Here is a 144,179-nt window from a genome sequence, read left to right as displayed (position 1 = left end):
TCCAGAGCTCAGAACTTTTTTCGGTGAGTCAGTTTACGGTTGCAGTTTACCATTATGCTATTAGTACCTCTCATGATGGGAACAGTGGCTTAACAGCATGTTATTATGTTCTCTGTCTAACTCTCTCCATCTCTGGCAGAAGATGTGAAGGGCATACAGATTGCACAGCCCCGAACCAGAGCCGAGTTCTTACAATGTAAGACAATTTTCACTTCGGAGGTGGGGGTGGGGGGGGTGTGTGTGTATTGATTACATGATGGCTATAACACGTGCATTATAAGTACCTAAGATAAGCTATTTATGACATTTTTAAATGTACTGAACACTGTTTGAAACCGTATACACTCGTGAAGGCATTTGGCAGACACTTTTTTCCAGAACACAATTTCCATTTTAAAAAATATGTAATCAATTCGTGCAACTGGATATGTCTACTGAAGCGATTCAGTTGATGTACCTTGTTCATGGACACAATATCAATGCCTCATCTGGGAATCAAACAAACCAGATTTACAAGCCTAGTTTCCAGACTATTATGTCACATTCACTAAATTTGCTATAATTACAACTTTTTTCATCTTTTTCTCCTCCATCAGATTCCTGTCAGCTCTCACTTGAACCGAACACTGCATACAACAAACTCCATCTGACTAAAGGGAACAGAGTGACACTGGGTACTGTGGTTCAGTCGTACCCTGATCACCCAGAGAGATTTGAGGTCAGACCTCAGATTCTTTGTAGGGAGGGTTTGTCTGGACGCTGTTACTGGGAGTTTGAGTGGAATGGGGAAAAAGGAGTTGAGATATCAGTCTCATATAAAGAGATATGTCGGAAAGGATGGGGTGACGACTGTCTCTTTGGATTCAGTAAAACATCCTGGAGTTTTGTCTGCTTTCCCTCTGGTTACATTATCTGGCACGATAAACAAAAATTGAAAATCTCCGCTCCTCGCTTCTCCAGAATAGGAGTATACCTGGATCACAGGGCAGGAATTCTGTCCTTCTACGGTGTCTCTGACACAATGACCCTTGTCCACAGGGTTAAGACCACATTCACTAAACCTCTCTATCCTGGGTTTGGGTTTGGTTTAGGTTCTACCATAAAACTGTGTTCTTTATAATGAGAGACAGAGAAGTACAAACAGCAATTTAAAAGATTTTTACATAATAATCACTTGTAACTTGTGACTTACTTGTAATTTTTAGATATCCAGTTTTTATATTACTGCCTTTGAGGATCAGATAAATATAATTTGATGTGGCAAACTTGGTCTGTTGTATCTCTGTTATTGTCTCTTTTTGTTGGTCTTCTTTCCCCCCACAGGCATGGAAAGGAATGTCTTTGGGCAATCAGGGTTATAGCAGAGGTCATCTAAATGCAAATATCAAGGGCAGTTCTCTCCCTTGAAAGAGTATTATTTTATTACCTTCTGGATGAAGTACAGGACACTCAGACTCAGCATAGCTAAAACAATGCACAAAGGATCATCTTCCTTTTAGGTTTGAATGCAATCTGTGACATTTAACTGAAATTATTGATTGCTTAATGTCTATATAGATAATGGTTGTTGAGGCCTGATATAATGTATTTTATATGTTGGATAAGTGAGAAGTTTTAACGGTTGAAACACTTGTGTTTGGTATTCACAGTGCTAGATGTTAAACAAGGGTGTTAGCCATTAAAACTGTTGGATTCAGAACATAAACAAATTTTACTTTTAATCCTCACTGTCCCAAAATAATGAAAGCTACTTTTGCATTTTATTTGTATTTCTGCTTTCTGTAGTTGTAATTAACATCATTCTGACCATGTAACATTCATTAATTATCAATTAAATGGTAACTAGATGATCATTCATTACTCATTCCAGAAGTAGTGTGGTTCATGTCAACCACAAGCAGATTCTCAGTACATACAGTACCTCTATTCCCCGATGTTTATTCTCTTCATTCACTTCACTGTCATGCATACGTTCTTACCAGACCTTCCTCCAAAAGTAGCACTTAATGTTTGGTAGTAACAGTTTTCTGATTATGTCATCCAAACATTATGTTTTGCAGCCTTACATGATATTTTGTCACTGTATTTAATGTAGTTAATTCCAGCAACAATAAGGGGAAATATGAATGAAAAACTAATTACTTATAACCAAAGCTACTTTTGCATGTAAAATATTTTAAATTACTCAGTTACTAGCATATATTTTAACATTATTGCTTGCATTAAACTTGCTTACAATGTTCTTGAGGCAGCCATAACCACATGTAAATTCAAGTGATTAACAGGTAACAACTTGTTCTCGGCACCTTATTTATTTTCATAGTACTTCTGAAATCAAAATAGTTACCTAATAATTACACAAGTTGTCAGTATTTATCAAGTAAATACTAGGTAATTAACAGGCTGTAAAGCAGGGTTGCCTACTTAAAAAATAAAAAGGCCCATGGTGACCATCAGTCAGCATATTAAAATGTGCAGCTGCTTCTGGTTCTCTGGAAAAAAGAAGTAAATATATATATATATATATATATATATATATATATATATATATATATATATATATCCTTACCATGAACACATTTTCTAGCACTCAAACTGGAAGTGTGGGAATCAAAAATACCTGACATACGTTTGCGAGAAAAAAAAAACAAACAAAAACAATTAAATAAAATCCTGATAATTTAGTAGGTAACTTAGATGTCCAGTTAATTTAAACAGAGGGATGCACAACCACATCATGGTATAGTGTTGAGGACAGGAAGGAATAGGACAGGAAAGAGTCATAAATCATGTCTAGGAATAAAGGCGATGAACATTCATCTTCTTACCGTCTTAAAGCAATAGCAAAAATTGGGGATTACAGCACAGCATGCTTGTAATCATTGTTCAGAGATAAACCAGAATCACATTTAAAGGCCTTCAATTAAAGGAGACAAGACACATCCCTTTTAGAGCATGCTCATTCATATTAATCAGTTCATTTAGCCGGAGAGCAGCGATGAATGATATCTGTATAAAAAGGCATTCAAACGAGAGCCAGCCTACCTCGAGGTAACGACACAATGAACCAGAAAATGGAGCACGCCGGATGTTCAAAGACCTTTTTCAAGTTTGAATAAATGTTTGCGATCACTGGCATTGAGATCTTCACTTGAAAAAAGCCTTCTGGAAAAGCCTTTTGGCCATAAATAACACAGTTTCAAAAAATTGAATTTGAGGATAAAAAAAGACCACCAGTGTAAAATATCAGTTTGTTTATCAGTGTAGTATATTGTTATTTTTGATATAGCTTCTTAGCTATAATACAATACCTTGGTATGTATATGTATAAAGGAAAGAGAAATCAGCCATCTTTGTTTTGAGAGATAAAATGCCAGTGCTCATAGGCTCTGACATTTTTTAGAGACAGCTGATACTTTTCTTTCTTCTCCTGCTGTCTAGTTTCATGTCTAAAATGCAGTCTGTCAGTTCCTTATTGGTTATACATCCATAGAAAATACAATTTTACATGGTTGTTTCCCTCAAAGAAAAGTTCATTTAAAGGTATTGATTTTTCTCTCTGTCTTGTTCTCAATCATGAGTTACACATACTGCACTGTACTATGCATTAATAATAATAATAATAATAATAATAAATATTATCCATGCATTCATCCATCACCTAACCCGCTTATTCCTGGACAGGGTTGCAAGCATCAAGATATAAAAGAACTGGGGAGCTGCTCATTGGCGCATGAAGCTAATTCATGGAGGCAGCCATGTTTGACTATGGGGCTTTTTATGCACTGTGTACCTAAATGTGAAGGATCATGGTAAACTGGTACATGCAGAGCAATGACATGAACGCACATGGGAGCACTCTGAGAAAAGCTTGTCTAATAAACTGTGACGTTGTATCTAGTAGCTGGCTAGCTACAGGATTTTATGGAAGAAAACAAGTAACTCATTGTGACAGTAACTCAAGGAAATTTTTAATGTGGTTTCCAAATTTCCGCAAGTTAAAGTAATTGATGATTTAGAGAAAGGGATAATGCTTCGATGGACAAGGCCAGCATGCTAGCATGGGTTTCTTTCAAAGACTGGGTAATATCATTCAACATTACACGCTATAAATGAAAGTAGGATCTCAGAAACACACAAGTACCTGCAGGATATTGCTTTCTTCATTGCCCATCTAGGCAAGCAGGTAATGCACTTCCATAGGCATAATGAAATGGACTCAAGGAAATGTTCTTCAGCGTATGAATTTACTCACCAAATTCAATCAATTTCTTAACGGATGCAAAGTGCCTTTTCGTAGCACCTACCTTTCCCATCATCACAGAATGAGGAGATGCGGCATTGCATAGAACACAAGTGAAATGTTATAAATGAAACGAAAGCATCTGGAATCTATGTAATTATAGTGGATGAGGTTAGGCTAGGCAAGGCAATGGATGGGCCTGAGAGTATATGAATATCATCAGTCAGAGAATCTTTGAATCTGCAGAAAGCAACCAGGGCTGCGTCCGAATAGTCAAAAAAAAATGACGACCCATGTCTTTTCCTAACCACTTTTCCTTGACCTCGATGGAAAACGTCATGAGGTCAAGAAATGATGTGAAGGAGAATTCAAAAGGACTTAGGAAAAGACAACCGCGGTACTAAGAGAATCCGACTGCACTTACACTAGGCTACGTAATTATGCGACGGCGGATGTTATTGACGTGGGTCTGCCGTGGTAAAACTACAATGTTCCAAAAATGGAATACTAAAAGTGCATCTTAGATACTTCGCCACGTGCGTTCTTACCGTGTGGTTTCATGCAGGCTACATAAACGTGGACAACCCGGTGAAAAATATTACTTCATTACCAAGGGTGGGATTGAAATAAAAAAGGAATATAGGCTACCAGTTACAAAAGTGAAACAAAATGGTTGTCACATTGAGAATGGTTGCTCACGCTCACCCTCCTGTCCACTCATATTTATCGACATGAATCCCAATCAGTATGATTGTATGAAAATAATTCATTAAATTTATGCAAGATAAGCATAACATGTTAGGCCTACAAATTTACTTCTGTACATATTAAGTTTCAGACATGTTGAATTAAAAACAATCTGGCTGAAAATGTCTCATATCCATTTTTCTTGAAAGACAGACTTGTGTTATGGTTAATATGCTGATTATGATCTGATTATAAGCCTATGCATATAATGGCTTAGGAACCACCACACAACTCAGTCATGTCGTTTGTTTTCTTAAACGGCCGAATGGTGCTTTGCTTTAAATGTTGCTGCCGTAAGGAATTGTGGGACAGCATTCTCCTTTCCTTTCGTAAAGGACGATCCAGTGTGCCCTATGCTAAAGGAGATAAGATAGGATGCATTGAAACCTTTCACTTAGAGAATTCAAACAGCTCTTATCATGGCTGCCACTTAGATACTTCTGGGTTAGTACACTCAGTTAGGAACCTTCCTAAGCAAAAAAGACTATTCGGACGCAGCCCTGGTCTGGTATCCCTCTCTATTGTGAGAGTGTATACAGAATTTTATTATAACCTTAAAATGTTTTTTTTTTCTTGCTCCATTAATATGTATGGCAGTCTTTTACTTGAATGGTTTTAGCCTGGCAATAAAGCATAATGACACCATAGATCACCTTTTTCCTTTTTAGCTGTAAACATGTGAGGGAGTGGGGGGTTTGGGAGACCAACCGCAATCGAACAGGGGTTCTTTAAGCTATTCACCAGGGGTAGAATAACCACTAATTCTCAAGAGACAAAAAGGACAGGGGAAAAAAAGAACAAAGAAAAATACACCGAAGGGAGAGTATCCCAAAGAGAAGCTCTAAACAACCTGTGTACTGGGTAACAAACAAAAACTTAAGGAGTATGAACCTACTGAAAATAAAACAAAACTCGAACCGAGGCTGAGAAAGTAACACCAATGAAGAATTCCGAGTTTTAGGTTGTGGCACTAACTTGATGCCAAGAACCCATAAAGCTCAAGATTGTTGTGCTAACTTTGTAGCCACAACAATCCACTACCGCAAGCTCTCAATCATTTACCTTACCACACTTGACAGACTACCGGCTCTAGTGAAACATAAGTGACACTGAAGCAAAGCTTATCGGCTTGCTAAGGGTTTAAATAGAGAGCCAACAGGTGCAAATGGTTAAAGGGGATTTGCACGCGTATAATTCAATCAAGGAAAAGAAGAAAACTAAACGGCCGTAATAACTGAAGAAAAGGTGCAGAAAAATACCAATGGCCGTAATAACTGAAGAAAAGGCGCAGAAAAAAACCAATGGCCTTAATAACTGAAGAAAAGGCGCAGTAAGGAAAAGAAATGCTGGTATCAGCCAAAACCATGACAACATGTTTGTATTCCTACTTTATAATTAAACATTTTAATCAATGCTGTTATTTCAGCATTTCTGAAATAATATAATTTAGTCAGGAACGTTTGAAAAGGCTCTCCGCATTCCACTCTGGCCCTAGCTGGTGTGAGGTCATTATAATACTAAAGTTTTTGTGTGTGTGTGTGTGTGTGTAAATGTCTCTGTCTACACCAAAGTACATTCACACACATGTGAGAAAACGATTGGAGAGTGGTACTAACTTGAGGTACTAAAATTTTGTACTGGAAATCAGAAAGGTAAAGCTTTCTGCTATTCACAACAGAAGTCATTTATAAAATGTTAACTGAGACAGAACTCATGCATTAAAACAATCATTATTATTATTAGTAGTAGTAGTAGTAGTATTAGTATTAAAAATATTATTCATAATAATAATAGTGCTTGGTACTGGAAATGTATTCCACAAAGGTTTTCTATCACACATGTTTAGGGAGACTGTCATAAAGCTCAATGTTTTTTTTTTATTTTTATGATGATGCTTATTTGGAGGTTCATTTGACATGTTCACACTTTAAAAAAGGGTTTGGATTCACTAATAGCATTTAGCTCATATATGAGCCCTCCCTCTGCAGCCCCCTGCATTTAAATTCACCCAGAGCAGGAGAGCAGGCCTTGCCATGTGACCACCATGTACTGGAACCCCCGTAGAAAAAGGATTTGTCACCGTTAGATACTAAATTGATCATTAAACAGTATAAGCGCCCTCCTATGCAGACGGTTTAAATAACCGTATTGTTTTGGGACCCAGGTAATGTCCACAGCTGTCTCCAGAGGTATTGATTGTGTAAAATAATCTAGGTAAGAGCTGGGACAATTCCAAAATCAATTTAGCCACCATAGCTGCTTATTTACTTTGCAGGCGGCCATCTAATTACATTAGAAATATATATATGAAGTGGTAGTGTCTCTGCGGGCTCAGGTAAAGAACCATGAACACGCCAAAGCATATGGGCAGTATCATCCACACTGTGTGGGCCCCATTCTTACCTCATTAGACCATTTTATTGAACCATATTAGAAAATATACCAAACAATAAAACAGTTAGTGCATACCAAATGGATTTCAGTTTCGTTCCCCTGTTTACATCACCCGAGCCATCATAGTGTCGATTCAACTGTAAGAGCACATATAGTGGCCAATGGAGGTCAAATGTACTTGTTCAGAGTAAACTTTACTCAATTAGAGTTGACTTAATACTTAACATTGTAATGCGCAAGGTTAGATTACTGCCCGGGTGAGCGGAATCATTATAAAAGTAAATGATGAAAGAAAAAGAAACAGAAATGAACACAATATCAAAGAGAAGATAGCAAACACAGAACAGCACAGGTTAAACAGAAAACTGAATTAAAACATATTGGAACACACGAGTCCAAGCAGACACACACACATACTTTGGCGGTCGTTTGCCATGCTTTGGCAGTGTTGCGGGTGATGGTGTTTGATAATGTGGGTGATTCTTTTGAAGTGCCATGTTACCGGTTTAGAGTTGAATTAACCCTGTTAGATTTTACTGTGTATCCATTGCCCCCATCACTGGTCTGAGCACTTAGCACTGCATTCGCCATAAATTCTTAAAGTGTATTCGCCTGCAAATGCTGCTCTGGCCTGGTTGTAGGGTTGCAGGTCAACACTAGACCCCAGATTTGTCTATGACTCAACCGAATATAAATCAAGTGGGGTCAGTGGCAATCTAAAAGCTAGCGTGAGATCTGTCTAAGTGCATTCTGAAGGCAAACAGGACATCTGTCTGAGTGCATTAAAAGTTCCAGTGCGAGATTGGACCTACCAGAGCTCATGTGCTTTGTGAGCTGGCTCAATGAATTTGTCAGCTCGGCTGAGGCATTATAGCCTTCCCTGCCTGTGCAGAGAATGTTAGTGAATAATATCGGTGGTTTACAGGCAGCTAAGAACCACCAGCACCAGCAGGTCTTCTGTTTTAGAGCTGGGTGAAATGGCCTCACCAGTGGATATGCTGAAACAGCTTCTGAGTCAAACATTTTGTATGCGCAACTTCATACATGCAAATGATTTCATTTAACACAAAGACGTTAGACATTATAATAACAAACACAGACTGTTACGGTGTGACATTAATTAGGGTTTGTCACAGCAGCTGTACACAACAGGGAAAGCATAAGCCACAAAAGCTAAAAAATTAAAATTAGAGTATCACAGCACTCTTACTTGACCTGCACCAAGGAAATGCTAATAATTGCTGCTTTTCAAAATTATACACGTGGCTTTGTTTCAGACGGAATGAGCTCAACCCTCAGCAGGTCAGTGGAGTGCATTTTTTGTTTGAATCGAATGAATGCATAAGGAAGTAGGAATACATTTCTGGGCCATTATTCTTTCTCCATTTAGAGGAGGACTATGTCTCACTGATGACGTCAGGTTGTCTGTGGTTACCATTGTGTTCATGGCCAGGAAGAACTAATGCAACAGTGACCTGAAGGGACTTAAACCATTAAAACCGAAGCCATTATGCCATTCATCCAGTCAGACATTATACTGTCCTTCTATCTCTAAAAATAAACAAATAAACAACGTATGTAAAATCGATGCATCTTGTTAAAAATGAATAAATACATAATCAGAAGTTACTCCTTAAGAAAGCTCTGTGACAGTGAGCCTCAGCATTAGCATTTGGACATTTTTTAATTAATGGGGGCAGATATCCACTCCCAAGAAACAAGATTAAGCCCTTTCACCGATCTGACAAGTTGTCAGTTCTTACACCACATCATTTATAGAAGCGCAATGAAAAGCTTCGGAGAAAGATGACATTTATAATCCGACATTTGAGAAGCGCTGCGGCTAAAATCAAACGTGTTATTATTAACCGGACTGGTAATGTGTTTGACACTCGTAACACTTCCACCTGCACACATTTGCTTTGCATAATTTGCATAATGTTTTTCTCGAAAAGCAATGAGCAATTAGTGATGGTTATACAATAACCGATATGGGCCAGTCAATATCGTTGCAGGCATTAGCTGGGATTCCGATGGGATAATAGTCTGTACTACGGCATCATGCTCACAGATTCAGTGCTTTGATTTCTCTCAATGTGCTCAGATGTTCCGGAAAGGCCTTTTCAGGTAACCCCACAAGTACTTAATTTTCTCTGCTCCTATAAAAAATGGCCATTGCCCTCTCAGGCATCCCTACCTTTCACCATTTCCATATTTTCATTCAATTTCTTTAATCTCATGCCCCTTCTCATAGATTTTACAAACGGAGGGTGAAGGCAGTTAACAAACTCATCTTTACGACTTGGTGCAGTCCGTACTCCAGACTCCATGTCCGATTTAAACTCATAAAATCTTCATCAAAAATAATGTGCACTCTTAAAGCATATTTTTTCTTATTCTTCTTCTGAATTAACACTTAAAGTTAATACTGTATTTCCTGAGGTTTAGCTTTTTAGATGTTTACTCCACACTATAAACTCACCAGAGAATACACTCACAATGTATCCCATCATAGCTCATTATATGCATATAATCCTGGCTGATTCTATCAGCGCTTCGAGTTTTGTCTTTTAGGACAGTGGTCCTCAAATTGGGTCCTGGGGGATCCCTGTGCATGCCTGTTTTCAATCCAACCACAATTACAATCCCACAATTCTAAAGCTGTTAAATTTTGAGGGATTTTTTTACCCTACCAAGCCACATTGTGCCACAAATAGCCATGCATGCCATGAAGAAAAAAAGTCAGATATATTACATTTAGTAAAGACAGGTATTTTTTTTAAACTGATCAAATTAAATGCTGAAATTAGGCTCCTAATTGCTTTGCCCATGATAATGAGCCAAACTTGCATGGTGTTAACCAGTGCTTGAAGTGGAGAAAAATAAGTACAGGTACTTGCGTGACACCATGAGTAGGAAATAAAATCAGGAAAAGATTATCTCTCTCAATGTAACTGTTTGCAATACGGCACAGTGTGAACACGGGACTTAGTCTTCATAGCATGCATAGCTGTTTCTGCCATAATGTGGCTTAAGAGGGTAAATAATCCCTCAAAACATGCAAAGCGAAATTAAGAAAAATTAACGGCTTGTTAAAATTCTGGGATTGCAATTATGGTTGGAACGAAAACCAGCATGCACAGCAGTCTCTCAGGACTGAGTCTGAGAACCACTGTTCTGAGAAGCACTCATTGCTTCCGAAAAGCTATTACATGCATTTAAAACTCGCTGTTGGAAAAGATGCTTTCTAGATTCGGTGTGAAATTTACTCACTGAAACCAATTTTGCTGGCGACATCTGGTTTGGTGCACAGAACAGAAAATAACATGCAAACTGCCATATTAATCCCCATTTAAAAGTGTTAAATACTTTGAGCAAACTCCAGCTGAGCCCCTTTTACAGAAAATAAACTGGAAAGGTGCATACACTCCAAATCTAGTTTGGTCAGAATGAGATGGCTATATTTCAAACATTACAGTAATTCATTTTGCCATTTGACAGACACTATTATCCAGGGTAATGTACTCAGCTCACTTTTTTCATACAGTCCATTTCTACAGCCAGATATACAGCAAGCAATTCAGCTGAAGCTCAATGCTACAACGGCAGTGCTTCACCAGCCAATTGAACCGGCAACCTTTAAGTTGCACGTCCAGTTCCCTAACCATTATACTACACAGTTTCCCCAAAGTTTCAGCATTTGATATTGAAAGTATATAACTTATTTTGATGATAATAAAATGTGCACATACTCTTTTTCTTTCCTCTTTACAGGTGAAGTGAATGAAAATGCACACATTATATAAATTCGACTCATAAATAACATCATAATGGCACACAGTAAATGAGGGGTGGAAAAATAGCATAATGGTTGGGGGGATGGCACTTGAATGTTTCAGGTTCAAAGGCAGGACACTGTCATACCCTTGAGCAAGATTCATACCCTGTAGATATTGAGCTGTACAAATGCATTGCATGTACAAAATGTAAGTCAAGCAATATCACAACTTTTTCCTTGCAACAACCTCGTTATTTAAGCCCTTTTTTATGTCCCGACTTAGCCTGAGAACATTTTGATTTGTTTTTTTTTTTTAATTATTATTTTTTAATCTTATTTATTTATTTATTTGTTTATTTTTAAATAATAGTATAGCCAATGCTTTAAAAAATGTCAAAAAGAAAAAAAAATTGAATCCTTCAAGTCAGCATCCCGCATAATGCTGGCAAAACCAAACATGCACACACACACACACACACGCACACACAAGCACTTACACACATAATAATTTCTTATTCATGTGTATACTTTCCGTGTGCATGTTTGGATTAATTTAGCCACCTCTGTTGACAAAAGGACTAATGAAGCTGGCAGTAGAATGGCCAGAAGTAGCAATTCTGAAGTCAGGGCTTTAATTAATTAACATGGCCTTGTTGCCTGATTTCTGTGCCCTTGTTTGATTTCATTTATTTGCAACTAAACATATGCTCTAGCTCATTAACATTTACACACTGAAAAGCAGCTATTTACTTTAATAAGTACATCGTTATGACAAGGTTGTCCTTGCTCGTCCTATACAATATTGCCAAAACAGTCTCGGAATTCACTGATACATGGCTTTTACATACACACCATTGCTTCTTAACAACAAATGGCACACAGATAGAAACAATGTTTCATCAGGTACCGCAGCTTATGGGAACAAACTGTGATTCTCTTCTTGCATGTGCGGAGCAAGATCGTGGCTGTCAAATGTAGCGAGAAACTGGAAGATGGCACTAAGTAAATACGGAGATGGCCCTGATACTCTTAAATCCCATGGACTGGCGTAGGCATCGTAAGCTCAGGCGAGATTACAGACCATCTTTGCATGATCCCGAAGTGCAAATGTTGCATGCTGTTGCGTAGCACACTGCAAATGCAACCAGGTGGAAACAAGCTAAAACTATTTTTTTTTTCAGAGGATTATATATACATATGTGTGTGTGTGTGTGTGCGTGTGTGTGTGTGTGTAAATCACATTTTATTTAGCTGTGTTTCTGTGTATTTAGGTTAGGTTTCTGAAATGGGGTTTTCTGGATGTACCAATGCTAGCTTCTAAAATTAAATCCTCTAACTAATTTGTCTCTGAGTAGTACAACATTATCTGTGCCCATCTTGCATCTACTGTGGCACCTATGTTGTAAGATTATGCATGGACGTATGACTATTGATTGTGACCTGATTACTTTGCATCCAGACCTGGATGTATGTGATTGTATATGTCGCTATCAATAAAAGCATGCCTGAATATGAATATGTAAATGTGTGTAAAGTGGATAAAATAAAGTATTTCTTCAAAAAACCTCTCTCCAAATGTATCTTTTTCTTTGTTTTATTTATCTTCTGGATATTTATGTAGATATCACTATTCAATGTTTCTTTCTTTGTCTGTCACCTATCATTTCACTTCTTCATCACAATCACACCATCAAATCTAATTGCATCTTCACCACTGTGCCCTGATTAGCATTTGGCTATTTGGTTATTTACCATCGATCATGGCGTTAACTGGTCCACGTTGATGCAACCTGTCAAACGTCCAAACCGCTTTAGGGGGGGGTGGTCTTTGCCGTATGCGCTGGAGACAGGATAGGGGAGCATTAACTCTAAATGGCCTGAGATATATTAACGCAATCTAAAGTGACACTTATTCTAAGTGGACCTGTGACGAATTGGGGGTGAGGTGCTCAGAGGAGCTGTTTAGACATTGGCCGACCTTAACAGAAAACACTCTGTGCTGTTCCAGGGAAGATAAATCGTACGTAATCTACGAGAGAGAGAGAGAGAGAGAGATTGAGAGAGACAGAGAGAGAGAGAGAGAGATTGTAAGTACCCCTGTAAAAAAATATCAAAAATGAAATGCATTTTTCCGATGAGAAGAGCATCCACTTAAAAAAATAAATAAATAACAGTGTAAACTAAAATAAGAGGGGTCACCAGCAGTGATGGCTCTCAAGAGGAGCATGAGGAAGTGTTCCTCTTCAGAAAGGTGACATCACCATTATCTGTACGTGTCACACGGTACAACTGGCTGTAACCTCTCTCGGCCCTTTTCCTCTGTCTCAGGGGCCCCATCCACTCTGATGTTAATGGGAATTACATCAATTCATTTTACCCAGCGAATAGTTCACTTAGTGTAAATTACCGTTTGTGCATGTGCAGCTCAGGGAAGAGAATGGAGCGAAAAGTATTCCCTCTGATACGTAACCCACACATAACCCAGTTGTTATCTTTTAAAATTATATATATACATATATATATATATATATATATATATATATATATACACGTGTGTGTGTGTGTGTGTGTAGTGCTCACAGAGTGTTTTGTTTGTACTGAAGCAGTATTTGTAGAATAATTATTCTCACCAATAATAGTATTTCACAAGAACATGGACACAAAACACAGCTTTCAACATTATGCATTAGAATATTGAATTCAACTCGCAAAGAAGCTTCAGTCAGAGGTGAACAATAGAACATACTTACTTGTGCCCTGTTTAGCTGGCAGAATATCATCAATACTACATGAAGAGAGGGAATTTGTCTATAATCACACCATGGTCTGCATTCAGTAGTCATTTGTATTTAACTGTATCTAATGAAGTGTTACATGATTTCATGCCAAATGCAATTGCAAAGAATAAAGGTGGACATGTTCATTGCAATGTTAATTGATTCCAAATCAATGCCATTTATGACTTATGTTTTTTTCTAAAACAGTGAGTTAGTGATACAGGTCAGTTAATGATACTTAGTAACTTAATCGTCATGTCCTTACAATACACGTGATTTGGCACGTATCAGACCTGGGTCAAATACGTATTTGTTTTGGATTCAATTACTTTTCTGTGCTCTGTTGATCTTGCCTGGTGTAATTGAGCCAGTATGACCAGAAGGTGGAGTTTGCACTTTTAGAGATTATTTAATTGGTTCCAATACACCAGACAAGAACAACAAAGTGTAGAAAAGTATTTGAATCCAAAACAAATACGTATTTGACCCAGGTCTGGTACGTATCATATTTGGCATGCACAATTTAATATGTTACTATGCAGGAAATATAATCCAGTTTCTGTATTTTAAATATTTTATCTTGTATTACCTACATTAACTTAAAAATAGGCATATACTTGTTAATTATTACAGCCTTGAAGGTGTGGGATTAAATTAGACAAACATACTTTTCCTCAAGTTGTTTCTCTTACCCTTTTCACCTACTGCTCCTACAACAAGCCCTTGGGAGTATGTGCTTTAGTTCCACTGCCAGCTACACGGAAGAAGCCACAGGAGTCTTTAATAATGGATGTAGTCAATTTAAAACAGCATCTGTTAGGAACGGCCCACCTACCCCGCCCGGGACATCGGTGACCAAATGAATTCAAGGGGACCGCTAACAGACGTGTTACGGAAATGTAAATAAGTTCATTCCAAAGCTGGCGACGTGCGGCGACCGCTGCGCTGTCCGTACAGCGCTCGCTCGGGGGAAACGCTTTCACCCGCAGGGAAACACGCGCACGCTCGCAGCGCTACTGAACTTAAGGAGGTCGGGCCAATTAAAAGCGACGTCTGCCTGGTACAGCCACCACGGGACAGTGTCGGGAGCGGGCGAGTCGGAGAGTCAGAGGAGACAAGTTACAACACATGAGAAACGCTCATGTGATAATGGAAATCCTATGAATATTTAAAAAAACATGTCTTGAGCTCCGGTCTTTCCACCCTTCTAATGTTCCAATCAATATAAAAAAGTGTGCCAAAAAGAGAGTGATGAAAACAGTTAAACGAAATAAATAAAGTAAAAGTGTGTAGAACACGTTTGTAGCTTTGAACATCCCATTGTGCAGTATGGGTTTCATAGACCCGATGCCCCGAGGTGAATTGAATGACCTGTACTTCAGACATCAGTGAACACACCACAAGTGCAAAGTGGCAGAAAGAAATGGGATATAAACTTTCGGGTTTGTGTGAAAGAAAAAGGAAGGAGTCAATGGACCAGATATTGAACTTGAAAAATGTCCTTGAGTGATTACAGTAAGGAATCTCCCAGACAGTTTTCCTTATCAAAGAAATCACAAACAGACAACAACAACAACATCACAATAATAATAATAATAATAATAATAATAATAATAATAATAATAATCCTATAATAAATTGGGTTTATTATAGGAGAGGATATATGCTTCACCTCATGAGCAGAGCTCTGGGAAATGATGTCCTAATTCCGCTTCACCAGGATCCCCAAATGCATTCATTTTATGACTATTTTAAAAAGTAACAAAAAAAATGTATTTGCATAAAAGGCAAATAATCTCCGGTGTCTCTGTATGACAAAGCAAGGAAGTCACTTCTCTTCTTTTTTGATCCAAATAGAATGGAAATGACCACACTTCACTTTAACTGTACATGCTGGCTAGAATGGTTCTCGGAGTGACAAAGGCCTGGATTATATCCTTTGTCCTCAGAATCAAGTTAAAGACAAGGACACACATTGATTAGATCCACTCTGGAAGAAGTGTTTGGTTGACAGTATCAGATGATATTTATCAAACGTCCTTACAAGGCCGTTTCACAACAAATTTCCAACTATTTCCCATTGATTTATTTTTGAAATATAATACATATTGTGTTTTCTTTTTTTTTTTTTAGAGGTCAATATAGATGTTGAGCTCTACTCAGACAGAATGCATATTTGATAAGCTAATAGAGAAATTTTATATGGATTTAGCTGAACGGTGAATGCCATCTTTGTTTTGGGATGGCCGCCCACAGTAAGTAATCAATCTGCTGTAGCCGTGTCCGTGTAGTGCGTGCTGCCTGCAGGAATATCAGCTTCATAAAGTTTTATTGCAGAAGTAGAAGTCATTGAAGGTGACTGGCATGATTACCGCAAGCGCCTCTGACGCATTAGCGCAACTGACACTTCTTAGCGCCCCCGCAAATTGACTTAGTGCCGAAAACACAAGGGATGTCATTTGCAATGAAGAAAAGCGGGGGAGGGGGGGGGGGAGTCCAGCCCGTTGACTGGGGTGTTAGCCCTCGGTATCGTCTCATTCCTGCACAGTCTTCGCTCTGTTTGCTCACGGCTACCAAAAACGCTGACCGGGCTGCCTTTTACAGCACGAACCGAATAAATGAATTTGTCAATCTGGTAGTGAACAGTGTGCTTTGTGCTGCAAATAAATTCAATAAGCTATAAAAACTGCAGAGTGCGACTTCATTCCCCTGCTGTGCGAAGGTTGCCGTTATTTTATTATGGGGTGGCGGCTTCACTTTACTATGCCATATGATGTGTTCATTTTTATAGATACAGATTCAGCTGGAGCGGCGGCTAACGGCTATGTCGGCAATGCCTGGACCGGGATTGTGAACCCTGGTGGGGTTACAAGCACGGTACCTCTGCTCTATGCTGTGGAGCACAGCCCCAGGATTCATTTGAGTGGAAAGCAAAGCTTAGCCAGTTCAATATAGGGACAGAGAAATAGTGCTGACAGCGTGCAGCCGGTCCAAAGTTCCAATACGTGGGTGTCCCCAGCTATGGATCCCCCCAAAGCCGTCAGGCATAGACACTTCATGCAGTCGTTTAGGGTCGCAACAGTCTCTGTCCCACACAATTCCATTTTATGTGATTCAGTGATTTATGTGGGAGCACTTTTGGGCCACAACAACTTTTTTGTTCAGGCCTACCAAAACCCTGGGGCTGGAGAGGATGTGACTAACTTGGTCCTCTTCCGGACCAACAAAAGGACACTAATAGAGGATATGACTGGATATTTCAGGTTGGATTCTGACAGCAAAACCTGCAGGTATATGTGGTAATTAGTTACATGTTCAATTTTCACTGGCATCAGAAAGTATTGTTTCACACCGGACGGTGTCAATGCGAGGGAATGGTGTCCCTCGCACTATAATAGCGCAGACCTTTTATCACGTTGAAGAACAGGTCTGTCACAGTGTTGATATTGCAAGGGAACAGGCAAAATGATGACCTTAGATAGGCCGATCGGCCTGTTCTCATCATCGGCGTTCTTATGTTCTAACATTTGAGCTGTGGCCCATCAGCACACGCTGCGATGAGGTTTACTGTGTACACAGAGGCGGCTGAGAGAGATGCCGATTCCTCAGTTTATCAATTTCACGAGTGCCTGCTTTTCAATCTGAGAGGGGACAGCGGAACAGCGCGATACCATCTCACTGTCCAAACCACTTCAGACACAGCATAAAAAAAAATCTGACAAACAGAAACATCGAGACCTGTAAGAATGCAGTCGTATCGCAGTATCTCCCTGTGGCTAATTTCATTTTTTCAGCAAACAGTAGCCGTAATCAAAAAACAATAAACCAGATTTTATGTTTAGTTAGGGAAATGTATTCTTTCAAATTTGGCTCTCAGGTTGCAAGCACATACAATAAAGGTTTTCCTGTTGAAAAAAAAATGTACAGCTAGTCCATGCAAAAAGGAAATATCAAGCTACCATACAGATCTTATTTGAATTATTGAAAATTTAAAGTAAGGATCTTCAGTTTATTTTTAAAGTGTAAACAGGAGTTATGTGTATCGTTGAACTTAATGAATATGCAGTTTGGCCAGAAAAACAAAACTAAAATCCTCCAACAGTCCTCTGACTCGATTCTAGGGTTACCAGATGATTGGTTTTTGACTGGAATGTCCGGTTTTGAAATTATTTGTACAGGTTTGGTATTTGGTCTTGACCCCACAATGTAAATGTCTTGTCTGAATCACTGATGGAAATTTGACCACTTATTTGTAATTCATTTGTTCTGTTCCCACTGTTTCATCAGTTCTGACACCACAAAAAAAAAACGCACCCCCCATTTTGTGATTGGTTCCAACACCCCCCACCCCCACCCTGGTCTGCGATCAGCTATGACAATGTGTGTACATGTGGATGGAGTGCAGTTTTGACAAGTTCTAAATCTGGCAAACCTACTCGATTCATGACTAATCCTACCTGTGTCTGTGTGTGTGTGCGTGTGCATGCGCGTGCATACATGTGTGTGTGTGTGATGTGAGAGAAGCAGTTGAGAGTGATAAAATCATGGCTAGCACCACCACTGTTGCCAGGTCAGAAATATTTCCAGCCCAGCGGTTTCTTAAAACAAAATTGTCAACTAGGGGTGTGATAGCCTGTGAAGCAGAGGTTGTGAATAACATGTTTTTTTTTCATGTTTTTAGGGTAGATACAGCATTCCTTGCCCTATACACTGTGTCCCAACACTGCCGTGGTACATTTTAAAACCACAACCCACATCATTGATTTTTCACCCATGATTTCATAACCTAATTGAGTGGGCATCCAAAGATGTTGCTAAACTGGCTTACACTGGTCCGGCCGAGAGACTGCAGATGTGATACCCCTCACACCACGTGATTACTTTTTGAATTTAAGCAAAACGGTTAACAAGGCCATGTGCATGGAGCAATGACACAGCATCAATCAGATGTTGTTCCGACAAAAGTTTCCTGGCAATTTCAAACATGCTCCGGAAGTGGCCACTGGATTTAGGTTTTTTATTTATTTATTTATTTATTTATTTTTTTACAAAGACTTGTGATTGTACGGGGATGAGCTCCAGCCTAGCACTGTAATTAGAAAACGGCATTTTTCCATTTCACGCCTTCCCCATTTCATTAGCTGGCCGGCAGTTTCAGTCGAGGCGAAATGCTGCTGTTCTCTATACCGAATTAATAATTTGCCCGTTAAAAAAAAAAAAAAAAAAACAGATGCAAACTAGTGATTATAAAAATTCCAATCCACAGTTCCATTTGCAACAGCAGAGTGGGCAAAAATAAAATGGAAATAAACTCAGTTTAAAATGTGTTCCCTTTGTCTTATTTTCAGAGTGAGCACCCCTTTTAACAGCACATTTGTGAAAGAGATGGTAAAGAAAAATCAACTGTTGGCTTGATTAATTACGAACCGATATAGCTCTCCTTCTGTACATGATTAAAACCATTATAACAGTGATTATCATTTCAAGTGTCACTCTCTCTACGGATACTTGTCGTTTTCCATGTCTGGTCTTTGAAGAGATGTCCACCACAGTTGGAAGCCATAAAATTACTCAAGAACAGTGAGTCCAACAAGTTTCTCAGTGCTTGAGTCCTCATTTTCCTTATTTGAACTGATCTCAGAAAAGAAACATTCTAGCCCTCCGTGTCAAACAACTGCTGTGAGTTTTACACTTAAATGCCAGTCTGTGAAAATAGCATCCGCTCTAAAAAGTCAAAAGAACATAAAGAAAGGCTTGTTGAGAACCAACCACCCAGCCTATCCACACTTGTCATGCTGCCTACAACCAAGCGTAATATCCAAAGGTCGTACACTCTTTTTCCTCTGATGCAGTTTTTAATAGCCAACATTTCGGCAGCAAGCCGCCCTCGTCAGGGCCCTTTCTGCTTTAGTTTTGATTTCAAGCCCCTTGACTTGGTCCTCTCGCCAAACAAGGTGTGTGTTTTCTATTTTACTTTTTCACCTAAAGCCAAGAGACCAGAATAAAAAAAAAAATTAAAAAAAAAGTTTCTACCTCCTTGTTCATTCAATCGACTAAATATTCAAATGTAAGCATTCCCAAAATATAGACAAAAAAGAGAATAGTGCTGCAGCATTTTTATATTAACTGACTTAATTATTTTGAAAGCTGTCTTGCATTCTGATTACTATGCCTGTGAGTACAAATGATTTGATGATTTGGGCTGAGATTTGCAGACTGCTCATAATCTGGCACTTACCAACAGCCATCAGCTGAACAGGTGCCAGTGGCTCCTGCGAAAAGTGTGACTGTTCACGTCTCCTTAGATGGTTTAATATGACAATAATATAAAAGCTGGAACGAGAAGGGTTGCACTCTTGCACTTCCACATACCAACACAGTCACATTAACAGCAATTACAACAAATGTTATGAAATATCAAAATGCTGGTCTTATGTGGTCTGCCAACAAAGATGATAATACAAATGCAATTTTAACAACCCATTTCTGCAGATTTCTTCAAGAATGACATTTTGGGCATGTTCACATAAATCATAAATATTTCTGTGAGTGCTAGAAGGGAGTGCCACCCAAAATAGTTATTTCCACTAGAAGCAGGTAGTCAACCTTCTTATTCAGTCAAGCTGATATCATAATGAGTTCGGTCTTGCCGGCATGAATGATGCTGTAGTTGACCAGAGAAAGTCACATCACAGTGAACAATTGCAATCAGCTGTGGGCAGGCTGAATCATTTACCCACCATTACTCCCAATCAGCTCTGTCCACCACACAGCACAGCCTCCATGTTTGTTTGCAGTGTAACATTATTATAACTCTCCTTCGAGGTTGATTGCTGCTTTTCAGAAAACACGTGTGGTACTCTAAATGAGGTGGGGAGTCCTTGTACTCATTCATACTTGTAGCATCTTTGGTCCTCTCAAGTGTGTGTTTGTGTCTGTGTGCGTGTGTGTTTGTGTGTGTGTGCATGTGTGAACATACACACAATGGCAGCGTGTATGATTAGTTACTATGGTTGTCCTCGAAAAAGAAATTAACTTCAAACTTACTCACCGTCTTCACTATTCTTATCCTCTTGTGCTAATATAAAATAACTAGCCTTTATTTGTATTACCCATGATTACTCATCAGGTAAAAAGACACTGTGACAAAACTAAAGTGACCCAGAGTCACTGATTCCACACAGTACATCTCTGTGATATGCCTTGTATCATCCTTTGCTTGTTGACTTGAATAAAGCATGTTTGATTTTACATGGCCCACCTAATTATTGCTGTTGCTTAGGAACAGCTAAAGATTCCAAGTGAACATGGAGAATCAATAATAGCCACATCTGTTCTTTCAGGTGTATAATGAACAGAAATGAAGTTAACTGTTAGATTATAAAGAATAGGAATAGCAAGAAGAGGACGTACACACATGTGAATTTCAGTGAAACTTCCTTCCTTGGTTGTTCTTTATTTGGACTTTTTAAACATGTAATCAAAGAAAAATAAATATATCTATCAGCACAGCAGAAATAATGTTTTCTTTTACACAAACAAGCATGGGAATCATTGTGCGCATGTAATATGGAAAATCACTGTAGATTGATGCCCAGCAAATGATAATCCTCTCACGTTATTGAATAGCTCATTTTTCCTTCCGTAAAGCAGATAGCTATTGAGCGACCTCCTATTTAAACACATGCAAGCCTTATATAAATCATGATCCAACCCTGTTAATGGCACTCTGAGTGCATAAATACATATTTATTGTCACAGGTATGACATAAAATACAATGCATTAAGGAAGTGTCTTTTTTTAATCAAGTGAGTGCACTCTTATAATAAACTAGCCCTTTGGGGACTGGCTTGCAAATGGCCTGTCCTTGGTAGTGATATATCTTTCATGATTGAATTATTTATCCGATCTTTTTATGCTCACGGACATATATAAATCACATCTGGAACCTCAATGGTGTCACATCAGGAAGGGGGGTGGGGCAGGGAAATAAAGTGTTGGAGAATTTTAATAATCCACTCCGTGATCCAATTTATTAATATTGAGGGAGGTAGTTATTGATCGACTAAAAAAGGGGATCATAAACGTCAGGCAGCATTGCTGTCTTATTTCTTGAAGAAGTCCTCTTAACAACAGTGGACCACTTCTTTGAGTAATTTTATAACTAAAAGTAATTTTTTGAATTGTACAAGCGGTGAGAGATTAAAGAAAGAATGTATTGGTCATACTACAGTGTGAGTTATGTGAAAAATATATGCAAGTCTCAGAAGACATATGGTACATAAAAAGGAATAACTTATTATGTTAACCTTCAAATGTCACGTTTCAACTATCTCTTATTAAATTCATATAATGAGGTGTTTGTACATGCAAGCTAATGTTACACCATCACAATGATTCTTTATGATTAAACGTTTTAAGGGAAATCATTGCTTAAATTGTGTGAGCATCAACTGCGCCTACACTGGTTTGTTGCTAAACAATGTAAGTTATTCCCCCACCCATTGGGGAAACAAATGATTTGGTTAAGTGGACGATTGAGCATAGAAAAGGGCCATGGTGAACTCCAGACACCCCACAGGTCCCTGAGAGGAAGTGAATAGCAGTCCCAAAGGCTGGAGATGTCTCTTGGGCTGAATCCCATTCTTGTAGACACATGGACTCAGTGGCACTTATCATCTCTGATGATCTGTTTGAAGATCAAATGCAACTTAGCAAGTCATCCAATTAGTGACTGTGCAGATGATCAACAAATCTATGTGCCTGAATCCCATATCATTGATAGACACATGGACATCAAGTGGACAATTAGTCAGCGTCTCATTCACTATACGGAATGTGTTTGAAATCAAAGCAATCTTCCCTTCAAGTCATCATCTATGTGACATGTGCAGCATCAAGCAAACATATAGTGCCACCATAACCATTAAACACAGACAGCGCTGACCATTACAGTCCAGAGGTAAAGCTGGAGAAAAAGTTCTCAGTCACTGGAGTGGAAGGAAGATGAAACAGAGATCAGAACTTGATTGTAAGAAAGAAAAGAAAAGAAAAAGAAATGAAATAAAATCTAAAAGAGAAGACAGTAAAGAAGAAGCTGCTGGAGTATTTTTGGCACGCTGAGCACAGTGTGTGATGAACAGGTGCTCTTGTGGAGGACCGGCACTGAAGGCCTCGCTCTCCACAGACGCCCAGCGGCTGCTCTGGTCTATGAGCTCAGTATCCAAGGCCCTGTGAGATCTTACGCCCAGCCTCGCGTGCCTGCCTGTCTCAATAAAAGCACCGCCAAAGGGCTGTGCGCCTTACGTATTTATTTATGCTTTTGCATCCACGGGAATAACCCAGTTTTTAACCCGCCCGTGTGTTCATTAATCTAGACGTCTGTCGAGCCGCCGACCGCGCGTTCTTTATTCAGGGCTTGGGTCGCGGTCCACGTGGTCGTTAATAGGGGTGCGTGTCACGGTTCCTGCCTCTGCTACTCTGGGCTTGGGATTGCGGTCCTCGACTCGCTGGCCTTAGTTCATGTGTTCTTTAATGGAAGGGTGAAGCTATGGTCCAGGGCTCTTGCTCAGGGCTTCAGCTGTCCGGAGGACCAAAACACATGGATGGACAGATCTTTAACAGATCTTTTACACATGGATGGATAGATCTTTAACAGATCTTTAACACGTGGATGGATAGATCTTTAACAGTGACTGAGATGAAAGCAAGAGAAGTGCACCAATATTAGCATATATGGATATTTAAATAAAAAATAAAATAATTATCTGCATTTGTTCCGGGCATCCTGGTCGTCGCACTTCATTACATTTTAAAGATCCTCCATAATTAATTTCACCCTACAGCATTTGAGAGCTGACATCACTTGCAGGGAGAGCTCTGGTTTTCTGACAGCAACGTAATGAAGGGGGTATGCTTATTGAGTCAATGCCACCTATTGTCATCTTTGAAACTCAAATTGCCTTTGACATTTTTTTTTTTAAAACGTCAGGGTAAAAAAAAAACAAAAAAAAAACTTTGCATAAGTGTAAACTTGGTGTATGTAAAGGTGTATTCATTGCAAAAAAAATAGATTAGAGAATACTCTTAGAAAGCAAAGCAGTACATACAGGTTGACATAATCACAACTTCTGACTATGTTAAAAACGCAGTGTCTGTCTACTGAACTTTCTGTCTACTGAAGATGAAATGCCTCTAGGAAATATATAGAATCTTCAAAATACATTATATCAGGTTCTTACATTTTAATAAAATGAAGGAAAAAAAATGTAGCTGTGTGTTTTACTATTTTATATTTATTGATTTTACAATGATAGATTTTATATGATACTATCGTTCAGCATTTATGGCTTAGAATGATCTTTCATTCAATTAATGGAAGGTGTGACATTTCCATTATTCCATATTTTATTGCAGTCAAATTCATGTAATTTGCAAGCCAGGTTTGATTTAATACATTAAAGGGGGTAATTAAATTACCCAGTCCTTTTTTGTCTCCTTATCTCATTTATGGATTGTAAAACTATAAACTAAATAATAAATAAATAAATAAATAAATAAATAAATAAATAAATAAATAAATAATGAAATATATTATTATTATTATTATTATTATTATTATTATTATTATTATTATTATTTTCTCTACTGTCTAACATACATGTAACAAGCAATAAGTTGGTTTGAACTGAATGAAAACAATCTGAATCCATGCAGTCATTTCTGTGGGATTACTTGTCATATGTACTGTATGCTGGCCATACTTTGCACAAATTATAGAAAGCTCAGGCCTTCTTTAGCAGAATACAAATAATAATAATTCAGGGTTGACAAAAGATGAGCGAAAAATAAGTTAAGGAAAGACAAAAACTATGACAGAGGTAAGGGCCATGTCACAGAAAACAGCTGACACGCACGCACATAACAGATGCAGCACATCCATGTTTCAACTTTCAAGGTCATCTGCAGATTATTGAATCCGTGTCACACACAGCACAAGACATGAGCACACACAGAAAACAAGTGCAGGAAGATACTTTGAACGTAGGTCAAGACATGTCATGGGTAAAATGTGCTATTTACTGAAAAAATATAGGCAATTAAACACATTCTGCTTGTAATAGCTTTTGACATGAAGGTAACCTTGGTATGAAGTATAATGGAGTCTCTTGCTGAAACAAATTTGTCCAGTCTTCCCCGCACTTGCTGAATGGTGGACTTGACGGGCAAGGTCCTGGTAAGTCCGGAGAGGCTAGGGCTGCCCAATTCTACAATTCTGCAAGGGGGTTCATGCAGACTTACATGCAGACCACTTGCGTGCCGACTTCATCTAGACTTTACCAGTGGGATGAAAAGGAGGGAAAATAATAATTATGATGAAAAACAACCAAAGAGGGCCTTCCAACTTAAGTAATACACAATTCATAATGAATAATGTACTGATTTGCAAACATTGATAGATTTTTAAAATTTTATATTTATAAGAGGTCATATCCACAGCAGCGAGTAAGGTCTGAGGTCTCATCTCATTAGTGTATTTTATACCCGTACAGCCCTGCACCCTTGCAAACTAATCGTAGTGACAATGTGCATTTCAGTCAACGTCACAGTTTGTGAGACCAAAGTCCACTGCTCAGGAGCACTGACATTTGGATTCAGCCTTTCAATACCCTTGGCCATGCAATAATGCATATGGAGATGCACTGTATGAGTGTTTTTTTTTTTTCTTCACTCAGAAATCCATGGTCTCCTGCTGTGGAAATGGGAGTGACCGCGCACTTAAATAACACCCCCCCCCCACCCCCACCCCCAATGTGCGTGCTCCCATGAGGCTTTATGACATATATCACAGTGGGTCTCAACAAATTATCAGGAACACACTGGTTACACTGAAAAAAGCGGCAAGAGAATCTGTCCTCAGCTACCCTCAGTTACCTTGATCAGTAAACGAAGCCTTAATTTGTAGCCGCCATTTTGTTAATTTATTTGTTTTCTCTCGTTATGCTTTAACACATTAGCGCCATGTGTTCCTCCACACTTTCACGGGAAATTAGTCGTGGATTCAGAAAGTCACGGCTCACTGCCGGGTGGTCATACGAGTCCTTGACTCGTTACGGGAGACCTTGCCAGGAGCCTTCTGGAAAGGTCTCGTTATTTGACGTGAGCGAGGCTTAACGGCGGACCTCCCTCATTACGCCGCTGCCCTTCGGAAGGCCGCGCGCCGCTTCCAAACGATGCTAGCCGTTAAACACGGGGGGTAAGTGAAATTAATTATGGATGAACTTTAACACGTAATGAGGAGCGGTGCTTATAACAAGGAATGGGGACGCCTGCCTTTGGACATGATATAACTAATCTTAGCCTGTGCTTGTGGCGAAGGGCTAGTGCCGCGTAGGCCTGCCTTCGCATCTGTGAAGCTCAGATGGGAGGAGGAGGGAATACCAGGTACTTAACCCTCTGTGCATCGAAGCCAAATGACCTACCACTGCTGAGGCCGGGCTCCCGAGGCGAGGAGCAACGTTCCTGATAACTGTGTGAAGCACGATCCGTGAAAACCCACTGTGAAAAGAGCTGTGTAACACACGGCCTCGTGAAAGTTCTGTGTATTGGGGTAATCAACAATGAGCCGCCCGCTCCAGACAGGGAAGCACAAAAGCTTGAATTCTGGGAGCGGTGGGGGGCAGGACCTCAATGTACGGTTTGATGGAATTTGCTGAAGGAGGGAGATCCTTGCCCAGATGGAACACATTGTGCTCTGTGATATCCACCAAAGGAGAACAGCCAACCGAGCTGCAAAGCTGATTGGTCCTTTCTGTATATATGTATGCCAAATCTGATGGTATATAGTATCAAGCATTAGTGCCCTTCGGGCTCTCCTTGAAAGAGTGGTTATACTGCACTGCTGCATATGGACATAGGGGGCAGCAGTGTAACAAGTCTATTTCCCCTCTGGGTTCTGTTTTATAAGCAATGTATTTATAAGCACACTGTTATGTCAGATGTTTGTGTACATATCCGCTCCGCTCCAATATTTGTGTCTTGCCTGTTTATCCGCTTTGGTCGAACTGACAGCATGCGGCCTCAGAACTTCAAAGGCTCCGGTGTGAATTGATGAGTCCGCACATTAACTACACCATGCTGTTCATTCTGAAACACTCCTTCAAGAGCAGAATGAAACTTTGTGAAGAGCCGTTGCAGTTAGGAATTGTTTGCCCAATGCAAGCTAATGTAAATTAAGTGGACTGCAGGAAGCATTTCTATTTGAAGAATTCTGTCTAAATAATTCAGCGTGATATGATCATGATTCAATAGTAAAGTAATTATATATTAGCTACTGGTTGAGAAAAGAACAACATATAGATCAATTTAGCTCAAAATAAAACATATCAGAAACAAAAGAAACTTGATCTTGGTTGCACATTTCCACACTGAATCTATTCTGTTCAGGATGATCTTCCCCATTGCAATGGGACAACTGAATAATTCAATGACTCTCTCCTGTTCTCTTTCAAAGATACCAGCGCTTTAGTTTGAATCTTCAAAGATAAATATATATATATAAGTAAAGTTGTTATAATCATGTTCCACACAATCCGCACTCCATTATGATGTCATAGATGCTGTGATTCCCCAGTAAATGCTGAATGGAGCTTTCAGACAGGGGATCAGTAAATGTGTGTCCTTGATCCATGTAAGCTTTACAACAAAGCACTATGTAAAGCACTACGTGTTTGATGCTCATTTCTTGCATTCACACGGTCCATGATAATATACTTATAGCACACTGGTAACCTGACAGGTCTGAACACAGAACTGTGAGTCTGTTTTTTTATTTTAAATGTAGAACACAGATTCCACCTCAATGGCACCCCCCCTGCTAATTTGCATACAGGCCCTTTAAGGGTGAGGTGTATGTCTTCAGCTAGTTGTCACATCTAGGTCAAGCTGCACAGTCATAACACAAAAATAGAAATAGCTATAAAAAATATTTTAAAAATAAAATAAATAAGGAAAACACTGTTTAGACATCGCCATTTCTGGTAGGTACAAATATGCTTTAAAAACACATAATTGTCATGATGTGTTTTTAACTGAAAAACACATCATGAAAATGGCAAGACTATAATTTTATGTCTGATAAGGACATTGTATGTGTGTGCATGTGTGTGTGTGTGAGAGAGAGAGAGAGAGAGAGAGAGAGAGAGCAAGAGAGAAATCACTATGACTTTAATCCATCTGGCACAGCCAAAGCTCTTCTGAGTCTGTTATCCATATGACAGGTTCCATTAGACCCTGCCGTCAGTAGCAGTCAATGTGTCAGGATGTGGTGACTGGACTCTGCAGGGTTCAATCACCTAAGGCCTCATTCCAGACCACCTAGTTCAAATTCAGTGCATAATTAATTCAGAAGACATATACTAAAGAACTATGTCTACTTTTAAATATACCCCCACGCAGAGAGCAATGCAGTTGCATGCATTTCCCCATGAGCCAGTGACAGCACAAGAGTGCTGGTGTGTTAGCCACAGTCAAAGAACTGCGTGTGAGTTCTTTCTGAACCATACATAGACTATTTTGGTCATTTCAGTGGCTGTGAAACCTATAATGCCATGGCAGTTACAGTGGTAACTTCAGAAGAAGGAACTAGACAGCATTTAATTGTCATAAAGGATGATTAGGTCCGTTATGATGTCATGGAAAGCTGAGAACAAAGGTTCTAGTCAGGACATGTAATATATGTCCTATTCCTCGCAGATCCGATCACACCAAATGTGTCAGTTATGCTGCTCCCATGATGCAGTCTGCTGTAACAGGGAATGGGATGGAGTGATTCATCTTAATCACACATAGTGTGGTTTTCACCAAGATGGAGAGCGAGGGGGAAAGGGTTGATTTTGATGAATGAAACATCAAAAGGCGGCATTCAGCTCATTTTGCTGACACAAGCAAATCATGTGCCATAAGCACAGGAATATTATTGAATTAAGTCATCTGAAGCTGTAGAAAAGTTTCTGTTTTTTCTTGCTGATGTAATAAAACTTGAAATTGCTAACCCTGTACAGCCGGCATTGTCCTGTGAAAACAGACTGTTGGAAGCTGTCCGCTTTCCAGATGCTACAATCACATAAATTGTAGCAACATGACACATGTCAAGATGAAAACACCTAACAGAACAGTTTTTCCACCTAAGCCTGTCATAATGAATGCTGTTGCCCAGGTCTGACAGTGTTGCCAACATTACTTGGGAGGATGTACTTGTGTTCTGTTTTATTGTAAGACAATACACCTCAGATTGTACACTGGCTGACAGACGGATGGGCCTGTCGATTCAGACAGCAATTCTGTCTAGAAACAGAGAGAGAGGGGGGGAGAGAGACATAGAGAGGGGGGGGGAGGGGGGAGACCTGTCATGATATCATTTTTTTTGGAGAGCTCATTTTTACTGAGCATATTGGGGAGAGATGATCTGACTTCTCTTTTTTTATGATAAAAGAATCACTGGCAGCTTAGAAGTGAAAACAGTTGATAATGTCACCTCGTGGTCTTACGCTTTACTGTTTTTGGTAGAAGTGTCGAGGTATGGATCTGTGTGATACATCAACAGCCATATAACCCCTGTCAAAAGACAGGTTGCTGTCAACTCCAGTAGGAAAGTGGAAAGTACTTTTTTTCCACATACTGACCTTTTTTTTGGACGTGGAGGCCAGTAGTACCCATGTGCAATATCAGAATTCTGTGGCTGACGGCGATAACTGATATTGACTGGCCATGTTATCCAATTAAGTAGATATCATGAGACTCGAGAGCTTTACAGTAATAATTGTAGCTACTGGGATGAAATTATTCAAAAATATTTTGTACCTGACATCTGTATTTCATTGTTTTTCAATTTACTGGGAAAAATCTATGTATAGAAGAACATCATTTAAAAAAAATAGTGAAATCAGGCTTGACTTGCAACAAAACTAGAAATTTAGTGATTATATGAAAGCAGCACATCCCTTGGATTTACAAATCCAGTTCACTGAAATGGGAAATCTCAATGGGAAAGTCAGGGTCAAAACCTCTGGTACAGACCTAATCCAGATTATATCTTTTTTAAATGTCCATTTCACTCACAGCCCCATTTTTTATTTCTGCAAGCACCCCCTTTCTTTGCACATCTGCTTATATCAAACATATATACAATATGTCTATATTATATATATGCTTGAGTATTCCAAATTTCTCTCCATGCAAAACAAATGATTAACTAAATCACAAATGACACACTGGGTTCATGAAGCCTTAGTTCCTTAGTTCATAAGGCATTTAAATCTGAATTACAGTGGCGACGTTTTCCTGTTTTGGGAATTGCATGTGCCCTTTTTAGTCATTCTTTCTTACAGCAATTGGCTCCAGGATTTCTTTTTTAAATGTAATTTTTTTTTTTCTTTAACAGACCCGTAGGGACCCAAAGAGAGAGCCGGGCACCTTCCCAATGGACACATTTTCAATAAATTCGGGCTGGAGGGGCACTATTGTGCTTTTTCAAGTGTGTCGGGGGAGGGGGGTGGGGGGGGGGAAGCTATTTTCAAAGCTCCTTCAGGGACATCAACGCAAACTGTCCCAGTGTTTGGTTTAGCCTGCTCGGCGGCAAGTGAAATATTGATCGGCCAGCCACGGGCCCAGCCTAAGGGCTGTAAGCGGTGAGCCTGGATGGTGCAATTTTGGAGGTGTTGGCTCCCATTATTTAATTATCAGCCTCTCTCTGACCGGTCAGCGGTGCCGCGCCTCTCCACCGCCACCTCGCAGGGGTGCCCAGGACAAGGCTCCGCCTGAGAGCGGGAGCGCACCCGCGATCTGGACCCGTTTAGTCCTCATCCTCTTCCCTGCTCCACACGTAATTTACTGACTGAAATCTGACTCGCTTCAATTCCACGTCTCTCAGAGGCTCTTTTCACCATGAGTAATGGCTCAGGTAATGGATTTTACCTGCAGAGGGATTGTTAAAATACAGGTTCAAATGTTGTGTCACACACAAAAGGAATATTGATTCAATAAATGGGGTGGCGATTATACAGATCTGTGCTATTTACCAGCATATGCTAGACATTAAGGTGTATTTACCTTTTTCTTTACATCACAGATGGTAGGCCAGGAGTTATTTTCAAGAATAGAGTTGGAGACATATTTCATAACATATTTATATAATAACATAAAAGGATGTAATGATCGAAAAGCTGCTTGTATTATATCCACTTTACAATTGCAATTTGTCTGCAATACAGAGAAAATCTGAATCTGTTCTGGTCCCGGGCTCAAAACATACCCTTTTTTTGACAGGATAGGTCCTGGGACACAGAAGTCATTTTAACATTTGTTTCATATTTTATGTAAATTAGGAATGAGTCAGGGCTAAATGAATTACATAAATAAGGCAAGAAGAAGAACAAAAAAAGACTTGCCAATTTGCTCTTCTCAGAATTATGCTTAAATGTCACTGCCTCATCACAGGTGTAGCTGTTAAAGACATGCCACTGCTCTGCACCCTCATATCTCCTCCATCACTTCCACCATCACACCTACCCCCATTACTCAGCTTGCAGCAGCTCCTGTAACATTATTCGCTCAACTTTTTCCCATAATGGTGTGACTGTCAGCGAATCAGTTCTGACTCACATTGTGAGGTTTCCACTCACGTTAGAGATTTATGTTTTAAAAATAGTTTTAACAGTTCATTATTTCAAAAACGGGAATCAGCATTGTGGAGTAAATTAGATATACCTGTTCGGTTTGTCAAATTCACCTGCAGTGGTGCAGCACTAGAACACATACTATTAATGCCCTTTCTGAGGAAGAAAAGGCTTCCGCCTCCCTGACGAGTGCCAAATTCAGCTCTATTGGTGGGTTCCAGCCCGTAATCAAGTCCTAGGGGATGAGCGTGTGGTCAAAAACGAGGTCAGGAAAAATGCACTTCCCCCCTGGAAGAGGGTTTGGATTCACGCAGTGAATCTCTGGCAAGTGAGAAGAACAGGGTGTCAGCCACTCTGTGGTTGGAAATGATGGATGGATGATGTCTACGTATGTTCGGCGCGCGCTACCTGACAGGCTATTTGCCGGAAAGCTGGGTTTGAGCGTCAGTGGAGATATGGTTTACAATTGGAGCTGTCATCAATTGTGTTTCCCTTGGAAGGCAAAAAAATAGACTTTATGGTGTATTCCATGAACTGTATTTATGTATATGTTCTTTCTGTGTGTATTTATTTATTTATTTGTCATTGTCATTGTAAATGAACTATCAAAAGTGTTGTTTATGTCTGAGGCATACTGCAGCTCTGAATTATCACCTCTGCAACAATGGCTATAAAGTTTATTTATATCAAAAGAACCGCTATGCAATTAGATACAGTCTGTGCCCGGGTGGATGAATCTCAGTTCTGATTCGTGACAGCAGCATAATAACATTCAAATCAGCTACAAAGCTGGCAATCACAGATTTGAGATATTAGCCATCCATTCTCAGTGTCCCGCTCACTTTCTTTCTTGCAACATTTTCTCAAGAATAAAAAGCATAAACATAAATCATATCGATCCTCCTGCTGCAAGATGACAAACCTAACGATTCTCAACGCTGTGAACAATGCTCTGTGTCCTTTTTTATACAAGAATGCAGTGTTACAGTATATCTGTAATTCTGAAGTATTTTGCTTGATTTTAACATCCCCTGTAAAGCACAAATAAAAGTAAAAGCAAGCTTGACACTTGAGGCTAAGCTACCTAGCGTGTAAAAAAAAGCATTATATATATACTGTATATATATACAGTATATATACAGTGTGCACTGTATTCAGCGATAGTGCTGAAAACAAAACCGTATTTGGCAAAGCTCAAATTATATGTTTTCTCTGAATGTTTTCTCCTCCAATATTAAGAGGCCAATATTATTTGGAATCAAATCTTTTTTTTCTCCACGTCTTTAATGCAATTCGCTCAGACGTCAACACCAAGTTTGTCAATTAGACACACACACATCTGCAGAGAGACAGTGAGTGAGAATTTCCATTAACACTAGATAGGCCAGTGACACCATCAGGCTTTGGGGAATTTAAAATTAAAATTACTCTAACTGATTAAATGCTAAATCCTCTTCTTTCCATGACTTTCCAAAATATTTGGGTTTAAAATAAATTTGTTGTAAAATAATTTTTTTTTTTTAAATGACTCAGTAAAGAAATACAATCAGTTTGTGCCATTTTCTGTACAAAACCTCCCACCAGACAATAAACAACAGGTGTTTTGCCCAGGTGCGAACATGTTTCTTTCGACTCCACCACGTCATCCAACTGAGTGACTGGTGCTTTGATACAAAATTCCCAATCAAGCTCTATAAAAACTAATTTTGTGCAAAATTCACTGCAATCTTGTGATGAAGTTGATAAAGCATTTAGGGCAGGGTTGAATAACTGTGGATGTTGTAGATAGAGAAATGATAGGCTTAGAACTCTGTGGAGATAACACCACCGACAGATTTTCAGGATTCCTTTGAAATTGAGACTTTAACTAAACAGCGGCTCTGTTCACAACAGATCTGTGTGTGTGCGGTCCCAGCAAACCACCAAAGCTGTGTGTTCTCTTTGGAATTGATAAGAGGAGAACAATGCTGCATAGGCTATGTAAAAGTGCACTCCAAGGAGAAGGGAGGGAGTTATACAGTATGCTGAATATGAATATTGCACATTGTATTTCTTTAATGACTTATTCCATTTTGTGTTTTGTCATACACATTTTAGTGCTTTTCTTGGTGTTTCTGTAATATTCCTTGATATATTTTCCCTTAGGTTACATAAGAAAACTGTGTTGAAATAATATTGATTCAGTTGTGTCCTTTATTTCAAGAAAATAGTTTTGTAATATATGATTTTCGTAACCCAATGAGTGTTTCCTCCAAGCAACTTTAGCAGAGGATGCTGTGTCTCCCCATCACTCTAGACTGCGGCCAGTTCATGTGCAGGAGCTTGTCTTCACAAAATAGAACTTGGAGAAATGAAGATACGGAACTATTTTTTTAATTGTAAAAGCATTGTTTTCAGTTTATAATTGACTTCATTGTAAGGGTGGTGGTGGAGTTTATGCAGTTCATACTATGCAGTTCAGAGTAAGAATGAGAAACTAGTTTGCCTATGTTTGAAACTTGATTTGACTGTCTGGAAGCATGCATTGCAACTTCATGTTTGCTATTTTAAAATTGTGTCACAGCCGAAACATTTTGTAAATCAAAATTTTTTTCAGTTCTCTCACCTCCAGTGAACTCAACCCCCGCATACTATAGTACGTGCATGACACTCTGATGGATGTGTGGAAAGATGTCATGGCTCCTCTCCTGTTAAAGCTTTCATACAAATACTCAAAACATATGCCCAAGTCTCTGCCTCATGCCCTAGGCTTTTCAAAATCTGTGTCACCCTAAACACACACATACACACACACACACACACAGTCCCATATTGCTATCCTTGTGGGGACTTCCCACTGACTACATTCATTCCGTAGCCTCTAACCCTAACCCCAACCCCAACCACTACATGCCTAACCTTAACCTAATTGTAACCCTAAGCCAAATCCTAAATCCTAACCCTAAAACAGCCTCTTGACCTTGTGGGGGCCAGCGAAAGGTCCCCACAACGCATAATGTTTCTCATCTTTCTATCGATGTGGTGACATTTGGTCCCCACAAAGGTATTACAAGTACACACACACACACACACACACACACATCTCAATGTCCCTGCCTCTTACAGAAGAGCTGCAGTTTTAGAGACTTGTTGGCCATATATGCTGCTCTTTGATCCAACCAATTTCCTTGGCTGGATCAAAGTGGTTTAACACTGATTAAAGATTAGAGACTGATAGTTTTTTTTTTTTCGTTTTTTTTTTCCTCCCAAGGGAACTTCTTATGTGGTGAAAGGTGTTTGGACTACAACAAACATAAAGATAAATAAATAAAAACCTGCACAATATCTCAGAAAACATATTCTTAGCACTAGCATCACTAGTGTTTTATTTGAGAAAAACATCTACTGTACACGGAACAGTCCAAAACCTGATTCAGAGTTTGGTCTATGATAGGTAAAATAGCTACAGTTATTGATATAATTATTGTACTCAGGCTGCACCTGTGTGCACCAACAGCCACAGTGAACTGGTTGATGTCTCATAGGTGTCTGATGAACTATGCATTTCCCAAAAATGCAGTGAGAATTGCACAAATGTGGTCCTCACTTGTGCTGTATTGCAAAAAAATATGTATATAAAGTGTCAGTTTGGCATCATATCCAAATTTTCCGTTATGATTCAAAGTAGAGTTATACTCCTATAAACTCTAATGCATTGCAAATGGAAAAAAGACTTGGGACAAGGTAAAAAATATATATATTTTAATTAGTTATTGTTTTTCCCATATCCTGTCTTAATGTTCATTCAAAAGTGATTTAGTCCAGACCGCAAGCTTATATGAAGGTTATCCCTAAAAAGGAATTGTTATTTAAGCCATAGGGGAAATTGAGAAAAGGAAGGATACAGTGACAGTGGACAGAGAGAAAAGATAACATGAAACAGGAGCGAGTGAGAAAAAAGGAAGATATGAGGGGGAAAGCTTAAAAGAAAATAAATAAATAAATCTCAAAATGCCATTTGCAATCCTGAACTATTGCTTTCAGTTTTAGCCAGAGACAGGATTTATTCTGGCTAAAGTACTACAACGTGACATTTATTTTGATTTTATTTTTATAAAATGTTAAAAAAGCTGGAAGGATTTATTAATACACAGGTTTTCATGGAACTAAGAAGATTAACTCCCTGAAAATAGAAAAATACATATACGAGAGAAAAAAAATGGATTAACATTGGGGACAGTGCATTACAAAACATCACGCGGACGGGTCAAAGTTAGTTAGGGTGTGTGAACTAATGCATAACTTTAATCTGCGGGCCGCTTTCAAAGCTCCTGCGCTTTCCCGTAGCCTCTGGCCAAATGAGAGAAGCGATGTGTCGGGGGAAGCGGTGCGCATGAGTGTGCTGCACTTTCCGATAACGCGCTGAGGACGCGCGGGGATGAAAAGCCCGTCTGACCTCCAACACGAGAGCGCAGTCTGGGGACAGATCAGCCCGCTGCGCAACCCTCGGAGAGATGACACTTCAGACGAAAGGGCTCGGCCCTCTCAATTATTTATTTATATGTCTAGTTATTTATTGATTGGTTTATTTGTTTATTTACGCATGTCCATTCGTGAGGCATTAATTGGGAGTACGTGGAGGACGAGGCTGCAGGAAGGCTCCCACTGTGGCCACCCTGCGAACTGAAAACGTTCTCACAACGTTGCTGCCACGCAGTGGTACTGTGGTAATGTTATTTACACTGACAAAACATTCCAGTAACATTGTGAGAACCTTCTGTGCTAGCTGGGCCATCTATGCGACTGCAGCCAAAAGCAAAAAAAGCAACTCTAAACAGTGAATCATACTCATCATACTCATATTATTATTCACAATAAACACATGACACATTTATCTGTTTTTAAACATTCTTTTAGCGCCTTCTTTTTCAGCTCAGATGAGCCAGGTGCTGCAGTCGGACCGCTCTGATCCTTCTGCTCGTTTCCGGGGCTGCGCGCACTGCAGGGGGAATACTCTCTCTGACGACGGGATCCCGGGGCCGTTCTCGCGGACACCCCCACCCCCCCCCCCCACCCACGCGGACCCCCCCCCCAGCCCTGTATTCCCACCGCGCGGGAGTGGGCTCCCCGAAACGCAGCTCGCTGTGATCGTGCTGCAGCTGGGGGAGAGTGACGCCAGGCTCTGACGTGAACAACACAGCAACAGCTTCCCGAATCTGAAGCTCTCACCCTCCGCTGTGATTTTAATTATAGCCTCTCTCCCGCAACCTGCGCGTTTGGTCTTCTCTTCCATATGTGTCTCTGGCAGCACAGTCCTTGCTGCTTAGCCACCTCCTTCACTCCTCTCTCTCTTTCTCTCTGCCCACTCTTGCTTTTCACTCTTCCCTCTCTCTCTCTCTCTCTTTCTCTCCTGTCTGTGTATTTGTATCTATTAATATCTCTTGCTCTCTCTCTCCTGTCTCTTTTTGTTAATAGTTTCTTTCTCTTACTTGTCACACTGCTCTCTTCTTTCTCTCGTTTGTCATTTGTCACTGTCTGCGAATCGCCAAAGCTCTCTCTCCTCCTCTCTCTCTCATCTCTCTCTTCCCTTCCCCCCGTCTGTTTCTGACTCTTTCCCTCCTCATTTGTTCACTTTTTTCTCCATCTTCTTCTCTTGTTCTGTCCCTCTCTCAGTTAAATTCAAATGGGTTATTGGTGTGACTTATGGAAGCAACAGCAGGTAACATTCTGCCAAAATATAAATACTCAGTCAGAGGAAAATCGTAAAATCACGATTTCAACAATAATAAAAAAAACCCAGTTATTATTGTACTTTAAACAGAGGAAATAATATTACCTAAACCCTTTCCACTATGACAAAATCATTTTGATTGTACACAAAGTACTCAAGGAATAAGACTAAACAATATTTTGTGCTGTCAGGTTAAGCACAGCCTTCTTGCTCTGTTTGAATACAGGACACTACCTCTTTATCCACTCTGTTTGTTGCTCTGTGCTCTCTCTCTATCTCTTCCTCTCCATCTTTCTCTACATGTCTCTCTCTCTCTCTCTCTCTCTCTCTCTCTCACTGTATCAGCGTGTCTTGTTCCGTCCTGCTTTTCAATTGCCAGCGGCAATGCGGCTAGACAGGGGGAATAGCCTGCCAGGCCGTGCCGGCTGTGTGGCTTGGCCCTCGGCCCAGAGGCGGGTTCGGACCTGCAACCTTCACCGCCGCTAGGCTACGCAAGCGGCCTCCATCGATGTCAGTACCCGCCCACGTCACTGGAACAGGATACGAGCTCATTTGAGCTGACCGCGGGGGATGGCAGCAACATCGCTAACAAGCTCATTAAACCAATTAGCCAAGGGGGTCTTACCTGCTGGCCAAGCGGATACCAGCTCCACAGTTTGATCTCCGGGTTTCCCAGCTCCTTGGCCTTAGTGGTGGGGGAGGGGGGTGTGGGATGGAGGATTGGAGCAGCTTCGCGTGTGTGTAGAATCTGAGGTCAGTTTCAGTACATGGTGTTTCTATGCATAGAAATGGGCACCAACAATGTATAATCAGGAAGGAGAAGCACAGAGCCCTGTCTCTTTGACACAGATAAGGCGGAGTGGAACTGTCTAAAGGTGATCCAGTGGAAGCCTGGATCGATCTCAGTCCATTAGCCCCTGGTGTGGTGTGGAGAAAAAATATAAATGCAAACCCATCCCCCTTGTCAGGGACAATAAAACTGTCTGTGTGTGTGTGTGTGAATGTATATGTGAATGTATGGGTCTAGTGTCTGTATGTGTTCCTATGTGTGTGTATGTGTGTGTGTGTGAGAGCTTTCGTGTGTGAATGTATAGGTGTATAGTGTGTATGTGTAGGTGTGTGTCTGGTGTCTCTATGTGTTTCTGTATATATGTGTGTGTGTGTGTGTGTGTGTGTGTGTATGTGTGTGTCTGATGTCTGTATGTGTACCTGTGTGTGTGCGGTGGAGGGTGCATATGTGTGTGTGTCTGGTGTCTGTATGTGTTCATGTGTGTGTGTGTGTGTGTGTGTGCGTGCATGCGTGAGTGCGTGTGTGTCGTGCGTGCGTGCGTGTGTGTGTGAATGTATATGTGTATGGGGTGTCTGGTGTCTACATGTGTTCCTGTGTGTGTGTGGTGGAGGGTGCGCACAGAAGAGTCTTGAGGCTGAGAGAAATAACAAAGAGAAGAAAAGAAAAAGAAAAAAGAAAGAGTGCTAGATGATAGTAATGGGGGAGCAGAGAGAGAGAGAGAAAAAAGCAGAGAGAGAGAAAAAGTACAGAATGACTGAAGAAAATAGATAAAGTGGAAAAGATGAAAAGGCAGAACGAGTAAAAAAAGAAGGAGGGATTAAAGGAAAGGTTTGTGTAAGTGAAAAGACAGTGATGGGGAAAAGGTATCCGATCCCATATTTCACTTATATAAAATGGGAGACCTTTCCTTGATTTAATCTTAAATCAACACTGAACTCTTCAACATTTTCTTCTTATCATACGATATTCTTTGTTCATCGCTCACAGGATAATTGCTCTTTTTGACAAATAACTGAATCCAGGGTTCATGAAGCTACCTAGAGACTGAACCCTATCACTTACAGACACTTATCTCCTTCAGTCAAGTGTATATGTATACAGTCACCAGCTTTATTTTATCAGGAGTGTGTCTGTGTGGGGCTTTTGCAGAGTTGGAATCACTGTTGCGTTAATGAAGGTAGGAAATCTTGCAGAGACTTCAATCAAATTACACTCTAAACTAATTTTATTTCTGTTTACATTTGGGTCTGTCTCCAGGTCCCCCTACTTTCTCCAGAAGATCACTGATATTCTATAGTGTTCATCACGCCATCACCTGATCCTGACACTCACATTTAAAATATATGTAAAACTATCTATCCTAACTTTATAAGAAGCACCTTGGCCACTGTAATTATATGTCATTAGAAGTAGCTAGTTTATATTGTCATTCATGTGGTCTGATTTATATCAATAGGGGGATTGAGGGGGGGAAGGTCACATTGTACAACGGTATGGGTGTGTGTGTGTGTACGTGCGTGTGTGGGTGCTTGTGTGCATATGTACTTACACACTCAGAAGAAAATGATACTGTGGAGGGACATTTTTGTTCTTTAAAGAATTAATTTCCCAAATGCACTCTGGAAGTACAATAATGTTTTATTTGGTGCTAAGTACCTTTTACAAGAAACAAGGTACACATGAATTGTGTATTGCTGGCTGGGGGAACAACTTTATGTACCAATAGGGTACCACCCCAGTGACAAGTGTTTGTACCTTCTTAGTCTCTTTTTCGTACCTTCATTTTATTAGAGTGTATGCAAGCATTCATTGGTGTATGGTGTGTGTGTGTGGTTTGGATGTGTGTGCTTTCGGTGTGATGTGTATAAGTGCTGGCATTAAATAACCCTTAATAGTGACCTTGTGCTCCTTTCATGTGGTGAAAATCCACCAGGGTGCTAACTGGCCGGTTTGTGCTTTGACCAGGTAACTACTAAATCAGAGTCCCTCCCCAGGGTACTACCCCCCTGGCACACCTCATATATGAGCCGGTTAAATATATCTGCAAGGAAAGCTAAGAGGACAACTATCTGAATGAATATGTATTAATTTATTGATTTCTTTATTTATTCATTTTACCCCTTTGAGAATGAACCTGCACCTGAGATAGAGTTAAAATAGTGAAATATGTAAAAGTCAGCTCATGCAGTTACTGTGTCTGGTCTGTGGGTTGTGAGTTTGATTTGTACCTTTCCCAAAAACAGAAACAGACTGGATTTTACCTTCATCCCTGGAAAAGGCAGATTGCTTTTCACTTCAGGCAGTGCTTAGTTTTATTTAATGAATCAACGTGTTCAACCGCTCTGTGCCAATGCCGACAGGCATCCTTGGCACCTCCCGAATGTCCCGGTAGCTATTTATATGAAATGAACGCTGGCTCTCTCACACACCACACACTCTTGTTCAAAAACGGGATTCAGTAGATGTAATTGCATGCACTCCATACATGCAAAATTAGCATGTTTTGAAGGGGGTGGCAAATATGATCAAAATCTGAGTGAAATTAGGTCTGACAGCATGAAATTCTCATGAGAGCATGAACTCCTCTGGCATGAGAGACACCTGTTAACGAGCAGAACCTGAAATGGAACAGGCCTTTCACCAGAGCGGTGTTTGTCAAGCTCAAACGACAAGAAAACAAACAACAAAAACAACTGATTGAGTGTTGTTCAGTGGCTTCAGGGCAGACAGCAAAGGTCATAAGCTTGAGACATTAGTTGATTATAAATGAGCAGGGACAGCCTTGATGACTCTTAACAAAAGGGGACATGAAGCTGAGGGGATATGCTCAATGCACAATCAGGTCACATCAATTTACGGGGCGTCATGCGAGGTAAACACCGACTGCCACTTACAAATGACAATGAACTTGGCAGCGAGGGAGCCCATCCATGTAATGTAAGCGGCTGACCTAGCACGAGCTGTGTAATTGGGGTAGAGGTGGGGTTAATTACTGAGGACTTATCCAATTACGCCTATTACATTGTTATTACAGTGTTGTGTAAATGTAGTTCACGCAATGTGATATCTAATTAAGTAAAACAATGTATCTGCATCCCTGAAACAAATCACTTCCTGTGCCGATTTATCAAAAGGAAAACATTGTCTGGAGTGATCAGAAATGAAATGAACCAAAAAAAAAGTTTTATCTTGCTTTATCTTTTTGTCTTTATTTTACTATTGGCACTCTCTCTCTCTCTCTCTCTCTCTCTCTCTCTCTGCACCTTCTGTTGAGAGGATTAAAACTGTGCTTCGCGAGGGCTTGTCGTACCATCTGGTGTCAGGACAGCAGCGTTTCGGTGAGGGATTCTGCGTATCTGCAGTACCGTACAATCCAATCAAGGTCCTCGCATTTACAATAATTTCACGTCCACAGCATCAGCAACCTTAGAATGTGGAAGAGAGAGGAAAGAGAGAGTAATGTCACCCTGACAGTCTGCTGATCAATTAGCGCGCGGTCTGCGCACGCTGGCTGGATGCTTAATTAAACCCTGATGACACCGGCTATCTCATTTGCTAATGGTTCGGGTGTTAATGCAGACAACATTGCTTGCATTGTCAAACGCCATGTGGAGGTATAGCAGTAATTATAAATCCTTCTGCATGGATCCATAGAAAAGCAGCAGGCTTGATGTTTTGCTGGATTTTCTCACCAATAGGAGATGGTTCATGGTTCACTTTAGCGAAGTTCCCACTTTTTAAATGATTTTCTTTGGCTTTAACACATTTTAATCATATAAAATGGGAACTATAGCAAAGAAGAAGAATGTGAGACACTAAGCAATGTAAAGATATTCACTCTAGAATGGAAATATCATCAATCATGAAAACCTTAATTCAAGACTTAATTCAATTGTTAGTCTTCAGAAGAGCTTAAATGGTAACATAATGAACACACTGATACAACAAATTTATTAAAACAACAATGAAAAGGTATGCATGATAGCATTTTATTGAGAAATGCAACAAGTTGTATTTGATTTATTTTGTTAATTCTGTGTGCATGTTTGGAAGGAACACCATGCAAAGAATAATGGATAATTTAATAATGGAATTATTTAATTGGACATGCTAATTAGAGAGGGGATTCTTCAAGCAATTATGGTTGAAGATGGTTATTTCACCCATCCAGAAATGGCCCGCCTTAATGACTTTAAAGCAGAGAGAGCGAGCGAGAGAGAGAGAGAGAGAGAGAGAGAGAGGGCAATAAGGGTAGATAAAAGACAGACAACCCAACAGAAAAAAAGAATGAGAAAGAGATTAGAGGGACAGAAATATTAACAGAGTGATTGAGAGAGAAGGATAAAAGGATATAATGAGATGTACACAGAAAGGGAAACAAAGTGGGAGAGGGAGAGTGACAAAGCAAAAGGGAATGATATTAATCAGACACAGAGAGAAATAGAGACAGACGGACAAATGTGCTTTTTTCTTCAATTCGCTTTCCCACTGTTGTGCTCATGATTGTTAAACAAAGACAACCAAGGACACACCTTAGGGAATGGAATGCAACTTTCTGAGATTATGATTCACATACTGAAAAAATAATAATAATAATACATATATATATATATATATATATATATATATATATATATATATATATACATATATATAGTACATGGCCAAAAGTATGTGGACCACCCAACATCTCATTCAATATTATGGCCATTAATACCACCCTTTGCTGCTATAACTACCTCCACTCTTCTGGGAAGGCTTTAAACTAGATGTTGGAGCATTGTTGTAGGGATTTTCAGAAGAGCGTTAGTGAGGTTGGGCACTGATTGGGCGATTAAGTCTCACTCATGGTTGGTTTTCCAGTTTATCCAATTTAAGGTCCTGGATGAGGTTGAGGTCAGGGCTCTGTGCAGGCCAGTCAAGTTCTTCCACACCAATCTTGACAAAACCATTTCTGTATCGACCTCGCTTTGTGCTCTGGGAAATTTTCATGCTGGAACAGGAAAGGGCAAACTGTTGTCACAAAGCTGGATGCACAGAATCATCTGAAATGTCATTGCATTAGGATTTACCTTCATTGGAACTAAGGGGCCAAGCCCAAATCATGAAAAACAACCCCAGACCAAGGGGTGTCCATAATGTTTGAAACAAATGGCTCAGGAATTTCTGATCAGTCCGGTGTGTTCAATTGCTTTTTTAGTGCAAGTTTAACAGAGCTTTCAGTACATAATCTTCATTCTAGGCTTTTGGATTGCCTTTGCAGTCTGTTATTGGTGTTTGTCAGCAAAAGTTGTACCAATGAAAGTCAAGGACGCCATTATGCAGCTGAGATATATGAAAATAATGGTCAGACAAATAGGTCAGCTCTTAGGCTTACCAAAATCAGCTGTTTGTAACATTATTAGAAGAAAGGGAGCACCGGTGATTTCAATAATCTCAAAGGGTGATGAGCAAAGAAACACCTGTGAAGCCATTTGTCCTAAATGTAATGATGCCATGAAATTGGGGGCTATGTATAAACAGTGCTGTAATTTCTACATTGTGAAACCAAATTGCATTAAAATCCCCTTTAATAAAAGCTGAGAATCGGCACTTTAATTGCATGGCATGTGCATTGTTCGATTGCAACTATAAAATTGTGAGATAATTCAAGAAAAAATGTCTTCATATTATATTAAATATGTCTATATATATTACCAAAACAGTTTTTGTAATACTTGTGTCATGATTGAATTACCAAAAGTGTCATGCATTCATTGCTTCTACCTTTCCCCAGAAAAAAAAAAAAAACATAAACAAAAAGTCATTATTTGTTTCAAATTGAACATGTCTGCAACCGTGATTCAGTTTTATTGATTACTCTCTTGGAGCAACTGACAGCCAATTCAGTGACTCGCGTGCACTCTGGCCCACCCAGGCCTCCCTCTCTTTCTATCTCTCAGCGGCAGGTGAGTGAATTTACGGGACCTTGCAGGTAGTAGGGCTCGCCGACATCGTGTGGCCCGCTCGTGAATTTTTACTTTTTCACAGCATCCTCCGAATGGCTCGGCCCTCGATAATTAATGATGCACTTGTGATAAGCGGTCAGCCTCAATGTGCAGGTCAACCTTTCCATTACGGTTCACCCTGAGGATGTGAGTGGTTGGACTGCACCGGCCAGAATCGTGTTTCTGTGGCGATAGATAGCACGCAGTAAAATACAACAGGATCAAATGTGTAAAAGTGCACCCTATCAGAGAGGATTTAACACAGTGATTCACCGAGTACGTATGGGAGTTCCTCTGGTTGAGGATACGTTTTTTTGTAAAAACTGGGATCAGTTAGTTAGGGCGGGGTTGGGGGCGTGGCTCCGGAAGGGTCAAAATCCAAATTTGCATGTCCATCTGTCTCTCTGTTCCCCTGCTCCTCCTCCATCCCTCTCATTCAATCAATCACTACTAATTACCTTATTTTTTCACTGCCCTCTTAATTCTTTGGTGCATAATCTGCTCTGATACTGAAGGTCTTTTAAATTATTATTATTATTATTATTATTATTATTATTATATCATCATTTGGCCTTTCATGGATGCAAATGGATACTATTTCCAACATCACAAGGTTTTAGAACCTTACTCAAACACGGTTATACAAACTTATGTTAATACACCCTTCTTATTCCAAGCACATCGTTACTAAAGGGCCTGACTGCAGGATATTGTTTACTGCCATTTCTTCTGTTTCCACCTTCTTAATAGCCTGGATGTATTGGAAAACAAGACACCCCTTGGTATACATGTATTTATATAAGATGCTGAATTCAGTTCCATTCCATTGAAACAGATTGGTTTGGATTCAACAAAGCAAAGTACAAGGTCCTTGGAAACTGAAGTGTTTCTGTGAATGTGCATATGACACGATATTGATTGTCCCTGAAAATAATACACATTGTGTGTGTGTGTGTGTGTGTGTAGGTGTGCGTGTGTGTGTGTGTGTATAACATGGGGACTGAGGTGTGGACACAAGTGCATAGAAGCAAACACAAGAAGCAGGGATAATGATGAAGTGGTGATTGAATTAACAACATAAAGCACGGATAATAAAACAAACACAGTCAGAAAAAAATTCTCAAACTCAGTCGAAAAGAAAATACAAAAGGACTGGAACACGGAAAACGAATAAACAAAGACTCGAGAGGATACACGCAAGCAAACACAAGGCAGAGGACTCCAAGACGGAGCAACTAAGGAGTGAACAGGGGAATGAACAGAGGCAACTTAAATTAAAGACAAACAAAGATCAGTTGAAAACAATAATTACATAGCTGTAATGATGAGTGCAAGATCACTGCCTTGCCCCCAAAGGAGCAGGGATTATGACTGGGTGTGTTTGTGTGTGTGTGTGTGTGTGTGTCTGTGCTTGTGCATTTATGTGTGTGTGTGTGTGTGTGTGTGTGAGTGCGCGTGTGTGTGTATGTGCTTGTGTATTTATGCGTGTGTGTGTGTGTATGTGCCTGTGCATTTATATGTGTTTTTTTCTGACTGTGCATTTTTGTATGTGTAAATCTAGGTGGTTCTAGTCCTGTATTTAGAATCCACCAAACTGTCTGAAGGGTTATTAACAGCTCAGTCACTGTGAAATTAATGATTCCTCCCACAATTCAATAAATAATAAATAGGCCGATATTTGTTGTCCCCTGTAGAGAAAATTGCATTACAATAAGTGTTCTGTATTATAAAACCTTAATGGCTTTACAACACAGCCAAAGGGGTGAGTATGTATATTTTATTGTTCTTTTTTGATTACACTTACTTTATTAAATGTGCTGCCAAAACATAATTATGGCAGCACTGCTTTGCAGTGATTGGTCATTACCATCTGTGCTGCAGATGCAAACGATTGCAAAATGCAATTAAAAATTGTAGTTGGGGTTTGGTCCTGTGTGGGGAGCTGGCCAGATCAGCACTGACTTTGGCCCCTGAAGTGTATAACTGGGCCATAGCATTGCTCCGGGAGGGAGGTTCAATCAACAGGGCCATCCCAAGTAATGACATAAGAGCATATGGGTGATTCACCCTGTTACACTCTTGCATCCTGGGATGGGAGGGTTTCAGTTGGTCGGGAGGACGGTGCCTCGTCTCTCACCGGTGACTCCTTCCGGTGCATTGGGTGCCCGCAAGTCTGCCTGTTGAGCCGCAGAAGAAGCGTCCACCAGACACTTCCCCCGCTGCTCAGAAAGCACTATTTTGGTTCAAATAGCACAGCTCGGAAAGCACCATTTTGGCTCAAATGGTACACATGGTGCAGCTCAAAAAGCACCATTTTGGCTCAAGTGGTACAAATGGTACTGCTCATTCAGTTCAAAGAATCACATTCTTCTGCTAAGCACATATCTTGATGCAATGCTTGTGTTTTCTTTTTTTTCATATTGAGGACCCAGCCTCCTCTGTTGCCTCCACAGGCAGCTGGCAGAATGAACTTCGGGGGAGGGTGCGTACCTCTGTGCATTTTCCCAAATGGATGCAGCACGGTGCAGTGATGAGACAGCTTTACAAACATGAAAGGGGAGCTAAAAAAAGTATTTAAAAATAAATAAATAAAAATATGGAAATGGAACACAAAATTGTTTGAAAGGATTTTGGATTTGGAAATGCCCTTGGAGCTGTGCGAAAGGTGCGTGCTTCACGTCTATTGTGATAGAAATAATCTAAAACGAGACCTAGATATGGCCCTAGATAATGAATGAATAAATAAATAAATAAATAAATAAATAAATAAATAAATACATAAATAAATAAATAAAACATGCAAGGATATGTGCTAAGCAGATGGATGTGATGCTTTGAACCAAATGGGTGCTTTCCGAGGAAGAGAATAGATGACAACACAATTAAAATGCGGGAAAGTGCCAGCGGAGCTATAAGCAGCTATTGTCATCTTAAAGTGAGAAAAAAGAAAAAAAAGAAAAACACAACCTCAGCTCAATACACCTGTCTCTGTGCGGGACACACATTTAAAATGTGATAACTCCTCCTGGCATCTCCCCTTATTTTAAGAAACTGCACACGCCATCATCCTGTATGGATGAAGGTGTGGAATAGTTCTTTGTATTCTCTCTATTCTCCCTGTATTCCAAGCCAGTACTTTCTTCTGTGTGTGTGCCACGCATGCATGCATACTTGCATGTGTTAGTGTGTGTGTGTGTGTGTGTGTGTTATGAAGAGCACACAGGAATATGATATGACACAGGAATGATCTCTGCAAATATTCTTTTTTATTTTATTTTTTTCTTCTTGCACATTAGTTTCAATTACTAGTCTTGACCTTCTGGTGATGCATAATCATTGAAGGGAACAAAAGAAATGATTGCTCAAATTTGCCATTGAAACTTCAGAACAAAGCATTTTGAGTCACCCAAGAATGTGTAGATTGTATCTCTCGTGAAACATTCTGGAAAATAGCAGAAGAATAATCAACTGGGGCATTTAAAACCACTGTGTAACTGCAAGCTGAAAACGCATTATCAATGCACACCCGTAACGGATACTGGGGAATTGTTCCAGGATTCCAGGACACACCTCTATTTGCTGGGATAATTGTTCTGGGAACTTTAATTGGTGCTTGGGAGCCAGGACCAGAGTTACCATGCAGTCCTACAACAGATTTTTTTGTCCATTTATCCTCACTGTTGCAATATCCAAATGAGTATCAATTCTCTATGGATGTAATTAATTTTTATTTTCCATCTTCCATTGCATCAAAGTATTAGAATCAGCTGAACACTCAAGTCAAAAAACATTCGGACCCATAAATCAAAAGTTATGAGATTTTTTTGGGAAGAACACCAGCCATGAGCGCAATATATCCGCACTCTTCTGGGGTTTCGGATGAATTATATGTTTGTAATTGTAACATGTCAGTAACCTTTCAGATGATAAATGTGTGTCCTACTTAGTAATTCCTTTCACATAAAAATCCCATTTAAAAGGTTACCTTTCCAGCTCCTTCTTTTGTGATGGAGATTGTACGCACTGCTTTCGCACACAGAGCAAAAATGAACAGGGACTTGGAGGCGACAGTGCCAGGAATGTGAAAAGGATTCAAAATGTGTAGATTCCAAAAATAGGTCACCCCATAACAAGGACTTCACACTTCAAAAGATATTAAATATTAAATATTAAACCACTCAAGCATTTCTGTTAAAACTGAAGAGGAGCATATACCTATTACTGTATGAGAGGGTTTATGCTTATCTGAAAGCCAGTACAGGCTTCATGCTCTAACTTGGATAAAATACTGAAATCCTTGCATATTTCCAACACATGTGCTCTCTCACGCATACAAACACACACACACACACACACACACACGCATACACACACACATTGCCTTTCTCTCACACACTTTCAAATTAGGTATAACTAGGAATAAAAAGGTTCACTCTCACAGACGTACATGTAAAGTCACTCGCACACACTTTCCCTCCCATTCCATCCCATACAATCACAGGTATACACATACACAAGCATACACAAGCATACACACACACACACACACACGCACACACACAATCTCTCTCTCTCACACACACACACACACGGATCCATCTCAGCTCGGCTGCAGGCGAGCGGCTCCATGTCAGTGAAGACCCCTCTGCTGAGCGCGGATCAGAGCGCTGGCTGTGTGCGGGAGCGGGGGGTTCTGTGCTAATCTGGCTGATGAGCATGCCGGCGCTGAGGGGGGGGGCTCTCTGTGGACCCTCAGCCCTGCACCGCGTGCGCCACGCGCAGCGCGCTAGCCAGACACTTTACCCTGACACCGCAGGGACACGTGCTGCTGCTCCTCCTGTGTCTCTCTGTGTCATTATTCCCCACAAGCATCCAGCCACCGCACGCGAGGCAGGCTGAGAGACAGTGAGAGGGGGAGAGAGAGAGCGAGAGAGAAAGAGAGAGAGAGACAGAGAGAGAGAGGGAGAGAGATAGAGAGAGAGGGAGAGAGAGAGACTAAAAGATCTGAGACATCGCAAGACAGGTACAGAGAAATAGAGGAAGCGATATAAAGAAGAATAAGAGAGAGAATAAGAGAGACAGTCAGGGACTAAAAGAGAAAGCAAGCGAAAAAGAGAAAAACAGAGAGCGTGAAGAGGGAGGGGGGAAATTAAGACAGGGAGGCATAGAATGAGTGAGAGGGAGGGGGAGTGAGAGGTAGAGCAAGGAGGGGAAGAGAGAGCGAGAGAGGAGAAGAGAGGAGCTGGAGACGAGTCGCTTGCTATACGGGCTCCGTGCACTGCGCCCGGGATAGTTTGCATGTTACTGTCATTAACCATTTGGATTAAACTGCCGTGAACTCTACGTGACAGACAAGAATTCAATCAAGGTAAGTGACTCTTAATTATGGAAGGAATTAGCTGGTGGGAGGGACGCTGGGGGTCGGGTGGGGAGGAGGGAGTTGCGAGTGAGAAGACTTAGAGAGAGAACTGCAAACTCCTAATACAGCTGTCACAGACAGACACTGCTGGTACAGGTGACAGAAGCCTTTCTCCTTCCAACAGTTTAGAGCATTATGGGAATCGTTCACTGAAAAAAAAAAAAAAAAAACCTTCTGTGTGCGGGGTGAGAGCAAGATCTGTGACATAAGGTAAGAAGGGTGTTCTTGTTGTCAGAGAGGGGAGTTTGTCATGTGGGAACACAGAACTTAAAACGTTCCGTCGCACCGCGCAAACACACACTCAAACCTTTCCCAGTGCGCGCTTCCATGGAAAGTCGTTCTGACTGACAGCTTGTGCAAAAATAAGTAAATACACGCATAAGAAACGTGTTCCATCTTTGAGATCGCACGCGGAGTAAAACAAATCATCTGTTAGCGGCGAAAAGGAGCGAGCGACGGTGTCGCAGAGCAGACGCTAGGGGTCACTGGATTTCTGGTGAAGTTGCGACACCCCGTCAACGCTTAACATGCGCTGTTACAGAGCAACCACGGGAAAGTTAATAAAGACGTCGTATTGCTGTCAGTCTGTCTTTCAGTGTGACAGCACGAGAAACACGGAAAAATAAATTCAAAAAGCAGACATCATTTATTTATTTATGATGATGTCAATTTATGATTAATTTGTATTTAACTTATTTCATTTATCTTTAAAATTATTTTCACGTGAGAGTTTAAAATTGACATTTAGATCTACAACAAGCATGAACTGTCAGTATTATGCTGTAGTCGTCTGTACAGTACTTAATCCTCTGTCATTTGTTTTTTTAAACAGTGAGTTATATAAAACTCATCTGCACTGACTCCCATTCTGAAAAATTGTGTGTGTGTGTGTGCGTGTGCGTGTACATGCATGCATTCATTGACTACAGTGTTTTGGGTTCTCATACCACATTGATGTCATGTATTATTCATATGGATATTGTGTTTTCCTGTTCCACTCCCTTGTCAGTGGTGCTTTGTTCAATAACATGTGTGATTAATGGGAACCTTGTTTTATGAGGAAGTTAATGAATGCTGCATTCCAGCAAAGGGAAAATTATAGCTTTAGGACATGGTGTTAGTAAGCCCCTTGTTACAAAGCCCGTGAGCAATATATTCTGTTCGAGGAACCATGCGCATGAACAGTCTGACCTACAATAAGCTCTTTGAAGCAGTGCAGAAACTCCTGAATGTTTTCTGTTCCCCTGGTTTCCTGCATCTGAATTATGAATCATACAAAAAAAAAATGAGAACAGATATTGCAGTGTCTCCATCAAACTTGTAAACAGTGAAATTTTCTGGAACATTCCTGAATTGATACAAGGCATACACAAGAAAATGACAATCACATTGTAACAGCTCCGAGCACATTTTAGCCACTTGCAGATCACTCTCAAGGCTAATTGCCTCAAAGCAGAAATAAACGACTGACACTTCAATCCATGGCCTCCCACTGAGTATTTCAACACCTGTACAAGACTCAGAGGACTATCTGACATCTCACATTGGAACTGTACAGGAGAGACCTCCCTTCACTCCAAAAGGACTTTCACTGGCTGACTGTAGAGCTATGCGTAGGTTTTATTGTAGAAAAAATAAAAAAAACCCTAGAAGGTTGATATCTAGCACATCCAATGACATATCTCCATAAGGAGGTGTGTGTTTTTGCATTTGTACACAAAAGTGAATTTTAACATTTGAATATGATACTGGATACATCGATTGTGCTACCGGTGCTTTTACAAAAAAAGATTGAAGAGTGTCATTGTTTTTGATTGAACAAGACTGATTTTTTTTTCTCTGTGGGTTGCATTAATTAGCTTGTGACATGAAATAATTGTGCAGTATTCTATGGCTGTTAAAATTCTATGAAATTGTGACATAATCCACTAAAGATGAATTGCTTGGACATTCCGTGTTTCCTCTGAAAACACGGAGATGTGTTATACATGAGCGACTAAAGGCATTCTGGGAAGCTTAACATCCACGGTGACCCCTTAATGGAACCACGTGACATGGTCTTCTTCCATTTTTTGGCTCATGTATATTTGAATAGTGAAAACCAGAATGGACCCTTCTAGAAAGCCCTTTTAAGCTGACACAGGACTTGTGAGCAATTTCCTGCTTTCGTCGCGGGAACATCTTGCGGTTGTCTGGGTTACTACCAACTGCTGTGCATCTTGCGGAAGCGTTTTGACTGTCACCGCTCTGTTTGTGCATGCAGTCACCTGTCTACTGCCATTTGTCTTTAGATCCTTCAGGGAAACCCCTGATTCATAGAAGTCTGGTGCACGCGTTTGTCAGTTCAGCTTGAAGACCAGCATTATCCCAACTGGTGCGCCATCAGGCGAGGTCCGGTGTGCCATTAAAAAAAATCCTTGAAAGAAATGTAAAAGTCCAAATTAATAAAATAAAAAAATGAAATGATCAAATCTCATTCACAAAAGCCATCATCAATAAAATGCACAAACCCCAAAAGGACATTAAGGCCGACTGTTGACACGCAACATTAACATCAGTACGTCGCTCACTTCTCAGAGTGGTGTGCCATGAGATTCTGTAAGTTTGGAAAGAGTGCCATGGAAGAAAAAAGGTTAGGAAATGCTGTTGTAGAGAATGAAGTGAAATGAACAGTTACAACTGGTCAAGAGGTTGAGGGAAGAGATCTTCCTCAAGAGGTCTTCCATCTGTAGGTTCTGGTTTTAATCCTGATTCAAGCCCTGGTGGGTTAGGGAATTTGGTTTACACCCTGAAGATTACAGGTTTAAAACCAGTCATCAGCTATGTCTTTCTGGGTTGAGGAACTTAGCACTTAGCACGGAGTGTAGCACAGTGGGTAAGGAACTGGGCCTGTAACCGAAAGGTCGCAAGTTCGATTCCCGGGTAAGGACACTGCCGTTGTACCCTTGAGCAAGGTACTTAACCTGCATTGCTTCAGTATATATCCAGCTGTATAAATGGATACAATGTAAAATGCTATGTAAAAAGTTGTGTAAGTCGCTCTGGATAAGAGCGTCTGCTAAATGCCTGTAATGTAATGTGAAAAGTAAGCAACATTGTCCTGGGTAATGATGTCTTTTAAATGAATATAATCCAGAAAAAAGAATGCTTTCTTGAGAGCTCCCTGTACATTTTGGAGCCATCTGAAACATACATCCATGCTGCATTGTTCTGAATTCAGCCTTTGATTTCTTGTCTTGAAATAAGCTCACCCTCTGGTCAGCAATTAGCTGTGCTGTGAATGCTCTGATGATGGTGGAAATACCCAAACGTGCCATCCACGTGTGACAGAAAAAAAAAAAAAAATGTAAAATAAAAAAAAAAGGTTGGTGCTCTTAAAAGAAAACCCATTTATCTATTTGGTATCAATTCTCAGAGTGCTGTCTGACTGAGTAATTACTGTGAACTGTAGAGATTATTGGAAAACGGGCTTTGATGGTCTTGCTTTGAATAGAGTAAGCCATTAAGGACGATTGGTTGCACTGCACTGAGTGGTTACGTTGTCCTGAACTCAGCCAGGAATTAGTCATACTGCCATAAACCGAAGCTGTGATTGCTTGCGCTGTCCTGAATTCAGCCTGGGGATGGTTGCGCTGCCATAAAACTGGAGCTGCGATTGGCTGTGTTCTCCTGAACTCAGCCTGGGGTTGGCTGCATTGCCACAAACTGGAGATGCGATTGGTTGTGTTGTCTTGAACTCAGCCTGGGGTTGGTTGCACTGCCATGAACAGGAGCTGCGATTGGCTGTGTTGTCCTGAACTCAGCCTGTGGCTGGCTGCGCTGCCATAAACTGGTGATGCGATTGGCTGTGTTGTCCTGAACTCAGCCTGCGGTTGGCTGTTGCTGAAACAGCCTCCCAGCAGTCATGTTATCTGAGACCAAAGGGGCTCACATCTCAGCACGCTCTCAACGAGCCATGGGAATCTTGTCTTTAGACTACATTCTGCTTTTGATTTGCCGCTCATTGCTCCTCGGTCCCTGGGGGGATTAGTGTTGGCAGACATTTGCTCCAGCCAGGCACCGCAACACCTGACTCAGTTCATCATTTTTCTCTTGGTCGACCCAATTCGACGCCACTGCAGAGAGTTCTGGACTGCGGTCATCCAGGGACCTGAGATGCGTAGCCTGGCACATTGAAAAAAAAAGTTGTTATTAGCTGTTTTGAGTGACCAAATATTTCCAGAATGAATCAGTAGAATAGCTGAAAGAGGTGCCGTTCTAGGTCCCATCGGGCCCTTTGCTCAGGCATACCATACTGCACGACTCAACCCTTTGCTCTCAATTTTGCACTCGGCACAGCTTCCAATACAGAATTGCACTGAGGTCTCCCTTTTTAAATTAGTCATTATTCAGTCAAAACTTGCTGTTCTTTATGTTGCGAAGCACAGACTGTAGGACTAGTTCTGCTGTGTCAATTCAACAGCAGCATTCAGGCGCCTACAGTGAAAAATGTACACATTAGCACAGCATATTCTAGTCATGTTCGATATTCAAATGTTCCAAGTTGGTTTAACAAAGTTGAATTCAGCAATGTTATGTCATGAATATTTATAAATCGTCGCAACGGCTGCAATTTCATTTCAACACCTGATTAAAAATTGACCCTCCTCCCTTCTCGCCTTTCTTGAGCCTACACAATGTGTCTCATTTTACAGAGGTGTTGGGGAGTCAAGCGTGACAAAGGTATTAAAGTTGGGCTTTTCTTCGGCTGCTGAAATGTTTCTCTGAATCCGAAACAGCCGGGGAAAGTACGACGCCTCACGACTCACGTCTGCACTCCCGCGCAAGAACAGCTGCCATCAGAGAAGACAAAGAGAGGGAAAATACAAATGCTAATCCCTTGCAAAACCTTCAGGAGTATATACTGTCGACAGCCATTTGCCACTGTGGAGGAACAGGGCCCCACAAACCCTGGAGTACTGTGAGAGATTGTCGGAAACCCTCTGGTTGTGGGAGCACTGTACTGCTATTTCCAAAACTTGGACACTGAGCAGGGCTGTTACAGAATATGAGTCTTTGGGGTTCGGGGCTGTTTGGACGGTAGAGGATAAATGGATGCGGGGTGGGAATGTGGGCGTTCATGGGCGCTTCTGTGATTTTTCAAAGCATAAAGGGCCTTTGTTTTAAAATGGCAGTGTACCTTATAGGATGCGTGATAAGTGTGAACAATAAAATGGAAACAATCCAGATCCCTACAGGGGCCTTAATTGTATCCCAGCCTGAAGCGCCTCATGTACCATTTTTTTGTTCGGGTCTCTCTTTGAAGGCTGGCCTGCTGTGCACGGCTCACACTGCACATCTGGCGGCCTCGCGGCGTGGTGCGGCTGGCCTGGCCCCGCTCACAACACGCCTCCCGCTTCCGCCCTGGTCTCGGGGGCCGCCCGTCACCCGCCGACGGCGGCCTGGCCGCGTCCTCCGCGTCCTCCACGTCCAAACTGGACAGATCGGCAGTGCCCTGCGAACGCGAGATTAACCAGCGGGTCTTATCAGAGCGGCCGCGCTGCAGACATAGACTCCCTGCAGTGCACCTCCTTTCTGTCCTGGGGGGTCGCGGGGGGAGGGGGCAGTGTGAAATCACTGCCTTCATCCATCAGTTCAACTGTCACACAGGTATAAAAAAAGGGGGAAATATTCCAATACACACTGACACACACACACACACACACTTACATCACACACACACAAATCTCACAAATGCACACATACACACACCACACACTCTCTCTCTCTCTCACACACACACAAACACACACTCTCACACGCACGCAACAGTCACACACACACACACATACTCTCTCTCTCTCTCTCTCTCACTCTCTCTCTCACACACACACACACACATACTCTCTCTCTCTCTCTCTCTCACACACACACACACACACACACATATAGATCACTCCAGAGGAGCCTGGACTGTCACAGACTACCAAAGCCCAACATGTCCAATGATTGTATGCAGGAGGTTTCTGTTAAGCCTGCAGTTTGATTCATAATCCTCATGGGTTTTCATTAAGTGTGCTCTGTCTGGTTTCTGCTCTTGTATAAAAAAATAAATAATAATAGAATGAAGCCAGTTAGTGAAATGTGGTAGATCCAGCAATGAGATGGATGTGTGAGTAGAATATATCAAAACCCACTGGGATGGCAACACTGCAGATGTAGCATCTGAACTATGACCTCAAACAGAAGTGAGAATCTGGAGGAAGTGCGCTACCATCACAGCTAATTCAGTATTAATCAGGCATGGGCCGTGTTTGGAGTTCTGGCCTTATCATACTGTAAAGACGATAGTAGCTACTAATAGAACTCCGGGATGGATGCCAAAGCCAGCCTTTACCATTACATAGGCTTACATGAGCATGTGTGTGCATGCAATGTGAGAGAAATGTGTTCACGTGTGCATGCGTATGACTGTGTATGTGCGTTGTGTGTGTGTGTGTGTATATATATATATATATATACATACATATGCAATATGTACAATGCATTAATAGACACGTGCATTCAACAAGAATCTTTCTTTTTGAGTCATTCTTGTTGAGACGATTTCTGGCCTCTTAAATTTTTTTTCATGGTAGAAAAAAGTCATTTCTTTTATAAAACCGTCAGATCCGGTCAGCCTCTCCAAAAGTCCAGCAATGATTGTCTGCACTGGAGCAGATTTTTGTGAAGTTTCTGCTGATTATGAGGGCAGTACTCATTATTTCTGACTCACAACCTTTAGCTGAAGAGATAATGGTGACACTTCAAAGTATTTGAACAGGGAACCTGCATCTTAGGTCAGGGCCACAAGGGAGCTGAAAGAGAAAAGACATTTCATGGAAACTGGCTTATTTTAGCTTTATGTGCACTGTCATGCACATGTGACCTCACAATGGAGTTAGCTATATTGGTTCCAAAAAACCTTTGAACGAAACTGAGTCATTCTCAATGGTATAATACAATCTACTTGGCCAGCCACATGACGTGATCTACCGACAAGTATATTGGTATATTGGATAAGTATAAATCGTTAGACCAGTATTGTATTTTGACAAAGAAAAATCCCAGCTTTAGATTTTAAAAACCATCCATCAGATACTGAAAGTGAAATTCCCTCATCATCATCAACATTATCATCATCATCATCTTCATCGCTATCATCAACAACATAGCATTTGAAGTTCAGCAGTAGAGAAACAGTTTGTCAAACAATAAGAATAAGAATGAGAATCCACAATAGATCCACACGATTCCTGGAACAGCTATTGTTTCAAATCCAAATGCAAAGGGTATAAGCATCCAGTCCCCTGTATTTGCACCCCGAAACTTCCCACATTCTGCACATCTTTGTATTATTAAGTTTCAGGTTGAAAGGAGATGTGCAAGACTCTCATGCCTAGCCCAGTATCGATTGACTCCTGACATCAGTCAAGCTGAGATAATTACTTTTGAGCATAATAGGTCCCCGGATCTGGGGTCAGGCGCCTTTGAATCCAAGCACACTGTGATAATGACTGAGATCAAGGTGCAAGCTTTTGTTTTTTCCCTGGCAATTATTCTTAAAGATGCTGCAAATGACCACTGGGATGTCATTGTTCCAATCACTGCACTTGGAAGCCTGAAGTTTCAGTCAGGGCAGTAAGCGAACTGGTGTTTCATGAGGCATGTGAGTACAGGCAGAGAGAGAGAACGGAGACCTTCTGTGTCTGAGAAAAAAACCAGGGACGTAAATCAGTCATTTCAAACATGATTGCCTCTGGCATTCTGTGGGGGATCCATCAAATGTAACATTACTGCCTTTCTTTAACAGACAGCTATCTGTAACTGTACTTGAACATTATCATTATTACTACTCATGCCATACATGTTGAAGGCAAACTTCACAGGGTATTTTTGATTTATTATTGTTATTATTATTATTTAAAAATTGAGTTCAAATGAATGAAATTTGTTCAAATTTTATTCCGTCAGAATTATAACATTTTATGTTATGTTTATTATGGGTCAGTTTTAATTTCCAATTAAACTGTAGCTAATTAGCCTAAATTATCTATGCTATGACAGTATCTTGAAGTTTTATTTAACAAAATAAGACAAGGTTATATAATGTCATAGTGATCCCATTCCCAAATTTCAATGACTCATTTTGCTCGCATGAAATAAATAAAAATTGTAATGCACGAGTCCATCATTAATTTACAACAATGGCATGGCTTATCGGAACTGAGTAGGATTGGAAGAGTGGTGGTTTCGTCATGTTTTAAATACATTATTTTGATTATTATTAATTGCCATGTGCCATGGCTGTCACATCTACACAAAGAATGTAAATAGACCATACATATAGAAGGGTTTAGAAGAGGTAAAACCTTGTTTGCACCACATGCATGATTAGTAACTGGCCAACAAAGGACGTAAAGCCTACAGAAAATCACTATTGGCTGAAAAAGGTTTCTTTACTCGTCCCTAGTGACCTGACCTGGTTGCTGGTTTAAACATCTATACACAGTATGCTCGTTAAAACCAACAGTGTTATGTCCCATAAATGTTGCCAATATTGAAAATGTATGCAGTAATCTTTTTGTTACCTTTGTTACCACTGCCCCACACATACTTCATAGTTGTGGCATTGGACTGTATTAATGTTTGTTTAAATTGAACGCAAACCATTAGTGAACACCTTACACTTAATGTGATTTATTGTAGCAGACAAGTGTATGCTCTTTGTAGTGTAATAATTGCACAGCTTGTGATCACATTACTTCTAAGTATTTCAGTAAACGGTGAAAATTGTTACAATTCTGCCAGCTCTCCCCTATGTATCATTCTGTGACCATCAGCAACTTGAAATAAAATATCCATGCCATTTTTTTTTTTTCACAAATATTTGCACAGTAGACTGCTTAAATATGTTGTAATAGAGCCCCATATGTGAGCATCTTTTATATACACCGAATTCTAATTGAATTAAAAACTGGTCCTTGAACAAACTGGCAACACCCTGTCAATCAAGTAGCTAAATGGTTCTCTATATATTTATTTCTAGATTAAACGCAATGCTGTCTGTGACATTACAAATTGTGCACTGCCTTCTTTTCAGATGTGTGAATATGGACAATTAAAAAAAATAAAAATGTAAAAAGCCACAAATCCAGCTAAATCATGTATGAGAAATATGCTTGCATGAATAATTCTTTAAAAATATACAAAGAATTCACGCTCATCGTCCTACAAAGCCATCGTTCTGAAGCTACTAGATTTCTGAAATCACATTCAAATATTCAGTAAAGCAAAGGCAAATACAATACACATCAACCCTGGTCTCAAGGGCACAGTCCTCATTCTGAAATCCGTCTCTGTCTTATCTCTGTGCATTAAAACAAAACAAATAAATAACACAGCGAGAGGCCAGCAGATTGTATTTTTATTGTCTCTCTTATTTTTTATGAGTTTTGTGCTCCTATACAATGAGCCGTGGAGTAAAATGTTTATCCAGCGTATATCTCTATGAGACATCTTAGGCACAGGCAGATTTTTTTTCTTTGAATGTCCATCCTGATTTTCATGAGGTGTTCATTTTTGCGCCTGCTAAACACATGGATGTATCCTGTTATTGACAAAGATGGCTTCAAGAACATTTCGTAAAAGATCATTCTGCTGGGTTAGAGATGAGAAGTTTTTTTGCTGAAGAGGGAAGTCCACTTCTAACTCTGTTTAAAATGAGGTAGCTTCCACCGCACACAATGCTTTATAAATAACCATGCGGTGCTACGAGGGGTAGGGAAGAAGCAGCCTTTGCTCAAGCTTGTCCTTAGTCCTGAGAGGTAGCCACTCTGCAATTCCCTCAAGGACTCTTTAACAATTTAGCATTAATTAATTCTTAAACTCAAACTGACTTTGAGTTTTGACCACTCCATCACACAGAAGATGGAGTAGTTTCTGAGCCCATAAGGAATTGTCATATTTCTGATGACTGATGTTATACACAGGCCTGTACATAATACATTACCGTTCACCTCACCATCCACTTAAATCATATGGGTTGGCGTTTGAATATGAAACTTTAAAATTACTCGTTTTGGTGGGGCTCGCCCTGGTCCTGGATGCAATTGATGAACTTTGTGTGTGATGAAGCGACAAGTCTAATCAAACAAAATGGAACTGGCAGTCGGCATTCGGTGGTGGTGACTATGTAGGGGCTCTATGATCATCACAGTCTCCTCTCGCAGTCTCTCATCTTCGACAGTCCATTACTTAAAGGGATTGTTCATTTTCTGGAGTTTTTGATATTATTTCAGTTTTAACATATGCTTTGGATTGGGCCAGACAGTTTCTGTGTACGATGAAGGATATTTTAAATACAGAAGATTCTGATGAAATGGCAGCTTTACAGTGGTTCAGAGATCTGCATCCCGCCCCGCAAACGTTATGGGGCCTTGGTCTATTTTTAGCTCTGTGACGTCGGGTCAGATCAGGTATGGGCCCGCTGCCAACTCAGAAGTTTACAAATAGCATCGTAGCAACTGCTGACTGTTAACAATGGAAGTCTTGCTCTACCCCCTTCCGCAATTGCAAGCACCTTCACTAGCAGATTTCCTATGGGAAGCACTGCATTTATTTTGTAATTGTGCTGTATGGTGCTGTTGGCTTTTAATTTGAGCGATCGGGCTATACCGGGTTTTGGCCTTAAAGTCTGGCTAGAGCTTGTAGGGCTGGTTCGAGACAGGCTGTAAAGCCGTTGGGCTTAGGCGAGCTCAGGCCTCATTTCTAGCACGATGCAGACCTCTACAATGGCTTGTACAGGCATTGGCGGATTTGTGGTTTAAAACAAGAATAGGCACTTCAAGCACTCCAAGGTAGCTTGTATGTCATGCCTCCAGAGACTGTACGTGAGCGTACTACCGTGTTACTTTTACAAAAAAAATTACATTTAACCTGAGCTGCATGTTCTGAAATCATGCTAGCTAACTGTTCCAGTTTCCCTGACATAACTTTGTGAAGAAGCAAGAAATGGGTGCAATGTATTCCAACTGGTCTCAAGGGAAACTGGTAAGGAAAAAGGATATATACTAGTTTGTCAGGAGCTGTGGCGGTGGAAAATAAAAACAGAAATTAATAAATAAATCGTTCCATGCTCTTGCGCAGTTTCCACATGGTCAGGGACAAAGAGCCTGTGATTTCACGCAAACCTTCATGTGAATCAGCACCCCGGTGAGAGCAAGCTCACCCAGACATTCGCTCAGTTTATTTGCGGTTATTGTTTGGGTTATTTTTTTGCCCCAGTTGGTGTGGCATAGCTGGGTGCCGTCTACTGCCCAGGAGGGAGAACCACGGGCAAATGTGGAAGAGGGAGAAGGGCATAAACTGAGAAAAAAACAAAGGCTTTTTTCTGCAAAAGCAAAACTGTGATCAGCAGCCTCTGACACACGGCCACATCCCTGACTGTGTAGAGAGCAGCAGGTTGCCTGTTTATCTGCGGTCTGCTGCACTACGCGTCCTCTCAGATTTGACCACAGGGCGAGCTTGCTCTGGTGAAAGAGGACAGAAAAGAAAGAGTCCAAGCGAGGGTGGAAGAGGACAGAAAAGCAAGAGTTCAAGCGATGGTGGAAGGCTTGTCTGGCCTGGTGAGACAGTGTAGAGGCAGGGCAGGAGGAGATTTGGGTGGGGCAGGGAGAGTCAGAGCCACTGTGTTAGGTGAGTGGTGGAAACACCTACACACACATGCACGCACACACACAAACACACACCCATAGTGCTGCCCACTGCCCCCCCGCATCCCCCAAACCCATTTTCTGGACATGTCTGAGTCCATGGCTTTGACAAAAGGAAGCAGCTAACTTTGGTTATCACCTATGAGAGCTAACTCATTTAAATTCACTATAGAAGGCTTATGATAAAGCATGGCTTTTTTGTGTGTGTATGTGTGAAATTATGATGATTTATAGTGATTTTCATTCATCTCTTCATTAAAAAAACATGAATAAAGTGCTCATTTTTGCATGCCAAGCATTTCTTCATTAGTGTTGTATTGGCTAAATTTCAATAACACAGAACAAGGCTGGTATCTACTTTAATTCCACTATAATTGAAACAGTTGGTAATAACAGTATCTATTTTGAATGATGAAATTTATTTAGATGAAAATTATTTAAATTAAACATTGTTTTTTCTTTTTCTAGAGACTTCCTCAGTGCAGTTAGAGAACTATCAGCATACCAGCTCGTGTTTGAGATCTCTGCATAGGAGCTTAGAAAATGATAGCATGCCTTATTGCTTCTTGCAGCTTGTATAAAAAAAAACATTATTTAGCTTATTTTATTTGAATGTAATTGCATTTGCCATTGAGCACATTTGGGTGCAGATTTTCAACCGGTCAATAATAACTGAAGAAGAAATATTCATATGCTATCTCAGAGATTAAAATATGTAAATGATGGCAAATTAAGCGACATATGTCATGTCTGCCTTCCACAAACATATATGGCGCTGCAAGCAGCTGTTCTACATTACCTATATAATAAAACACAAATGCAAATATGTATTTAAATACAGAACCACATCTTCCAAACTGGAATCTAGTTGCTGTTTGAAATTATTCTTGCCTCTGCTGTACAGCATCAGTGGTGTGTGTAATTTAATCTTAAATCTAATTATGGCCAAGCTTTCGACTCTATCATGGATGTATTTTATTGAATATGAAGAAAGAAAGTATGATTAAGAACCAACATTATGCTCAAGCAGTTAACTACATGAAGTGCCAAATTGTAACATTTCATAGATATAGCTATGCGTTCACTTTTTTGGTAAACTGGATAGTTGTATGGGATGGCAGAGATAAAAAAAGTGAAGAAATGAACAATTAACTGAAAGACAAAGAGGAGACAGAAATTAACAGTAAAAAGAAGATGCAACTGCTGTACTCGGTGCTGTACATGGTACACTCACATAATATGCATAAAGTAAATATGCCTTAAGTATCACACCTGAAATAACTATTTAAATGCTTTACTTGGGGGGAGAAAAAAAGCATTCGTATCCATTAGTTTGAAATTAACTGACGTTCAAATTCAGGTATTAACAAGAGTTTCACCTGGGATTCAGGGAAAGAAAATCATATCAGCAAGAGGGCATCATTCATTAGAGAACAAAACAGGATTATACTGGATCACCTGGATGAAAGAGTAAGGAAAAGGACAGGAGAAAATGAGATATATGCTGATAATTCTTTAGATTACAGGTCCCTAACAGCATATGAACTACTCCGGTATAGTGGTGTAAAATACATATGAATTATTATAATTTTAAGCTTTACCGACATACTCTTTGGGATGGGAAGGTTGAGGTTAATTCACCAACAATGACATACAAAAATGGATTTCTCTACAGAAGGATCCATAGAAATACCAAAATAACTATATCCCCCACAAATACCTGGACAAATGTTCAGTCATATGAATAGTTATTTTTGTTCATTTCATTTTTATTTTTTTAAGGAAAAATCATAATGGATACAACTGCACAAAAGCTTGGATTAATTTAACATATATCTACCATAATTAGATAAGTGCAATTTTTTTCTTATTCATAAATTGACACGTGAGGTTTGGCAATCACTGCAACTTTTTGTAAATCAAAGTTAAGGAGAACTGTTTCATGAAACCAGGCTAAAATGCTATTGTATGACACAGTGCTGAGATAAACACAACTCTGATCTGCGTCAACATTTGTCCTTAACTTTGACTTACAAATAAATGCAAGTGTTTTTTCCCCATTTGCAGACAGATTGGCCAGCTCAGCATCATTGTGTTTGACCTGAAAAAAGTGCCTTTTTGCCTTTAATTGAGAGTTAGGGGTAAATTTAGATTGAACTAATGCCACTGTGTATTGTACCATGTGCCATGACAATAGGGAATGAGTAAAAGTGCTTACAAGCAGCAATCACAGACTGTACCAGTAATCAGGAACTAGCTAAAATAGCAGGAAAGAAAAGCTGTGGCAGTGACTCGATGTAAGCGTGCTGATTTCACAGACGCCTACATCAGGCCATACACACAGGTTTAACCCACTGTGGGAGATTTGCGGCAATGAGTTTTGACGTGTTTAAATACATTAGCGCACAGCATGTAGCACGTTCGGCGGAAACCAGCTGGTATTCTGACAAGCATGGTCCATAGATCCAGATTTAACCCCAATCCTGGAACAGATCACTGACCATAAGGACCTCAATCCAGATTAGTGATGCAGGTCTTACGAAGGCAACCTAGCATAGGTGGTCAATAGCATTATGGGTGAGTACAGGTAGGGCAAAGCTCTTTTAATGATACTGTATGTTTCCATCGAAATACTCTATTACGGATTTTCTGAAGTATTACAGTGCATTATTTTTTTCATAATAAGGAGAAGCTGTTCTGTGTGCATCCCATATGCAGTTGTTATAGACTTTGTTATTTGGATGGATCTGTAGAACACCACGCCCTTGCATGTGTGGTTCTCATCTAGTAGAATGCACCCTTTACCTTCTTTCTGGAAAGTGATTTGAGTGGCACATTTAGAAAGCAATTTTAAAGGTAAAGCTAGTCATTATTGAGACAAAAAAGCAGTGCCTTAATGGCCACAGGCTGATGGAAGGAGTTTGCTGAAAGCACAGATGGGCACTGCAGGAGGAGATGAAGGAGGAGGTGAAACCAGGCTGCTGTGCATTTTTAGAGCTTTGTTGTGTCTCAGTGTAGCCCAGTCTGACTCCACAGCTGTTTTTTTCTCTGAGCACAAAAATATGTTTTTTTCATTAGACTGTAGATTGCCCAATGGACCACTGTCTATGTAAATGGTCTCACCTAAATATTGGCGGTGGCAATTCTTTTCAATGGAGTAATAAAATCATCATTTTTGACGGGGCTACATTTCTTATAAGATTTCACACTCAGGAGGAGAGTAGAGATACTGATGTCTCTGGCTATGAATCTTATGGGCAAGATTTTTGGTGTTGAAAATATCTGATCATATTCGCAGTGCATTAATAAATTTAAAAAAATACATAAAAGAAGCCTACATGATGTTGAACATGATTTGAGAGAGTGTAGGCATCCCTCCAAAACATGGGGTGTCGACTTCTTTTCAGACTGCAGACTACTGCCAAGCTCGCACAGATTGGAGTCAGAGGACGACCTCTGACTATGCAGTCCACGAGCGCTCAATTGACCAGCGGGGATCGCTAAGGAGCGATGAGATGAGGATGCCTAACCGGCACCCTTTCATACCTGATGATGCATGATGTAATCCCCAATTGAGCATTGTGAGCTACCGACCACAGTCGGCACTGGCACGGTTTGTGTTCATTTTGAGATTGTAGGGCTCATTCTTGTACCACAGCTTGGTGCCTTAACCGAATGAGCCAACCGGCAGCCCCTTTTATTTTATTGTTAACCTGCGATTGTGGAAAGGTGTTTTCAAGGGCATAATTTCTGCTCTACATTCACTTTACAAGAGAGTAAAGTGACTTATTAATTTAAGTGAAGATGTGTAATATTCACAATGTACCAGACTTGTATCTTGAAACATTGCTGTACATGCAAATTAATCTGATCTTATGACACCTCTTGCTTACTATGCACATAGAAAAATTCAATATCACAGGGGAAAAAAAGTTCCTTGCTTGTAATTCATATTACTTGCAGTTTACAATATGGACACAGTGAGATGTATGAAGCCACTTTAATATATCTATAAAATTCTTGCATGAAAATCAGCAAATGCTCTTCCCAGACCTGGCTTGAATACATATTTAAATAATTACATAAATATTAAGAGCCCATCCATTGGACCCACAAAATATTTATTAATTATCTTTATCTCGAGATGTTCTTCCCAGTTGATATTTACTTTGAGTCTCCATACCATAGTTAGTCTGGAAGTGGGCTTTGGCTAACTAGAAGCATTATAGGTAAGATAATGTGAGATGGTAAGACTGGGCTAGTCCACCTAAAACACATTATGTGTTTGCCCAACTTCTCACATGCTCCACAATCTAAATCAAATTGCAGGTGACCTCAGACTGTTTCAGTGGGTTGGTGTACGAGGAAGAAATGGACATCTATCTTGGGAGAGCTCTGTGAATGAGGTGACAGAAATCTAACAGAGCTGGTCGATCCCATCACTGGGAGAAAGTCAAGAGAAAATGGCCCACTGAGGATTGCTTCTACCAGCTGTCTTTAAGCCAGTAAAACCCACAGAAACAGGGAGAGCAGCTAAATTGGTTCGATCAAAACGGTGCCTAGTTGAATCATGTGGACAAGTGACTGGCTGGACAAAAGCCTGTCCTCCAGAGACTGGGTTGAGTTGGGACCAAGGTGGAATTTATCATGTAGAGTATAGTACATTGACAACAATGCCCAATGTTCCTCTACACAGGGCATCCAATAACTAATGGGTACAGTTTGCACATTAATTATGTTTACTATCAATCTCTATCTCTAATAATAATAATAATAAACACTCCTTGAAGGCAGATCTCAGGCATTGTAAGAAAGAGGGCTGGTTTCTTCCAGCATGCAATGAAAACAGTAAACAAAGTGAATTGCAATTACATTTCTTATTATCCCTGATTTTGTGGCTAATCACAACAATTAGGTTTTATGGACTGCAGCACTAGCTTTCTAAAGCTAATAGCTGAAATATTGATGGGAGTGGTTATAACATTCAGTTTGTGAACAGGCACGATACAGTTGTCCACGTTATCTCTCAGTTTGGACCACGGGAAGGCCCTGTAGCCAACAACCCACTCAATCATTCATTTGTAAAAGTGTTTACATAGAAACTTGGAGCCAGCCTCAAATTGTATGTCATTAAATAAGCCCTTTACAAAAATGATAAATAATAGATATTCAGTAGGTGCTTTTAATTTGTGATTCAGTTACACAAGGGTCATGGTTTGCTTTTAATCATCTACCTATGTTTATTCATGCGCTTATGTGTATCTGTTTTCCTCACAAAGTCTGCCAGAGCTTAGCCCTTTCATTAGAAAACGTGTCTCACCCCCTGCAGTGCAGATATTAACTCTGAAGTATGGATCCTAATCAGCTATGACATTCTTTTGTAAATTTATTATGAATTTGAGCCAAATCCCCTTACCCCCCCCAAACACATTTTTTTCAGAACGATATAAAACAGCACACCTCACTGACTGACGAACCTCTGTTGGTATATCTTCTATGAACTGGACCTTAAGTAATCACATTATGTGGGCCAAAGCTGGACAGACCCCAGGCATAACATAATTTTACTGTCCATTTTTAGTCCAGTCGTGTACTACAGTGATTTGATCTTTTATCTTTACTGCTTTGGAAGTAGGTATAATGTATGCTATAAAATAATGGTCATGTGCATTCATACTGTAGAAGTGTGAAATTGTGAGTCTTCTGAGTTTGTGATTCCTAACATTGGAAAGTAGTAGTGATGCATCATTGTATGTAAGTGTATGCAATTAGGCAATTAAAACACACATATTTCTATATTATTCATTTTATTGCCATGGTATTAGTTTGCCCTCTTAACTGTGTGCATAGTGGCTGGATAATTGAATATATTGTAAATATTAAATTAAAAGAAAATTATTCATGAAGAACTTGCAGTGAACCGCAGTTGCATCAGAATCAAGTGATTTGTGGTCTTTCATACAGTACATCCTTTAAAGTACCAACACTAGGCTGTGTTAGACTGGGTTAAATCAACTGTACTTACAGCTGGACCACGTGGCTAAGTCCCTGCCAGGAAGCAAGGCTTGCAGGTGCTGCAGTGACTGGAGGTGGGGTTGAACTGTCGGCATATGGAGCATGGCTTGCAGATGAGGCGGTCCGCCAGAGCCAAGGTCGAGTTGCTGGAAAACGGAGCAAACCGGCGTATTTGTACGGAGCTTTTTCAGTTCCACTGCTGCAGACCACAGAGGAATTCACATGGACCATCTTTTAATTTGGCCAAACCGGTACTGCTGTTGACTCCGAATCTCAAGAGGCACGTCTCTGCTGGCAGGGAAAGTGCCGAGCGTGTAGTGCTTTCAAAAACCACTCATTTGTCTCCTGGGGAATGTGGCTGTGAGAAACAGACGTGCTGGTTTTCTGCTGGATTTTTGAAAAAATTATTTATTTATTTATTTTTATTTCACCACTTGAGGCATGGCAATTTGATACAGACATGAACTGATGAACGGAAAAGAGCGAATTACTCGCTTAACTCCCCTAAAGAGCGGAAAACATGGAATGGAAACATGATTGACACATAAAAAATGCAAGATGAGAAGAATATTAACATAAATAATTACAATAAAAATCCAAGAGGGATACATTGAAGAGTTACATTGGATATAAGAAACTAGAAAGAAAAGATTAACAGAAGGAATAAGTAGTTCAATCTCTTTTCTTTTTCATATCTGTTTTTGGTTGCCAGTTTATTTTAGATGCACTGAATAGTTGTTTTTTCTACATCTCATCTAGGTACTGATAGTGCCAACAGCTGCTAATAGATCAATATAACTGAACACTACATATATGTATTGTACAATATTGCTACGCATTTCTATTGCTCTCCCGCTTTACAAAGTTGAGCAGTAATTCAGGTAGGTTAAATCGCTGAAAACCAGGGCCACACAAGGCTATAGCTTATCCCAATTTCTGTGGTGTGAAGGGATGTGATGTATAAGCACACCACCTGCACCAGACACCAATCTATCATAGAGCCATTACCCACAATCCATCACTTTGATGTTCAGTGCCAAGGAGAGGGTCACTGGGTATCGTTTTCTCAGTATTTTGTATGACCTGTCTGCCCAGCTTAGCTGCAGCTGTCTGGAGTCGTGCAAGACCTCTAACAAACTATAGGGAAATACAAATTATACATCAACTCTTTGGCAGGTTAGATGATTATCATTATTTTTTGAAGTACTGTACATATTATTTTAAACTCCTGAGGCCACATGTAATTTTCATGTTATATTAGAGGTGTGCGTTCTATCAACTGTGTGACACGGTTGACATGAACAAAAGATCGATCAACCTTGAAAACTGCTACATTTTCAGCCCTGTCTCTGATCTGAGCATGGTTTACATGACCAGTTGTTAAAAATGGTTCAAACCCCCAAGTGACTGAACCATAATTCTGTGTGAGTACATTTGTTTGTTTATATAGTTATTGTTGCTGCAATAGCTAGTGGTTACTTTTGTTTTCAGAATTCATTTTATCTATGTTTTTTTTTTTTTTTTTGAAGAAAATTATTACTATTATTGTTTTCATATTTTCTGCTATCTAAGCCCCTCCCTTCAACTATGAGGAGAGGGTCCACTAATTGTTCATGAATTCTAATAAGTAATAATGAAATTGAAGTATGGGGCTGTGAAGCTTGAATGCCCAGTAATAATAAGTGTACTGTGTAATAGTGCATTCATTGAGCAGGGATCGTGTTTTTAATCAAGTAGCATATTCCTAATGGTATAAACATTCATTATTAAAAGTTTAACACATAACGACCTTATATAAATTATTGTTTTCTATACTGTATTAAGGATATAATTAGCTGTTCTGTCATCACAACATGGCAACCACATTTTATTTATTTATTTATTTTTAAATGAGTTCAATTTACATATTTTACAATGGCACGTTTTTGACCGTATTATTTGCAATTGATCGAAAGGTGTATGAGAATAACCAATTTGCGTATCACACACAAAGAACTAGGCAATGTTGCCTATGCCCTTTTTTTGTGATTGTCACCAAATATGGTGGATTCTGCATAAAAACACATCTGTGATATTAACAGCATACAATGCTATAAACAATATAAAACAATATAAACAATGCTTCACATCTCCTTGTAGGTGACCTTGTAGTTATTAACACCTTCTTGGGGGCTAACGGGCCTAGGTGTTTGTATAGCAGCATTGTTAGCGTACACTGGGCAGTGTCAATGTAGCGATGTGGCTCCGTTTTTGGACCCCAAGATATCTAAGACTCCTATACTGATGAAGAAATAGTAATTCCCACTTGAAAATTATGCAAAAGTGAGTTCTATGAATCAAAACAGTTGATTTGTATTGAAATTTGATCATGTTATGATTTACAGGAATGCTCAATTCAGACCTTTTGGATAGATAAGGAGACACTAAGGGACACTAGGGTACACAGCTGGCTTTTTACTTCATAGGTCTTTAGTAGTGCTGTGTATCACTCTCAGATTTTTCACGCATGTGGTCAAGGAGTTTATGATCCAGGACATAGTTTTACCTGTTATGGATATATTTACCTGTTATCTCTGCGCTAGTGCTTTGATAAATGATAACAATGATACATTATTTGTAGTTCAAATAATGAATGATTTGCTGGGTGTATCTTTTTAACCAGGTGAAGAAAGGCACAACATACGGATGGAAGCAGTGATCTCTGATCTTGAGTGGCTGTGATTAAGACTGCCATAGCCTTGCATGTATCAACTCAACAGGCTAAGAAATGCATGTCACTTTAAAAGAAAGCAAAACTGTTTTGTGTGTTCCTACTTGCAGATAATTTTTAGGTTATCTTTCCAGGTTCACTGCATACATTTTTGAAAATATCTGAGTGCATATAATGAATGGAGGAATCGGTGTGCGGAAGACAGAGGGGTTTTTAAGTCAAACACATTCAGCGTCAACTGCACCACCCGTTGGGAGACTAAGCACTTTTTGTATAAGTGTTCCTCGTATTATTTTAGGCCACGATTTTGCAGGCAGCATTTAAACACTCAAGAAGACAAAATGGACAGCTATGCCTCCCCCCCCCCATTATATAAGCAATGAGATGGGTATGATGGATTTGTCAGTCAAAGTTACAGACAAATGGCGCTGTGGATAGATTGAGCCTTGACTCATTGTTTGGGTTCATAATGTATGAGCTGAGATGAAAAGCTGAGATCAGGGGGCTTTTTTTGGCCATGATATTTATCAAACACTTTCTCCTTTTCTTTACCACTACACGTGCACGTGTCTCTGTTAACATTCAAGTCCTGGTTTGAGGCCCGAAACTCCCATAGCTGTGCACCACTAATAACTGGGGTGAAAAGCCCCATTAAATAATATTACATTAACCTACAGAGAAATGGAAAGAGGAGTTGAGAAGGTTTAACGTAATTAAAGGGGCGTTGAGATTTAATTATGACAAGGTCAAAGTTTGTTAATGAGTCACGTACACTTGCTGGATCTGAGGGAATGCCAGTTCTGCTGCTGCAGACATGCTGAATTTGCATTTTCTCATACTTATCTGTGCTCAAGGCTAGACTTGTCAATAAACAAGTCTGTTACACCTTTCAGGGCATTGCGGCAACCGCAGCCTAGAGTGCCAGGTGCTTTTATTTGTCATGAATGTTATTTTCTTCAGTGAAATCGGTGTGCTAAAATACAATATGCTAATGATATGTATGTGATACTGCATATGATAATTACCCTTTCTTATTACTGAAAGTGTAAAGTAAGCACTGCCACGGACAAAGCATTTGGCACATGGGAAAACGGACCACATTTACCTATATCCCTAATCACTATCCAAATCCAAATGGGTAATCCAAAGTATCCAAAGTAAGCTATTACATCACTTTTCTGGCTTTATAGAATGAACAACTAATTATATATATCAAAATGCAGAACATAAATAACATATACATCAAAAGGCCAGTTTTTGTTTCATTTGTATATTAGTATATTCGACGCAACCTTGATCGGACAGAAGGACCCAATAGAACTGGAGAGAAGTTTTTTATCATTAGCACAGTGAAGTCATTACAGTTGAAAGGGCTTAAGAAGTATGGCTTGCAGGTAGTGAAACGCTAAGCTACGTACACCTGCAGAGTGGTTGCTAAGCAATAAAATGCCTCCACTGGAGTGAGCAATGAAGCCCTGGCTCTTTGTATCGGCAGTTATTCATTATAAGAGCAATTAGGTCACTGAGAAACAAAGGGGGATAAGGAAAGCAAAGAGCGCCTCAGCGAGATAGACTGTCAAGCACACAATCCAGCAGTAATTGGCCTCTTTGACTGGTAGAAATGACTTGAATATGGATCTTGGAGTTGACGTTTAATAGGCGTTATTCTCAATTCAAAACTGCCCATTTATGAGTACATGGGACTTTTCTCCTTGTCAAGCACTAGAATATGGATATCTGACTCTTAACCCTGCTACTATTATCCTTCGTTGGTTGCTGAAATGCTGCTGAAAGGTTAACAGGAAACATTTGTGCCTTTTCGCTATATGATGTGCACTGCATTTCTGCCTGAAAGAAGAGCAGTGCATTACTCTTCAATGACAAGTAACATACATAAATAAGAAATACCACCTCATTGGCACTACAAAAGCACACAGACTGTCTTGTTTAATTCCGGTGGAAGATAAATACCATTATAGCTAAAGGGAAAGAAAAATTAACTATATTCATGATTTACTTTTCATGTTAAATCAAGGCAAGGCTCTGGGTAAGATGAGGTGTAGTAGTTACAAAGCTTATCTAGATGGTTGTAGGCCTAAGGTTCATATCCCAAAGCCACTGTGCTCTTCAGCGAGGAACATCACCTGAATTACACCGTCAAACGTCCAGCTCCTAAACTGGGTTACAAAAGTTGAAAGCAGTACAGATCTCACATAAATAATGCAGCGCTGTGACAGGATTATGAGAAAAGATTGACAGCACCTTCAAGGATCCTTTTACTGGAGAGACGCAAGGCCTGGATTCAATCTGACTATGATCAGTGGTGTCCTTAACATCTGAGCCACATTTTTTAGCGAGCATTCTGTTTTGCAAGAGCTTGAAATAGAAAGGCCTCTCAGACATGATCCAAAACCCTTTGTGTTTGCAATCTGGCAGTTTAAATAGCCTTGAGTGAATGGAATGCTTACAGCGCAGGTTAAATAAATAAATAAATAAATAAATAAATAAATAAATAAAAAGTCCAGTCAGGAAAATGAGCAATTTGTGCTTTGCAAGAGGAAATTAACGTAGCGAAATAAATGAATGCATGGAAAAATAAATACATAAGCACAGTAAGGGCTCATATTATTACTTCAGTGAATATGCCACATCATATTTCTAGGTAAACAGACTGAAAATAATATTTAAGCAGAAGTTCAAAAAGGAGAAGGCAGATGGGACCATGCACATGGCACGTCCTGCCTTCCCCACTGGAGTGGAGATGGCTCCACTGTAACGGAATGACAGTAATCTATATTGGTAAATCTTGACTTAGCGCCACACGTCTTTGAAGCTGCCCGGTTCTTCACAGTGTTCCACTGCAATGCAAAATGATTTTCATGCATCTTTTAGGTTCATGCTCTGGCACCGAAATAAACTAAATAAAATAAAACCATCTAAATAAATAAACAAATAAATAAATACTTGAAAATGGTCCCAGGGGAATGGATCCAGTTGGCCACATCAAGCACATCGGCAGACCTTTTAATGCATCTATAATACATGCATGGTCCAACCAACTGAGCACTTACGTTTTCATAGGACCACCCTAGGCTTTTGAATAGCCTTTTTAACATGCATGAGGGACAGGTCAGATTTCTGAAAAGGCTTATATGAACTCGCTTTGCTGCCCTGATTGCTCTGTGCAAAGTTGTCTATATTCATTGCATCACTCCAATGAGGTGTCTACAGAACTATGGTTCAGGTCCGAATGTAGCAATTCAACCATGATTCAAGACGGCAACCATTGTTACGGTTGGGATATTGCTGTGGTTTACTGCCCAATATAAAACGGGCAGGGCAAATCTCGCAACCTAATTGGCTAATAACCATGGTATAATAACCATACACCGCGGCTATGACAACTAATGCTTCTTTACAATTCTATTTCAATTATCTCTCTGCAGCTAGGCAGTCATTCAAGTCAAAAAAAAAAAATTGTTACGTGTAACGATCATCATCTGTCACAAAATGGAAACATTTTAAACAAAATTTGAACACCGGAGAAGATGGAGCAGAATCCTCACTACACCAAGTAATGCGCCTCCTCCACCTAACAAAATGAACAGACCTACACAACATCATCCCACTGATGTTGACAGTTTTTCAGTGGTTGCACAACAGGATTGTGTCGATCTGATAGCCCTTTTATAAAAGCAATAGCTAACTCCACGCCATTGTATATTGTGATTATATCACAGCTAAGGGGGTTGCGGACATCACCCCTTAGTTGTGAAATAATCGAAATATACCACTGCTTATCATTGTTATTGCCTAAATATATGCCAGGTATTTACCCCAGAGGGTGTGTACACATGTAACGCCTCAGAGTTCACAGATCCCCCTTCACCTCCACATTTTTAAACTGGCTCAAATATAATTAATCCACCACTCCCCTGCTGCATCAGGACTGTTCGTTAATTCTGACTGTCACATTACATCACGTTAGCATCTCAATCAAATTGTACTTCAGCTCCCTGTAAGTAAAAAATAACTACATTAATTAATAATAAAAAAAAGCAATTAAAATAAAAGCGCATCTCATTCCAGTGATTTGATCCTGTTTCTCAAGCACCCATGCTCCAGAAAAGTCAGAAAGTTAGCCTTTGATTGTTATTATTATTGTTATTGTTGTTGGTGTTGTTGTTGGTCTTTTACATAGAGTAAATTTATGTAGCTGAATATTTACTGACACTAATCAGGTGTTATTGGAATGCTCTACTTGGGAATAAAAGTCACAGGCTGAGGGCTACAAGAATAGATTCCTAACCTTTAACCTTTATTCCGAACCTTCCAAAATTACATAGCAATAGAACAAACAGGCCCACAGACATAATCATAATGTGCTGAACACTGCTAGTCGTATTCGCCATTGTCCTGGCCAGCTGCATTGGATACTGGACTATAAAATCCAGTGTATTAGCAAGGTAAGCATCCTATAACAGTTGCATTTCTGCAATTAACCCACTCACAATAGTTGTCTATGCTGTGCTATTACAGTAGCATTCTGCAGAGATTGTGTGCATGTATTTTTTATTTGACATATTTGGCTACTTTCATTGATCTTAGTTTAAACTTTCTTGCAGTAGTAGTTCCTTCCAGAAGGCCCAGCGATGCACCTGGCCAACATGCAGAAAAATAAATAAATAAATAAATTATAACACCCCCATGAGAGCTGAACTGTTTGTCTGTATGCTGTGGACTGAATGCCAAACTAATTTATTTTTGTGTCCATGTTATCCTCCACACAAATGCTTCAGCGAAGCTTCTTCAGCATGAGAAGCAGGTGCAACTGCAAGAATATGAAACAATATGGAAATCGATAGCCGAGTCCAAGTCAGCGCAGGCATATATGTAAATAAAAGCTGGAAAAAAATGGTATTTAACTGGAGGGAGCTTATGTTTCTGTAGGGTAAACAGATGACAGTGTGCTTTCTTATTATGGGGTAAATACAAAGAGATATGTTGTTATGCTGCAATTATAAAAAGAGGGGCCAGAGGGGGCAAACCTGTCACGGTCATAAAACTTGTGAGCGTCAGTCCGTGAATGACCACCAGTGGTAACAGAGACCCACCCTCCTTAACCTACAACCAGTAAGAATGCAGTTGTAGAATGAATGTTGGTACTTCAAAAAAAAAATTATGTGCAAGTGAACGCATACTGGCATCTATTGCATACTAATATGCTGTTGGATAATTTAAGTGGCTGCCTGGAAAATTTCACAGGGAAGACCAGAAGCTCATTTAGATGCATGTGCCACTTTGTCATATTTACCGAGTTCAGAATCAACATCAGCTTGGCTTGTTCACTTAAGACTTGTGCAGTTACAATTTTTTTTCAGTTCGACTGAAAGCAACAATACCTTTATACTTCTGTGAATATTCAACACTAATCAGGTTAGACATCAGTGCTAAGGTGAAGTGTACGTGGCATGACACCTTTATTGTGATCTATATGGGGTTATTAGATAAAGGCAATTGAAACAATGTGGAAGCACTGCTCACTCGAGAAAGAATACGTGAGGTTCCAGGTTTATGTTTTTTGTAGCATAACTGACTTGGGCAATTGTGATAGAACTCCCCATATGGGCAAAGGTACATGATGCATACACACAGGTAAGCCATGTGCACACATGCACAACACACCCACATACACACACACACAAACAGACACACGCCTGATTTAAAATATAAACATGTTACCTTAATTTTGATACAAACATGTGGGCTTAAATTCACTTGTATGGACCGAAGCAGATTTTTACGCAGATAAGTTCATTTGAGGGCCCTGGGAATCGAGGAATCGATCTGTTTTCACAGCAGTAGTTGTGTGTGCTAAGAACGTGCGCTTCGGTGTCATTAAATAACTGCCTTGAAGAGCACTTGTGTTAAATACATCATTGCACATTAAAATGATTCTCATGTGAGCCCACGGGAGCCAGCACTACTGCTCTGATTAATGAAGCTCTCACTTTCACAGGAAGAATATGTCACACTTAATGAGTAAATCAGAAATTACCGCTAATCTGCTAAAACGGGAGGGGATGCTGCTTCAAATGAATGATTTATCAAGCAACGTGAAGGAAAGGCGTAAACTGAGTTTTTTTTTTTTTTTTTACATGAGTGACAGACCAAAATTGCTGAATGCAAACTTATGTATTTATTTAGCACACTGTAAATAGACAACGGATGTTGCTCTCCAAATGCACGTGTGACAGTATTGCTTTGTTCAGGTCATTAATTATAATTAGGACCAGGGGTATTGTGCTTATGTCACAGGTTTTGGATGGGAGTGGAACCAAGACGCAGTCTGAACATTTGGGTCTACAGTCTGCATCAGAAGATGGAGAGAGAGTCGGTCATCTTGAGTGACTCCTTAGCTTTTTGTAGTAAAAAGCTCTCCTGTAGCATTTAAATTAAAAGAGAGGTCTAGTCTAGCAGTGACAAGGACTTGGATGGAAAGCACAGCACTTCAGTCTTAGCCAGGTTGTGCTAACGATGCAGCATGAGATGTCAGGCAGACCAGGGTGTCAGGTGGTGGGGAAGAGTAGAAAAGCTGATTATCATAAACAGAGAAATGGCTTGAGGGAAAAGAAGAGGGGTCCAAATAAGGAGCCTTGTGGTACACCTGTAGTAAATTCCTGGGCATGAGACAAGCCAGCATCCCAGGAAACATTATTGGTCCATTCTTTGGATTACTAGAATGACTGGTTTTCAGTTTTCTATTGCATCAAAGGCACATCCAGAAACATTGGAGTCAATTCACGTAAGAGCTGTGCCTGAAATCTCCAGTGATGTCATGGTGGTGAGGAGGCTTATGTGGTCTACAGTGTGAAACTGAAAAGCTATAGAAAGGTCCAGTAGGATTAGAACAGAACAGTGGGAAGATGTTCTAGCTGACTGTAGTTGCTTCAGTGATTGATAGAGATAGTCTTTAGTGGAGTGGCGAGCCCTGAAGCCGGGCTAAAATGGGCAGCAAAGTTCATTTTGTGACAGGGTGTAAGAAATTTCACTGGTTTTGGGCAGGGCGAAGGGAGTAATTCTGGATACTTCAGTCAGTGTTCACTGATGATGAGTCACACTGTAGACACTACCACACACACACACACATAGCCAAAAATCAGCACTAACCATGCAAACACACACACACACACACACTCTCTCTCTCTCACACACACACACACACACACACACGCATTCTATTTACTGTAATTCAAGCAGTTCATAATCCTTGCAATGTTTAATTCTATTCACTTGTAATTCATTATTGTAGCTTGATTTTTGCTCAAGAAATTCAAAAGCCTATTGCTTCAATGTACAGCAGGAGCAATAGCTACTGGATTCAAACTCACAACCCCACAGTCTATTGATGGCATTGCCTGAATCATGATTTGACACAGCTGTACACACAGAGCTGCACATATCAAAGCAAAATGTGCTTTTGACCATGTTCAGTCAAACCGAAATGAAACTAATGAAAATAATTTAATCAATAAATGTTTCCCTTATGAAATCAATAAAAGTTTCCCTTATGAAATCTAGAGTTTAGTCGTTAATGAGATACTCGCTTCCCATCTTCTTTAAACAACTGCAAGATCATGAAAGAAATTACACAAATGCAATTTCCCATGATGATGATGATTATTATTATTGTCGTCGTCGTCGTCGTCGTCGTCGTCGTCGTCGTCGTCAAGTGCAACTCATCCTGTTGACTTCACATTCCCTTGGGTGGGAATCAAGTTTATTTTCATATTTTTGTCATCTTTCAGGCTGCAGTCTCATGGGGTCAGAGTGGGTGTTGCCCACTTTTTTTTTTGTTGTGGGACTGTCACTCTGTCATCCATAAAAGCAGGCACCAGTGCATGAGACGCACGCCCCTCGGCGACGGCGCCCGGGGGTTTGTAATGGAGCGTCCTGTGTTTAGAGCGGCCAGGCATGCCCAGAAAGAAGGCCAGAGCACATTCTTCTGTTACCCAGAGAGAGACATAAATCCCAGTCTGTCCTGTGGGGAACTGATACGCAGAATGCAGATGAAAAAGGCAGTGCAAATGCCACACAACTGAACATCGCCTTTAACCAAACGCAGGACCACAAGTTAGTTTGAGAGCTCAAAATGTCCGGCTGGACATATCAAGCATAGCCATTCATAGACCAGCCTTGTGAGGGCAGAGAACACCTTTATATGTGCATTTAGGTAAGAAAGTATCACATACTCCAATTTAATATGTTACTCGATATAAATTTCATCCATTCCTTAACCTTTCTGCAACAATTTTGGGGAATTTCAATACAAGCAGTGGTCACTCTGTGGTCAGCAGTAAGGTGGAAAGGGACTAAGTTGTCTTACTTTGCAGAAAAGCTTTATATTTACATAATATAAATATGCAATTAGGCAGCATACCAAAATGTAATAGGCAAAATAAAAAGTCTAAATTCATTTATTTCTTCTTGCAATACACTACTGTGAGACCAGATGTGATTCCTTAATACTCAAAGAAACTATCCCAGACAAGTACAATTCATACTTCATATGCAGCAATTATATAGCGTTGGTTGCTGAGATTGTCTTACCTCACACTGGACAACATAAATTAAATGCGCTTTGAATGGATAAGCTTATACGGATAATAAATCTACTGTTCTAAAGTGCACATTGTTAAATGCACATTATACCATGTATGCTTGTCTGTTCATATCTTATTGTGTGTGTGTGTGTGTGTGTGTGTGTTTCACCGCATTACGTGTGACAGACTTTTAAAATGCCTGGGAGAAACAGGACCTCAGCATTACCACAGCCTTTTACATTCAGTCAGACGAGGTTCACAGCTGCCTTTTGCCTAACACAAACAATAAGCACATCGACAATGTAGTTCCTAAGACCAGTTGTCTTGAAATCCTAATCATCAGTCCAATATTTGAATTCATTTTTTAAAATAACATTCTGTCTGCGATATGTCTGTATCTAAATATATGAACTGTAAATTAATATTTTATTTTGAATAATAATACAGTTGAAATCATGGAAGTATTCACATGCACTACCTATATTTGCACTACAATGGTCTAATTGGGTGGGTCAATTATCAAATGAAAATAGCTAACCGTGATTCAGGTTGGTAAATTTTCAATGTCTTATAAAGCTATGCTGGGAATTGTGTGACATGCATTTTCAATTTAGCTTGCATTGCATTCTAGACATGTCCGCATTCTAGAGAGAACACATTCTCATTGTCACAAATGGGCAGTCACAAACAGCTAAGGATTACTGAGCCCAATGATTCTTGTTGTGTATGAGCAAGAATGCGGTGTGAACATAAGATACCAATTAAGAATACACACATTCCATTCTCGAGGCACTACCAATAATGTATGCTGTAACAGATTTACATGAACCAATCATGTGTGCCATGTCCCGGAGACAGAATCAGACCCAACCATCTAATGAAGAAAATTACTTCTCATTATCCCAATAAACCCACAAAGCTTAGTGGCTGGAACAAGTTGCTCTATATCGATTTTCATGTCATTTCATTTCAATTCACCCAAATGCCATATTTGAGATTATCATCCCCATGGAACACATGCCCTGCACTGTGTTTGAAGATAAGAGTTTGAAATAATGGTGCTCCATCTTAGGTTGTGATGGATATCTCCATCCCTATGCAACTGGATGACCAGACCATTTGTATTTGATCACTCCCTGCAAATCGCTTTTCACCAAAAGGAGATGACACGTTTATATCAAAATGACATGACAGCCCAACCTTCTCTGTCTTTGTTGAACCTTATATCAAAGTGGCAAAATATATTGCCTTTTTCTTTTCAGGGAAGTGTCCCATCTTTCTTACATATTTTACATTTTGTATATAGGTTAATATTTACTGAATTAATATACAGGTTTAATCTGTGCTTGCATAGTGCATGTGATAACTGATATGTGTCTCATCAGAGCCGACACTTAATCTAGGGCTGCATCGATCATGAATTTTTATGGCCGATTCCAGTTGCTGATTTATAAAGCCCAATCAACTGATTCTGATTCCTAAAGCCTTTTTTTTTTAAGCAACAGGTAACAAAGAAAACAAGATTGTTTATTTGCTGTAAAGGTTACCAATTAATTAGCAGCATTATTGTAATATAGTTTCAGTAGCCAGACAGTGAAGGAGCTCTGATTCATTGTGGCTGAATCTTTTCTCAGCTGCTTCCAGAAGAGTGCTTTTTGACAGCCTCACCCCATGATCTGCGCCAGCACTTCATATTAGGAGACGTTTTTGTGCAACGATGGACAGAATTACAGCTCCCACAGTCACCGTGGAAGAGTCAGTTTCTCTAGTAAGCGCCTCAAAAGAGGCAACGTGTTTTACTGTTATCGTGGATTTCCTTTATAAGATAATGTTGAAAATCCAAATTCTGAACATGCTGCACTAGGTTTTATGCATCAGACTATTACAAAGACGTTGTCGAGCCACCTCACTTTGATTGGCGACTCTATTTATTGAACCAGAATACATAGACGAAGAGCTTAATTAAATTTGTGTGTGCACAGAATAGTGTAGCTTACGGTCAGTTCTGCAAGTTCAGATGGTCTTATTTTTAATTTAGACAAATACATTTCAATATTCACATTCGTTTTCACTTCCCAGTATTAGATAAACTGGACTTACCTGAAGGTACAATGACCCTGTCGCCTATCTTGATGTGCCCAATAGATTCCGTGAAGCTACTGGCATAGAAGGGAAAAAAAAAAGCCTAAAAAGCCAAAACTTGACAATGATGCAGTTACGTAAAATGCTATGAGAAACGATAGGATTGATGAAAAACATTACAAAAATAAGACCAAGGTTGACAAAAAACAGGCCTTTTATTGTCCGCTTCACACACTTTTTACATTGTTTCCAGACAGCTGAAATTTTGGGAAAGATATAGCAGCAGCATTCCAATGCAGCTTGCACATTGACTCTGCTCACATTTCTTGCACCATAAAATCGGAGTACAGATCGGCCGAAATAAAAATAAACCTCCCAATCATCGATCGCGTGTTATGGAGCGAAAACCGGCCTTTTCGAATCCACGGCCAATTGATTTGTGTATCCCTAGTTTAATCATTTCACGTTATCAGTGGAACTTGACTGTGTCATTTTGCCTAAGTTTGTCTCTATTGCATATGTAGCCAACAGCTAAATAAGACCATTACTTGCACTGGATTATATTGTTATGATTTGCACTTTAATTGGACAGCATAAGTCTGTGTTACATTGTTGAACGCTGTGCCGGGTGGATTATAATAACCTTCCTTATTTGATTTTAGTTGATTCTGATTTAATGCTAAATGCTATGTGTGTTGCCCTGGATTTAGCCATGCTTATTCCAAACAAATGAACAATCCATGTGGGTCAAGCTAAGACATGGTAAAATACTATAATACAATCTCATGAAATATGCATTGGGGTTTGAGCATCGCAAAAAAAAAACAAGATAGAAAAAACAAGTATTTTCTCATTATCTTTATGCTAAACGAAGGGCGCTCTGTGTGATTACTTATTTCTAACTACTCGTAGATTGCCCCAATTCTCTGACACCCCCAGTGGTTGGTTTTGATTGGGGTCAGGGAGACAATAAATAAATAAATAAATAAATAAATGCAAACATTTCTTTGGCTTTCTGCAATGTTTGCAATCTATCAACTCTCACAGACTTGCAAGCTCCCTGTGAAGTAGGTGTCTTGGGGAGACCACAGTGTTTTATAGGATTGTGCTGAATCCAGGCTCGTAATTACTAAACTGGATCAATCATTAAGCTCATTTAGTCCAAATGGACTTAGGTCTAATGTATTTAGGTACACTAATACAATCTGCCTGAGTTCCCTAAGTGCTGGAACACTACCAGAGTTGAAAAGACTGATACAACCGAGACTATATTAATTGGCTGTCTCAAATAAATAAATAAATAAATAAAAACAAACTTCTCGGGGGCTATTATGTCATTTGTCGATCATGAATTAGAGTCTGCAATAGTGGGACAACGCCAGTAAAGTTCACATTAGTTTGTGCAAAACAAACGGTTCCCTTTTACTTTTTAACGAGGTGTATCAATGTTTCAGCCCACACTGGATCTCTCTTGCAGTGGTGCGTACTGTGTAGGGTATAAAATCATTGGCAACAGGGATGTGCAACAAAGGCATACAATCACCTGCACCGGCAGGGGCGGGGGGCGGAGGCGGGGTGGCTCAGAGGTGACTCACGAAGAGATAAATCAAAAAGGAAAAGGAAAATAATTTCAGTGCGCATTCTCAGATTTACCGGCGAGCAAAAATAAAGCTGTTGTATTCTGTGTGTTCTGGACGACCTCCCTCAACTGTCAGGGAATGGATGAAAGCACCGAGGCATCCCTTCACGGAACGCCACTGCAGGTGCACGTTGTCATGTCAACAGGGAGACGGGCCGCTGCCTCGCATCAGGTAAAAGCGTATCCACGGCGATGGGGGACGACGCTGCCACTTTTCTGCCCGGCCTCACAGAGCCTTATTCCAAATCATCAGGGCGGTAAACCGGCGCACAACCTGATCGTAGCAGAAATATGAACAGAGGACTTTTAACATTTCCTTTTTGAGCCGCACGGTAGTTCACATCACGTTTCGGACTGAGATGTCACCCTCTTGCATGGTTATGGGTGGTTGAAAGTTTTGCACGCAGTTGTTCATCAGTACGTCACCTCAAATTTAAAGACTGGTTTTATGATGTATATTTCTCCGTGGCAGCACCAAGGAAGGCATTTTACTGAGACATTTGCTGCTGTTTGTAGTCCTGCACTTGACATTTTAAACTGTGTCAGCATAATAAAATAAAACATTTACACACACACGCACGCATGCGCACATATACCCTACATGGCTCAAAGTATGTGGACACCACTTCTAATTAGAATGAATGAAATTGCGTGATGCTGCAGGAAACCTACCCTGCCAGACAGGAAGTGGCACTTTGATGTTATATGTCATTGTGCTGTGTACTTGATATTCCTGGCTTATCCTTGGTAATTATATAAATCAATAAGCAAGGAGAAATTGACCGTGCAGCAGCTGTGTCCTTATAATCTTATAAGAGTTTCGATATCCAGTTTTTTTTAGCTGTCTTCTGAAAAGAAAAGTATCCGTTCCCTCATTGATTTTGTCTGCCAAAGTGTGAGCCATGCTTTAAAGTGGAGCTGGACTGGAACTGCCAAATGCAGGCCAGTGTGAAATGGACCATTTGCTTATGTAAGTTCATCTATACCATCACAGCCAAAACTCACACCTGCCTGCTTCGGGATTTCACAGCCAATCGCCATTAGTGGTCGTTTAGCGGTAGCCGGTCATCTTCCTCATTTAAAAAAAAAAGAAAAAAAAAGGCGATAAAGCGGTAACGGCGGAGTGAACGAACGACCCTTCACCTTGACATCTGGAGCCACGTTCCTGGCTCGTCGCGCTCCATCTGCACAGCCGCCCCGCGAAACAGCGGGGCGCCCCCCCTCGCCTTCTGTCGACGGCGCCTCGTCTGCCGCGGCTGCAGGTGCCGGGCGCGTTCCTGCGCGCTTCGAACATCATTCCACCCGACAGCCCCTCCCAAATCGCCGTGCCCCTCCTCCGTTTACCACGCGCCCGTGAGCCCGCTTAGCAAGGATGCGCACCTTACAGTCCGGAGCACTTCTGCGGAGCCCAACTCGAAAAGCGCTTAATTTGTTTGCGTCATTCTCCGTAAATTACTTCTCGTAATGGAACACCTCGGTTGACCAGACAGATTCAAAGGGAGCCTTCTGAACTTTTTTTTATTTTTTCATTTCTAGCTTGAAAAAAGGTCATTTCTTAACCGTAATTCAGGCATGTTCACTGAGGAATGCAATTACAGGAAAAACGATATTTCTTAACTTCATAATCATCAATATCAGTACTTGCGGTGCATTGCTGGACATGCCAGCTCTATGAGACAAATCCACTTTTTAAATTCATGTTCCATTTAACCAACTTTTTAAATTGTGTTCCGTTGATTTTCTTCACAGAAATAACAAGATATTCATCCACATACCTCCCTTCCCCAAGAGACACATTAGACACATTGACCTCAGTCACTTGTTGCCGTCGTTGTCCTTTTGAGCTTGAAGCTGAGAAACCTCACGTGTGATTACCCAGGGACAGCCTGGTGGAAATTCGGTGTCAGGACCTGATTATCAGTGAAGGAATTGCAACGCTGGCGTCTGCGACAGTAGCGTGGGTAATTGGTTCAGCAGTGGGACATGTAACAGATTCAATTTGTCCATGTGTTTGTATGTGACACGTTGGTGAAAAAAGCGAATTTCCCTTGCGAAACGATGCCTTTCTCCCCCCCTTCACTTGGGTGATTTGTGCTGACACTCAAACAGACAGCCTTTGGGACAGGCTCATCCAGTAGTGTCCGCCAACTCAACAAAGACAATAGGGACAGCTGAAGTAACAAATTAACAGGCACAGTTTCACATAGTTCTACTTAATTGGCATGCCAAACAGTCAGTGTGGTTGTTATGTCAACTTAAATATAACAGATTAATTTACAGTGACAGTGGGCCAATGAACAATGCCTGCACAAATGGGAAGTAAATAAAGAAAAAAACAAAATAACTAAAGCTGATACAATTGCACCAAACACATCCCTCTCCCTGGCCAAAACATAGGGATGGTACATAGCTGAATAGGAAATGATAGTAAGGTATTGTATGGTTACTTTAAGTCACAGTTGGAATGTAGTAACATGCTACATGGTAACAAATGTCGTACCATGCAGTCAGTTTGACTGGCTGGAATTCTCAATGTCTTTCTACTCTCTCAGGTGAAAATGAACATATATAATTAATACTTTATACAAAGTTTAGACTAACTGAAATGCTCTGTTATGAAAAGGTCCTTTCTTTGTGTCCTTATTATCCAATTAAGAATCACTAAGAAATCCAAAGTTTAAGAATGAGTGGTGTCTGAATTGTTAGTAGTATCTATACCACTATACACCACTTTGTGATGCATTGCTTAAAAGTTATTATTATTATTATTATTGTTATTATTATTATTAATAATAATATTAACTCACCTCTTTATAACATGGGACAGCTGGGTAAAACTGAACCAGGATTTTGCCATTGATATCATTTCTGTTTTCCACCAGGCACTGTTTTCTGGATGACTTTGTGGTCTGGATAACCCCTCAAGAGCTTCCGAATCCCTTTGCTGGATTGGAGTTCTGCATGCTGCCAAGCAGACATATTTTTTGGAATTAACGGGATCTTGGACGTCACAGTTTTCAAATGCTTACAAGGAACTGCTCACTGCTGTTCCTCTGCTTTCTCCTGGACAAGGGACTCCTCTCTCCTCTTCACTCGCCACCACAAGGCAGGCTGGGAAAGGAACACCACAGAGGCATCATGGGACTGCGGAGGAATGGAGGGGCGGGGTTTCAGAGGGTGAAAAGGGGCTGGGTTTGGAACCAGTTCTTTGTTCTGGAAGAGTACATGGGTTCTGACCCACAGTATGTAGGGAAGGTAAGTTTTCTTTAGTTTTTTTTTTTTTTTAATTGACTGTTTGATTTTTAACTTTTGCCCCTAACTCAATCAACCTTGAAACCTAGTTTCCCTACTGTTTGACATTAAATATACAAATTAATTGCCAAACTGAAGAAAACGTACATTTGTGTTCAATCATGAGTCGATATGAAGGATTATATTGATTAATTCCATATGTTTTATACATTTATTTTCACAATATATACTTTACATTGGTCTTCAAAGCATATGCAGGGAGTATTTGTTTGAACTGTGCTGCATACTCCACCTGATGCACTGTATCATGCTTGAACAAAGTGGGTCACCACCACATAGTAAGCATAAACATATGTTATCCATTCAAATAATTCATAAATAAATAAAATAATAATAATAATAAAATGTATGGTATTATCTGTATGACAGCTAACACAGAGTGATAAACCATGTTTTCAGGAGCATGATTTGAAAGGTATTATATTACTTTACATCAGCTGATACAAAGCTCTGAAGGTGTTTATCAATGATTTATGAAGTAGCATGAGCCCTGATCAAGATTGCATCATGGTTACCTTGAGAAGGTCTAACAAAAACACCCTTTACATAGACTTTGGTTGAAGTTTAGAATCCTTCAGGGCAGGGTGGAGTACTTCCTCCATGGGGGTTAGTGAAGGACAGGCCTGACGCGCTTACAGACAGTGGCCTTGACGTCAAGGGGATAGCCTCCGGGTGGGGTCAGCACAAACAGCTTGATTGGGAGGGGAGGGGGAACGGTGAGCCGCGGCTGCTGCAGCAGTTAGCTGGGAGATGGGGTAGCGCTCTACCTCAATTGAAATCCAATGCAGCCCCTGTGTGGAAGCCTCGCTAAAGTTTAAGAAGGATGGAGCTGCAATGATCCATTGATTTTCCTGCACTGGGATAAGTCCTGTAATGGGTTGGGGGTAGGGGTGGGGAGGTGTCTTTGTGTTCTCGCAACGCGTGGCAGACAAATTGTTAGCGGTCTCGCATCACGTCTGGCTTGATAGGTTTCAGTGTGTCATTAACATTTCAAACGGCACCGCAACACCACGGGAAAAAAAAGAAGCGAGATCGTTAGGCTTTTGTTTTTTTATTGTGCCAGAAAGCTTTTGTGCAAAAATAAATATGACACAATTTACTGAAGTGATGGGGCCCACAACCAACGACTTCATCTTTTACGGGCACAGCGAGGCGTCTTTTATTCTAAGAGACTAAACGAAGGTGCATCAACACACCTCCTGCTTACACATCGTAATGGCTCCATTGCCCCGCTTGATTGCCACAGTAAGCGTAGCCTCTTCTCTGAAAACAGCACGCCTTTCAAAGGATCCGATTCTAACACCTCATACAAAGACTTTGTGCAAAGACTAAGGGCAGGATTAAATCAGAAAGTATTACCCAAGAGGCCTAACTAAACTGGGTGGGGGTGAGGGCTCTGTATCTATGAAATCCCGATGTTCAGCACTGCATCACTAATGACTCAATACACAAAGTCGAGGATTACACCAGTAGTCCCCAACCTCGGGGATGCTGAAGACTCCCTAGGACTTCACCTCAGTCTTTAATTTCATCAGTCTTTTACTTTTTCACGTAATTGTTTGTAATATAAGCACAATGCGGACATGGGATGTTTATTCTTCTTGGCATGCATGCCTATGTCTGCCATAATGTGGTTTAAGAGCGTAAAATAATCTCAACTAAACATTAAATGCACCTAATAAAGAAAAGTGTACAGCTTGTTAAAATTTTGGGAATGCAACCGTGGTTGGAATGAATATCAGCATCCACAGACATTACATTACAGGCATTTGGCAGACGCTCTTATTCAGATCGACGTACAACAAAGTGTATAACCATAACCAGGAACAAGTATGACGAAAACCCTAGAGAGAAGTACCGGTCCAAGTGCAGGGAACAACCGCATAGTTCAACTTGGACCCTGAAGGTTAAACTGTTTAACACTAACACAAACGAGAACAGCAACAACGTAGTCTATGCAAAAATACAAGCGGTAGTTAAGACAGGTGCATTAACTTAGTCACCTACAAAACAGCTACCTAGTTACAATCCTAAGCTTACAGTCATTTACAGGGAGGTAGGGTGGGATGGGGAGAGGTGCAGCCTGAAGAGGTGAGTCTTCAGTCGTCGCTTGAAGTGGGTCAGTGTCTCAACTGTTCTGACCTCCACGGGGAGGTCATTCCACCATCGTGAGGCCAGAACAGACAGGAGACGTGTTCGGGAAGCGCAGGTGCGAAGAGGGGGAGGTGCCAGGCGTCCTGAGGTAGCAGAACGGAGGGGTCTGGCTGGCATGTAGGGTTTGAATATCTTGTGAAGGTATGCTGGGGCTGATCCCTTGACTGCCTGGTATGCTAGGACCCATGTTTTAAATTTGATGCAAGCTATAACAGGCAGCCAGTGGAGGGTAGTGAGCAGGGGAGTGACGTGGGAGTGTCTGGGGAGGTTGAAGACCAGACGAGCTGCAGCATTCTGAATGAGTTGCAGGGGTCTGATGGCAGATGCCGGTAGTCCAGCCAGAAGAGAGTTGCAGTAGTCCAGGCGGGTCCCCACGACCGAGGTTGGGACTAGATTGGGTTACACAACCTTCACACCCCTCCAAAAAAGGGAATCCCTCCATTTATGCACATAAAGAATAGGTAATGTGCTTCTACCTAATTATTCTTCTTGCATAATGGCATATCCATTCAACCAGGTAAGCAGGCACGCTTCAATCACTTATTTGTTTGTAATACGTTACAAAAGGATGCCGGGGGGAAAAAACCAACGGACCATCTGCAAAGACCTTAGCAGGGGGTTTAAAAACCATTCATTTTAGGCCACTGTGTCATCAAACTCTACTGGGAGTAGAACAGCTGCTTCTCATCTCACAGATTGGAAACAGACTTCTCAGTTCTAATATCATTTAGTGGTCTAAGGGGGATAAACTGGGGGCTTAAGTACTGGCTAAGGTCTTTACGGTTCAGCCAGCTGGCTTCAGTGGTCATTCTGTTTAGTTTAGAAACCTCACTTAGAGCTAGCAGTGAGTAGAAAAAAGTCAATTTCCACAAACAGTTCATTTTGGTGATCGTTGAAGGTGGGGAAAAAAGCACCAACTGCATTCATTCATAAATTAATTTGTAAATAAATTAATTACTCAATAAATAAAACAAAACCTTGTAAAGTTTTAGTGGTTATGCACACGTAATTGTCATTTGAACTCAGTCCTTTTTAAATGTATTTGAAGTCATATGTGGTTTGTTGGGTCACCCGATTGAAAAAGTACATTCTTTTAATTACTTGAGACTCACGTAAGCTTGCTGGAACTAGCACACATTGCTACAGATTTACAGAAGAACACACAAGATGTACAGTATTTGAAGAAGTACCAGCTGTATTCATCTCTTTGCCACTGAGTTTGTACACTTATGCATAGATCCCCACCCGAGCCCAGCACCTAACCTCAGCTCATCAACCTAACAGAACACGTCCTGTGACACCAACTATATTACGCGTGTATCGGCCTCAGATCAGTAATTTCTTCATACCGGGCCCATAACAGGTGGCGCCTTAAACAAAGTGCACCCTCCGAATGCATTTGCATTTAAACGCACGTCAAAGATAAGGGCCGTTAGGATGAGGAAGAATAAGACTGAGACGGAAATGCAGCAGGGGAATTATAATAGAAGTGAAGCTGTGCGCGAGGAATATAAAGCAGCACTGCCCTTGCTGCAGTGAGACACCAAGGTGGCTGCAGTACAAGACCAGGGGATATCTTCAGCCACAGCTAAACTGGTGGTGTGCCTTATGATTAATCTTACTGTAATTCAGCTTGGTGACCATTGCACTTCACCATTAATCTCATGCCATGTTTGGCACTAATTTAACGAAGTATCAGTCCACAGGGATGCATTGTGTTTTGCTTGTGTTACAGTCAAACTACAACTGCACACGCACACACACACACATACCACTGCACTAATGTTCATAAAATCCTACTGTACTGTGCGCACTATTTTCAGTGTTGCTAAATATACATGTATAATAACGTGAACCTTAATATAACAAAAACCTTAAGTGTACCAGAAAAACAGCATGAAAAGACATGCTAAATGCTTAATTAACTTAACATGTAAGTGATAATTTGCCACAGAAAATCCAGCTTGGAGCTCTTAGCCTATTAGCCTACAGTACCCTGTATGCAGAGAAGATTTAAGGGCATAGAGGTTTTTGTTCTCGACAAATCTGCTAGCAGTACTGTGACTGCTTATCAGAAACACCATTTAATTAGATTCATTTTTCATGAAGGAGAGGACAGTATCAAGTTTTTTTTTTCCCTTTTTTTTCTAAAACCATAGACTGAAATAACGTGTGCCACTTCCAAATCAGTGCTCTCGTTTAAACCCCTCTTGAAACTTACTGTCAAACGTACCACTTACTTGAAACAACGCAGCACCTCTGTTGGGTATCTCAGAGAGAAAACGTCAGTGCTCATATCTACCACCGTTGCACTGAGGCGAATCGAAGAAAACAAAAAGTCATTAAGGGATTTTCTTCACTTGTCAAGCCCTCCGCATAGCCCGGATTAATGAGCGCAAGCCAAGCAACTTTTGTTTACCTGGTGTGACAGATCCGAAGAGGATAAAACACTGCCTGCATTACCACCTGTCAACTTGTCAAACCAATAAGAAAAAAAAGGACAATAAGTTGTTGCGGCTCACTCCTAATCTTGTTTTGCTAAAAATAATTACATTTGCGCTATTACACCTTGATTTATTCTTTTATGTTTTTCACGTGCCTGATTAAGTTGCAAAAGCTATGCCCAGTGACTGAATATGTTGACATGTAATCATAACATTTCTTCTCGAAATAGGTTCAAAGGAAATGCACAAAGTAGGGGGGCCTTGTTTGTATTTTGTTCGTAAACACGTGTTTTCTTTGACCGGGGATAAGTATAAAAAGTTATTGCGACAGTTGGGTATTATCTCTACTTTTGAACAGTGATGGTACAGCTACCTCCCAGTACCCAGCCACCCACCCCTTCTACACAGGATGACAGTCATTACCCATGACCCACCTCTCAGAATGCCAAGCAGAGGGGCAGAATTTGTCCCTTTAAAATATTCCTGGAATTGGCTAGGTACAGATCCCATAACCCATCTCAAGTCAAGTCACTGAAAGATTTTACAGTGTCTATCTTTACATAAAGTCAGAATCTTGGTATTGCCAAGAATCTTGGTACTTAAATTGTCCCTTTTTTGTCTTCAGGCATGGACAAAGTGCATGTTTAAAATGAGCAGTAAATGTGGTAATCAGCGTAGGGCAAAGTAATAGTAGCTAGATCTGGATGCAGGTCTATGCATACACACATGATTCAGGGATTCATGTCTAGGGTGGCTGGACATAGATTTGATGGAGCGATTCTTCCCCAGCATTACACCAAGATTGGCTGCAAGCTGTCAAAACAATCATCGGAAGATAAACTACATGTAGGGTCATGTTGGTACTTTGGTTGTCACCATGCTCATTACAGTATGTTTGTTAGGGATTAAAGCACTAGCAACACTGCCAGATCCAATGCTCCAACAGAAGAGAGGGCATTTATCTCACGTAAGCCTAAAAAAGGTTATAATAAATAATAAAAAAATTATATGTAAATATCCGTCATTTAAAAAAAATCTTCCATCATGGGCATGGCGTACTTTAAACTCCGATTTTAAAATGAATGACTCTGTTGATGAACGCAGAACAATCTCCAAAGCTGCAGAGTTTTATCTTTCCACTACATGCATAATGTATCCACCCTAAGTGAGACGCTTGAACTCGGCCCCTTGAGCAGGTAAAGGGGAAGGAGCTAACTGCTGATCTGCAGTTCTGCCATCCATTACGGGAGAGCCGACAACGTGGGCTGCCTGTGGGGACAATTTAGAGAGACCATGCTCGGTACAATTAAATAAACTGTCCCACTGTCCCTTGCTGAGCAATGGCCTACCGCATTAAAAGAAAAAAAAAAAAAAACTCTCCTCTTGGTCATGCGCTAAATCAACCCTTTCCCTCGTTCTCTCCCTAACGATTAACCTGGCCGCGACGCTCGTTTAAAGTGTTTACGGTCCCGTGTGTGTCTCCGTCGCGCCGTTGAGACCCAGCGCAGTTGATGGCTGCTCCGCACGTTCTAACCTCGAGATGGAGACGGGATCAATTATGTTCGAGTTTCACAAGGGCCTTTTGTAGGCCGGAGTCAATTACTTTGATCCTCTTCTCATTGCGTGGAAAATGAATCACAAGAACCGCTGTGGCTAAAATACACTGACCACAAAAAACCCTTCATTAAAAATTAATGTCAATTCATTGGCTGTCGTCCACCTTATGGCACTGTTTTTTCACTGTGTCTGTGGTTCTGTGTGGAATAATACAAGTACGTAAAGGCATGTAACTAGTTAATTTAAGTGGAACCAGAATTTATTTTGAATATTGGGATTTTTAGCCCGGAAGTGTTAAAGACATCAAGAAACTGTTGCACACAGTTGCGGCTTAATTGATCCTGACATACTTCACAATTACCTCTCTCTGTCTGTATATATATATAATTTTTTATTTTTTTCAGTTATTACCCTTTGCCTTCAATAGCGGCTCTAACATTCAGACAAACAACTACCTAATCAGAATTAAAATGCTTAAATCAGATATTTCGGATGAAATTTGATATAAGATAATTCAATTGCACGAGGAAGGGGAAAATCAAAGGTTAAAAAAGTTTAAAAAGCAGGAGATTATTGATAGATGCAGAGAAATTGGGACTCCTAACAGCCATTCAAGAACTGGTGGACACCAGAACTATCACATCATAGAGACAATACTTAAAGATTTTATCTTTGGTAGGAAAAATCAAGCTCCACTCTTTCTTTATATTTGAAGAAATCCACAGGTGTTACTGTCAATCCATCCACTGTGAGAAGACAGCTCAATGTTCTGGATCTAAAAAGATTTGATATTGTACATGATTGTGGAGGTTTTTGCAGAATTTTGTGTTAAATACCTGTTTTCTGCATTATTTTCTTGCACTTAATGTCTGTTGTAGACTAAAAAGTAAATAAAAGAAAAGGTGGTCTCTCAATTTTGCAAACTGTAACCGCCCGTAAGTATCTGAAAAGCAACACAATTTTCAGCTTTAAATTGATGGTATTTACCATCCATATCGGTCGATCCGTACAGAAATTACAGCCCTCTTTGTAGGTAGTGCCATTTAAATGTAAAAGAACAAAATGATTATCTATTCCGAACAATATTAGGTAGGACACTCCAGATTTGTAGCCCAAGGAAGTTCAGTTCTGAATGTGGCTGCAGGTTCTTTGGGATAATTAGTAATTAGCCATAGCCTCACCCAGGAAGGAATGATTTCAACTGGCAGGGTATCCTCATCCTCCCTACCTAATAAATCTACTCACTATTGGTCAGTCAGGTTCCTGCTATCTGCCAACTTCAGCTGCGTAAATTACATTTGTCACAAAGATGAGATAATGCCTAGTTACGCTCTGACTGCAATTATTAAAATACACACTATTTAGTATGAGCAAAAATACTGACATAGAAAGTTATAATAGAGCTCTCGCACAAACTTAAAAGTTTGTAAAAAGGCATTTCCAGCCGCATTTTAGTGAATCGTGAGATAAGTGTTTAAGTAATCAGGCAGTGTGCCTAACATGCATTCTGCTATACCATCTGCATAGTGGCCTCCCCAAAGCTCTCTGGATCCAAGGACTGAAATTTGCCCAGAACTTCCCATGAATCTGAAATGCTATAAGCTGGAGCAGTAATCACGCATCATCGCATAAGGGAGCCCAACCATCTGCAGGCTTCACGGTGTCTTTTCATCCGCTGGTTTTACATCTCCCGGGTGGTACCAGAGCACTGGGTTTGGATTTAGTTACTTAAAATGTTGATCAGTTAGGAATTGAGTGCTTTGGCTCAGCTGCATTGCAAAACTTCCCTGCATAAAGCCCAAACGTACAACAGCCATGACTGGTGATGACATATCCTTATGAATAGATTCCAGTTTTCTTGGCATGGACAGGACTAGAGACAGTAGTCATTAAAAAGAGCATCGGCTCTCTCTCATTTGCATCAGATTAACCCGTAATCTCCCCTGGGTCCACTACATTACTGTCTACATATGGGTGATGATTGTCCAAATGCGTTGTTATGTTGGCCACATGCGAGTTCACAAATCCTTGTTTAATCTGCTGACCACGTTGTATATTTGACCTGATCACGGACTGAAATCCAAATATCGCATTTGTTTCTGTTTCCCGTGACTCAATATTTTGCTCACTAATGCCTTATGAGGTAACCCTTAATTTGAATTTAATTGGCTTTTCGGAATAGCCATCTGGTTGGCATTACAGCAATGCTTATACAGTACTGCCTTGTACAACCCATCGTAGATTGGAACAAACAGTCAGGTTCATTTTCCGCCATCAGATACTGCATGTTCAATTTCAATAATCGTAAATATTTCTTCATAAATCTGGCAAAGTATCAAAAGGAACATTGAATTTCCCAATCCTTCTGACCAGTTACAGTGGCATGACTGTCTTTCAAAGCCTCTGGTGCTGTTTGACATACAGTATACTTGCCTGCCAAAACACCTGTAAACTGGTGTGATAGAGAGGAGACAATGGCACATCACTGTCTGTGTGTGGGTATCCACCTCACTGAATCAGGATGTGCAAAGCTAATGCATAAAATAGTGATATTTCTGATCTGGCTGCCCTCTCTTTTTCTGCTGCTCAGACCAGGTGTGGAGAATGTGAGTATGCTGATTTGGCACCCTTTAGTGTGGGGATATGTAATGTTTCTGTCTGACCTTTGCCTCTTATTTCTCCTCTGGATGGCCTTTAAGTGACAGATACCCTCCTTGATAATGAGGGGCTCTCTTCAGCTGAGTGTCCAAAGCCATGCAGGTGCTGAGGGGTTTCGGCTATGAGTTGTGTTAAATGCCCTGAACAACGTAGATGCACACATAAGCAAAGGCATATAGACACTCTCTCTCTCACACAGCCACAAATGTACACTTGCATGCACACAAGTGTGCACACAGACACACACACTTAAATGTAGGCTCAAATTCATTTTTAATATTAGCTGGGTCTGATTACAAAAATTCTCACATATTCCATTGTTTTTGATTTTCTGAAATGTTTTTTTTTTTTTAAGAAATATATGTAATATCCCACTTCTCCTCCTTCATTGACCCCAACACCTCTTCCAGAGGTCCAGAAACTTTCCATTTTGATTGGCTCTTCACTTATTCTAAACATAAAATTCAATTTCAATTGAAATGTAAATTTGAATATATATATATATATATTTCCCCAGCTCACTGTGTGCTTATGAATTATTTTTGAATGTTTCCTATGTAAATTTGGCTGTGGATCTGAGCCATATTAAATACATGACAAAAGAAAATCCCCACTATCAAAGAGGGATTATCTATCAGCTTTGTAGCAACATGATCACATGTCTGCAGCCCTACATATATTTACTGTAATTAAATTATAATTAATAGTATAACAGAGCCGTATGCTACAGTAATGTGTAAATGCGGGGTATGTATTAATCCAAAAGTATTACCCTACTGGACACCATTTAACCAGGGTTGCTAATGGGCTGCATTTTTGTTTTTGTGAAGTCCATTTACAGTCATAATGTGTAGTAATGACGAAAGTAGACCACCCGGTAAAAAGAAAAGTTAAATTCTAAAATAAATGTTGGCATTAAGGATAATGATGCCATTTATCTAACCAATGGCGTTTCTTTTGATCAATATGTTTTTCTTTTCATTCACCGCTCATGAATAGGATGTCTGTTTCAATTGCTATTGGACCATATATCAGAAATGTTAATGTCCTAATCAGTTTTAGTTTACTGATACTGTGAACCATTCCATAATGACTTTTTGATAAAGATGGATTGTATGAAATTTAGTCTCCCCCAACAGATAGATGAAGGACTGCGTACTGTAGCTTGTTGATTAATGACCCGATATGTATATGTTGGTTGGTTTATTAGCTGTGTGCAAAAGAAGTGCTGAGCCATAAACTAATATTGCAGTTTAAGAAATGAAGAAGAAATATTGCCATTGGATGATATATCTTTTTATGAGCCTGCAGTTTTACAGCAAAAAAAGAAAATCAGCACAAATCAGTTTTTTTTTTTTTGATGATGATGATGATGATGATTGGGACATTTATAGTTTAGTATGACAATGTTGTACTTTGTGAACAACAACAACATATATATATATATATATAAACTAATGCAAATGCAAAGGCTGACATAAGACAAAGCAATTCTATTACACGTGACTTGAAGCTTGATGTCTGAAAATGACACTAGCTGCAGATGGAACCCTATGTCTCTACGCTCTTGGTGCATTGATGTTTTCCTTTTTCAGAACTGAACCCTTTATAATTTCCCTTGACTTTATGTCAGAGCTGTGATATGAGACATACAGTAAGTGGTCTAAACTAGAACTGTGCGGTCATTATTTTTTATTGGAACTTCCGAGAAACTTTAAGTGCGTGCAAATCACAAACTGCCCCATTGCTTATTCTCCACCAGTTTTTCCCTTTGATTGTGCTTTCTACTCTGAAATGAAGTAAGACACACATTGGGGAGAGGTGAAATTAAATAAAAGAATATATTTACACAGGGTGACAGGTTTAGAGGTGGGTGAATGCAATTTGGAATTAGCTGATCCTTCATTGACCCCCTGGGCCCTCTAAGCAATTGGATTGAGCAGTCTGAAATACCACTGAATGCACATTTACATTAGCCTTTTGCACCTTATGCTAAACAAAGTGATAAACACTGCAGAATTTATTTATTTATTATTATTTATTTGTTTTTGGCCCAGCGTATGTATAACCTCTATCAAAACCTATCCCCTTGTTTGGCATCTGATCATGATGCAACAGACCGACACTCATTATCTCACTCTGGTCTTGCTTGGTTGCAGAATAGTAGCAACACCGTCCCACTGCAAAATAGACAGAGAAACATCTTGTGCTTCCTTGAACAGTTTTACTAGTTCAGTGAGGGAGTTTTTGTGGGGGAAAAATCATAACACCAATGGTGAGTGCAAAACTAAATGTATTTTAATTATTTTTTATCTGTTGTAATGACCAGCATTAACCAAATATATATTTTTTTTGTTCCCAGACTGGTTCAAGTTTGCACTAATAATCAAAATCCACAGTGGGTACGGTGATTTAGGTACTTGAATTAATTTATTTATTAATTGCAAATTTATATATATATATATATATTATATCTGCTTCATTCCAGCCAAAAAAAACAGATTTGCATTTATCATGTCTTTTCCTTATTAGTATTAAATGGTGAGGTGATAGCAGCAAGGCTTTTACTGTACTCTTACAGTTCTGAATATTGGACGGGGCTGGAAAGTGATCCCTGGCATTTACTTAATGGAGACCATTGCTCAGAGAATAGCCACAATGCATGACATTACACACAGGCAGGTCTGGACAGAATGCTTTAGCAGGCGTGGGGTTTAGTTCCATCTTAAAACCACGAAGTGATCTCAATATTAATATTTCAATATTAAAGATTTTGTTGAACTCACACACAGCTAGGGACACCAGATGTCAGAAAAGCCAAATCATGCTTCAAGTTTACTTATTTATTTATTTGAAGTAAAGACATAAAAATTGTCTGCTGTTGGCCTTTTTTTCAATTTTGGAAATAACAGTGAGAATGATCAAAATGAAAGGGGCTAACAGGCAGAGATACAGGGGAGTGGTAAGACAAACTACACAGTGTTTTCCAAATGGTGTCTGGCTATCGATAGCCATCAAATGTTCTTTCAGTGGCATCTGATCAGAACTGTTTCCAACACAATTCAATCTGTGTTATTAATGCAGTGCACTCAACTAGCAAACGATTCCTACACCCCATCACTGCTACGAATATGAAATATAGACAGACACACACACGTACACAGAGAGTGAGAGAGAGCGAGAAAGAGCGAGGGAGAGCTTCTTGGCTAGTATTCTTTGAAATCTCCACAGCTCCTACTCAGATTCAGCCCTGGAGCTTTGAGCAGTGCGGCGTACGTGCCCAGCACCTCACCTCACATGCCCAACACACTCCGGCACACAGCCCTGCACCCGCAGCCATTAGCAGGCCAGTTACGGCCTTTTGGAGGAGCGGGCTGGATGCATTTACCACCTTAATCATTCGGCCTTCATCTGTATTCAGGACCCGCAGCTATTCCAAGGCTGGGGATAATGGGGAGATGTGACTGGGAGGGAAGACTGCGCTCGAGGATCTCTGGCCATCCCCACCCTGAATAGACCTGTAGAATGAAAGCACTGCTAAGAGCGATGGTCTCAGAACAGCGAAACTGATCATTATCTATCACCAGGCTCAGCTTCAGCAGAGTGCAAGGGCACATTCTCTCTCTCTCTTTTTTTCTCTCTCTCTCCTGCGGGTTGCTGAGTGCGTGATAGGAGAAAGAAGGAGCTCACCTTTCTAAAAACAGGGCGAGGTTGGGCACGATTTCACACAGAGCGTATATTATGGCAAACACACCCTCCCTCCCCCATCGACAGCAAGTGCCGGCCTTCATCACTGACTTGTTCGTAGAGTGATACCTTTTGTCGGGGGTGTGTGGTGCGGGGGGTGGAGGTGGGGGGGGGGGGGGTGGGCTGGCATTATGTACGGTTCCTGTATATTCATGGGAGTGGAAATGATTTCATGAGTGTACACAAACACCCCTTACTTCTCTGAAAATGGCCTGTTACCCTTAAGGCTGTTGTTCGTATAATGGTGGCATCTCATTTGTGTATTCATTGTGGATCTGGGCAGGGTCATTTGTGCTGTATGTTTCCCACAGCTTGTTATGATGATTTATTTGAATATAATTGAAACTTGAAACATGTGGCAAATGGAATGAAAGCTATGGTATTAACATTAATTATTTGCTTATAAGTGAATTTGGTTCACTTTAGTCAGTTATTTACAATGCAGTTGCTCCACTATTTAGGATTCACTAACCTTCACTCTATCACCGTTATTTTAAGGATATATCTCCTAGCTTATATCACATAAGCTATATACTGAATGTATATCATGGCTGATTCCAATTACAGGATTCTACTTCGAACAAGCAGGTTGTTTTTTTTTTTTTTTTACGTAACAGAATGTCTTATCTGCTTCTGAAATTCTAATGATTTTGTCAATGTTACTAGCTAACGTGCTAACGTGAGAAACACTGAAAACAGCACACTGGTAATGACTTGCTAGCTGGCTGCCTGCCTACCAAAAAGTAAATCTCTTTACTTCCAGCATCAATAGTGTATGATAAGGAAGATAAATTATGTAGTAAATATACACACCTGAAATTCATATATATTTTTAAGGAACAGCATGATAACTATATGCAGTTACAACAATAGAGCCTTGAAAAGTTTTTTTTTTAAATTTAGTCTTTAACATTTCAATAAAAATATTCAAAAATAATTTCAATTGTTATTATTTCATGATACATTCATATTTATATCTAACACTGATGCAACAGTCACCACTGGTAATTGAAACCAATGCTCTAGAACAATGATTTATAATTTGGAAAAAAAAACCTAGTCTCCAAAGGGTTAAAGAAACTCTAATTTGAATAATTCCAGTCCAATTTTTATTTCAGCACACACTTCCTTTCACTCCTCAGTCCAGCCAATTGCGCACCTTAGCACATTTTTTGCATTGAAGGCAAATTTGGGTCCCAGTTCAACACGAGGAATTGGGGTGATTTCTGTTTTCACATTTCACATAACAATGACACCCTGTTTCGCAGCATAATTTTCATATTCTGTCCATGCTACCTGTACTCTTCGCATATTCCGATCACAATTTGTAAAGTTACGGTGAAGCAGCAATGTCTAGTGGCTGTGAGGAGGACTGCGCCTAGAGATTTAAAGACTGTTCGAACAGTTAATATATGCTGTTCATCGACTTGAGCACTCCTTTTTAATAATGGGCCCAAGCTTTTCTGCAAACAGACGCAACTTTTTTCCCCGCTGAGCGGGAGCTGATGGATTTTCTTGTGTGCATGAAGTTCTGTGATCCTGGCCTGGTAATGAATGGCTTTATTCTGTGGATTACAATCGTTGGCCTAATGGAATTTTTAATTAAGATCGTTCGATATTCCCCTCGCAATTAATGAGGGGACGAGCCTTTTTTTTTTTCTTCTACAATTGGATAAATACTGACATTAACAAATTAAATGGTTTGCGGTTTCCAGAACAGATAGATAGATAGATAGACAAATGAATAAATAAATAAATAAACAAACACATTATCAAAAACAGTTCTCCTTAACACTGATGATGTTAACTTAGCTGGGAAGTTGATGACTTCTCTTTGCTTCCGGGACTTCACCCCAAATACCTGGGAACGTGTCCAGTCCAGGTTATCGCAGTGCATTCTGTTTACATAATGCACAAATAGTGAGAGAGAGTATCATAATCTCTTTAGCTAAAGAGATTCACTTTATTCAAATGCCGTGTAATGAACATGTGCACCTGAGCAGACCCGCGTATATCATCATAGAAATTAACAACCCCTCTATGAACTGTATGCTCATATCAAATGTTGATCCTTAAAGTAGCCTTACAGTCTGAAGACTATTAATATTAATTATTAGCAGAATTCAGCACCTGTCTGAGTTTTCCAGTGTGTGCTAGAACAGAAAATACGCAATGAAAGAAAATGACACAATAAGCTTTTTATTGTTGAAATTACATAAAACAAATTGATTTTACAAGAAAAAATACACAATCTACAATTCAGAAAATCACCATTTATGGGTAAATGTATGTTCCCTGTTCAGAACAATTAGACAGGTATGTGGAGTTGAATAAGGACGTACTGTAAATGGAGTTTAGTTTACACCAGTTTACTGTACAGCCCAGTGAATGTAAATCCTTTAAATTCAGTAATGTATTTATTTATGTATTTATTAATGGACTTTTGTGTATTAAACTCATATGACCCTTCCATCTCCCCACCAGCTTCACACGGACCTGGACAAGGGCGACAGCATTGTGAAATACACCCTCTCTGGTGAGGGAGTCGGCTCCATTTTCACCATCGACCAGACGACGGGGGACATCCACGCCGTGCAGAGCCTGGACAGAGAGATGAAGCCTTTCTACACGCTCCGCGCCCAAGCCGTGGACCTGCGCTCCGGCAGGCCCCTGGAACCCGAGTCCGAGTTCATCATCAAGGTCCAGGACATTAACGACAACGAGCCCAGGTTCCTGGATGGGCCGTACGCTGCTAGTGTCCCCGAGATGTCTCCAGTAGGTAGGGTCCTGTTTTTTAAACGGGTGACTTTGAGAGTGTGACTTATACACTGGAATTTATGGTAAAATTATGGATTGCAGTCATTGGCAGCTCTGATGTACTCTTTTTCTGACAAATTACTCGAATTCAAGTGTTGCTTGTTTTTAATTAGCAGCGGAAAAACTATTTTGCTCATTTTCTCGACTGTTTTGGCTTTTTAAAAACTTTCTATTAATTTAAGTCACACAATTAATTTGCACACGACAGAATATACGAGTATTTATTGCTATTCTTTATTTACTTTAATCTGCGCCATACTGAGGGGATTTCCATTATCACTGTGGGGACCCCAAAAAAGTTGTGTGTTAATTTAGCTCTCAAAGTATTTATATTCAAAAAGGAGATGATTTAGCTTTTTTTGCTGCGTAGATAACATGGCCTCTTAGAATCTATTTCAAAATACAAACCATATCCATCTACGGCATATCCATCTCTCCATTATGCAACTCTGTGTGATATCCCTGCATGGAGAGGCACTTTAACAAAGCAAAGACTAATAGTACCTTATTCACAGGCTGAATGAAATATCAGTTTCCCCGCGGACAGATAAAAATAAAGGATCTCACTGCTGGGCGGTGACCTGGCTAGGCCAATGCTGAACAGAAGACAAGGTGACTTTCAGTGCTTCTCCTGAAAGTTATCACATTTAAGCTCGGCATCATGCTCATTTAGGTTAAGCGGAATATTTTCTCTAAGTGCATCTGGCCCATTTCTGGTACTGCTTTCCCTTCCAGCTTCATTAAACAGCTGCTTTGAGTCTCTACCAGCCTGCACTTTCCCCCCTTAATTTTGAAAAACATTACTTAAATGTCATTGTAAAATACAGATTGTGCAGACAGCGGTCTCAACTAACATTGGTAAGCATTTCCTGAACCTTGTTATTAAATGGGATTATAAGGGATATAATTTAAAATGACGGTAATGCTGTTGTGCATGTGCTGTTGCATAAATCTGCTTGCATGCAGCCGTTAAGTTGAAAAGATGCCTTAGGACTTTTATTTATTTATTTAGTTTCATTTTATTTTGCCATTCTTTTACAAATCACAGTGGACCCAGGTCCTGCTTATTGTCACAAGCTGGGGCCATTATTATGATTATCATTATTTCATAACTGTAAGTAATTCAGTTTTCACCAGCCTGCCCTGCTTAACAACTTTGCCTCAGATCACAGAATATAATCACATCTAATGAGGCTGAGATCACTGGGGGCAAGCTTGCTACTGGATCGTGTGATGACTGGAGGCTTTGATGATGTTGTTCATGGTATTTTGCAGTGGGCTGTAAGGAAGTGAAATATGTGTGCATTTAATAGACCTGCAGATCATCCAGGGGTAATTTCAGCAGGTATAAAGATAGCTTTCTTAGTAACAATAGCCTCCAACCAACAATCAGCAGACTATCTCCAGTGAAAAGAATGCTGTATTTCTTTCTTACAGACATTTTCTCTCTGTCTGTCTGTATCTCTCCCCCTCTCTCTTTCTCTCTCCCTCTGCCCCTCTCTGTTCTTTAGAGCACATTTCATAAATTGAAAATTTGATGAATTTTCATGCAAATAATGTATGTGTGTTGCCAAAGCTTTTCCATTTAAAAAAAATATATATTTAAGGAAATCCAAAATATAACAGACCATTTAAATAGAGGTGCATTACAAAAAGGATATTGTTGATGCAATTTATCTCTCTCTCACTTGCCCTCCATCCCTCCCTCCCTCACCTCACAAACACACCCACACACTCGTCAATGCCGTCTTTGTTCACAGTTCTAAAATACTAGTTTGTGGCGACAAGGCCTTTCAGACTGAAGGATATGGCCTTTAGCTCCACTATAGTCCCTTCATCCCTGTCTCAAAACCGCTGTCCCCAACTGGTTCCATGCGCTGGGGCTCATTTAGCTCTTCCAGTCTGTATCCCATTACTCACTGCTTTTCAGATTTCGTTTCAATTACATTAATGTTCGTATGACTGCAACGGTCATTTTAGGCCGCGCTGAAGCACTAGACCTAATCATTTGTTCATCACCTTTACAAATTGTCTACAGAAGGCAAAACAAAGAAATAGCATTGATCTTTAGCATGCACTGGGTGAACTGCTGTAAGTGGTGGAAGTTATTTTTTCTTCCAGATGTAGTCACTGTGGAAGTTCAGTGTCTGCCTGTGAAATATGTTGATGCCTAGCATGTGTCCTGTTAACAAGCTTGTCAACACAGCGCTGATGGGCGGCTATGCAAATCACTAGAACGCACTGGCAAACATCTGTGGTCCAAGCTGCAGGATCCCACACAGAGAATTGGATTTTTTTTTTTCCTTCTCCGTCTGCAGTAATTTCATTTCTCATGTACCGTACAGTAGCTCCATGTGTTATCACAGGCCAGTATAATATGAGCAATAGATCTGAATCTAAAGCCATTACAATGATGGAAAAAAGGTTGCCGGGGGCTTTTGGTTCCTGGTTATCAGTAGCACAACCTACTCATTGCATTTTCACATTGCACTGCCGGGCTTCACCATGGTAGTTGCCTACTGTTATTCGGGGTTGGTAGCTGACACCCCTCCAGGCCCACCGAATCATCCCCCAGAAGTAAATTACAATTTTTTTGGAAAAGAAATGGGGCATCCAGGTGGCTAATAAGGTTCTTGGTAGTAATGCATCCCATGGTCAGGTCACTGAAGGCTGACCATGCCAGTGCTGATTGTGGCTGGCAGCCCCGTTGGGCAGCACAGAATTGGCGGTATTGCTACTCAGGGAGGCGGGTTAGTCTCATCACGCAAGAGCGCCTCCTCTGGTGCACGCGTTAAATGTGCTCCTCTGAACTGGGGCCGGTCGCTGGTGTAGTTGGGTGAAAAGAAGTGGGGTGGCTGGCAGTACGCACGCGAAAGCGGAAAGAATCGCAGAAGGACGTTGCAGTGATGAGATGGCCTCATGTACATGACTGAGGGTTCCAAGTTGGAATATAAAAAGCAGTGGCCTTTTTCAACTTTTTCTTTTTTTTGATGGTGTGGTGCTTATAGAAAATTAAATTCCATGCATGTAAAAAGCAACTGAGTTTTAAAAGGATCGATTGATTTCCTGTATTCAAAAATGTTTGGATTTGTTGTGCATATTCCATAGTAAAAGTCAGTGGCGATTCTATAATGCGGGGCGCTGGGGCGCCGCCCCCCTAAATGCGAAATAATTATAAAATAAAAATTGTTTACTCATACAATGTGCCTGGTAGTCTGTCAGATTCATTAAAATTGGTTCCAAAATCAAATTGTATTTGGTTAATTTCTGTGTGGGCGCCGGCCAAATGAGTGTGTATTTAAGTCTTTCAACTTTTGGCAAGCAGGTGACCTGAGGCTGCTCTCTAAATGGTTGCTTCAGATTTTCCACGGGGCGCAGCTCTCTGCGCCCCAGACACTCCTACTTTTATTGGAAGCGAATTGGTATTGTTTTTATGTTTTTTGATCTAATGTGATTGGACAATTCTCTACGCTATCTTTCATGTTCACGCCCACCATTAATATAACTACAGATGCGCGACTGTCACTCCTGCTCCTTAGCTAGCTGAAACTAGCTGGTACTTTCAGGAGATGGCAACTTCAAGTAGAACTGCGGAAATCAAAGAAAATTTGGTTATTTCCTTACAAAAACGCCCTTTCACAAGGCGTTCACTGGAAGAAAAAAAGAGGATAAAGGAGCTTGGACCGGACCGACCCATTTTACAAATTCAGCAGCAGGCATGTGATCGAGGACGAGCATACACCCGGAACGGGCTCTTGTTATGACAAACGGAGTTGGCTAGCTGGATGTGGTGTAAGTAATGCCTTTTATTGCTTTCCCTGTTTGCTATTTCAAAGTGTCGGCACCAAAGCGTTGTGGACAACGACGGGGGTACAAGACCTATAACATCTTTCTGAAAAATGCAAACGGCACGAAAGTAGCCGCAGCCGTCTAGACAATAGTATGAGGCCCTGTCCACACGTATACGGATTTTTCTGAAAACATAGTTTTTTCCCGATCCATTAAAAAAAAAATCCTATGCACACGACCGGCGTTTTAAAAAATATCTCCGTCCACAGGAGAACATTTTTATCACCAGCTGCCACTGGTAAAAGTGTCAAAGGTTAAAATTCATTACATTTCATTTTCAAATTATCTCCTATTCTCTCCCGACTTAGATCACCAAATTTGCATGTTCTTGTGCATCACTGCAAGTTCTGTAAATTTTTAAGATAAGCTACAAGCACTGACAAGCTACAAGCTTATTATGTTATGTTGATGTTATGTGGTAATGTTGTTATTATTCTGATATTCAGTTATCAATATGTTGGGACCAAATTACACTCTACAACTTTACGAGAACAGGATGACATTAGAGCCATGTTCAATTTAAACATCTTGAGTTTTTTTTTACATCTATTTTTTTAATAATTTATTTTTAACTTGGGCAAAAGAGTCCCCCACAGTGAAAAAATAATATGTCATAAAGAATTGCATGCTTCTCTCACAATATTGTGTATCCCTGAAGCGGTGGGCAAACTGGAACACCTTTACACTTTACTCTTTACTCATGACTGATGCGTGAAGAGAACGCGTGGTGAGACTGATGATCACTGACCCAAATACTGATTAACTTGAGAACTTCTGACTTCCTGTAAACATCGCAGTGTAAAAAATAAAAAAAAATGGGTGGCTGTGGTGGTTTATCATGCAGTTCATTCATAGGTTGGCAGGGGGAGCTAGTGAAGGAAAGTAGGATAGCAAGAGGTGAGCTGGAGATTGTAGAGAAAGAAGGATATGTATGGAAGGACAATGGATGCATTGCTCCTGCTGAGAATGAAATGCCCTTGTTCCCATTAAAGAGTCATTAACTGAGGCACAACTGTGCTTTATACTCTATGTGTTCTGCTGTCCAGTGCATATTTCATTTTATTTATTTATTATTTGATGGACACCATTTTATTAGTTCATTTTCAGAGAGTATTCACAGGGGACAGCCCCAGTCATAGAGCACTGATATTGTGAATGATGTCTGCACATTGATTGAACGGCTGCTGTTTAATGGGTGACATTAAAAGGCATATTCTAATCATAATGGTGTTCATTAATTTATCTATTGACTTTAATTATGCCTAAATGGGCTGGCTTTCCAGACTTACAGTGGTGTTGTTGACAGAGCACAGTTGTTCATTCCAAATACAATTTAATCACTTGTTATACTATTGATACCTTAAATTTATTTATTTTATTTTTTGTTTATTTATTAATTAATTTATTGAATTGGTATCTGTCAATGAAGACCTTGTTTCTGATCGCATTCTGACAGCGATTTACGCAACATGTTTATTATTGGAAAAGTAAGCGTGCATCTTCTTCTCATGGCTTCATGAACATTTAAAAAGTATATTAAAAAGTGATTGCACAAGGTCTTTTGAAAGTACTTTGAAAGAAACTGACCAAAGTTACGGAGCAGCTCTTCAAAGACTATACCAAAAACAACAGTACCTTGGAGAATGTATCTGAAAATGGCTAATCCTGTAAAGTAAAAACTGCATGTGAGTCTTGCATGCTGTTTTCAAACTGGAACTCTTACAAACAAGCCTGTCTTGTAGAGGAATGTTTAATTTATTCAAAATCACTTTTGGCTTGCCATCACATCATTACTTCTGATTCTGTTAAGATACGCATGTAACAATTCCCCCATGGCTGCACAAACATTGTATAACTCAGACTCTTCAAACCATGTTGATTTTTGCTTTTGCTTTTTTTAAAAGATTTTCCTCTTTTGCTCAAACAAATTATTTGATCAACTTCATGATGTCTGTTCAGTGGAAAATTTAGCATCTCAGAAATGTGCTGAGAGGAATGCCAATCTTTTAAGAAGATTGAGGCTTTGGCCTCTTTCTTCTGTTTAATACAATTTTAACAGTTGGTGAAGGCAGACTTTGTTGTAGAAGAGATTGCCCATTACAGTCTATTTAGAGTACGTATTTTTGTGTTTACTGGTAAGCTTTATAAACTGTGACAGGTCAAACTGCATGCCCGCAGATTCGATTCAATTTACCATGTTTTTGAAATGATGATGCTCAGTCAAAGTGGCAAGGCTAATCTCGTAAACTACCTAAACTGCCTAAATTGACTTACACGTTCATTTAAAAGGGAAGATTTGAATTAAGGGGATAAAATCAAATCCTGATTGATTGTTACCATCTCCTTTAACTAAATGTTTGTAGGGGAAATCTGTTCCATCAAGGTCCTTCTTAATTAAAGTGATAGAGCTAAAGGTGTTAATGTCCAAAACTGTCAAGTGCACTTCAAATAGTATATACGACATTGAGAACAACACACTAGGATGTCTGTCTGTCACTGGAACATACTTATCCCTTACTGAAATAGAATATACCAAAAATATATTGAAATTAGATATATGAATGTATACTGCTACACTTGACAGTAAATGGGAAAATCATTTCTGCTTTCAGATTTTCCAGTGCTGCAATGCCGTGAAATGTATTTAGGATTGCATTTTAGAAATATTTACAATATATTTCAGTACATTGCATTTTGGCAAGGGAGGCACTGATTCAGTGCAGTTGACGAGTCACATGAAGTGGCTCACTGTTAAAACTGCTCTTCTGTGCTATGCAGGTACATACGTCATGCAAGTGACTGCCACTGATGCAGATGACCCCACCTATGGCAACAGTGCACGTATCGTATACAGCATCTTACATGGACAGCCATACTTCTCTGTTGATCCTAAGACAGGTAAGCACATTACTGCTGTGTGACGATTGGATATTTGAAGCGATATTTAATAAAGGGTTCTGTAACTGCAACAGAAATTGATGTCAGATCAAGGAAAACTATGACTGGAACCTTCTGTAACAAATTCAAGTAAGTTGTGTCCTTAGCTGTGTCTTAAATAAATCATGAATGCAATTACATAGTCCTTGGAAATTGGTTGCTAACTAAATATGTAAATTTGTAACACAATTATATTCAGAGCACTGTAGCTCCTACAAACTGTATGACCATCTGATACACTATATGACCAAAATTATCTGGACATCCCTTGGTCTGGCGGGCTGTTTTTCATGGTTTGGGCTAGGCCCCTTAGTTTCAGTAAAGGCAAATCTTAATGGTACAGCACACAATGAGATTCTAGACAATCCTGTGCTTCCCCAACAGTTTGGGGAAGGCCCATTCCATGGTTTCAGCATGACAATGCCCCCAGGCACACAGCAAGGTCCATATAGAAATTGTTTTGTTCAGAACGGAGTGGAAGAACTTGAATGGCCAGCACAGAGCCCTGACCTCAACCCCACCCAACACCTTTGGGATCAATTGAAAAGCCAGCTGCGAGCCAGGCCTAATCGCTCAATCAGTGCACGACCTCACTCATGATCTTCTGGCTGAATGGAAGCAAATCCCTGCAGCAATCCTCCAGCATCTTGTATAAAGCCTTCCCAGAAGAGTGGATGTTGTTATAGTAGCAAAGGGTGGACCAACTCCATATTAATGCCCGTAATTTTGGATGAGATGTTAGATGTCTGGTGTCCACATACTCTTGGCCATGTAGTGTATATGTGCATTAAAGTGTATCTGTTGGTCACGGTGTTATGAGCCCTGTCTAAAAAAAAAAATTGCTTTTGAGCATGAGTAAAATATATTTTTAAGCTTACAGTTTGGTGTCTGCAGTATGCTCTTGTTTTTGTTGCTCTCTCCCAGGGCGTGCAATTATGGCACTTTATCCACCCATGATGGCTTAGTACATTTCTCTGGATTAGAACATCCGTCTAATAAATAATAATAATGACGATAATAATGATGATCTACGACTACACAGTGCAGTTAGGCTGCTCCGTTAAAACAGGATTAAAGCTTGTGTAAATGACTACCAGAGTCATTAACAACACAGATTGATCTCTCAGCAAGAGCCCAGTGCTCTAAAACTCCACGTTATATTGCTCCCATTTTACAGGTAGACTTCATAATATGGCTGGGGCCCAGCAGGATTAAAAATAAATAAATAACGCATGAAATTCAGGAGCTCTTACGCCTTGTTGCACTGCTCCTATTTTCAGCCCGCAGATTCATATCAACAGCACTTGCCCCCAGCACTCGCCCGAAACAGTAGTCAATATGCTAACACCCCGGGCAAAATAATTCATTTTTTCAGGGGAATCTGTGGAGTTAAGAGAGATGTAAGCAGTTTATAAAATGCCATCGCACAACTAGTACTACACTGCACAAAAACGGCATCACATATAGCGTGTCCTGATACACAGATGTGATACAATGAGTGGCAGAAGCCTGAAAAAAGAGATATATAGAAAATACATTTATAAAATGTGAATTTGTAAAATAAAATAAATAAATGAAATGAATTAAAAATAACCTGAAATTGGAAAATGAGATTTTCTTTGCATGGGGAAGGACGGGATAAAACAAGGGAGGAAAACAAAAGAAATGCCATTCTTCACCTTGAGCCATGGCTTTGTCCCCCAGCAGAGGAAAAAAAAGAAAACAGATGAGAATTTTGTCAAAACAAAAAAAAAATCTTTTCACTGTGGCACACAGAGAACTGATGATCTTGGTGAGATCAAATCTGACATGCTTGAAAGCGCACAATAAATGTGCAGCATAAGAGCATAGCTGGGAGATCAGTGCTGCTTGGAGCTCTTTTTGAAGGATCCTGTTTTGTCCCTTTCTCAATATTTGCAAGGAAGATCCATAGGCTGGATCTTTCCATGAAAACATGTGCTCTCTTGGGGGGTGGAAGCGTGATATCTGACTATTTGTTTACTGAATATCAATGATCTCGCTCCTTTCTGCAGCCCTGTGTGTGCGCCTCTTAATGATTGCACTTCTCAAATCTTAATTCCTGGATAATTTACACATTACCATTTTCATCAAAGTCGACAGGCTGTCTAATAAGATGTAACACTGCCTTTCTCTGCCCCCCCCCCCTTTATTTTCTCTCTCTCATGTCCGCTTTGACCCAACTATAAGGAGTGATCCGGACAGCTCTGCCAAACATGGACAGAGAAGTGAAGGAAATCTACCAGGTTCTCATCCAAGCCAAGGACATGGGGGGGCAGCTGGGGGGCCTGGCAGGGACGACCACCGTCAACATCACCCTTAGCGACCTCAACGACAACCCACCCAGGTTCTCAAAAAGTACGTCTGTGTTAAAACAGCCTTTGTTTGTTGTGTGTGTGTGCATGTGGGTGTGTGTGTATGTGAGTCAAGGGTGGGGCTGTCCTGAGATTCCTTGATGATCTTACAATATTAATTCAGATTTAGTTGGGATCAGTTCTTAAGAGCAAGATTCAGTCTCTTTCCTGAACACATCAGACAATGAACAAGAATGGAATAACACACACTGTTGGGACCTCAGGGGGAGTTTTACACAGGCATTTAATTTAAGGCTGAGAAAAATGTGGTCCTTAAATGGTCTTGGATTTCTTGAAGGCAACTTTCATGAACAGTTTGTGTTTTTCCATAATCCACTCTGATGCAGTGGGAAATCAGAATCATGTTATGTAAATATCAATGTAACTGCACGCTTAGTTACCATGGCTAATATGCAATACACCATTAGGCAAATAGTAAGTCAGGACTCCTGAAGCTTATAAAAAAGCTTCCTTTTTTAAAGTCACCATGCCCTTATGCTGGGCCTTTAACTTCCTTGAAAACTTGTTCTTTTGTTCTTTTAAATCTTTAATGTTTCTTCACTTATAAACAGTGCTGTCAATATATGTTGACAACTATATCTATATTTAAATCTTACCAAGTTCGAGTTGAGGTAGCATCAAAATATTTTATCTGAGAGTGAGTTTAATATATACAAACACTATGCAGTGAAGTCCAGTATAATGCACAGGATCAAATGTTATTTCAATTTCAGTTTGATTTCAGTAAACATATCACATTCAATTGGAATTTTAAATGGTACAAGTAAAAAAAAGTTAAAAAAAAAAAAATAAAATAAATAAATAAAAGTTCATCTATGTCACATAAACTGAGGCACGGTTACTGTTTTACATTAGCTCTCCGACCTAATTTGTTGGCTGTTGTTTTCTTTTCTGTGTGCTTTAGCCTTACTTTTCACACTCGCCCATCTCAACCAAAAAATATCTGGACATCTAGCTGAATTGAAACTATCAGAGTGTCCAACATCCAAATGAGCTGACCTGACATCATGCGATCTGAATTCACTCTACAGTACAGATGGGCTTCTCTTTATCTCCTTAGGTCTTCAGAACCCGTAATCCCGATTCCATTTAGCTGTTTATATGTTGTGTCAGCCCTTTTGCACAGGAATGCTTATACTGTGCTTGTTAGTGATTGCAGTACAACGGGCAGTGCTGCTTGGTCTAGGTCATACCATCAGGTTAAGGAGTATTGAGGATACTGTTTCCCTTCAGTAATGGTCAGTATTTTACTCATCACTTAACACCTCGCCGAAATGCAATTATAAGCGCATAAATAAGCAAACCCCTGGGAAAGCACTTATTGTAATTTATGAAATGTGCCCCATGTAAATTAGCATTTGGAATTAGCATTAGCGTTTATTATACAAATGGATAGAGCATCCACCCAAGCATTTGCTTTGATACTGGCATTCTTACCATGGATTTGATGTTAATAAATTGGCTTCCCCATTTTTACTGAAAATTGGCTTTTCACTTTTCTGTGTAAGTTGGTGAAATAGCATTCTTATTACCGAGGAAAACAGTCATGGAAATCAGACATTTTAGGAAAGCAGATCCTGAAACAGAGGACTGGAAAGCTACTCCTTGTAAGACAATAAAGACTTGTAGGAATTTTATGGCCAATGCAATGAATTGTGGGAAAGGCGGTCCATGAAAGGCTGAAACAGTGAGAGTTGTGAAGGGATAATCCTCACAGGACAAAAGCATAGAGAACTGTGGGAAAAGTGGTCCTTATTTGGTCTTAACGCACATCCTTGTGCCTCGTTTGTCATATGACAGGTATATTTCACCTTAGAGTTCCAGAATCGTCACCTGTGGGGTCAGCCGTGGGTAGAATCAAAGCGCATGACCTAGACACCGGGAAAAATGCAGAGGTGGAGTACTACATAGTGCCCGGAGATGGGGGCCACATGTTTGACATCGTCACTAACGAACACCAGGAAGGGATTGTCCTCCTTAAAAAGGTATGATTATGCACCAGCCTCTGCATGCTCTTCTTGTACTCTTTCACACGGTTTTATATTGCTGCATTGCTGTTGTGATGGTCTTATTTTCGGAAGTGTCCCATCGCTGCAAAATCCTTTTTCCACTGTTGCATGCTCGCCTTTCAAAATCCTAGCCCTTTATTTGCAAATTCTTTCTTCAGAAATTATTCACAGACACATAAATTTACAGTTTGCATCATTTGTTCTCAAAATAATGAACAATAACACTAGCAGTGTGTAGTGAATAATGCAGACCTTCCTGAAACTGCTGACAGTCATTGGCTTGGATTCAATCAATGGCTATTTTCTTTCTTCACAAACCCAGTTTGGCATGTTTAGCAATTACCAAAACTAATTTAAACCATTGTGGCTGCACTTCCATTTTCAAAAAGCAAAGGACAAGTGTTGACTTAATCTCCCCTCCACAGTAAAAAGGAGTGAATGTTCTTTTCAGCGCCAAACAAGTGCAAAATTTAACTTTAAGGCAAGATATCATGCAGACATACATACCCCCACTGACCATCCAACCATCCATTATATTTTACCCTGAAGGTGTGTTACAGCTAAAACAAATAACAATGCCGAACTGGAAAAATATTAAAAAAGACTCATTCCTGTCCAAAGTTACACAGGTATCACAGCAAACATAGCTTTAGTCCTTGAAGACAAAAAGACAAATGTAGACATTCTGCAAAAAAATACAAAGAAATAAATTTACACAACCAAATGAGATTTGCTGCCTCTTAACCGGATGTGACAGCCATAAATCTCGAGACTTTCTCTGAAAATCTGGTGTCTTCAGATAAATGGCAGTACTGTTGTGCTGATTCACCGATAAAAGCTTTTGAAATATGTTTGAGTGCTGGGCTCCCGTGGGTAGCATGGAGGCTACATTTGTTTGTTTATTTATTTATTTATTTATTTATTTTTACGCGAAAGCTGGTTTACTCCAACATGGTGCAGCACTTAATTCCTATTTTTGCTTTCCTTCAGGATAGCATCAAATTGTCATAAAGAATATTTTATCGAAAGCGGCACTTTTAGGTGTTATTAGAGAGCAATTTCATGCTTTTTTTTTTTTTTTTAATCATGGACTGTGATACTGCATATGGATCAAAAGTATTTCAAAAATTAAACTTAGGTCATAAAAGGAGACAAGAAGCAGTGCAATTTTAAATGAATTTTGTCCTTTTGAGACTGTCTTTAATTAGCTATATTATAAAGTATTAAATCTATTTTAAGATGTGCTTCTCAGAACACAAAAAATAATTCATCTAAAGATAAACCAGCCCTTAAAAATGAACCTCTTTGGAACAGTGTTTTTTTATTTTTGCTCCTGAAACTAAACATATTAAACATGCAATGTCAAAAGCTGAAATGCTGTACTGTACTCAGACTGAATCAGGAAAAAGGAAACATAATAAATAAAAAAAGAATAAATCATCATTCATACCTCATTTTATGAGAAAAGCAAACATTTGATACATGATATAAGTAAACTGGGAAGGAATTATCTCTTTATTTTGTTCCAGGTACACAGTAAAATGTTCAGTGTTAAATCAACTCGTGCAGAGTGCTTATGGTCCCAGTTAGACCCATATGTTTGAGTTGAATTAACAATGGACATTTTATTGTGTATGCCCACTTGATTTAGAATGGCACTTTTTGAGCCAGTGCAAGTACCTGCACTCCTTTTTTCATCTGAGATGAGGTTAAATGTTGCAGTGCAAAAGGGGATGCTCTCATTTGAAATGATCTGCTTCTTCAAACATACTGTATGCCATGACTCGTAGCAGTTTGATTGGCTGGGATAGGGGGGGTGGGGGGTACAGTGATGTGCTTTAACGACATATTCATACATTAATCCTTAAATATGATTTAGAATATAGATGTGTGTGCCACTTTTTCTATGCTGATCACATTTCTTTCATTACAGTTGATTACTGAATTTTTTTTCAACTTTTCAAAGAGTCTGTGAGCCAGGCCTTAGCAAGTTCTTACATTGCAAAGCTTTGCTCCAAGTTTGGCAGTCCTCAGAGACCTCCAGGTGACTTGTCAGACTCCTTATATTGAGGGGGGAGATTGGGGCGGGAGGCAGGTAGTTTTCCAACCCTCCCTGCCTGGTATTCCCCAGTCGGGGGGGATTGGGAAGAGGCTTTGGTAAAATTTGCTGAGGTGGTGATCCATGGTTCTGCTTGGTCTATGGCCTGGCAAAGCTTTGTAGTGTGGTAAGGGGATCTAACAAAGCACTGGGCTCAGAGGATTATTATCTGTTTCCCACTACGCTGATAGAGAGACTCTCTCAGAACCAGTGAATTGGGGGGGCGGGGGGGGGCACAGGTAGGTAAGGTCTCTGGGTGGGGAGGAGGGGGGGGTGGGGGTGGTGTGGGAAGATGTACCTGTAAATAAAAGTCAGCTGGAATACTAACATAAGAAGAAAAAAGTGGAGTTGGCATTTCAGAAACCTGATCCAGGTTAGATTTGTCCATGTCTGTTGCTGTCTCTATATCCCACCCATTACCATTTTGTTTTGCTGAGACGGACAGAGGCATTGCCTTATCAGTGAAAAAAATGCTATCACTGCATTACACTGCTTGCATGTTTCAGCATTGGTCAGCATGACATTTGATACAGATATTGCCTGAAGCGGCATTCTTTAATGCAGTGTAAAGTGTAAATTCTGTTTTAAAGTAGCCTGGTTTAGCCTTTGGAAGCTTGTGACCCAAAATGATGAGCCGTAAGATGCCTGCCTTACACAACATGGTGCCATGCATGGTTGCATCAGCTGAAAGCATCACGGTGCAAACCTGTCAAATAACTACTGTCTTTCACAAAGGAAAAAAAAAACGAATTTCTACTTGTGCAGTCAATTACATGAGAGCATGTCCTTTCCCCTTACGAGTAACACAATGGAAAATAAATAAAAGAGACTTTTTGTGGCGTGGCTAATATATACAGAGCTCCCCAAGCGATATTCTGTGATCCACTGTGGAAGGAACCAATGGTTTGCCAGGCGCTGACTGATTTGGAAAAGTCAAGGCAATTGGTCTTGTTTGACTGATGTCCCATTCGCCTGGCTAACCATCAAAGGAGCGCTGCTCTGTTTCCGGCTCAGGAAACTGGGTCTGATTCCGGCGGATTCACGGCACCTCACCGCCAGTAGCGGCCGGCAGGGGAGAGGCCCGGCGGTGCGGTGGGCCGCGGTGCGGTGGAGGACTGAGGCGAAGCAGAGCGCGGGAGGGCGAAGCAGAGCGCGGGAGGGCGAAGCAGAGCGCAGGAGGGCGAAGCAGAGCGCAGGAGGGCGAAAGCGAAGCGCGGGAGGGCGAAAGCGAAGCGCGGGAGGGCGAAAGCGGCGCACTCCTACGTTACCGCTCCGGTCCGCGCCCCCCCCGGCCCCCCACCCCCCGCGTCGCAGAGACAGGGAGTTATTTCGGGACCTTTGTAAGGGAAGCAGACGAAGGAGGAGGCAGCCGGTGGCGGAGACAGGAGGAACTCCAGCGACGGCGGGAGGCCAGCCTCAGAGAAATAACACCCCGACAGGCAGAGCCGCGCTGCTCAGCGGGGGGCGGGATAGGCGACGGCGCCGATGCATTAGAGTATCCCGGCAACGGCTCGGGGGCGGGGGCTGGGGGTGGGGGTGGCACGGGGTTCTGGAGGTGGGGACCATCTGTACAGATTTTCTCTAAGCTGCTGGTTCACTGCCACCAGTAACACAAATAGGTGTCCTTTTGTTTCTGTCAATCACCCCCAATAACCCCCCAGCACTCTGCCAAAGCCCTGCCTATGGTAACAGCAAGAGACAGTGCCTCTGCTTGTCCTAATGAGGGAAGGAGCTGGGGGCGGAATTAAACGCCTGTTTCCAGATACACGCCGCGCTGAAGTTCGCCCTCAGGCGACCGCTTTTCTGTTTTACATTAAACTGCACTTATTTAGCAGGATGCTCACATCCAAGGCGACCTACGGCACAGCGCGTGCGGCGAGATCAGACGAACAGGGGCTGCAGGGCTGCCCATCCTGCTGGGACACTGATCCGGGTTGTAGGACCGGGACGCAGGGTCCGGTGCCCAATCCAGATCGTGCAGTTCACACTTTCTGGGGCATTATCAAAGTGAGGGGAGAGCAGGAGAGCTCGTGCTTGGCTTTTATTTTACAAATTGGCGGTTGCCATGACAAGACTGTCCTGGACATTCCAAATAGGGAGAAAAGAATAAGTTGTATCTTATCTGATGACCCCAGTTCATAATGAAATTAATTTAGACTTGTTTTGCAACAGCCCTAGGCGCTAGCAGTGGAGTTTCTGTTTAACAGTCCATGAAGTCTGAATCCTGGTGTTGTGGTTTTATATAAAAATGCAGTTCATTTGTACAATATAAATTTTTAATCACTATAACAATCACAAATCCTATTTTGGTTCAAAGTCTAAAATATGTCATTAATGAAATACACCAAATATTCTGGAAAATATTAAATTGGGAACACAATGAAACAAACATACAAACAAACACTTTGCATTTCTGAATTAGTAATTTTTATTGCAAATTCAGGTATTGGCTTGTAAGCTCTTTGAGGTGGTAGGCTGAAGCAGTTATCCAAATAATAATCAGATTGAAGGTTTAATAAAACAAACACACAAATAAACAAACATTTAAACTAAATTATTAAAGGCTAAATACTGTAAAGAAGGATGAAAGGGGACTAGGCTGTTCCACGTGTGTATTCACCAGCACGTGTGGTGCAGGGAAAAGCTCCTCTGTTGCAGCTAAATTAAGAATCAGCTTTAAAATATGGCCTGAAAATCAGGAGGGTTGTGTGTACAAAGGGCGACTGAAATTAGCTACGTCTAGCCAATCTCAGTGCACCTTTGCATTATATATATACGAGACCATATATCGACTGAGTATATATTAGCGCAGGAGGGAATGCATGCACAGATCTCAGTTAAAAGGAAGGCGGATTGTGAGATGATGTTCCTAATAGAGTATCGATATGTTAGCTAGGCAGGGTAGGCAGCTGTAGCTAACGAACGAGCGATGTGATATTATCTAAACACGTTACATACAATCGATAACACACTTATTGAAAACAAAGAACGAACAGAAGTTTCCAAAGCTAGTTAATGTCTGGATGTTTGTCAGTCTTACTGCGGGAGTGCAGATGGTTCGATGTAGTGCTGGCCTGTCCAAGGGACTTGGCCACCGGCTCTGGATTTCCGTTACGCTGTCAGTAGAAAAAGCCGGTCTCCATCTTGGTTTTCTTCTGTCTTTGCAGGAGCCGGAAACCTGTACTTTGCTCGATGTCGCAGGAAAGTGCATAGACTACACGCGCTTAACTTTTTTGCTATGTTTCAGAACGATAGCAAGTGAAAAGTTAGTAAACAAATTGATCTCTTGATGGATCCATTTCTTTAAATTGCTTGCAGTATAGCTAACACGTTTACTTTGAGTTTTAAACAGCCAATCGTGGCTATAACCCGAGAGAGACAGTGCATCTTTCTGCGTATTCCTTTACAGGGAGGCCTTCACTCTCTTTAGGCCTGTGACCTTAGAGAGAGCCTTGTGCACGTCTCTCCAGTTGAGTAGCAAAGAGAAGAATGACGTTATTGATCCAAAATGGCACCCAGTCCTTACATCATTATAGGAGCTGGATGAACAACAGCATAAATACAGAACAGCCTAGATAAAATAAATGGGTAGCTGAATTAATGTGCCTTCGATGTGAAGTCACGGTTTTCTGCATATCCATGTGAAGAGAAAGAGAATCTGCATTTACATATCAAAGATCTGCTCTCTGGGGCCAGGAATGGCAGGTGTACTGTCACTGCACTGAAGATACACAGGCCACAAAAACGGAACTGTTACCTTTCATCCCACATGGTACACTGAAACCAGTGAATTCAAGCATCTGAAATGAAAATTGCAGCAACAAAGACATCTTTATAAATGATTTTTCAATTAAATGATTGTGAAGTTAAAGAATGCTTTTTCATTCATACCCCCTGAATGAGTTGAGACAATGGGCCACATTTCATGAGACTGCAGTCATCATCAGTGCACAGGAAGAATGTAATTTTTTTTTTTCCATATAAAAAGTGTTGTGGCTCCTAATTAAACTCTAATTATGAATAGTACTATAAATAGTACTTACAGGAAGGAAGTTGGGGAGTTGTATTACACAGGTTGGATGTAATAAACATCTGATGCAAACCCTATCCATCCATCCATTATCTATACCCGCTTATCCTGGGCAGGGTCATGGGGGGTGCTGGAGCCCATCCCAGCGTTCATTGGATGAGAGGCAGGTTTACACCCTGGACAGGCCACCAATCTATCGTAGAGATCACAAACCCTAATTTACAGTAAATACTGTTTTTTTGGTTTTGGAAGGAGGAGCATCATAAATTGCTTTCGTGATAAAAAAAAGAACATTGAATAAAGTGCAGAGAACCACGTCGATTAGTTTTCCGTTTTTATCATTTTTCACTCCACCATATACCTAGGTTCCACAGATGACCTCCAGTGAGGCATGAGATCCATTACCCTAACATACAGTACAGATTCTCTGCCACATGCATAGATATAGGCATAGGACTAAGATCAGTAGGAGTGCATGCATCAGGTTGATTATTACAGCACAAAAAAAACTGTGATGCAATATAACATGTGCCTACACACACACACATACAAATGCGCGCACGCACACACACACACACACACACACACACACACACTGCCCCACCTGAATCAGTAGAAACTCTGACCTTTCAGGCCAAGAAAACGATTACCAGGCCTCATAAAGAGGTCCACAGAGAACGCATTGGATTGAGTGCTCTATTAAAAGAGAAAGGGCGTTTGAGAGCTGCTGTGGTGAGCGTACGGTGGGGTCGGGTTTAATTGAACAAAGAGCCACGTGCTGACCCTTGGTCGCCTTCCTTCCACTGTCTGCGACCATTAACACTCTCATCATGATTTTGTAATAACACCCTCTGGTTAAAAGAATGGGTTCATTAAGTGTGAAACTGGCACTGAGAGTGGTCTTCTTTTTTTAACCTCATAGACTGATTGCATGGCTAATTGAAACTTTTGAAATCTGCTTACGCCAGTGGTTCAAGAAGGTTTTCCATAATTATATCGCACTTTGATCCAGCTGGTTGGCGTAAGATTACATCCGTGTACGGCCCTTGAAATTGAATGCATTTTCACAGTGCACTACCCTTATCTGATGAAATTTGATACTTCCAGGAGAAGAAATTGATTCCTGCATCTGAGAAATGTATTATTCCTTAGTCGCATTGTATAAACGATTGCCCTTGCTTAGAGTTTCAGGCAACATTAATTAAAATCTGATACAAAGAACACGTGCATGTGGTGTGGTTGAATGCACTGCTCGACCAAATGATGTTCTGTATGATTAAAAAAAGTAAATGTGTTTCTATGAGAAAATTACACCCAAGGATTTATTTATTTATTTATTTATTTTTTGATTGGATTTAGCAAGTATTTAGGGGACACCCCAACTCTATCCTATTGGAAAGCAGAGATTTACATTCACTAAATCTTTCATTGAGTAACTCATTTCAATCTCAGCCAAGTATAGCAAAGAGCAGAATTTACACATTTGCAGTTTGGAAGGTCAGCATGTTGGTTTATGATATTTTTTTGTTACATTTTTTTGGATACTCTCATCCAAGTGACTTACATAGCTTTATGCTTCTTTAAAATCTATTGAAACAGCTGGATATTTACAGAAGCTGTTCAGATTTTGTGCTTTATTCAAGGGTACAAAGGCAGTGGCCCATCAGAGAACCTTGGAGATGCAAGTCCAGTTCTCTAACCATTATGCTACCTCACCATTGTTTCCCGTCTCCTCTTCCCCCAGCGTTTAGACTACGAAACGAAAAAGTCCTATGCCTTCAAGGTGGAGGCGTCCAACGTGCATCTGGACCCCCGCTTCCTTCACCTGGGCCCCTTTAAGGACACGGCCACCGTGAAGATCAACGTCCTGGATGTAGACGAGCCCCCTGTTTTCAACAGGCCGTCCTACAGCATGGAGGTCTACGAGGACGCGTCCTTCGGCACGGTCATCGGATCGGTGACTGCTCAGGACCTGGACGTCAGCGGCAGCGACGTGAGGTACCCATCAAAACTGGGCTTTCCCTTTAAATTAATTTGCACTAAAATTATACTGTAATCTAAAGAAAAAATACTGTCAAGACATTGCAGCACTTCACAATATATGAGAGAATAAACAGATTATTGCAATATATACACTGCTGTGAAATATACTGTATTTATCTTTATATTTTCTAAAGAATCCGTACATTTACACTATACAGTATAATGTATTATTGTAAGGGGTAGTACTACACAGTGTTAAGTGTTAAGTCAGCGATTGTATTACCTGTTGATACCCGTTGACCTCTGCTAACATTGAATTAACATTGAAATTTCCACTGTGTACACTTTGATTACAGGACACTTATCAAGCATAATATCATTTGACATGTTGCTATGATCTGGTGATGTCTCTATTACACATGCAAGTGGAATAATTGGAGAACACTGACACGTTGGCTATTGTCGGAAACAGGCAATGCAGTCCACTGTTAAAAATAAGAGTGAGGATTACAGCCCAAAACACTTCTGACATCGTTTGCATTTGCATATTGGTGATATAAAAACGCAACCCAGGTCCTGCCTTCCAATTTTGTGTAGTATTTACATTTTTTGCAGTTAAATTTGAGTTCTGTTGACAATGTGATGTCATGTGGTGATATTGTCACAGCAGGCACAATGGAGTGTAATAGGAGTGTCTTCAACTTGCTATAGCACCAACTATAAGTATCAGATATTTATTTCAGTTCATTAGGGACAAGAAGTCAGGGGTTTTGCTTTGAATCCCTGCTAATCAATATTTTTGCAGTTTTCCTACAGAGAGAAATCAATCATTTATCAAGAGACCATACCATACCAATTTCTGTTAGGCTAGCAGCCTCAATAGTCCAGAATGCAACAGCGTGGGGATTTGGGGGCGTGGCCACGATCTCAAACTTTGCTTTTATGCTGCATGGGTGACGTCAATGATATGCCACGACTGGTTAACTCTGGTATCAAGGAACTTACCTGAGTTTACCACTGGTATTTATGACTTTTTTGTCTGCTTGAATGGAACGTCCTGGTGGTAAACTCAGAAATTTACGACTTTACAAGTTGATGAGGACTGGCCGAATGCAACATTAGCCTTTCAACATTCTCTTGAAGAGGGGTGATGAAAGTTCTGGGTAATGTAGGAAAATAATACTGGAGCAATAATACTGGTAGAAGCCTGATGGGATAGCAAGTGAAGAAGTGGGCATAAATATATTGCAAATATCAGATAATAAACCCGGGAATAAATTTTACATTGCTGCTACACATTTACTAACGATGTAAGTGTTTTAGCCTGGTGTCTTCCTTTAAGGTCCCAGTAACATGAAACATTACTACTACAATTATTTAATTCATAAGTATAAAATTAGCAGCCATTCCTTAAGCCCTAATGGTAAATCTTACACAATGGGTCTTTGGCCTGTTTCATATGAAATAAGCTTGAGTCAGACAGTAGAGCCTGTGTGTATGAGATTATGGTTAAAAAAAGAGAAGAAAAAAAAAGAAAGCAAATAAGTCGATACGCTTGGTTTGTTGAGGATGAAAATGCTTTGTCTTGGAGAATATGGAACTCTGTAATTAGATGTGTGTAATTCCTTGTCCCAGAATACAAACCCTACCTGAGTTCCTGATGTCAGTGTTCTAAAATGGATATTTTTTGCCTTTATCTATGAAACTGTTGGCTTTTGTATTATTTTATTTTTGCAATCTGCTTCTTAGTTTTATTAGTAGTAACAATACAGTAACATTTATGATTGCCATATTTTTGACACATACAATTTTTAAAAGTTTTACAATGATTCAAATCCAGACTATAAGGGTTGCAGATAGCTTGAAGCAGAGATTACTTAGATTAATTCTATAAACTGAAACCTTTCATGTACTATTTTGCAAACTGTTTCAAATGTACAGCATGCTGAAATTGGTTGTGGTTGATATATTCCTTGACCAGGGCCTCACGGATGCTTGTCAGAACAATAACATGTACAGTTTCACACAGATGAACAGGGAAAGCACCATGCTCTGAAAAACACCTTTAGCATGTTAGCACGGTTTGTCAGCTGTCCTCTGTGTTTATCATCATTACCCCCTATTCTGCAAGTAAGTACTTTGGCGTGTTTGCCGAGCCAGACAGGACAAAGAACAAGCGTACAAGCATAAAGAAACATCATCACTTGGAGGAGAGCATTGAAGTTAAATATTTCATGCTGAAACAAAAGGAAGAGACAGGAATTGAAAAGTTGTTGTTTTTTTTTGTTTTGTTTTTTTTTGCTTTGTCTTGAAAGATTAATGTTTAATGACATCACAATTGGCTTTGTTCTTTTTGGATATAGAATTATAAAAAGGCTCTCACAAAGCACTCAGTGCATACAAATCCCAGTGCCTGTACATAAATAGACAGTGATGCTTTTAGACTATGCTAGGAGTACATATAGTACTGCATCTGTATTCCCTTTGTTTCAAATTACCATTCTCTACCGGTTAAATAATAGTACTAGTAATAATAATAATAATAATAACCTCCTTAGATATGATATAATTAATATTAATTATAATTAATGCAATTAAAAATGGCCTTTACAGAGAAACACAAGTTGTGGATTTTGAAGCTGTTATGTGCTTTAAAAAAGTAAGTTGCTAACAATTTGCTATATTGAAACTACAACAGCTGTCACCTGCAGGCGGGCTAGTATGGAAACTTGAGCGGCGGTTGCCTGAAATCCGACCATTGTTGTAGTTTCAGTATGGCAACTTGTTAGGAACTTACTTTTTTTAAAGCCCATAACAGCTTCACCAGTCATGGTTGAGATATCAATGGGTAATTTATCTCGTAGAACAAAACGTGAAACTCTTCGGCCTACGTTAAACACACACCTTATAGAAATCTGGTAACCCATGGTGGAAAACACATCCGGGGTGTACTACAAAATTATGCCATCATTTTGTCGATGCAAAAAGGGGAGCATTATGGGAGTCATAGTCTCGGCGATCTAAAAACAGAAAACAGGGAATTGAAATGCCCTCATATTCAGCATATAGCAATATAATCCTGACAGAGACGTCACTAGGGGGGTGTGGGGGGATAACACCATCAGAGGGGGGGTGACAGCAGCAGTCTACTGCTCTACTATAAAATGGCTAGAATTGATTGAATACAGGTGGGGTGGAATGCAGTGGTGTTTTTGGTGTTTTTAATCTGAATGAGTTAAGAAGGAGCTGAGTTAAGAATTCTTGCTAAAAACTGCTTTTGGCAAAGTCTGTTCATTGTATTGTCTGGTGAATTGTAAGTGAGAAATGAATTTTTAGTTACTGCCACATTTTTTCCAATTAAGACAAATGTTGCAGTACACATAGATGCTCATTTTAAGGCCTGGCTTTCAAAAACACCCATTTTAATTTGATTCACACTAATCAAAACATGTTTTTTACAGTCCATTTAATGAGTTAAGCCATTGTGAAACAAGTGTTTGTGGGAGAAACAAAAACTGCATTGATACTGTGAGCAAGTATCTCTTGTCAATTGTTGATTGATTGAATCCAGGCTGTTGAAGTGTTGGAATTGTTCAACTAAACTTTGTACCATTTCTGTATTTTAGCCTGCCTTGAAGGAATCTTTATTGTTTTCAGTTATTTATTTTGCCAAATAAACAGACTTATCTGTTCTATGGCCAACATGGAACAGAATTTTTGAACATGTCTTGAACAACTGAACGTGAGAACATCTTTATTTTATTATTTGTTTTAGATATTCCATTGAGTGGAAGAGGGACCAAGACAGCTACTTTGACATTGATCCAGTGACAGGGACAATTTCCACCATCGATGTCCTGGACAGAGAGCGAATTGCAAAGCACAACATCTCTGTTGTGGCAACTAAAGTTGGTAAGTATGACAGAAAATCGTACATTATTAACCAAAGATTAATTCATGCCTTTTTCATTCTCTGTGAAGATTTTCACAGAGAATGAAAGAGAAGCTAACAGAGAAATCTATTTTCCAGTTAAGTTGCACTGGCAGCCTGTCAAGATTGTGTACTCATGATACAGTAACACATTGTTACACTATAACCGTATCCATTTTTTCTTCTTAAAAAATTATAATAAATAATATATAAAGTCAAGTTAATTAACAATTTTTACTTTTAAAAAAATGTAGCTAATTTAATGCCCATTCCCCATCTTAATGCATTCAGTAACAGCCTAGAGCAATGCAAAATATTATAATCATTTTTTCAGTCTCATCAGAAGTGTCCCAGGAGTTGTCTGCCTGAAAGAAAAGGCGATGAGAAAGGTCTAAATGACATCACTGTAGAGATAAACCTGTGTCAAATAACAAGCTAAGCAGCCGCTCAGTTTACGCACAGTCCCTGTACCATACCGGCGTCTGATATTGTAGATGACTGAAAATTGACGCACGGTGATGATAAACAAACTAATTTATTAATGACCAGTGAGACAAAAAGAAAACTTTTAATGTATAATGAACATACATTATGAGTGTTGTTGTAATAGTGCACATGCGTAAGTATACCCAATGCAGAATGACACAAATCTGTGCTGGTTGGCAGTGATTGATAGAAAAAACACAATAAATCTATTTATGAATAAGTAATTGAAAAGAAGGAGCAACAGATGGAACACACACACAGATGCACACACCCATAGTCTTATAATGAGAACAGGTAACAGATCTTCAAGTGGACGATGGAAATCCTCAGACAGAAGAGTATCCTGTGGGAGTGATTATGTTCACTAGAGGCGATGTGTGCACAAAATTACTCTGCAAATATATTAACCCTGGATATGAAGTTTCTCAGCGGCTCAGGCTGCTTCAGTGTTTGGTTTGTGTTGTTCTCATTATCCAGGTTCCTCATTGTCATCACAGTCAAATGCAGCAAACAGTGGGCCTTTGGTTTTGTGTTAGGTTAGGAATGCTAAAATCCGATTCACACACTAACGCTGTTCAAGAAGCTTGGTTTCAATCATCATAGTGACGTTACCTGTGTGTGTTTGTGTACGTGTGTGTATGGGTGTGAGTGGGAGGTTTCGCTGATTACGCTAATCTCCGTAACCTGAATTTGTACTTGAAAGCAAACATGATTCATTTGTGCGTGTGTGTTTGTGCGTGAGTGCGTGCGTGTGCGTAGGCAGGTCAGGGATGAGCTCCTTAATCCGTATTATTGAAATACATCCCGACACACAGGCATCACAAGTGATACTGTCTTTTTGAAATTCCCTTCCTCACAATGTTATATGCAAATCCAAGATTAGTCGAGGAGCTGTGATACCCAGCGGCAGCTGGTGAGCTGGAAAGAGAGGGGACTTTTATTGATAATTATTCTGAAACTTTTTTTTTTTTTTTTGCACAAGCAACAAGCATAGAATCGATGACAATGGAACTGATCAGGCAACAGTGCAATCTTTTGGGGGGGGGTGGTGGGAGTAATTTGCTGCAGGACTCCAGCCCATCAGAAGCATGTTAACTTGTTACAAAAACGGACTTGTTTATTATTTTTTTAATTTACTTATTTATATTTTTCTATTTATTCATTTGCATTTAATTATTTATTTGTGTGTTTACCCCCCGTTTAGTGGGCTATATTTCAGAAAAGTCATTGCTGTGTGTTTCTATGTAAAAATTAATTTAAATTTTACCATAAAATAATCAAGCTATTTATTTATTTTTTTTTGTTCGACTCTCAAAAGCAGGTTCCTGGCCGTAAGTCTAAAGGTTATTTCTCTGACCTGCATATTTATTTCTTGTCTTCCTGCTCGTGGACTACTGAAGGAAATTTAGTGGGAATTGCCTTCACATGGTCTTTTTATGTAGTATTTTGGTGCCATCTGTTGGAGAAGATGGAACAGAGCATGTTGTTGTAGATCTCACCGTCGTAGCCATCCACTTGGCGCGTCACTGTGAAATCCATACACAGTTCAGGCACCGCTGAGAAGGTATCTATCATCATTGTCACAGTGTGTCGCCTGCGACTTCTCACTCGCAGCTGCACAATAAATATTTCTATCCCAGCTTTGGAATAGATGGAGACATCAAATCAATAAAATTGACTTTCCTTTGTAACACACAAAATCCCTTTTTTAATGTGTGGATTCTTTCAGGAAAAGGCTGCCACACACTCTCACACACACGCACACACATACGTATATATTCCATTTTGTATTTTATATGTGCAGAAAATTTTCTTTGTGAAAATAACAACATATACTGTAGATAAAAACTGTTTTTACCCAGTTCCTTACCCACTGTGTAGCAGTGGGTAAGGAACTGGGCTTGTAACCGAAAGGTCATAGGTTCGATTCCAGGGTAGGACACTGCCGTTGTACCCTTGAGCAAGGTACTTAACCTGCATTGCTTCAGATATCCAGCTGTGTAAATGGACACAATGTAAAATGCTATGTAAAAGTTGTGTAAGTCGCTCTGGATGAGAGCGTCCGCTAAATGCCTGTACTGTACTCTACAGTTGGAAGCCAGCGCTAACGGCTGCTGCTCGCTTTCTCTGTACGGTCCGCTGGGTGAACTACGCGCTCGACCGGAGTGCTTTTCCTCTGGAACAGCGAGGGCCACAGACAGTCACCCAAATGACCGACGAGGCCCCCATTGTGAAGGGGGAAGAGATTTGAACTTAAATCACTGAGGCCAGTCGTAGTCCTCCCCCCCAGCATGGTCGGGATTAGTTTCCAGAACTTATTGGTGTCATAGAGGCGACATAGCTCAGGAGGTAAGAGCGTTTGTCTGGCAGTCGGAGGGCTGTCGGTTCGATCCCTCACCCTTGGCATGTCGAAGTGTCCCTGAGCAAGACACCTAACCCCTAATTGCTCCCAACGAGCTGATTGTTACCTTGCATGGCAGCCTTTCACCGTTGGTGTGTGAGTGTGTGTGTGAATGGGTGAATGAGAGGCATCAATTGTGAAGCTATTTGGATAAAAGCGATATATAAATGCAGTCCATTTATCATTTACCATTACAAAAACAGCTGCACCCAACATTCTTAAATACTATTTGAGCCTTTAATGACCCTATGACATTCATGTGTTTTGATAACTGATAAATCCTTAGATAATTGGTAACTAAGGGTTAATTAAGTATACATTAAGTGAAATGTGTGCCATTTATGTACATTTTTAAATATGTTGGCTTTGACTAAAACAGTTGGCTGACGTATTAGAGGTACAGTGCAGGTGCATATTACAGGTGCATGCATGATTGCAGTCACCGCACTGAAAGTACAGGCTTTGCTGTGTGTTATATTTAGTGCTTGCTAAGAACACAGTGCAGATTTGTGCTCGGCTTTCTGGCTGAATTCCAGCACCATTTCTGTAGAGGTGTGATCCTCTTGATTCGGTTAAGAGGAAGCGGCTACCTGGGGTGAGAGTGCTGATGCTGTGTTCAGAGTGGCGTCTGCTACATACTTAAAAGGAGATAAATGGACTGACCGTGGAGCATGATGATAGTTGTTGTTTTTTTCTTTGCCTTCTCCAAATTTGGAATGCTGCGACCTCTACTGTTTTAGCTGAATACACACGCGCACTTGCTCTCCTCTGACACACGTGATGTCAGCCATCGCTTCTTACACTGCAGCGCAAAAGTAATATTCATGCAGACAACTGAAGGAAGACGCGGCATGTCCAGCTCAACAGGCTCGATCGACCACCGGGGGCTGCTAGTGAGCGATGAGCCGCTGTCATCCTGGCCATCAAATACCCACCCATCCTTGGGCGATGCTTGTTGAGACAATTAATGTGTCAACCTGCCGGCGTGGCTGTCAGCCGTAGTTGACAGTGGCACAGTCTGGATTCAGTGCCAAAATCCGGAGAATATTTGTGTACTAGGAGCGTCTCAATGGAATGAACCACCCAGCCGCCCTTTGTGAAGCTATTTTGACCAACTCCCTAATTTGGATTGCCCCAGTGACTCCTTCAAGGCAGGCACCTTGGCAGGGCAGGATGCCCCATACCTGTACAGCACCGAGAGTTTGCCACTTTTCAGGGTTTCTTACAGAAATACCCACAATGACCACAAACTCATGTATACATGTATATTTGCAACTTAAAATAAATACTGAAATATAATATTGAAATATTGAGGTCTGTTAAATAAATATTGAATTCTACAAACCTATGCAGACATATGTTTGCCCCATTACTGTACTGTATGCTTGTACACACAGGGCCATGTTACTTGAAATTATTTAGGAAATATTGGATAGCATTGCTTTGGAATATAGCTTGTTTAATTTGTGTGAGCTAAGATAGCATCATTGTTTCGAGTAACTTGGCCTACTTTTGATATCAATACTTTAAATAGAACGTCTAGATTTTGTAAGTTGGACTTAATGACTTACAGACAGCGCTTTGTATGTGTAACTTGTGAGAGACAGCATAAAAAAATGTATATATACATAATAGATATGTTTTTATATTTTATATATATTTGTTATATTTCTTGTGATTTGGTCAGTGCTACCTTGATTAAATTTAATGTTGAGTATTACCTTTTCCCCTTTGCAGGTAACCCGGCCCTGTCCAGAAAAGTACCAGTCACCATCAATGTGCTCGATGTCAATGAGTTTCCCCCTGAGCTGGCCATGAACTATGAGTCATTTGTGTGTGAGAATTCAAAACCGGGGCAGGTAAGTGTTTATAAGGAGAAAAATGTCACTAGCAGGAAAGTATTTGATTATATTTGTTTTTGTTTTTTGTTGTTTTTTTGAACCCAAACAGGAAAGAGTAAGAAATTATAAATATACTACATGATCTTCAATTGGCAAAACATTTGTGTAGAAGATACTGTGTAGAAGTGAGGAAAAGGGTCGTTTTCATAATTAATAGTTTAAGTCTGAGACAAGGAAACATCTCTGAGTTGTTGATGATTTCCATGTTTGAGATGCACCATAAAATAACATGCCATTACTTTAGAACCTCTGGAATCATTGTATTTAAATATATCACCTTTCCCAGAATGCCTTATACTGTAGGTCTGATGAAGATAATGAAGGGGCTGTAGAAAAGCTGCATAACTGTCAAATAAAAACAGTGACATTTTCACAGTGTCTATATATAGACAGCATTTTATTCCCTGCGTACTGAAAATTTGAAAAGGCGAGATGTGACAGCTAAAGTAGCAAACGTCGTGCAGTTTTAATGGTGGAGGGCATATTAGTCTTTTTATACCATTTTTTAATTGTCATTTTTGTTTTTCTGTGTAATTATTCGTTTTATTAATGAGATATTTATTTATATAACAGGTGATTCAAACTATCACGGCGAGAGACAGCGACAGCCCCCCAATGGGGCCGAGGTTCTTTTTTCGGTCACCTCCGCAGGACTTCAAGGACAAAAACTTCACCATCCGGGACTATGGGAGTAAGTGATTCACGGTGGCAGTTTAGCGGGATTCATTGAAAACCTGAATAGGGCAGGGGGTTTGAGGGGATAGTTCTGAAAGGGTGGCTAATGCGTTCTGTGCCGGGTTAGTTTGTGTCTGTTGGACTGGATTCGGCTCTGGGTTCGTTTGCGTCCATTCCCCTGGAAATATTTTCTCGTTTAGTTCACCTGGAATTCCCTGGATTCCGTGTTTATTCTGAGTACCGCTGTTGGTGGGCGTACTGTACTGACAAGTGGCACGTGAATGTGTGCCCTCTGAAACAAGGGTTATGTGTAGGAAGTCTCATATGCTCAGGGGAGGAGGATACATGATGTGACTGCTGTACAGAAGGTTTACTTGATGGACAGGATGCTACAATATCACAGAGTCATTGCCCACAATCTATCTCACGGAAAAAACGGTAGCATCGAAGGATGTCACGGTTGGAAATATATTGTGTCGGATGGGCATTCCAACCAAATGGCGGCAAAACTAATTGTGGTCAATAGAAATGTTTCATCTGCATGTAAGGAAAACCACTACATTTCACACAAATTGGTCCAATAAGCATTTGGAACCTGCGAAGAGTAAATAGCAAGGGAACCGTTGGTGTCCTCTAACGAACCGTTGGTGTGCTAAATAAGATGAGATGACCCATGGTGCATTGCAAACTCTGGAAATGGAATGGGTGTTGGGCCTGATTCACACAGACAGGCTGGAGACGCGAACGAACCGTGCGGGTCAAGGAACGCCTCAAGCGCTCGCTGCCTGTCAAGAACATTCTGGCGGCGCCCGTTCCTTGGTGACAGGGCCAGGTGGCCCGTCCCCGGGTTTCTGTCAAGCTGCTGTTCCAGACATACGTGTGGTGGGCCCTTGCTGACTTCCTGCTAGGCCTTTGTTCACGTCCTGCTTGGTGAAAAGCATCGGTTTTCAACTTCGTGTGCAGGCCGTGTGCGTGTCTTTTGGGGAAAATGCAAACTAAGAGTGTGTGTGGCCCCGGGTCTACCCCGGAGCCCCTGAGGAACTGAGCACACAGCAGGGGGACACAAGAGGGGACCAGGGAGGGGCCAAGCACATTACTACATAAAAGCAGACCTGAGGGAAAGATATAATACATACACAGCAATGGTCTCCTTAAGTGGGATAAGTTTTTTCTGAGATGGGATCACTAATGATGAGCCTAAAGATAAGCTAAGTGGCTATTAACACAGAAAAGATTTGTACTGTGAAAACAGGAGAAGGTTTCAGACAAACAAGTTTATGTGCTCCTTTAAAAACCAAATGACTTCAAATATAGTACATTCCCACCATTTGTATGTATTCCTTTGGGGAGTTATTGATAAATTACTGTGATCTCCATGAACAGAGGCCCTTTTTTTCGCGCGTCAAACGGGTCTAGATTCTGAACGGCGCTTCCTGCTTCGTTTCAGACAACACGGCCGGGGTGGTGACCCGACGGAGCGGGTTCCGGCGCCGGGCCCAGGACCTGTACCTGCTGCCCGTGGTGATCGAGGACATCGGCCACCCGGTCCTGAGCAGCACGGGGACGCTGACGGTGCGCGTGTGCGCCTGCGACCGCGGCGGCCTGCTCCTGTCCTGCAGCGCCGAGGCCGTCTTCCTGCCCGTGGGGCTCAGCAGGGGGGCGCTGATTGCCATCCTCGTCTGCATCGTCATCCTCCTGGGTGAGCGCTCGCTTCACGGTCGCAGGTCAAAAGGCTTTTTGGTCAACTGTTGATACCTTTCAAATGAGTTTTAATATTTGAAATGAGAGGTTGTCTCAAGGCCCTTAGAGAACTTTAAGAAGAAAAACAACTCATTCAAACACCAAAAGCTGTTTTTGCACCACATTTGAGGCGCAAACTTACGTGAGTACATTGTGTTGAAGTTCATCATTCAGTGAAGTTCAAATTTATTAAATTATAAGTACTTATAATTATAATGCAAGTAATATAAGTTGTTATATGTAGCAAGACTCTTATATTAACTGATTACCATATGTACGTAAAGCATTTTATCAGACAGAATGCAAAGGAAGGGGTAAGGTCAGACAAAGGTGTCACAGATACCTGAGGGATCATTTAGAATGTGCTGTGCTTATCGTCCGCAGGTGTTCTCACACTTCCCCCTGATTATGTTCAAGTAACCTCCACAGAAATCATGCCCAGTCTGTTCCACTCGCCTCTTGTGTCACTCTGTAGGAGACGAGAAATTCGCTGAATGGGTTTTTATTTACTGATGTGCTTACTTTTTGGAAGATAAAATGTTCTGAAAAAATATGAATACACTTAACGTGTTTCTGTCACAACACATAAACCCCCTCGTTGAAGCTTTGATTATGTGTGAATAAACAAGACAGTTAACACATTCAACTCATTGCCCATGTCATGAGTCAGCGAGAAGCGGGCGAACGCTACTGACACGCTTTAAAGTGGAAGGGCCAAATTAAATCAGGGAAATGCAATGGCTGCAGCTTTTTGTTTTCCCTTCTACCCAGAACACTTACCTTAATACCACCCCTGCGGGGCTTTTTCTCCTGCGCACAATTATCCCGCTATTTATTAAAAATGAAACGTATATCACATCTGCATTCATCGCTGTGTGGGCGTTTTCCCATTATGTGCAATAAAGGAAGAACTGAACTGAGAGAAAGCACGGAGCGGAGCCACCCTTTCCTGCTGCCTGTCTATTTCTCCTGCCTAGCTCACACTCATCAAGAGATCAGACGGTGTCAGGGATTATGTTCCAAGGGAGTTACATTTAATGCGATTCTCAGATTCACACGGTCTCTTTTCTTTGGCAGAGAGCCAGCGTTAAGTTTAATTAAAATGTTGTACTTTTGTTTAGGGTTGAGTTGACAGGGTTAAGTTGTGATTGTGTAAAACACTGCAGCATTGGCAGCCCCGGTATGTAAATAGCTGCACACAGGAATAATGTCTATTTTTGCAAATGGCACCAGGACGATATCCTCCATGGGCGCGGCTTTGTTCTCATTGTTTCCTGCTGTACCTGTTCATCCTCTCTGCAGCAGCGGTATCCATTATTCATGGGTTTATTTAGGAGAGGATTTGGAACCCTCTTTTTCTGCTTTTCGGAAAAGAAAGAAGAAAAAAAAAAACACTGGCAAATCACAGGCATTGTTCTCTGCCACTGGATGGAGCTGCAGACTCACATGAAAGAAGAAAAAAAAAGAGGAATTTAAACGGTGAAAATAACCACACCAGAAACAGGAGCAATTAAAACAAAACGGCACTCCTTTATCACACATCAATACTTTTTAAATATGAGTGTTTAAACATGATAGTGGTTGACCCCGACTGAATGTTATATACCCCCCCTCCCTCCGGTTGCAGGAAGATGGAGTTTGTGTCTCCGTATGCTGTTGGCGAGGTAGATAAAAGCCAGCAGAAGCAGCCTTTCATCCCGGTGCTGAGAGCCCAGACTGCCCAGCAGTGACAGATGCCATGTCAAAGAATGTATCCGTGCTCAGCCCTGGGCACTGTTTCCATTTAGTCCTGTCCTGTGATGTAACGTGCATTACAATGGAGGCTCTGGAAATGAAGAGGGAAAGCAGCTAATGGAGGCTGTATCCTGCAAAACAGTGTACCACGCACACATGCACAGGGACGCACGCACGCATGCAGTTTATATGTATCCCTCCCCTGTTCAGTGCTGATTTGCACTAATATGAACCCAACTGAATTGTGTGTTTATGTTAATGTGAACTGAATTACTCATTGGAAAACACCAAAACTCAACAAAATGTTGGTCAAAATTAGAAGGTTCAGTATTCAGGGATGGCCACAGTACAAAATCATTGTGTATCATAAACGTTAATTCAGACAATATTAATGTTTTTTTTTTCCTTTTTTTAAAGATTAGTTTTCTTACCCAGTGAGATTATTTGGGTTATTTTAATATAATAGTTGTTTAAAATTACCTCGCTGGCTAAAAAGTTTTTTTTCAGTTACATTTGTTACAGTAAACTAGCTTAGTTTGCACTCATGATCTGAGAAAACAATAACCGAGTATGGAGAGCAGGATGTCTGAAAGATGTGCCTGCTTCATCAACACGTTCATTTTTGGGAAGTTTGAAGGGGGAGCCAGCCCCTGAGTAAAAAATAACTGGAGCAAAGTGCTGTGCTGCCGATCGAGATGATTTCTGTTTGCTGTTGCACTTTCTGTTTATCTCCAAGATAACTTTAAAACATTTTTTTTTTTTGGAGCAGACTTGCTCTTTTTATGACGTCTCACTTAGACTCTTCCTTGTTTAATGTTTCATGGTGTCCGTGTAATAAAGAAAGTACTTTGCTTGCTTGTACTTCTGTCCTAGTATATCATTTCTATGTGAGGAAAAAAAAAAATAAAGTGCAGATTGGTGTTAAAACGACACCTTTATGCGAATGGGTCAGCTTGCTCTTGCACTTGGATTCACTCCTGGACTCCTCCTGGAGTAGGCCTGTCTGTGCATTTATTTACGCATACTATTATAGATTTTGATGTAATATTGTCTGTATTTAATATTTATGAGGCTCTAGGTGACCCAAGTGACAAATTAGATGGTATGAAAGAAATATTACAATGCATTTTAAAATTTAAATTTATGCACATGCAAACTGTGCGTAAGCAAACAAAGAAAACGTGTCATCTATATGTTTGTAGCAGGAAGCTCGTTTTATCATTTCGTCGTTATATTTTCATGAATATCATATGTAAACCGTATGCGCCTACTCTGACATAAATGTATCCCATCTCAGTTTTTTCAATAGGACAGGCCTTTTCTTCTGTTCAAGCTTTCAACCATGTCCGTGCATTGAGTAGTTTTTTTGAGATAATGACACTTTTTTTTTTTTTAGACTAATCCCAAATGTGTTACAGAGGAAGTTTGACACTGATAGTGTATGCGCATATCTATGCACTGTTTATGCCCGCGCTCGCACATCTTCTCGCCTGGTAATCATGGCACTGTATGTGGGCCACATTTAAGCAGGGATATGTGTGTATACAGACGTAGACACCCGCAGTGCATGATCTGTTCAATGTTGATGCTCTTAAGCTTACCGGCCTCCTCTTTTCGTCTAGTCATGGTGGTTCTGTACGTGGGCCTCAGACGGCAGAAGGACAAGGGCACCCTGATGACCTCCAAGGAGGACATCCGCGACAACGTCATCCACTACGACGACGAGGGGGGCGGGGAGGAGGACACCAACGCCTTCGACATCGGCACGCTGCGCAACCCCAAGGCCGTGGTGCAGGAGAAGGGCTTCTGCCAGGACGTCCGGCCAGGGTCCGGACCCAGGGGCGCCACGGCGGCTCCGTCCCAGGACGGCCCCGACATGCGGGACTTCATCCAGCGCCGCCTGCAGGAGTCTCACCTGGACTCCTCGGCGCCCCCGTACGACTCGCTGGTCACCTTCGCTTACGAGGGGGACGGGTCCGTGGCCGAGTCCCTGAGCTCCATCGAGTCCCGGGGAGCCGAGGCGGAGGAGGACTACAGACGCCTCTGTGAGTGGGGACCCCGTTTCCAAACGCTGGCGGGGATATTCAGTGGGAAGGACCCTCAGTCCTGCGAGGCAGAGCGAGCGGCGGCAGCAGAGACAAACGATGGATCAGCGGAGTTAACGAGAGACACCACAGAGGAAGAACAAACTTAGCTTTCATTCTTTTTTGCATTTATCCTTTCATACTTCAGTTGTACTCCTATTTACCTCTGAATTTTCCTTCATAACAGCTGTGTAACTCCTTAAAAAGCACTACATAGCACCTCCATTAGCACTACATAATTCATAAATTGTGTCAATAGCCGCAATAAGGCATATGGTGTGTTACTAATGATACAGCAATGACATTAGCACGATACACCTCGTGACATTCACCTGCCTATTTGCTTTATTGATATGAGCATCCATGAATGTCACAGCGGTTTTTAAGAAGGTGCTATATAGTATTTATGAAGGAGTTATAGAGCTTTTAAGACGGACCATTCATTAAAAAGTTAGCCATGTATTGCTCTCTTTAGGGACAAATGGTGGCAAATACTGAACAATGAACCAACTGTGTAATTAATCTTTGTTTTCTTTTGTAGTATTTTTACATGATTTGTTTCTGTATTGATTTCTAGAATCTTCATTTGAATTATTGAATTGAATATTTGAATTTATTGTCCTAACAGTAGTAAGAAAAAAAAGTATTTCCAAAGGGAGAGATCTCTCTTTAATATCCTTGAAAGTGCCTCATGGACTGTCCTGTTTCTTAGACCTCATGTTGCTATACAAATCCTATTGTGTTTCTTGTAAGTCTGAATCCTAGAACAAAGGTTGTAGGAAACTTAAAACTGTTTAATTGTAGGAGGGAGCAGCATACTTATAAAATGTCAACTGGGATAAAATTTGATCCCAGATTTGCCAAATATATTTTGATTGTTATTTGTGTACATGTTTGAGTACTTATGTTCATTATCAATTAGTTTAATCTTTGACAAGAAGAAGAGGGATTTCTGTTGTATCTATCCATGGCTCTCAGTGCAGGAACAGCTCAGTAATGAGACAGATTTCAGGACTTGTAATGGTTGTACAATTGTTTAGGGCTACAGATTGATTTTTTTGGGATTCAGGTCATGTTATAAACATGCTTTCTAAATTAAACACAACATGAGGACTCTTTAGTACTTGAGTTTTCTTAATTTTGTTTGTTTTCCTCTCAAACACATAACAGAATCTGGCCGGTATCCAATCGACATTAGTGCAGTACATTAAAATTTGGCTTAAAAGTAAATGTTCGCAATCTGGTGTGTTCTGAAATCACTCAAATTAACACATCAAAAAGAAAAAAAAAGAAGTTCTTCTGCATTTAGAAGTCAAAGTTGATAACAACTGTTGATTACGTTCAGGCATTTATTTATTATTAACAATAAGTAAACAGAAGCAAGTGAGTATGTGAAAGAATATTATAATAAATGTGAATGTTTTACTACTAAACCTTGACACAACATAGGCTGGGCAGACATACACTGGCACTGTATAAGCCTCATGTGTCTTGTTCAGATCTATAGTCTATTACAGGATGAGATGCGTACTGTGTGCTGCACCAGCTTTGTGTGAGACAAATGGTGCCGTGAAGACACATATCATAATGCCACAGCATACAGACCAGTTACAGCTCTCCTTCCCTACTGCTGCATTCTGTTCTGCCATCCCAAAGTCTGAAATATTTCACAGGATGACACAGCCCCAGAGATTGTAAGCCTATCTTCTTTAAAGGCACATGCAATAAAATCATTTAAAAAAACGAATAAACTCTCATATTTACCCTAGTCATAAAAATGCCAAAGTTTAGATTGTCACACTAGCTCAAAAAATTCAACTTAGTAAATCAAGGTAAAAAGCAAGCTAACCAATAGTCAGAAATGTTCTAACTTAAGTTTGTGTGTGTGTGTGTGTGTGTGTGTGTGTGTGTTTGTTTACATGTATAGTACATGGGAACCTGGATAATTTTCTTTTAAAATATTTTTTTGTAGTTAAGTAGTTATTTAAGTAGTTAAATACCCACTGTCCATATCTGCAAGGTAGCATGCAATCTCCTCAGAAAAAGGCAGCTCCCTTCCGGTCGTCCTGCAGTCGTCAAGCTAAGATGCACAGATGCTGATACAGAGCCAGGCGTATGTGTAGCTGATGAGGGGTGACTACATAAACCCAAATGGCCAGGGGAGCCGCTGGTGCACAGTGAAATTCCACCCACCAAAACTCAGCTCTGTGCGCTGCCATTTTCAGTGGGTTGCCAGCTACAGGGAGTCTTGGCCCAGTCAATGCTAGGCCTTGGGGCACATCACTTGAATATATCATTTGGATTTATATGCCTGAAAACCCTGGCATCATTCTTAATAGCCTATTTAGTCCAATTTATTATTTTCTTAATACTGGACATCTAACATCCACAGTGCATGAATAATAAATTCAAGGGCTGGTATTGTTTTAAACTCCTGTCTAGTATCCTCCCTGGACACCAGACAGGAGTTGCTCAATTTCTGGAATTTCCTGCACATTCAGATTTTATTTTACATAGAAAACATAGAGGGGTACCTGTCTTACTGGATTTATCTTTCCTACTATGTTTATACTCCTCTATATTATATTCATCCTCATCCCCTTCCCAGAGCCATATCTCTGTAATTCCAAGTATGTCATAGCCTCCACTATTTGTAATAGCCTCAAGTTCCACATATTAAACCTCCAAATAAAGCTTTACTTCCCTGTGGTTGCACATGGTACCAGTAGTATTCCAGAAAAGAGCTAATGTGAAAGTTCTCCTCCAAATCTTTTCTGCTAACCTACCTTAAACCTACCCATACCTATGTCATTAGCCCCTACATGAACCAGGGCCACTGGATCCCTCTGGGCTTTGGCCAGGAGCTTGTCCATATGCTCCAGGAGACCTCCTACCTGGGCACCAGGCAGGCAACACACCTTATGGGATTCCTTGTCGCACGAATAGACTATGCTGTCCACCCCCCTAGTAACTATGACCAACTCCCTTTTCTTGGAGGATGTGGCCAACTGGGTGCCCTGAGGCTTTTCAGTCCTCTTTCTCTCGGGGTCAAGGGCCAGGTCCAGTTATTGCAAGGGCTGGAATCAGTTGGATACCACAACCTCAAGTGATGCCGCCCCTATGTGGTATGCACACCCTTTTCTGCGCTTGTGCCCTACTGTCATCCAACTCTCACTCCCTGTCAGCTCTGGAGTCTCCCCCCTTCCCAGATGTGGTGTGCACACCAGTTCCCTAAAGAACATATGTGACGGGTGCTGGAGAAAAGGTCCGCAAGTCGCAAATCTTGAAATCGCGCTAGGAGGCAAAAAAGGTTTTTAAAAATTTTTTTTTACTGTTTTCCTTTTTTTCATATTACGAAAGTTAAAGTGTTGAAGAAGTCACTCAATAGAATAAATAACATTTTTAGGGTCACTAAATACTTATAATTTGTCAGCAAAGTCGGCTTGTTTTAGGAGGGGTTTTGGAGGCGTGATGGGGGTGCAGTTTAATTAGAATGTTTGATTTTGTTGGCTATTGTCACTTTGTTTTGGTCAAGCCACCGCCCATAAATAAAGCCGTGTGGTAGTAGCCTATGTTTGTTTACTGTGTGAGGTTGCTACGATGGCGGACACTCAATCAGTAGGTGAGAGTATAAGCTTTCTAACGATGTATAACATGTCTAATTTTGCTTTTGGAATAGCGTTTTATAGGTCAGCGTAACCGAACATTTTCTTACCATGGCATTCGCTCTATATATGGTAGCATTAAAAGACGTTGCACCTAACGAAACGTTGTCAACGATTTTTCGTAATTTCTTGGAAAATACCATTATTATTGAGGACTTCTGGGCATAGCTAAGCCATATGTTTGCTGATAGACCTATCTGACATCGTTTTCTGGAGCAAAACAGAAGCGGATAGAACTGTCATTGATTTACTGTCTCTGTCTCCATCTACTGAACATAGATAAGATTGCTATGTAAGTATTACTGCTCAAAATATTTCGGCTATATTTTAGAAATTGAGTGTCTTTAAATAGGTTAGTGGTATTATGTAATGTGGATATTTCACACTGTAATATAAGCGTTAGTTAGTAGTGTAATAGTTTTTGTGACGCATACAACAGTGATGAGGAGAGTGTTGAAACATTGCCAAAATGTAGATCTTTAGTAGTTCTACATATCCACCCTTAGATTTTATGAACTTGTGGTCAAGAAGTTTTTGATCCAGGACATGTATACTTTAACCCGCAATCTCCCAGTATTTCTTTGCGAACTAAAAAAGGAGCAAATTAATTTTAGATTTTTTGCCTTGACCATTGCATTTGTGGCACTTTATTTATTACAAAATTATGAATATAAAGTAATCTAAGCTAGTATTATAAATGGTACAAATGTATTGCTTAATTTAAGACATTTTTCTAGTCTCTGTGGTGTTCACATCTGGAGTTATGAAGCTTTAAATAGGGTAACCCCTAAATGGGCAAGGATTGACAGGTACTCTAGTGGTTGGGGTGGAGTTAACTAGCTATTGTTTCCACCCATTATCTCCCTGTGAGAAGTGTGAAAAGTTCAAGATCTTTCAAGGGGATTTTCTCTGCTACTTGATTTTAGGAGTACCAGCATTCAAATACGCATATCTTCTTCAACTATTTTCAAATTTCAATGTATGACACCTCATTTGAAAGCTTATAACCTGCACTTTCATAATCCGTAAAAAACTGAAAAATGACCTTGCCCTACTTGAGGACCAAAACACCAGCACCTGTCACATACTTAGTTCCTGGAACTATTATTAACTGTGGAGTCCAGCAATCTGGCGCTTGAGATCAAGGATCTTGCTCTCGAGGTGCTCAACAAGTCGGCAACGGCAGCAGAGGAACTCACTCTGGAAATCGCTTTCCAGAAGTGAGATTATCCTGCAGCCCTCACACAGCTTTGGCCGCATTTTAACCCCCTAACTATCTCCCCATCTCTCTCTAAGGCCAGATAGAGACAGTTACTGCTGAGGCAGAGACACCAAGATGGCAACTGAAAACACAGAAGGTGGCTCTGACCAGCCAGCAGCAGAAACCAGAGAGGAAAAACAGGGCACTTTTAGCTATCTAACTTTAATTAATAATTAATAATTATTAAGTTTAATTAATAACATGAAAAAGAATGACCACACAACACACTGATATGACAGCAAAGGTGCCACATGGGTTTTATTGATAGCTATTCTAAATTTTTACATCTATGTGTTTTTACATCTTATTCCCCTGCTAACAAGAAATACAAAAACATTTTTATTCTTTCTCCCTTACCTCAGTTTTTAAGCATACTTCTTTGTGTCAGAAAGCAAAGTGAATTGAGTATAATTGAAAAAATGATTAAATATTTTAGCACACTTCCTCTATTTTATTAAAGTGTTGCGGTGTATTTTCAAAGGCACTGACACGCACCAGTCAAAAAACGACTTCTCATTTATTTTGAAATTAAAAACGTATTCCCTAATATACACAAAAGAGGCCTATCACCAATGTTTAACAAAGCTTTTTTAATTCATTTTAGAGAAGAGCAGTTATCATTATAAAAATACATCCACCGTGGAGACATGTAGCCTATCTATCCATAACTGCATATCAGGGGCAGCTGGTGAGCTTCTTATACTGCCAGTAGAGAAGTTATCTTTAAATGAATAATGGTTCTGTACCTGTAATTTGTAATTAACAAGCTTGCACAGTAAAGATCACCAATCAGAAGGTGATTCTTTTATCATGGTGTTTAATATGTCAGCATTTTTAATGTCTGTTTTCAATAAAAGTGTATCATGAAATTGCAATTTTTCTCTAATGAACCTGTAAACCTGCTGAAGGTAGTAATCTGATTGCTGAATAGTAATATGTCAGCATTACCTTAACAGGTTTTATACTGAATCTTATCACAAATCACTTTCATTTTTTAATAATTATTATAACAACAATAGTTATTATTTTAGCTCTGGATAACATTGACTTGAATGTCAAGTACAATGTCAAGATGCAGCATGCGTTAAATAGATCATTAAAGCACAGCTAATTTGATTTAAACTGTGATGAATTTCTATGGTGGGCCTCTATCTAATCATCTTCCCAGATAAGCTGTGAGGAATACCTGGAATTACAAGCATTAAATGCTTGGATTTATACATTTTCCAGTGATGATGATGGTGTTTATTATTATTATTATTATTATTATTATTATTATTATTATATATCAGTGGCTTTTTAAAATCCTTATTTTATCTCACCAATGAAATGAGGCCTATTTGTATAAGTTTCAGTTAGTAGTGAAGTAATCAAGTAATATTGTGAAAGAAAAGAAAATTCATCAATGCCACATTTTGGGTCATAATAGCATTAATTTCAGTTCTTTTTAAAAAAAAAAAACAATGGTTGTGTTCTGATTGGAAAGTGGATTACGTCTCATTTTTAATTCACTTTGATAGATTTTTTTCTTTTTCCTCCCTGGGTTTCAGTTTTAATGTTCTATAATCTGTTGAAATTTTATGAAGCTTGTGGAATGAATTCAGCTTTTCACCTCTGCGCTTAGAGGATCCCATGTGACATTAACTACAGAGAGAGCAATCTGAGATGCTTCCTGATAGGACTAGATCTGTTAATCCCTGGAGCCTCCCATCATTATATTCCAGGATTAGATTTATCGCCGGGCCCAAACGGCCTCCTTTGGAACTCACAGAAACCGAAGAGGAGATTTGATTTTCACAAGTAATCACAAGGACTCCCCCTCCCCCCACCCCCCGTCATGTGTCATTATGTGACCAGAAGCTCTGAAGTACAGAGGCAACCCTGTTTCCTTTTACTCTGTTTGAAGGGGTGGATTAGGTGAAAGTGAGCGTCTAATCCACAACCACTGAAGTAAAGCTTCACAATGGAACCTCGGGATCATGGGCACATTCTGTTTGTGGTACATATAAAGAGGAACATAAGTATTAAAATGGTTTGTGTAACATGAATGCCACTGTATCCCTCTACCCGCTCCCCAAATCCTTCAATCCCTTAACCACACACATCGTCTGCTCTTCATACAAACTGTTCATTTAAGTAAGTAGAAGAAAGTGTATCCCATGCATAAATGCTACACGTACGTTGCCATTTGTACTCCTCTTTGTTTAAATGTCATTTATCCATTCAGGGAGTGATTGGCAGTTCTGATGGGCCTCCAACTCCCAACTGCCCTGCTATATTTGCATTGTTTGAGTTCTTCACCAGATCGTCATCATAAAAGTCAGTCACCAGAAATGGCAGTCATGAATAGACAGGGATCTGCATAAAGAACATACATAATCATCTTACAGTGCATTATATTATCAATATGTGCCAATCAAGCGTGAGTATGTGTGGGTGAATCCCCTGTGGTTGATATGTAACAGACAGGAACATTGATGAAGTTTACATCTTGATCAAGAAAATTAATGTGCCTCCAAAACATGATCATTACAAGATCATGTGTCGCAGATAAGTACACCTCATAAAAGATTATAATAATTGCTAATCGTGGACGGAAACCCCACCTCGATATATATATATGATCTGGTACTTTTTTACTAGTTTTAGCTAGTTTCTCCCATTTTCACCTTATTCACTATAAACTTTTCTTTGTGTATGCCTACTAAACAACTCTGATTCCTCTGCAGTTCTGATGATGCAATTGCAGGATAACCTCTCACATGTACATGCAATCATTATGTGGCTTGTGTTGCAAATGCATGTGCAATCTCGCTGTTTAAAGAAAATTAAAGACCCACATCCCACTCAAAAGAGTGGGTTAATGTATCATCTTTAAAGTGTTGCATGGCCTGGTAACTCCTTCATTAAGTCAGTTCATTAAAGAATGAGAAAACAAAGTGGACATTGAGAGGTGACTATAAAGCGCACTTTAGGCAATGCAAATTTAGCCAGGCAGCATTTTCACCAAGTGACTCATTCTTTGAGCACACTCCCTGTGGACATAAGAAACTGCTCTAGTGAGCACACAATCACAAATGAGCTCACAACCTGGGTTAAAGAAAATCAATACTGTCACCACAACAGTTTTTGGATGGCTGTTAAATCTGAGTACTCCTTGTTCCGTGCCGCCCCATTTCTTCTGCATATAAATTAACCCACAAATGGAATTTTAAAGAAAGACTTAATTTTATTAGTTTTATTACTTTTCTTCCATTGTCTATTCTCCAGCCTACCCAGCCACTAAAGTGGAAATGTTCTCAGCTCAATCAGACACCTTTTCTCTGGAATTAATTTCTCTTTCAATTTGGGTATGGATTCAGAAGACCAGACAGGAATGAGAAAAGTACAGTAAAGGGTAGACATGTACATAGACAGCGGGAATATCTGAGACATCTGAAAGGGAATATTGTACACATGCCTGACACTCTCCCCACAAAAACCAAAGACCATTCCAGCATCTAGCCCCACATATGCACTCAGGATAAAATCCATCCTCAGTCTTAAATATTGAGTAAGACAGCAAATGCATGGATGAGCTCCAGGATATTATAAAATAAAATGAATAATGAATGAATAAAAAACATAAAAAGCTGCTTTTTCAGGTATCGTTGATAGGCGAAGACGCAGAAGTCATATACCATGGATATAATGAGATTTGTGTATTTTCTTAAATAAAATGATCGCTCACTTTAGTAAATGTAAAAAAAGAACACTGATGACTCTCAGAACCAATGTATTATTAAGTGCAAAGCTTAGTTTATGACAGTCATAATAAACAACAGTATGTTTTAGAGCATCTTAAAGTCAGCAATAAGCATTGCCAACGTTCCAGAAAGTTCACTGGCTCGGAAGCTTTTGCTCAAAATGTACTAATTACTTTTTGATGGTAAGCACTTGGGGTACACACAGCTCTCTTTTCACTGTGATTTCAATTTAAAATGTGAAAACAATTAAATTGACTGCACTGTA

At 40.2% G+C, this 144,179-nt stretch overlaps 2 protein-coding genes across 5 annotated transcripts in view; both read left to right on the top strand.

Moving 5' to 3' along the window:
• LOC135260862 (tripartite motif-containing protein 16-like) overlaps positions 1–1,269 on the top strand; it is a 4,233-nt gene extending 2,964 nt beyond the window's left edge. Inside the window, exons 5-7 of one of the 2 annotated variants that reach the window (XM_064346512.1) lie at positions 1–23; positions 143–196; positions 597–1,269. The exon at positions 1–23 is cut by the window's left edge and continues 25 nt beyond it. In XM_064346512.1, coding sequence (XP_064202582.1) covers positions 1–23; positions 143–196; positions 597–1,120 — 601 coding nt within the window. In that variant the 3' untranslated portion in view covers positions 1,121–1,269. Of the gene's footprint in view, positions 24–139; positions 197–596 lie in introns of both variants that reach the window. The other variant, XM_064346511.1, reaches the window with a different exon arrangement.
• A 48,047-nt stretch (positions 1,270–49,316) lies between these two features.
• On the top strand, positions 49,317–136,355 carry LOC135260861 (cadherin-12-like). 3 transcript variants are annotated; one of them, XM_064346507.1, is made up of 12 exons: positions 49,317–49,470; positions 85,185–85,557; positions 100,659–100,953; positions 107,619–107,738; positions 109,986–110,153; positions 111,971–112,155; positions 120,052–120,305; positions 124,066–124,202; positions 128,846–128,967; positions 129,583–129,700; positions 131,132–131,383; positions 134,781–136,355. In XM_064346507.1, exons 2-12 carry the CDS (start codon positions 85,324–85,326, stop codon positions 135,350–135,352), a joined length of 2,457 nt encoding a protein of 818 aa, XP_064202577.1. In that variant the 5' UTR covers positions 49,317–49,470; positions 85,185–85,323; the 3' UTR covers positions 135,353–136,355. The 3 variants fall into 3 exon arrangements, with proteins under 3 accessions (XP_064202577.1, XP_064202580.1, XP_064202579.1); XM_064346510.1 differs by lacking the exon at positions 49,317–49,470 and adding an exon at positions 49,586–49,731; XM_064346509.1 differs by lacking the exon at positions 49,317–49,470 and adding an exon at positions 82,237–82,474.
• The last annotated feature ends 7,824 nt before the right edge of the window (positions 136,356–144,179 follow it).

The sequence above is a fragment of the Anguilla rostrata genome, chromosome 8, assembly GCF_018555375.3.
Source record: "Anguilla rostrata isolate EN2019 chromosome 8, ASM1855537v3, whole genome shotgun sequence".
Classification (NCBI taxonomy): domain Eukaryota; kingdom Metazoa; phylum Chordata; class Actinopteri; order Anguilliformes; family Anguillidae; genus Anguilla; species Anguilla rostrata.
Note: the sequence above shows the minus strand (reverse complement) of the source record. Positions and strands in the feature narration are given on the sequence as shown.

Bases quoted from the DNA above. Each gene is read 5' to 3' on its own strand.
- LOC135260861 (XM_064346507.1), top strand. From the start codon at position 85,324: ATGCTTACAAGGAACTGCTCACTGCTGTTCCTCTGCTTTCTCCTGGAC. The intron at 110,154-111,970 runs GTACGTCTGTGT...GTCATATGACAG, and splicing joins CCCACCCAGGTTCTCAAAAA to GTATATTTCACCTTAGAGTT. The intron at 120,306-124,065 runs GTACCCATCAAA...TATTTGTTTTAG, and splicing joins GTCAGCGGCAGCGACGTGAG to ATATTCCATTGAGTGGAAGA.